We start from the raw sequence: 118796 nt of genomic DNA on the forward strand, positions 1-118796 counted from the left end.
GCAATGGGGCACTGCAGGAAAATAAAAGCCAAAACCACGTAAGGGCTTATTTACGAGCCACGTGGCCACAAACACCTACACAGCTATTTATTTTTTTCCTTCCCCAGCGTAGAAGTAATTGTTAACGTTGCATCATCAAGAAAAAGCATGTGCAACTTTTTTTACATTGAGATGCAACACTGTAAGGGAGTCCCTGCTGAGAAGATCATTTCCCTCTGCCTATGGCCCACGCCTAGTAAGTTAAAAACCAAGATTTGAAGTCCTTTGACAATAACAATCCTATTGTACATTTGAATTACAGCACTGTAGTCAGAAAGAGTGGATGCTGGAGGATCAAACATCCAGGCTTTAAATCCTTCCGATCTTCACTTGTCAGCGCTGCACTGAGGCATGTGATATATGTATCTGAACTGTAAAAAGGTTCTAATATTCTTAATTCTATATAGAATGATAAACACCCAGCTTATTCTGCTGCCAGTCCTGAATGTTCCCCCGTGCTGTATTTATAGCATAGGGAAAACTGTAATCTGAAAATTTCCTGTTTATTCAGTCTGTTCCTAGGCTAAAAATGTCTGGGTTTTTTAAGTCACAAAGATGAAGCCTGCACTATGTGCACTGATTTTGTGAATAACCGTTGAAAACAGCCAGCAGAGAAACTTCAAGAGGGGAAGAAGGAGGAAAATTGAGAAATCTTTTATTATTAGGTGTCTGTTATGGTGCCACCAAGTCCATATCTAAACCACGTCCTTAGGTGCTACATCCATGTTTCTTTTAAACACCTCCAGCGATGGTGACTCCACCACTGCCTGGGGCAGCCTGTTCCAGTGCCTAACAACCCTTTCTGTGGATAAATCTTCCCCAATACCTGTGAAAAATGCATGTATTTTATGATTGGCTTTTTGCAAATATTAAAATGAGTATTATATGTGTTGTGTTAGAAAGTAATGCTGTATTAAGTCTCTTAAGTACTATGTTAAATATAGTTTTAGGTTATAAAAATTGTAAAAATAGAAACGATGCTATGTAGGATACTTTTTAAAAAAAGAAAGGACTCGCAGCGAGATAGCAGCCACAGGACACCTAAATCTTTCAGAGAAAGAGAATTTATTGCTCTCTTATCAGAAGAAACGAACTTCTTCCCGCCTCGAAGGCGCTGTTAGGATTTGGAGGAAGAAGTTGACGATGACCAGACAGAATCCTGTATTTGAATGAAATTTATGCATCATGTATGAAGTGTATGACCATGCAACAGGCTATTGCTTTTAAGGGTTAATCCTCTGTTAACGGGTGTCCTTTTTCGGGCTTGTGCTGCCCAGAAAAAGGTACCCGGACGTCCGTAACTCTTTGTATTTGTCTCATATTGTCCTAATTCAATTTGTCCAAATTATTATTACTCTAATTGTATTACTATTTTTATAACCATTTTATTACTATTAAACTTTTAAAAATTTTAAAAACAAGTGATTGGCGTTTTTAACAATACCCAATCTAAACCTCCCTGGCATAGCCTGATGCTATTTCCCTTTGTCCTATCGATGGTTACCGTGAGAAGCGGCAGACCCGCACTTGGCTGCAGCCTCCCTTCAGGCCCTCCTGCAGCGCCATAAGATTCCCCCGAGCCTCCTTTTCCGCAGCCTGAGCCCTCCCACGCCCCTCAGCCGTGCGAGGGGGTTGTTCTTTTTCAAGAACTGTTGTAAAGCCCGGGCTGTGCCTGGGGCCCTCTCCACGGCGTTCCCGTAACTGCGGTCGCACGCCGCTCCCTTCCCGGGCCGCAGGCCGGGGGCGGTGCGCGATCCGCGCCATGGCGGGCGCTGCGGCCCGGGGCCCGCTGCCGTGCCTGGCGCTGCTGCCGCTGCCCTGCCTGCTGCTCCTGCTGCCGCCGGCCGCCAGCGCCGAGCCCGAGCTGCGCTTCAGGCCGCCGGCCGAGGCCCCCGTGCGGCTCTTCACCGAGCCCGAGCTGGCCAGATACGACGGGCACCAGGTAGGGCCGGGCCGCCGCCCTGCGCCGAGGCCGGGCCGGGCCCGCACAGTCCCGGCGCTGCCGCCTTCCCCGGCGCTCCGAGCGCTGGAGCCGCCGCGGAGCTCGGGTTTCTCGTGCTCTGCTGCCGTGCCGCCCCGCCATCATCCCCGCCCTGTGGTTCTGGGCAGCCCTTGTTTCTCGGGCCGTGGTTTGTGAGAGGTTTCGGCACCCGTGCGCTCCAGCCTGTGCCCCGGTGCCGCTGGCAGCTGCCGAGGCTGATGCTGCGCACACCGTTAGATAATTGGGTGCCTGTGCCATTCTGCTCCCTCCCTGCTTGGCAAGGTGCTCCTGCCAGAGAATTTCAGATTACCACGATTTGGGGCCAAAGTTCATTTTCTCTCAGTAATTCATTAAACCATGTACTTAGATTAAAAAAAAACTAAATCCAAACCCAAAACAACAACAACAACAACAACAAAATCCCACCAAGATTATCAAAACAAGAAGACAGTGTTAGGAGTGTTTAGCTTCCTGTGGTTCAGAGAAGGCTCAGCAGAACTCCAGACTAAAAACGATAAAGTCCTGTATGGATACACATCTGCTTCTCTTTTGAAACACTTGCTGTCTGACCTTCTCAGGGTCTTCTCTAGAAACTTTGAAGAGACTAACCAATGTCTGACTAAAATTACATCTTATGTATAAAACACAAAGCAGAAGCACTGGCTTATTAAGTAAAACAGATCTCAGCAGATCAGATTTACGTGTGTTTATGTATTTATCTTTGTTTCTTAATCAAATAATGCTGTTGGCCACACTGTTTTATTTTGGGCAATATCCCTCTGCATTAGGAATAGAAAAATGCAGTTGACAATCTTCAACTGACTAGTGTGCAGACAAGAGGTGACTTGCAAAAGGGACTTGTCTTCTCTGGTTGTGCTGTTTAGATTAAAAAGATTCTCATTGCTTATGTTTGAACCCTCAAAGAGTATTAGGGGCAGTTTAAAGCACAAGCAAGAGATGTCAAGAGAGGGAACATGCATGGTGGCATAACAAGAACATACAACAAAGAATTTGGGTCCTAAGAGCTTGTGGATTTCACAGCTGAAATGAACTGCTTTTTGCCTGTGCCAAAGTGCTGAGGATGTATTGATGGCTTTCCCTCCAGGAAGGACAGCCCATTTACCTGGCAGTGAAGGGAGTAGTGTTTGATGTCACCTCTGGAAAAGGTTAGTGTGCTTCTCCTCTGCTGTCTACTTTGCTTTCATGTTATTCAGACGTTTAGTTTTAAACATTCCCAGTGTATTGGAAGCCTGCAGTTCAATTGCAACAAAAAGATATACTTTTTCCTCTTCTAAAAAACTTGATTTTCCTCCTTTGACAGCTCCCCTGCTAAGGTTTTGTCTAGAACTTACACTGGCCTGAGATCACAACATGCAGACAGACAAGCCAGCACTGTCCAGGTAGCTTGGGCACTGCTAATAAAAACTGGAAGAACCTCCCAGCTCCCTGAGTCCTTGCCAGATGTGGGGTCAGGCCACATGGAAGCTACAGCATTTTACTGCCCTGGGTACATGAGCTGAGCAGATCAAACCTAGTGTGGATGTACCCACTGTACAATATCAACACTGCTGCAGCTGCATCTTTTCCTTCTGTGCTGGTGCTCACACCCATTGCTGTTTGTGCCCTCCCTGAGAACTGCAAATGTTTTAATTTCAGCTCCTGCTACTTAATCCAGATTTGCAATAAGAAGTTTGAAGGGACCATGAGGGTCTTAGACACTTGCCTTGATGTCATCATAAGTAAACCAATGGCTTGTTACTGTGTTTGTACTAACCTTGTCTGGGCATACACGTTGGCTTGGCTGATCTTCAAATCCTAAATTACACAGAGCTTGCAAATTCTGGGGTCTACAAACATCTCATGAGAATGTAAAGCACAACTCCCTAAATAATAGGCAAATTTTAAGAATGCAGTGTAGGAAGTTCAACAGCTGTATAAGCTCAACAAGTAGGAAATCCAAAGTCAGTTCAGGAAAGAAGAGTCTTAGGCTTGAGTCGTTGCTTTCAATTCACTGACATTCAGTTCACAGTCTGGTGAAGGGTAGAAGCTGAACATAGCCTGTACATTGTCAGATCATCACTGGATTTTATTTTATTTTAATCTGACAGAATTTTATGGAAAAGGAGCCCCATACAATGCTTTGGCTGGAAAAGACTCAACAAGAGGAGTTGCAAAGATGTCTCTGGATCCAGCAGATCTTACACATGACACAGTAAGAAAATGGGCCATCAGTTTAATTCCACTTTGCAAATTTTTATTATTATGCAAGATGATGAATGATGACTTTAAATTGTTTGCATTTCTATAAGTTGACTCACATATTTACAATCAAAATGCATTAGTTCTCTTTAGATACATAAAACATATTTACTGGTCATGAAAGGTGCTAACAGTTTTCAAAAAGAAAGTTTTTCATTTTTGGAATCAATACAACTTCTGTAAGCATATAAAATGGAAATTGCCCGCTGTTTAAAAAGATGCTCACAAAGACAGTAAATCCCTTTCTTTTGGTTTGGTGTATCCTGGCATGGCAGTGAATGCTAGCTCTGGTGGTGGGTTGTTGCTAGTCTGACCTGAATACCTTAAAGTTTTGTCAAGGCTGAATTTGAATGGAAAGAATACAATTACAGGCTGTGCTATCAATTTTATTCATCATGCTCTGCTGTGTAAATCCAAAAGCTGACCCTAAGGTTTACAGTAACCATTAAAAAAAAACCAAAACAACATGTAAATATCTCTATTTTTATTTCTTTGAGACAAGACTTTCATTTCCCTGTTTCCTTTAGACAGGACTCACAGAGGAGGAACTGAAGTCCCTGGATGACATCTTCAATAATGTTTATAAAGCCAAATATCCAATTGTTGGCTATACTTCTCGGCGAATTCTGAATGAGGATGGCAGCCCCAATCTGGACTTTAGACCTGAAGATCAGCCACATTTCAGCATTAAAGATGAGTTTTGAGGAACATTTTGGTGCCTAGAAAATGCCTGGGCAGAGGCACAGCAGAATACTAAATTAATTCCCTGTGTTGTGGAGTTCATTACTGCAATTAGCTACCATGAGTCAGTTCTCTGCTCAGAAAATAAGTGTGTGTGTACACACAGCATAGAGGAAACAAACAGATCTGTACTAGTGTCATACACCTGGGCTGGTTGCTTGGAATTACAGGAATTATTTAACCTGCAAGTTGTTTCTGCCAGGATTTCTCTGTTAAGAAGTGTATAATGTAAAATTTCATTCCTTAGAAGAAAGAAGAAAGCTTTTAATAATTGAAATATGACTGGTCTTTTTGTAAATCCCAAGTTGTTTCCCACTCCTTGGAAAAGTGTAAATTAATTATCTGGACAAGCTAACATCAATTCTCTGTGCTTCATGTGAGTGTAGGTATCACAAGTACAGACAGGTGCAATACATTATATACAGGGTAACATTTTCAAAAGCATTATGGAATTTAATATTTGATGGGTTTGAGAATATTGGATATAAAGCAAATCGGTCTCCTCAAATGCAGTTACTGTGGAGTATTTCTGCAAAGCCTACAGCTGTAAATTGAGAAAAATAAATCTATTTTCCCCCATGAGGACTACTGTGACATTTTAAATAAGACTTATGTTAGGTTTGGTTAAACGACACTTTACTTTTTAAAAAAAATCATCAAAGATGTCATCTATATTAGATTATAATGATTCCCTTCTATCTTTCTCTGACAAAAAGAGGAAATCATAGCCCACTATGCCACATTCTCTTACAGCACAGGTTTATTATAGCAGCTCAGTGTCCTGTGAACATTGTTAGCATTTTTATATTAACAATTTCAGCTCTCATTTTTTATGTCTCTTAGTTTTTCTTTGTTCTTACCCTGGCTTCACCACTGCTGTTTCAATGAAGAGTGCAGTGCCATGTTGCTCTTCCTCTTAACCTGATACAAAACTGCAGATCTTGCAGTGTGAAAGCAAACCCCCCTGATGGCATTTCCCTGGCAGCCTTCCAGCAGCAAGAGCACTGTAAAAGCCTGAGCTGTACAAAGTGCTGCTAACCCCTGACTTTTGCTAACTTAAGTAGAATGTGAATTGTCCCACATGTGGATTTCTCTGTCACTGTCACCATTTTGATTGATATGGGAAAAACTAAGCAGCTGCTCCCCATTCTGTATTAATAATACAGATATTATAAAAATATTATTCTGTATTGTTGTTCTATTTCTTAAGCATTTTGGTAACTTTCTATGAAGGGAAGATTTTATAAGATGATTCTCCACCTTCTAGCTTGCAGGGAACAGCTGCCTGTCAGTTGAATAACTAGAAAAGCTGTTTCTATGTATTTGCCCATTCTTTCACAATCTTACACATTTTATTCTAGATTTGTTTTGTTTCTCACCATTAGACCACTTCATTTGCTGGAGGGACTCCATGGGCCCTCCCACTGTTGGATGGTGCTCTGAGCAGAAAAAATAAATCAGCATCTAAGAAATGACTATTGCTTCAGATAATAATTATTTTGTGTTACTATTTATTATTATTATTATTGTGTGTTACAACAATAAGGCTTTAAGTGCACACATCCTTGACACGTTTTCACTGACTGCTTTTTCAAAATGCATTCAGAGTAGCACAGTATTTCTTTTAGTGTTAATTCAACAACACTACTTTATGTCTAAGGTTGTTTTACTTGCCAATGGCCTGAAATGGATTTTGCTTAAAAGTCAACTGTCAGCTATGGCTGCTTTGTTCAGGCAGCTGCATTTCCCTGACCTCTGTATTATTCCAGTAAAGCAGGTGCCTTCATGATCTATAAATTGCACTCAAAACAAGCAAGCTGTACAAAGCCCTGTTGTAGCCCTCCTACTCCACACCTCCTTTGGAGAGTCTAGAATTTCTTTTCAATTTGCTTGCTGCTTCCAGATAGCATTGCAAATGTCATTATTTTTGCTGTGTGCTTCCAACATCCATCTTGCTAACTTAAGCCTAAGGTTTTATGAATTGCTGCACCAAGAATTGCCTTCCTTTAGTATTTAATAATAGTTTACTCTTCAGAATGTTAAGAATTACCAGATGGGCTCGCTTACCTAGATGATGCATGGTGTTTCCCAGCTGGCACTCTTTTCAATAGTCTCTCACTTTGACCCTAACAGATTTGTGACAGGATAAATTCTATCGTCCCTACTTTAGGGACTTCTCTTATTAACAACTGAAGCATTAGGACTGCAAGAATAAGCATAAAAAACTCAGTAAAGTGTTTATGAAATGCAAATCCAAGTATTCTTCTTATTTTTTTGCAGTTGGAGAGAGTGCAGTGGAGAGAATTCCTCCTAAGAATGTGTTATTAGTTATTGCATCCTAATCTAACCAAGACCACCTTCTGGAATGCAGGGGCTCTGAATCCTGCAGGTTGAGCAGCCAAGATTTTTCCAGCAATTTAGTATAAGACATAAAGTTTTTTCTTTTCTATCCATAATATGTATATGGACACCACTTTTTTGTAGCCTTTTGCCAAAATATGAGTCTTAACTTAAATCAGGTTTTGTATTAGTTTTCCTCTACAGAAAAGGCCTTGTGACCCTTTGAAAACTGCAGCTTAGGCTACTAACTTTATGGTCTGCTGGTACCACTGACTGTGGGTTCATCACAACATCAGTGTAGGAATAAATGTAGGATCACAGTTCAGACTGCACTTGTCAGACCTGCCAGACTTCCATGTTTCAGTAAAAATTAAAAGAGGATGCCTATCTGTTTAAGGATTGGGCTCTGGAATGGAGGAAGCATCAAAACAGTTTGTAAATCACCTCCTTTTACTGTTGCTCTAAAACCACTATGAGGCAATACATTCAACTAATGATAGTTTGGGAAGGTATTAAATTGCTGTCGTTTTCCTTTGTGAGACTCCCAAGAACTTGTAGAACAAGACAAAATGGTTTAGATGACTTTCACATACGTATTCTGTCCCTTATAGATGAATATATTTATCTGAAATGGGCTCAATGTAATTTGCATTTGCTCAAGAGAAAATGGAAGGGATGTGGAAAGATCCCCTTAGGAAGCCTAATGATAATTTTTCAGCTAATCTGGTTGAACCGAAAGGAAAAAAAGTGAAAAACCCATCTGCCTACTACAGTGAGTGATAAAACTGCCATTCAGAAGGATTCAACTGCACATCAGGAAGATGTGCTAAGCAGCTCTGATTAGTATTTGCCTATTTTCAGATGAACACTGGATATCTTGAAATCCCAAAACTGACATAAGTGATGACAATCACACACTTTGTTATCCATCATCCGTTTATTCCTTTGCCTAATGTTTTCCTCTCTATACAGGAAAAAAAAATAAAAACCATGCAATTTATATGATAAATCTGTGCCCCATAAGTAATATTCATAAAAGTACACATGAATCTATAACCTGAGACTATTTACATGGTATATAGAATGGCAGTTTTCAAACAAACTAGTGCTTGTCTGTGAATGCTTTGAAACAAAAAAAAAAAAAAAAACAAACACTAAACTTTTAGATTTGTAGCACTTCACTCAGAGCTCTGTCTGTGAGTGCCAGTTCAGACAATTTAATGTACAGTGTGTCTGTCTGCTTTGGTAGAAAACTCAGTGCTATATCAAGAGGTGATTTTTCCCCCCTCTGTAGTCAGTCAGAGTGTCAAAGACACCTGGGTGTATGATAGGTGGGCATCACTGCTAGAAGTACTCTAATAGGCATGATTTTGACCTTGGCATGTCTAAAATAACCCTAACCCAGAAAACAGAATAAGTGGGAAATGAGAATTTATCTTAGTGTGCTACTGGGACAATTGATACTGGCAAGGTAGATGTGGCAGAACAGGTCTGACAGCAGTGCTTCCAATTTTTGCTTCTGTCAAATATGGCCAATGATAACAATGTAAACCTGCACCTTTATCCATCTGTTGGGCTTTACATAACACCTTTTGGTTTAGCTTTTTTCTTTCTGTTCAGTAGAAAGTGTGAGTCCTGATTTACTTGTTTACAAAACTTACACTTAAATCTTGGCTTGGGTAATCTGTTGATGAGAAATCCAAACTAAGAGAAACAGAGATGAATGTTCTGTGAAAAATAGAGCTTGTGCACCTGGATGAACTGCAGAGCCACAGGAAGTACTCTTGAATAAACAATTTCTTCTATGTTTCCTGTAAGTTATTTGTAGCTCTTGCCATCAGAAAGTTTGTACTGTTGATGAATGTTCAGCTTACCATGTTCTGCAGTACTTCTTGACACGAGTTTTTATCATTCTGACATGAGATATTATCTCCTGAGAAGTGAAAAGTTTAGAAGAAACTGGGTGCAGGCCATCTTGGAGATAAGCCACCCAAGAGAAATCAAAATTTGACCTAATTTTCCCTCTACTTAAAGAAACTTGTCTGAAAAAGGAAAAGAAATCACTGTCCCAGGGTCTATATTTTACCCTCCAGATTTTGCTGAAATATTCCCATACTGTGCAAAGGCAGCAGATAAAGCCTTGAAAAAGACTTGAATCTAAACCCTTGCATTGTGAAAATTTTAATCCACTTCTCCTGGGGCTTTAAAGATTACAACAACTCAGATAGTGGCATACAAAGTGTCAAACACATGAGATGAATCAAGCCAGGCCTAAGCTAGTAGGAATGTCTGAAGGTAGAGCTGAAACTTAGAGCTTTCACCCTTCTTTTGTAGACAACAAAAGCTGTGAATGGAAAAAAAATCCTTAAAGGTAGCACTTGTTTCAGGCAGCTTGGGCAGACAGAATTAGATGGTGACTGAAAACTTCCTCATGCCTTGTTCTGTGCTACTTTGCAGGGATTCTAAAATCATTTGTGTTGGACACACAGAACTAGTTACCAAGCAATTCACTGCCTGGAGGGTAACTTTATAGATTAAACTGATAGCTGGTTCAAAATAGCCATGGCAGATCAAGAGTATCCTAGGAAGGTTATTTGCCTTGTTGGGGGCTCTGGCTCCATAGCCTTTATTTTACACTGCAGATAAAAGTCCAGGTCAACTCAAAATTATTAATTACATTTATCCCTTTATTCATTTCTATGTTTGAGCAAAACTCCTAAAAACTTTACTAACAAGAATAAATATTGTTCCACAAAAAAGCAAAGTGTTCATTCTGAACTGTGCAGCACATCTAAATGTACTTAAAGCAAAAGTGGTAATCAAAGAGATTACATGTTTAACTTGAGATCACATTCCTAGGTAACATGTCTTGCAAGTGTATCAGGCAATTCAAGGATTTTTCTTTATTTATTGTTTCACCATGCTCTGTACTTTAAAATAGATGCAAGACTTTTTAAGAATAGGGCAGTAGGACTTTCAAGTCATTTCTGAAGTATTTCTATGTTACACAAAGTCAAAGGTGCAGGTGCACCTGAGATACACAACAGACAGATCTAGCAATTTAGACAAAGGCAGCAGCAGTCTTGCAGTCTTTTGAAACATGTTGTATTCCATGTATTTCTTAAACTGACCAGGTCACAAATAACACCCTGACACAACAAAAATGATAGGCAGAAATGAGCTTGTAGGGATAGCTGAAAAACTCTCAGTATTAATGTGTGTAAAGACCAACCTATCCATTTTAGTGAACTTGAAAGGATTTTAGGAACATGAGCTCAGCAGGGATGTTTGGTAAGTGCTGAGACTCTGTGATTCTACACATTAAATATTATTATTGTCCCTAAATTCCTTCCCATTCTTCTGAGTGGTCTCCTTTGAGCTTAGCATGTTTTGCAGCTGGAAGGAAACAGGCTGCTGAAAGGTTTGTATGTGAAGCAGCAGCCTTCCAGTGCAATATAATGATGTGAGGCAGAGCAAAGGAAGGGGAGTGAAACTCTACTTACAAGAAGCAGCAGGAGATTATAAATAAATCACAGGAGAGTGCTCTTTCAGAAGAGGTGAAACTTGCTGATGCTCTCAGAGATAAGGTTAAACTTGAGAACAGAAAAGTGTGACATTCTCTTGGATACAGTTCTGGGGAAATCAGCCTGAATTAAACAGCTCATACTGCTGGCTCCTTGCTTGACAACCTCAGTCTCATTTTCCAAAAATATGATGCCTTTGGCTTTGATACCTTGCAGGTGCCTGGATTCATGGAAAATCACACTGCTGCTGTTCAGTCCATAACTTATCAATTTTTCCCATTTTGTCTTTAAATGATGCCCATTGCAGTTTAAGAAAGAAGGCTGGAGTTTAGCCAGTGAAGAGGTGAACTGGGACACAGAAATGAGGGTGCAGCTCTCAGCTTCACTACAGCTTTGCCATCCTTAACGGCTTCCTAGTTGTTAAATAAGCTGCTGTTTTCCTTGAATTCCTTGTGACTTTTATCCCTGCTGTGACTTCCAGCCTCTTGAGGAAGGTAATGTTGGCTGGACATTTGGGCTGCTGGGAACCCAAGATGGCTATAGCATCAAGAATGCTACTTTATGGAACTCTAACTTTACTTTCCTCACTCTAAAGAGGTATCACTTTGTGGTGCTTCATCTTTCAGCTGAAGTGAGTGAGGTTTACCCCATGCTGATCCAAGTAATATGTATTTATGGGAAGCTTTAATACAAAGAAAAATAGTTACAAACCATTCTTTTACAGTACTGCAGCTCATTTTATTGCAAGGCCTGTTGGAGGCAGTGTGTGTAAATTCCTCATGGTACTGTGAAAACACAAATATAAGCTAGTTTAAGTCTTTGAAATGTATCTGGTTTATGTTACCCTTAAAAAAACCTCTCCACTAGGCTGTTTGATTTAAGAACAACAGAAATAAATCAGGGTTTTTCCTGGTATTAGCTGGAAAATCATCTCACTGAATGTGTTTTTTTCACAGCTGGGAATGTGCTGGCCACTTGTATTTTTCATTGTGCAGACTGCTGGTAGTCAAATAATAATCACTGGGATACCTACATTAATTATTTACAAAAATACTTTTAAAAATCTACTTTAAATATATATATATAAAAGAATTCTGTTTTCAATGAAATTGAACTAAAAGTAGACAGCTAGAGCTGAGAGGTCTCCATGAGCTACTGGAAAGCACTTCTTGATTTATAGTCAGAGCTTGGAAAGCCAGATGAATTCTGTAGAATGTTTATATAAAAGCATTACTCTCCATAACTTCCTCTAACTGGACTGTCCTTTCATTTTTATCTTTTTCCATCAACTCATTTAGACTGACTCATTGCACCTAAAAATAGTTTAGATTTACTTTATCTTTTTATACTCAGAATAACACCACAAAATGGATCATGCCAACATGCAGTTATCTGAGGAAACCAACTCTGTTATTTCAGCTCATTCCTTTTGGAGTATGGAAATCACTGAACCACATATTAAGTTGGTATAAATTTAAATAACCATGAAAGTCAAGGGAGGTATGTGCAAGGATCTGATCCCCACTTAAAAATGTAACAAAGATTACTGTCTAGGCCCTGGAGAATGCCTCACCTTTAGACATCCTTTTAGAAACAGCATTACTGCAGTGCTTTTAATGGAATCATCCCAGATCTCAGTTGGTGTTACTTCAAATAAATCCAGGCTTCTTGAATTTTAATTCTTTTGCAATTTTTTTCCATGTAGCAGGAGGTACAGGTAGCTTTACACCACAGGAGCCAAAGGAGGAACTCTCTGAATAGCAAGTTCTTACCCTGTCTGGGACAAATCACAAAACAGAAAGAAACTCAAATGTAGTTCATTATTCTGTGCCCTGCAATGTGGTTTTTTGTTTGTTTGGGGCTTTTGTTTTTTTTAAGAGAAAAAATCCAAACCAAAACAAAAAACCAAATCAACAACAACAAAAAAAAAGAGGCAAAAGTGAGACTGTACTTGCACACCAGAGAGCTGGTATGAACTTGAACAGTAAGGCTGGTACACATTTGTTTACACATTTTCAAACAGCATAAACCCCAAAAAATATTAAAAAGTTCTGAATCCAAGGGAGAACAGCATAGATATAATTTACCTGTTTTTTATCTATCAGAAAACAGATTTTTGCCTCAAGCTGTAAATCATTAAGGTCTCTAACTTTCAACCAGTGCATCACACATTGGCTTTCTGGTTGATAAAAATCATCCTAATATGCCCCAGCACTGTTTTCTTTCAAGAGAGCCTACAGAGAGCCAGCTGTCTGAGCTGCTTGTGTTGCTATGTAAGATTTGTGCACAAGTGTTTCTCTGGGAGTTTTGTTTTGGTTCTGTCATTTAATATTCATGACAATCACCATTAACCTGCCAGCTGAACTGCCTTAGCATCCTGCCTCCAGACAAAGCCAAAAGTTTACTCAGCCCACACAGCTGCTGGCAGCCTCCATTTCCACATTACTGGCTATTTTGGCTTGCATTTCTTATATTTAAACTAACAGGATAAATAAAAAAACAAACCAGAAGAACTACTTAGGGAAAAGATAAAGCAAGAGCATGTTCAGTACTCCTAGTTAGTGATGACATGGTTAAGCAATTATTCTGATTATTCCAGCCAATACACCAAGATTTTGGGAAAGCTGACAATTCAGATGTGTCCATTAATAATAAAATGTGATGGGGTAAAAGGGGAGGGGAGAAATCCTTGCTTTTAAGCAGCATGGAATAAACTGTACCACCTTAAAATTACTCACAGCCCACTGCATATCTGTCAAAACAATATATAAATATTGGGAGTAGTAAATCATTTCAGTGTCACTAAGAAGAAATATATTCATGCTAAAAGCAAATTCTGTAATTATGTTATTATTCTAATGTACATATTTTTGCATCAAGAATGTCAGAATAATCCAATGATGATTAACACTCTAGACAATTCAATTACACAGTTTGGAGAAGTCCAAGGGTTGCTAAGTTTCCCAATCAGGCAGAACAAAATAAACAGTAGGACTCCATCCTGCCAGTGTGGGGCAAACTGAAAAGCTCTTGGAGAATCAAGAAAACAAAAGAGTGAGATGAGGAGGAGGGAGAAATCAGTGATAAAAAGAGAGTAAGAGGAGAGAAGGACCCCACAATCAAAGGAGAGAGAGGTAATGGAAATTTTGATGTTGACAGCCACAGCAGAGTAAGAGAAGTCCAGAGCCAGCCTCACTGTGTGGCTGGTTCCTGCTAGAACCAGCAGGAATTATTTCAGACCAAGTGGGGAAAGAAGAAACACATGCTATAGAGTGAGCTGTTGGGAACGAAGTATTATTTTATATTGTACATAGTGATTAGGAGAAATAGATATTGGATTATATTTCTCCCCTTAAGTTCCTGTGATGTTTTTTGTTCAGCTGCAGTTGGATAGACAGAAGGAGGGAGGGAGACGCTTACTTGCTGCCTGAAGGAGGAAAAATGTTTTTCCTTATTTTACTCTACACCCTGCAAGAGAGAATCAGGGATGGATTTGCTAAAAAACAGCAGTTGAAGGAATTAAAAGTTCACTCTTCAATCAAGAGTACAACATCATCTTTGCTAGGGAAGCATACATTTATTTTCTAGAGGGAGCCAGTCCCCCAGGGGTGCTAACAGCAACAATGTTCTTCCTGAGTTACCTTTCAAAAAGAAAGGTTTCTATAAAAGGTCCTACGTAAAACTTCTGATACCAGACTTCTGAAACTTACCACAACTTTATGAATGTTTCTTCCCCACCAACAAAGAATTTAGGAAACATGAGGAATGTGAAATCCAAATATCTAACATGATGAACAGCTGTCCACACATAAAATGAAATTACCAGAACATGGAACAGTAAAGAAGAATAGAGCAAGGCTCTCTTCATTTGTATCTAATGGGCATCCCAATATGGTGAACTAAATCCCAATTCACCAGCCCTTCCTGGCTGGAACCAGCTCAGCCCTCACAGGGACAGCCCCAGTAGCTGTCACCAGCCTCTTCCCATGCAATAACCAGCACTGCTCAGTCTTGTTTCAGCCTCCTGCCGCCTCTGTAAAACCAGCTCTGCTGCCTTCAGGCTACTTTAAGGCTCAGCCCATCAGGACTCAAAGCCTGAAAAAACAGGAAGAGCCAATTTCTAGCACATCTTGTCATAGTGCACATCCTTTCCCAAGCATGATTCTGTGAGCTGTGTAATGATGATGAGGTTTTCCTGCACCTTTGAGGAGAGGAAAGAGCTCTTATTCCAAGTATAACCATTATGAGGCATATACATATCATCCTGTTCATGCAGAAAATAATGATTTTATATTTTTAGTAAAAGTTATCAATTAAATGTCTTAACATCAGGAGGTGCAAAAGAAAGAAGCATCTTCTACCACATACCAAATAGCAAATCAATACATGAAAAAAAAATATTTCTCAGACTTCTTTCTGGAAGCCACTTTCTCTTCTTCAAACCCAGCCCTAACTATGGCTTTATGACAATGTGGCATAGCTGTTTCATTTCCAAAAAGCCAGTGTGTTCTCATTAGAATGCTTCTGATCTGCCTATGGCCACAAGCTACACTTAACATTGTTTATTTTCTGTAATTTGTGAGATTGTGTTTCACCCTCAAGTACATTTCATATAAGTATTGCTCTACCCACTGCTGATTCAAAACAGCTAAAGGAAGTAGGAACAGGACAGCACAGTAATAGGCAACAGGCCTGGAGAGAAAGTTTAGAGAAGACTGCAGTTCAGAGAGGAGCTGTTTCTGTGTAAGGAGAAATCACCTACAGGCAATTTTCCTTGTTTCTGGGAGCCTATTAACTTTGATATTTATGAAACTCTTAAGCTGCCCCTTTGGAAACAATCATAGCAAATGCTCCTCCAGATGGTTATGAAGCATTTCTTTCTTCTTTAGAAGTAATGAAAAAAAATTAAGAAATGTATTCTTGTAAATATACCATCAAGGCAGCTGAAAGAGCATTGACAGTTTGCTTCACATTTCAGTCCACATTTTTCAGGAACTCCCTACCAGGAAACTTTATTAAATGCAATAGTAAATTTAATTTAGAAAGAGTGCTGTTTTCACTGCATTTTTTCCCCCAAATGTTTTCCTAGATGGATGCTTTCATAGCAGGACTTTTTTGTTTGCTTGCTTTGTTTCTATGCAACTTGAAATCATAAACCAATTTTCAACTAGTGTACATCAACAGAAACACAGAGCTCCAACTGAGCTATGCTGAATTTCACTATTTTGGAATCCAGTTCCCCCTCTTTTTCCCAGACCACAGCAACCTCCTATATATTATCAGCTTTCATGTTTTCTATGCTGCTCAAAAATCTACATATTTCACCTTATTTAAAGCACCAAAGAAGTACCTCTCTGATTATGAACACAAATACACATCCACTTTTCTTCCATAATTCTAGACTTAAATGGACACTTGCTTCTGGTTTAAAAAAAACACTTTGGCACTTCAGAGCTCTGTACTTCACTGTACATCTGTGTACATTATTATCCCTTTCCTTCATTTCTCCTTTTGAAGAATATTAAGACATCCACACTACTGGGAGTTTTGACAAGTATTGCAAGATACAGATGAGATAACTACTTATGAACCTGAAGCAATTGCTAAATCTAGCTAAAAGCTATAGAAATAAGCCATATATTTTGATGGTGCATATTCTTGGTTTTGCAGGGGAAAAAAACCAAACATTCCCCCCCCCCCCCAAATTCAAAGTAAATATAATTTTCTAATTTCATGCTAATTTACATAATTAAATAGCTCTCCAGGGGTTTCACTGCCAGTCTAAGATAACAACCATGCATTTTGGCTCTTGCACAGAATAACTACTTCTGATTATTGTTTTTATGCATAGTCAGGATTAGGCAAACATCTTTCTCAATACAACCCTGGAAAAGCTAAAATCCAGAAGGACTAAGGGCTTTTAAATATTCAGTATACAAAATGCAGATTTGTCTGCCCCAGACTTTAGGAACATGGTAATAAGCACCTCCCCTGTTTAATGCTTAGTTTAGACTGCTAAACAACACTTCTGATATTCCTTAAATTTCACTGTCTGAGATAAGAGAGACCAAAATGTCTTTTCCTGCCTGTTTTCCTGAATGGCCTCAGAGAAATCCAGCAGAAATGGGAGTGGAATGAAACCAGTTTGTAGTCCTAGAGAAGAAAATGTGTTTGAAATATAGCTGAAGATGCAGACAAATAGGTATTTGCCTCCCAAGCACCAACCACAAGACAAACAAATAAAAAAAAACATCTGAGCCATGTGGATGCAAACACAAAAGTGTGTGTATGTAACTTTAGCAAAACTGTGTGGCCCAGTCAGGAATGTTACAAAAGTAGGTAAGAAAATACCCCAAACCAGTGAAACACTTTCTAGAATGATCCTGAATTACCACAAAAAGAGAAATAGAGCAAGGATTTTCTGAGTGCAGCCCCGATTGAAGAGAGAGGCTTGGGCTACTGCCAAAAGAGCTGTTTCCTATTGTCTTTTTTCCTGCTACATTCAGGAAAACAGGACCTCAGCTTAATCCTACTTTGATTACAAAGAATGTACACAAAGATAGATCACTTTGTATAAACATTTCTGACATAAATAAACTAGAGGAGATCAAATATTGGCCGACCACTAAAGTCACAAGTTATGTAACTCCTTTCATATATACTGAGAAAAAATACACAGGGGAAAAAAAATCCATCAAAATCCTGAAATATATCAGACTTTTAGCATTCAGAATTTGTAATCTAAGTTGGTTTTTAACTTAAAGAATTGAACATATAATATGAATATAAGGAAACATACACTTCACAATATACAGGTGAAACTTTCTGAAAATTGTGTGGAGCTTTGAGGAATGCAAAAAATGATCTAGTTATCACATTACCTTGAAACTTTGAGCTCTCTATTACATTCCAGCCTAACCCCAAATTCCCATATTAGCCTTGCTAGATCACTGAAACACAAATTCCCTGCACTCACCTTCATGGTCCTTCTGAAAGCACTGTCTGAGGCACCTCCCTGTGTTCCCATCCCTGAGAGCTCCGTGCTGGGCAGCAGAGCAGAACCCTTTGGTTCTCAGCCTGAGCTTCTCAGCCTCCACAGAGCTTCTCAAGAGTTTTGCTGCATTTGTGTATTTTTGATGCCTCAAACAAACAAGGGCTGATAATTTCCATTGCCTTTCCAACACAGCAGCTGAGCAACACAAAGAGCCTGGTCCTGCACCCTTGACTCACACAGGTAACCAAAATTCCCTCCTAATGCCCACTTTTTCAGAGCAGGATTTCATTGGAAGTTCTGAAGGTATCTCTCAATTGTTTCAGAACAGAGAAAGCAGAGAGTGCAGACTCTTCCAGAAAGGGGAAATCCAGTTCTTGTTTATATATGAAGGTGCTCCCAGCTAAACTGATCTGGGCCAGAACCCCCTGGCATGAAAAAAGAACATTTACCTGGAGAATTTCTTCTATCCAGCCCAACAGAGAACTTGCTTACATATGGTAACTGTTGAGAAAGGCATTATAAATTCTAACTTGTTTTTTCAAATAGTCTTCAGTTATTGGCAGCAGGTTTAGTAGAGTGGCACAGAGCACAGCTGAGAAGAAGGGGGTGGGGAAAAAGTGCTCTTGTAATGGAAGAAAACCGCATTTCTCATCTGTCACTGTTGCTGACACCTCACCATCCCTTGTGCAGGAGAGCTGAGCAAGAGGGACATCCACACTGCCCTGTTTGTCTCTCCCAGCTGCAGGTTCGTCCCTCTGGAAGGCGCTCCTTGGGCAGGAAAGCGGAGCAAGAGGGACATCCAGCGGCTGCTCCATGTGTGCACTTCTGAACAGACCTGGAGACCAACTCCGCCGCCTCCTGAGCCAGTCCGTGACCCTGCGTGCACAAGAAAACATCTGTGAACCAACTACCAGACATACAGAAACAGAGGAAAAAAGTATTCCAGTGGCTGAAGCGCTACTTTAATCTCTGCTGTGCATTTTTCATGCAACCTACAGACTTTCTCACTGTGTTCCCAAAGTCCCATCCCTGGTTCTCCCTTTTTCTTCATTATTTTGTTTCTGAACTCCAGATGTGAATTGGGATAGGTCTATTAACTTCCATGAAGCTACAATGTTCTGTGCCAACCCAGGATCTCATTCCAGTGCTTTGCCCATTCAGACATGTATTTTTTACTCTATTCAAATATTTTCTTTAACCTTAACTCTATTTGTACCACTTATCTTTATCAGCATAGTAAATAGAGCTCCCAGTTAATACTGATAAAAATTCCAGAGAATTGGTTGTAAATCCTAGTATTAAGTGGTTTGATCTTCATGTAAGAGCAAGGAGAAACAAATTATTAACTTTACTAGTAGAAATACAGTATTTGTCATTAAAAATTCCATGTCTTCCCTGCCATATCTAAACTATTTCTTGTCCATAAAAATATATCTTATTTGGAAATCTAAACCACCACAAAAGTGCTTATAAACTCAAAAATCTGAAGACAAGATGAAGAAAAAAAAGGGAAATAGAGTTACATTTTTTTAGTAAATCTTAGCAATATTAATTTAGAAGTAATTTATTTGGAAAAATCAACTTTGTCACTGCTACATGTTAAGTCATTATTTTTTTAAAAAGCTTGACCCTTACAAACTTGAAATATCTATATGAAAAGAGTAGGAAATGGGTTAGGTCTTCCATATTTAGAGAAGAATTAAAGGCAGGCAATTGCTGACTTCATTGACAATAATGTAGGATGTGGAGTTAGGAATACAGTTAAGGGATGTGTTTAAAGAGCTTTTAAAGAGAAAAGTGCATCAGTCAATGGGGTAAAACCAGATAATATGACAGAATGAGCCAAAATTATCAGTATATGCTGCTTATGAAAAAAACTGACATACCTAATAATTATTAGTAATTAATAGCAGAGAAAAGTCAATGCTGAAACCAGGACTGGTGATCTCTTTCTGTCTCCTTTTCTCTCTTTAATTAATCTCTTCCTTCCTGTCTTCCTTTTCACCCCAGCCCTTTATCCCAAACCCACACCATGTGCTTATCCAGTAGGTCAGGGACCAACAGACCAATTTCCCTGCCAAGTCTGCAATTCACTAATAAAGCTTTCTGGTTGTTTGCAGACCCTCTCACTTTTGTCATTCCTTTTGCCCACGAGCATTTATGAATCTTGGTGCTTCCTTACTCTTAAGGGTGGGGCACCACACTTAAGTGTATTGAAGAAGAGTGTATTGAAGTCTGTGGTATATTCAGGGTCCCCTGGATGAAGGGAGGAATGATGAATCTGACTCCATTTTCTTGGAAGGCTAATTTCTTATTTTATGCTACTATATTATATTAAAGAATGCTATACTATGCTATACTAAAGAATAGAGAAAGGTTACAGACAGAAGGGTAAAAGACAGTAAAGAAAAACTCATTACTCTCTCCAGAGCCTTGACACAGCCTGACAGTGATTGGTCATTAAGTAAAAACAATTCACATGTTGGATAAACAATCTCCAACCACATCCCAAAGCAGCAAAACAGAGGAGAAGCAAATGAGATAATATTGTTTTCCTTTTTCTCTGAGGCTTCTCAGCTTCCCAGGAGAGAAATCCTGGGTAAGGGCATTTTTCAGAAAATATGAGGTGACAGAAGTCCAAGCCACTCTTCAGTGGCCCAAACCCTGGATGTCAGGGGCTGTCCCAGGCCAAGCCAGCCAGCCCTGCAGGCAGCAGCTCTGCTGGGGCACAGGCACAGAAGGATGTGCTTTGTCTGGGCAGCCACAGCCATGGCATTCATGCCATTTCCTCCACAGCAAATCCATCATGGATGATTTTATAGCAACACTTTGCAACACACTGAGCTCCAGCCCATTTACATAAATCTGCCACCCCTCCAATCAGCTTTGATGAGTGCTAAATTTGCTGCCCAGTTGTTACACTCAAATGAACCAAAGTTGTCCATCTGCTGAGTCCTGAACTGCCTCTGAAAAGAGAGACAAAGCCAGAGACACCTCATCTGTCTTTACTCATGAAAATCATTAAGTCTTCCCTAATTGCTGTACTCTGGAGATATAAAGTCCCTCAGATTACTGCTCTGTTGCAGAAAAAACTGGCTGGAAACAATACTTATGAACTTCTTTATTTCTATACTTACTCCTTTGGAGGAGTGCAGAAAAAAGCATGTGTATTTTCTTCTATAAGAAGAGTTATTAATTATCAGGAGGGTACTTGAATTTTCATCTGTACATCACTACAGCTGAATGGATACCAGACAGTAATGAAATTATTATTACCTTCTAGTTATTGCAAAAGATTTTTTTTAATTTAAAGGTTAAATCAACAATGGATTAATAATCAATTATTTAATCACTTGGGTCTAAACAAACTGAAAAACATATTCTTATATGCTTAAATGGAAAGTAAATATTTTTCCCTAGTTTTTTTTTTTGCTTTCCAGTAAGAATTTACCGAAAAACTTCAAAATGGTGATCTATATTTGGCATGAGGTCACCCTGATTTTGTACAAGAATTTAAAAAAATACAACTGCTGAGATAGGATTCTCTGAAAGAACTTGGGTCCTATTCTATTGGGAAATGTACTACTGGTTTTTACACCAGATAATCTTTGCACTGAGGACCTTGTTTCAATCAAACACTGTGATAAAGTAGCTGTTATTGTCACTCCATTCTCCATACAGAAAATGGCAGGAAAAAAGCTACATCCAAAGTTTCATCAACACTTTACAGCTGAAACAGAGCAATAACTCAGATCCCTTGACCTAATGTTTTGTACTTTTCCAACAAATTTTCCTCCATTTGACTTCAAGAAACAACAAAATGATTGCTGAGACAGCCAGCTAAACCTGAAATTGAATTATTTTAGCAATATTTTGGTTGAGTCCCATTCATCCTCCTAGGGCTGCTGAGAGGATAGCTTGGATAGTTAGGAGCATAGGGTTTAGTAGTGTCCTAGTACTTGTTTATCACAAATAAACCTGAAACTGAATTATTTTAGCCAAGTCCAAGTTCAAATCAGCTTTGTTACAAACCTCCTCTGTTAAGAACTTATCATAGAATCATAAAATGGTTTGGGATGGGACCTTTGAGATCATCTAATGTCAAATCCCCTGTCCCAGGCAGGGATGCTGCCCTGCTTGCTCGCAGCCCCATCCAACCTGGCCTTGAACACTTCAGGGATGGAGCATCCACAGCTTCTCTGGGCAACCTGTCCCAGTGCCTCACTAAAGAACTCTATCCTAATATCTATTCTAAGTCCCTCCTGTGTCAGTATAAAATTGTTCATCCTTGCCCGAGTAAAAAGTTGCTCTCCCTGTTTTGTACTGGCTCCCTCTAAGCTCCTGAGGGCACAATGAGATTTCCCTGGAGCCTTCCCTTCTCCAGGCTGAACAGCCACGTCTCTCTCAGCACGGGAAAGGTGCTCCAGCCCTCTGAGCATCTTTGCTCTCCTCTAGACTTTCTTCCTAAATGCTTTTATTACTTTCAGCAACAATTCCAGAGAGCAGCACGGCCCTTCAGGGGCGGCATTAAGGCGTGAGCAGCGCTGAGGGCAGGGCTGAGGGCAATGCCTGCCTCGGAGCGAAGGCTGCGAGCACTCGGTGACCGCGAGAAGGCGGCAGAACACAACCCAGCAGGGAAACAAGCACAGCCTCCGGCAGGGAAACACAACCTGCGGCAGGGAAACACAACCTGCGGCAGGGAAACAAGCACAACCTCTGGCAGAACACAACCTGCGGCAGGAAAACACAACCGGCAGAACACAACCTTCCTCAGGGAAACACAACCTGTGGCAGGGAAACACAAGCCGGCAGAACACAACCTTCCTCAGGGAAACGCTGCCTGCCTGCCTGCCGGCCGGCCGGGACACCCTGCGTGCCATCCGGTGTGGAAACCCGGCAAACTCCACGTAAAGGGCTTCCTGAAGGCAAGTGAGGAGCAGAGAACATCGACCTTTCCTGATACAAAATACTAGGCCCAGAAGGATTGCTGGTTTACTGGGACATCCACATAAACACAGCCACCTTGGCTGCGAGGGTGAGGGCCAGGCAGAGCTGGATTTGCTGCTTTGCCAGCCTGGGGCTTACAGAGGAGTCCTGGAGGCTCCTGATGCTGCTGCGTGGCACAGACTCTAAAAACTCCCTCCTGGTCCTCTTCTCAGGCCAAAGCAGATGGGAAAACTGCCTACCTGAGAACTGAATAAAATCTGGAGAAAGGCTTCTGACAATTGACCAGTTAACAGCTCATACTCAGAACTGAAGGCATCGATGAGTTTTTATAATAGAATTACAATAGAAGGGCATAATTACTGTTCTTTATTCTTTAATATCATTAGCTTCTCATTGTGTCACACAGCACAACCCTGATCCCACTTAGATTCTGAATCACGTCACTGAAGATGCAGGTTCCTCTTGATTTCTGGCTCTGAGGCTGTTTCTTGAGATCCCAGGTGAAGGGAGCTTCACACATCCCAGGGGTTGGGCAGGTATCCATCTGCATTGCATAGGGACAGCACTGTGTGCTCCAGCAGCAACAGCACAGGAACAACTTGGGACTGGAAAAACAGAAGTGATATGGGTGAGTGTGGTCTCAGGTATGCAGTGAAAGATGCCTGCAGGTACACAGCAGGACTTGGTTGGATTCACATATCACACGATACACAAAACACAAAAATAAGCAAATCAAGCTGCCAAAAGGAATGGTTAAAATGCAGATTACTTGAGCAGTGGCCTGAAGCCAGGACAGCAATTTAACTATTGCACACCCTGATGGAAAGCAGGCTGTGATTGTATTCCACTGCTACCATCACCTATACCTATTTTTCTGTGTAAGAAATGAGGAGGTGCACACTTCATTGTGAGAACTCTTAGTAGAAAGCATTGGATAAAGAGCAAAATCTTACTGTACTACACCTGGAAAAAGGAAGGTGAGGAACCTCTGCACCAGAGGGAACTAAAGTTCAGGGAAAGTTGTGATTTACCCAGGCAAGGAGTGCACAGGCTGTGCAGTGAAGAACACAGTCCAGGATGGCTGATTTACAGCACAAAAAAAGCAGATTTGAGACCAGTGCCTGGAAGGGACACACATCTGTACAGCACCACAGGCCACTGGCACCGTCTCCTGTAGCAGCAGTGCCCAGGGAACAAGGGAGGAAAGGACATGAGATGACTGCACCAAAGATCAACAGTACCATACAGAAAAATTCAGGTTGGTTAGGGGTTATTTTCTTCTCTACCAGTGAATAAAGTCACATCCATTCCATTCCAGCTCAGCCTGCTCTTCCAGAATTTAGAAGCAAGGTGATTTCTGTTCAGTCTGCTACAGAAAAAAGAGATCTGAATGGGGATCCATAGGCACTCTGAGCTAAGTTTCTGTTCTGAGCAAAATAACCACATGTAACCCAGAAATTCCCAGAAGAGTTGGTTATATCCTCTTTCCTGCTGTTTTGCACAAAAACAAGGTCTATTTTCACAAACTTCTCAGTAACAGTGCTGGCTTTAACAACTTGGTCCCTCTAATTTACTCTCACCTTACATCACAACCTAACCTGTGCCAGCACAGCTGCTGGTACAGGCACACATTGAACAGTATTGAGGAAAATTAACCTCTCCTACCCCTTCTCCTTCCCCCAGAAAAGGTTTTTAGAAAGAATTAATTAGCTTCCCCATCTAACTCACTGTGCAGTCCCACCAGCTGTTACACTGGCACAAGTGAATATGTAGGTGATGGTGGCAGCAGGCAGGAATGAGTGACACGCAGAGGACACTACTGTGAGAAAGAAAGAAGGGCTTGTGAAACCACATTCTCATGGAGGCTGAGCCTGATCATTAATCACTGAGGAAACACATTTGACTTTGGCACCAGTCAAACTACTCAGCTGTGAACATTTTAACCTGAGTGCCTTGCCAAAACTCAGGTGGTTTTTCCAGTTAAAAGATACTGGTACAGAACTGAACTCCAAAATAGTGCTGCTTTAATTAGGTTCACAAATAATAATTAGTTTTAACTGTTAGTTTTAATAGCTGGCATTAATTTTTAATTTCAAAGCATTCCACTTCCACCTTGCTCACTGGGCTTTTCAGCCCATCACTCACAGCACAGCTGCAAAGGTTCCTGGATCAGCCTTTGCCACAGCAGAGGAATGGGAAGGAGTGGGACTCTTCCCACTACTCTTCCAGAGTAGTAGCTCTGCTGCTGAAAGCACAGGGACTTTCCATCCATCCTCCTGACTAATCTCAGGAGGTGTCTGACACTGTTTCCAGGCTGTGCTCCACACCACAGCTTCAGCTGTGCCAGCTCCAGGTACTCAGCCTCCTTGACCACTTGCACTCAAGCTGAAGGGTGAGAAATCTCCCACAGAGAGAAGGCAGAAACAACAACTGACTTTACTCTTTGCTTGGTTGTTTTTTTTTTTCCCCTCCCAATTTATTTATCAGCTCTAGTTTCAAGATGAAACTAACAAGCCTTTTACAGGGTCAGATCTTTCCCAGCTGTGTGAGGATCAAACAAATCAGACAGCTGAATGTGCCCCCAGCGGGTAAAGCAGGATGCTGCTCTGGGAGCTCTTGCTCAGCTTTTCTTTACTCTTACCCAAGATAAGCTTCCTACTCACTCTGTGGTTTTTCTGTTTAAGTTCTCAATCCCAGCTCCTTCTGCATACGTGCTTCCCCAGCAAGATGACTTAATATTGCCCATCAGTACAATTTGTTCAAATATTCAAGTAGCCTCTGCTAATTATTCCCAGAACTGATGACATGCTTAAGTATCTTTTACAACACAGTACCATTTCTTTAACATACAATTACAAGAAATAAAGGGCATCAGTAAAACCTCCTGATTTCAGGAAAGCACTTCACTAGGTGCTAGTTAATGATGGAATATTTAAGCACACACAAACACATCTCTTTAGCCTAGCTGGTTCTTCCCCTTGCATACAGTCACACATGAAACAGCTTAAAATGGTCATAGGAAAGGAGATTTTATACAAATAATTGTAAAAAAAATAAAAGACTTAGGGAGAATCAGCAGTTCTAGTTTTCCCCTTGCACGTTGTACATTTTGATCTCAAAAAGATATAAGCTCCATGTCTATCAAGAGGGCATAAAACATTTATGATCCTATATTGCATAATACCTGTACATTTGAAGGTAAATAGTTACAGATATTTTACAAAGACATTCTCTCTCTTCACCGTTTTGTCAGTTCATATTTCCAATCAGGCTTTAAAGCCTTCATTTAGCTGTAGAAAACGCAGCAGCTGCTAGAATGAAGCAATATTCAATACATGGTTGTAAGGTAATTCCAAAGATGTGCACCGTAAGACTTACAAAATGTTCTCAGTACCACATAAATTAATCCTTTATCACTTGAAAAGACTGAAAAATACATTTATTTAGACTGATTTCTGTTTAAAAAAAAAAAAAAAATCAATCTTCAGGATGGCATTAGACAAGTGAAATTTTACTGAACCCTCATGTACCCCAGTGCTTCTGCTTGCTCTGCTCAGTGTTTATTTTCATTTCTGAGTGCATCAGACTGGCATTCCACTTGTAGGTGTAGTAAGAGAAAACCAAACTCGAAGTGCCTTTGTACAATGTACAACTTGCAAGCCTGGATGCCTACATAAAGCCAACTAAAGGTCAGAGCAGAGGAGCTGTAATTAAAGTTGTCATTTAGAAGAAACTCAGGCCTCACTCCAGAAATGTATCAATGAAATTGCTTAGCTTTCAATTGCTTGAGTCCTGTACAAAAGGTCAGCAGTACTTTCCTAGACAGGATCCTAGATTTGCATTGGGATTCCAAGTAGTTTGCAGCAGATTCGCTTCCATTTCTAGCAGGACTGTTTCTCCCTTTACTTCACTCCTTGCAGCAGTACTCAGCTATGGATGGCTGAGTAATACCCATGCAGCCCCCTGCCCATATCACAGCTGCACCTGCAGCCGTATTAGGCAGTTTTAAAGCTTTGTACTAAATGATTTGTGAGAATTATAGTTGTTGCCTCAATTAAAAGGTAATACCTCCAGCAGATGGGCCTTCATTTCCATCAGTATTGGTAAGATGGATTCTTGTCTGCTCTGGCTCAAATTACAGGGAATTCTCCAGTTTTAAAGTTTTGCCAGTCTTGTCAAGAAGGTGTGGTAACAAAGGCCAGACACCTGAGCTGGCCTGATGTACTTTTTCAGCCCTAAAGGTTGTTTTTCCATGTGGCAGTGAGGCTGTTGTTCCAGGAGGATGAGGGAAGTGTGCAGTGTCGCACACACACGGGATCAGCGCGGTGTGACCACGTGTGCGGTGCCTGCTCGGGGACAGCGTGTCACTTCCCACAACTGCCAGCACAGCACCTTACCACCAGCATGAAATTGTCTCTGCTGGAGGGGGAAAAAGAAAGAAAGAAAGATAAGATACCCTGATTATCATATTGTGTTCCTCATCCTGTCAAGTGACCCACCAGGCTGTGGCAAAGCACGTGAGGCAGCCTCCATCCCACCACGTTATATCATTTGGTGGTAACAGAAGTGGGCATGTTTGCCAAATGACTGAGCAGATGTGGCATTTAAAAATGTGTCAACTTTGCCGCTGGACAATCTTAGAGAAAAAGCAAACAAAACTAACCCAGACTCTTCCATCATCCTGATTGCAATCTTTGGTGATTATTTTTCTCTGAATTTTTGTCTGCAATGTGATTTTTCCCTCTCTGTCCAATCTCAGCTGTGGGAATTTCCCCATCTCCAGTGCCAGTGATGGGAAAGCAAGAGCAAAACTGCTGTTCTGGGTCACATGAGCTGTCACAGAGACCCTGACCCCAAGCCCAACTGGGGTTTTTAGTGTGAATCACTAAAAAGGCAACACATGTTTAAGATACAGCCCTTGCATATGATCCCAAAAGTCTGAAGCGAGCACATTCTCCACCCCATGACCAAAGCACTGGGCATGACTGTGTATCCTACTTCTGCCTAGTAAATACCTGCTCATTTCACTTTTATCTCAAATATTCATGGGAGAAAGCAGCCTAAATTTTCACTGAGTGTGTGATTTAAATGAACTATGCAATTTCCTGTCCAAGTCCATCAAGTTATATTTCAACACCATTTCTGTTTAAGTGATTTGCAGCCCTCTTCATCTCTAGTAATTTAGGTTTCCACAGAACAGATGGCAAACTGATAGAGGAATGCACAGTCACAAATACATGGAGCATTCACTGCCTGTACACAGTGACTCAGTAAATGATTCACCCACTTTCATAAAACAGTTGTGACCTTTCATCTGACTACTTCCTCAAACAAAATACAGAGGAATATTAATAACATATGGAAACCAGAAACCAACAAACTGGGGGAATAATAATAGCTTATCTCATTATTTTTTTGCTATTGAGCTAATCCTTACTCCAGGCTCTGCATTTCTCAAACATTTCTGTCATCTCCTGCTACCCTTTGACTACTTCACCAGATCCACTAAAGCAGAGGTTGCTCTTTGTTATGAAAGAAGTAAAGGCAGAGAATACCTAAAGGCCTCACAAAGGGATAAGTTTTTTGAAAAATACCATAAAAATAAACAATTTCATATAAATAATATACCAATTTGCAGATAATCTTGTTCTATATTTTAACAGTAACAACACATATATGCACACCTTTCCTTTCTGCCCCTTACAGTGTAAAGCTGGTAACAAGCAACCCTGAGCACCAAGATTGAACTTTATCAACAAACACAACTTATACTGAGAATTAGAGAAGGCAAAGTTAATGTGCTACAGTATTGCACCACAGATGTTTTTGCCACCACATATGAAAAATCCCAGGCATAAAATTAAACACAAGCAAAATCCTTCAGGAAGCTACTGGCAATATCTCATTCTATTAGGCATTTTTAAATAATTCATTAATATCAGAGAAAAAGCCCTTATCTGGTCTCTAGAAACACAAGATGATACACACCAAGAGGAAAATGTATTTTAAATGTTATGCAAAGCTTTGGCAAAAAGATTAAAGTGGCACCATTCTCCAAACCCCAAACTGGCAGAGTTGAGAGAGAGGAGAAATATCAGAGCCCTGCTGGATTCTGCCTGGACATCCCACATGTGAAAGAAATATGTGGTAAATCTGAGAAGCAAAGGCTAAATATATTTTCAAGGGACACCATCCTGCAAATATTCTGTAAACAATGGAAAAATTGTGCATTTTTCTCACAGTATGTAAGACTTTGTTACCTGGTGCCTCACTGATTTTTTAATTTTTTTTTTTTTTCTCCTAAATCAGATCAGTTATTTCTTAGTAGCTTCCTCTGGTCAGGGAGCACAGTGTTCTTGGGACCATACAATAGATAGTTCTAGGGACCACATAATTGATGCTCCAAGCTCCAGAAGAGGTGGTTCCTTGCTGGTTGCTGCCAGGTTGTGCTATGAGTTCCTCTCTGGGAGACACAGAGGAGCCCATGGAGTGTTAGGAAACCTGCAGGGAGTGGCAGAAGTGTGGAAAAGGCTGACTACTTATCAGCTGAAGTCACCACAGGATGGTTTGCAGTGGTTAATGATCCAAATTTCCAAGGAAGTAGCTAGAAGCCTGTCTTGCAGGCCTCTGAGGGGTCACTTCAGAGCCACAGTGCAGCATCTCCCTTTTCCCATGGGAATGTGGTGGCAGTTTGCACCACCCAGTGCCACAACACAGTGGATCAAAACAAGTCAGCCAGGGAACCAATAGTGGATATTGGATTTGTATTGAAAAAAGTCTTCTGAACCCCATAAGGGATTTTGTCTCTATATTCTTGGCACTGTACCATAAGTAACAAAGAGCTCCCATCCCAAACAACACACCACATCCACTGCTGACAAGATGCCACAGGAGGATGAAACACAGGAACAAGATGGGCATGGATAAGCACAAAAATAGCTTGAAGAAAAGTAGAAGTGCAGAAGTTCCCCTTTTCCTAACTGTTGATTTATATCTTCTGGCAGTGTGGCACAAATGTTGATGACTGAAAGAGAATGTGCTCACCCTTAATGAGAAATTTGCCTTTGCCTCACTAGGGACTCTGTTTCCCCATTGCTTTATCCACACAAGATTAGCACAGTTCAAGCAGCTCAGATGGTCAAACCCTGATGCAGATTCTGAAAGACCAGGAATGTTTGGCAGTTATTGGAATGCTGCAACCTTTCACCACACTGCATCTTCTAAGGCAGGTAGAAGATGCAATGTGGTGAAATACTCAGGCCTGCAGTGAAGTTTAACCACACTATCAAACACAGCTGTACCAGTCACATGCTGGGGATTTCCCAACTGCAGACTCCCAAACACACGGTTTCAAACAATTAAGTCACTATGTAATCAGCAAGCACGTGACAATTTCATTTTCTCTTTCAAAACATCCAAACAAGTCTGGATTCAGAAAGACTCAGAAAGACTCAGTGGCTCAGCCACTGGGACTCTTAGGACTTTTTCTGCATTTATCATGTCCAACTTAACACTGCTCCTGCAGTAGGACTGTACTGGTTTATCACAGAAACTCCTTCCATGATCTTCATTCAGAAGGAAGTGTCCTTATGTACTGACAGGACCCTAAAGATTCCCTTAGCAACGTGATCTGGACAAATGACATCAAGGTCACAGGCTAAATGTGTGACACTCAGGCATCATTGAGATTTTTGTCTCTATCACTGGAGAACACAAGATTAAGTATGTGTAAGATGATCACTTTAACAGAGTATAAAATAGATAAGAATTAGAAAAATAAAAGCCTGCATTTAAAAGCCCTTGTACATCCTAATTCTGCTTGGTTTTTTTTTCCTCTCCTCTCTGAGTTAGAAACCAGACTGAAAGCCCATGAAAGAATTTTGCCAACTGTCTTTCCCTCTGCTCATTATCTATTATTATTCTGGATAAGAAAACGTACTGAAAGAAGTCATTATTTACTTCTAGTTTCCTCCTAGTCTGTGCTTATTGGCCGGTTTAATCGGGAATATCCCTAAAATAATTATTACTAAAATGATGTTTAAGAGGTTTAATTGCAATGTATGTGCATTAAGGAACAGTTTTTCCTGGGAGTACAGGATACAGGAGAACCTACAGTGATTATTATATTTCAGGAAGGAAAGAGGAAGTCAGAGGGGAGAACTGTGCTAAGGGTCCTGCCCTGGGAAAGCATTTGATTTAAAATACAAAAGTAAGGAGGCATGCCCAAGCCACATTTTTGCTTTATCACCTCTGAACAGCTATTGTTTCAGAATGCTGACTAAATTTGAATTCTCACTGTAAAACATGCAGTGTGCTTTACTCCTGGGAGCAGCCTTTAGCATCACTTACAAACCAGCTGGATGCTATAGCTCCCTCAACACCCTTTATATCATCCTTTTTAATTTACAACATGCTATTCTAAAAAAAGAAAAATATACACTGGTGTGGAACAAAATGCTGACACATCCTCCAGTCATGTGGGACTCTGAACCACAGAGTCAAAATGCACTAAACTAAAATGAGGGTCTGCTGTACAACACTGTTAGGGGAAAAAAAGAATTAGTTTTGCCTTCTGCTGATAGAATCACAGATTATACATTCATGGTATTCTACTGTGGGAGATATGCTGGTGAAAATTTTGCATAGAGAACAATGTTGTGATGAAATGTATCTGAAATCTCACTTTTGCAGCATCACTTCTGGAACAGATGACATTATCCTCAGAGTAAATATGATCATATGGATAACAAACAAGTGCATGACTTGGGAAGACCTCTTAAACAGGGATTTTATGGAAATCCATTCCCTGTGGTAACCTTACCTCTCAGAGAAACTCAGAAAGGGGACAGTGCAAGTGTTTACCTCTGTTGATTGGAGATAAGCTGGAGTAGGCAGGAGGATGTTACAGCAGCAACACCTGAGGAAGCTGGCAAGAAAGCAAACTCAGTATGTGCTCAGTCTCTGACAAACTTGAACTAGCATGGCAGAGGGTTAAAATATGACCTTTTTGGTCCTTTACATACTGAGATTGGAAGAGGTAATGAACCAGAGATCATGAAATTACCACCAATGCAAGAGAATGATGCCATTATTATTAGTGAACACTGCACAATGATGTAAAATGTGATTTAAATGCTAAAATGTGATTTAAGTGCTAAAAACCCCAACAAACCACACTAACAATGTATAATGAGTAGATGAGATGAGGGAGACACTGTTGCATAAAGACATGAGAGTGATATATGTGCTGCAGTTGTCAGTAGCCTGCAAGTTCAGAATCCTATCACAGTAATTAAAATTATGGCTGCAATTGAATTGAAAGTCAGAAGTGAGAAGTTTTTTAAATAAATCTTAGGAAGGTCATGAATTTGTAATTCCACAGTCAAGGGAAGGATAATTTTGCCTAAAAATGCTGTTTTCTTTCACAATTCAAGTGCAAGAAGAAGTTCATAATAATCCCTATGAGTTAGAAGTTACAATGGGAAAAATATCAGTAAGTTAGAAACATCAGCAGAAAGTCCACAGCTGACATCACCAATGTAACATGAAGAATTAAAAACCCCTCAAACTTATCAAGACTACAATACTCTAGCAGCTATAGAAAACCTTTGCCAGATGGAATTGATAAAACTTTTAATAGTGATGCAGAAGGGACAGACATATTTAGAAATATTTTTATTCCATATTTGGACAGCTGTTCTTCTGTCACATGATGAATTTAAACTATTTTCCAGTCCCCTGGTAACCAAGCAGGATGTTATCCAACATGCATTAGAAATCAACATTTTAAAGTCAGCCAATTCATCTACCTCACACCTAAAAACTAAGACAGAGAAGACTTGAGAGCTAATCATGTTTATTTTACTAAATTGAGGCATTCCAGGGAAATCCCATTTGACTGAAAAAGTGCTAATGTTGTGCCAATAACAACAGAGGCCAGCAGGATGACTCAGAGCTAATGGACAGTGAGTCTGACCTTCCTTCCAGGTAATAAAGCTGTTACAAATTTAATGAAGAATGGAAGTGATGGACTATAATTAATATCATCCCAGTGAACCCAGTTTTGTGGCAAACAGATCTTGTAAAACAAGTCATTGCATTGTTTGATGAGACAAGTATTTGGATGATGAAAGTAATTGTATATTTGCAATGTATCTGTGGAGAGCACTTGACTTAATAGTGTATGACATTCTCATTATGACCATTGGCACAACACTATCAGTAAAATGTATTAAATGAACTGAAAACTGAAAGATCTAACAAAGTAATAATGAATGGAGACTTGCAACATAAACTTCAGGGCTTTCATGAGAAGAAAATAAATATATGCATCCATGATAACAAGGTTTGTGAGATCAATAAGACTGTGAGGATGAAAGATGAAGATGTTAATGCAGAATAATTTGAAGCACTTCATAAATAAGCCAGTTCTAATTAAACATGTCTTAATACAGCAAACTGCAAGGGGAATAGAAATAAAAGTTCCACAACTTCCAAGTCTTCTCCCGGGAAAACACATGGTCTGAAAAGTACCAAGAATTACAGGTGACAAACAGCCGACATTGTAGCTAAAAAATCCAAACCAAAAACCAGTCTTAATACATTCCTTGTATGTATAAACAAAAAGCAATACTAGCTTTTTCACTGGTGAAATGTGCTGTGAATCACCACAGCAAGTTGCACAGTTGAGAAAGAATGCTTTCAAAATAGAATTTAAACAGAAAAAAATCAGACAAAATTATTTGAAGATTAAAATCTCTTAACAGTGACATATTTGAAGAAAAGACTCATATGTTAACCTTATTAACTAGCTTGACTTAATAGAACAGAAAATACTGGTTCCCTATGGTTACTTAGTGTAAACACAAAGTTCATGTAGAAACATGGCCTGTTAAACAAGAAGTTATTTATAGCTGAAATTACCATGGGAAATCTCAATGGCCTCTTCAGTTCAAGGCTGGATACGTTTTTGAGTGTTGTAGGTCAGTGTGTATTTGCCTGCTTAGCACCATAGTTGAACATAAAATAATCTTTACAGAGGTAACTGGTAATAATGACCTGTGACACAGAGAGCAAAGTGACCTAATAGTTTTTTCCAGCTTTTTTTTCCCCATGCAGATACTGTAAATATATTTTCCTCTCTTTATCTGAAGAATTGAGCTGACATAAACACACCACTGATTTTGGAATATTCTTTGTAGAGATCTGCCACAATTCACTAAATATTATCAGGTCCTCAGGCTCCTTTCAGAACAGGTATTCCCTGGAAAAGTAAGGGTTTTGTTAAAAGGGTGCAGGTGGAGGGAAGTAGAAATCCTAAGCCTGATCCCATTGACATTAATATGTGATTTGCAATCAATTTGCAGCAGCAAGATCTGGAGCAGAGTGTTCACAACCCTATGAAAATGGTTCTAATTTTGGGATTCTTATTTCCACAGTTTCTTCAGGAGCAACTGCTTGGCTCTGTGCATGGTCTAATAATAACAGTCAGGTCTTCCTCCTTTCCAGAAATAACCATGTCATAGGCTGCTGCTTCCTTCTTTTAGGTATTTACAGATATCATGAAGCCTATATAAAGCCTCTCCATGATTTGTTCATATACAGTAGCCTTCCTTTTGATATATTTTTAGATCAATTGCACTTAAACAACACTTCCTCAACCTACTGAACTTTGCCCTGAGATGATGATCAAGGGAAATGCAAACATTGTGCTGTTTAAAGGATGACAGCCAACATTTTCCACAGCACTCATGTAAAGGGTAGGGTACTATAAAGGATGAAGAGTTTAGCATGACTCCAAATTCATGTTCACAAACTCTGCACCTTTCTTTGAGAAGCCTCCAGAACAAGACAGGTGTGAATTTATCAATGTGCAAGAAGCAGCAGCTTACATGATCTCTCATGTAAGATGTACACATACAAGGCAATGCATGATATTTCAGTTTTCTAATAAACAGTGCCACTTTGAAGAAAACAAAAGCTTCAAGCCTCTTTGCAAATAATGTTATCAAATGGGAGAATTGTAATAAATAAGATGACTCATCAAGGAAAAACTGTGGCTGTGCTCTCCTTTCCTTCTTTGCTATAAGGTTTGATAAAGCTGAAAACACCTGGAGAGGCGATTTTCCTATGCTAGGTTGTTGTGTGCTTTCAAGCATATCACCTTAGAATCTCAGGAATGGCAAAACTACCCTTTTCTGAATTTTCCAATGCAGAGGATATAAACAGACCCATGTTCTGATTGATTACTCCAGTACAGAAACCTCTCTATCAGATTCTGCCATTTCCCCCAGACTAAGAGGTGTGGGTAAGTACAGCCCTACCTGTAAGATTTTTCATGGTTTGTAAAGCTTGACTGCTAAAGCAACAGGCTGGACAAGAGTAAAAGAAAATTGTGCAGATATCAGGACTTTTTTGTTGGTTAAAATACAAACTAAATCAGTCCCAATTACAGTACTGAGCATGCTTGCATGAAGATTTCCCTTCACAAGGTGTAAAGTACACCAAGAAAAGTTCATTGTGGTTTTGAAAAACAATTTTCAGCTCCCTTGTGTGCTGTGAAAACGCTCCTGTTCTGATTCTGTGCTGATCCCATGCAGCCAATGCATGCCTTTTACTGTGCACAGCACTGGCGTAGGGAGAGGACCTGTTGGCATGTCCTAATCAGTAATTCTTTATGAGTAAATATTGTTTTTAAATACAGATTAGTCACACAACAAACAATCAGAATATTGATGAGAAAAGCACTTGGGACAACTGTGGTTTGCAATGATTATACCTGAGATGAGAATCCACTGTGAAATAGAATTTCCACATGCACTTGTTGCTACATATCAGTAAGAAAAAAATGCTACCATTTCATCAGACTCCACTAAATAAAATCTTTACAATGTTGAGAAAACATGACAGTGTTAATTTGTGTGCTTTCTAAGTGGAAATTGTTGAGATATTGCTATGGATTGAGTGAGAGCTTTAGACAATCCCTGCCTTAGGTTCAGATTTTTGGCAGCAGCTTTACAGATCCAGAATGCCCGCGTAGACAACAGAGAAAGCCAAATCCCACACATCAGTACGAGACATAATCAAGTTGTGTCTGTTTGTGGGAACAAGACATCCTTGTAGAACTGATTGTTTTGCAACTCTTGTCCTGCTGGCAGAAGTAGAGATACATGCAGGTGGAACATTCTGCAGCGGGAAGTCCAAAGACACTGTGAATGGAGACAAGACACAAATGGGCTTTGAGACAGTGAGTGGTGCACAATGTGAAATGAGATGGAAAATGATGACCCAGAGACAGCAGCACAGGGACCTAAACAGACCAATGGAAGGCATGGGAGCCTGAAAAGGGTAGAAGCACATCACTACATCATGTGAAACTAAAGTCAGGAAAAGCTGACTCAAACTGGCAAAAAGTGAAAGATATACATAGAGGTAAAGGCACGGTGATGCACAGGTTGCGTGTTGGTGCAGATTTAACAAGAATCTGAAGCTAAGTTGAGGCTCATAGTCTGAATTTGGAAGGTGAAATGCTGGCACAGACAACCTTTTCAGCTGTTAAATCTGTGTTAGGTGAAATTCACTCCCTTACAATTGAAATGAATGCCTACTGTGAATGCCTGATGCCACCACAAATTGTCTTTAAGGATCCTGCAGAGCCCTGTCTTACAAGGGGTCTGGATCTTAAAAGAAATAATTTGAAGAGGGTAATGTCCCATGAAAGTCCAGCAATTAACAGAAGAAAAAAACCCTCTGGGAGTTTCTGCAGGGAAAATGGCCATTTCCCAATTGTTCTCTATTCTGAGTGCCCCTTCAGAACCTTTGCAAATGGATAGGGCAGTTTCCCTAGTTACATCAGCCTGCTGGACACCAGTAACATGCCTAGCATGAGTTAGGATCATGGAATCAAGCCTACACAGACTAGCTAGGCTGTTCCTACCCACAAACCTAAAACCATTTGCTGACCTCCAGACTAGCGTTTTATGTTCTTTCCTGACTCAGGCTACCTTTCAGCCCTGGATCCCACTGAGTCTCAATCCACCCCTCTGTGCTGTGGGTCTCTGTTGAGCCTTCCCTCTCACATCACAGTGCCATGCTTTAAGAAAAATGAAGAATGCATCCTTTGTGGCAGCACTGAGTGAACACCACTTGTAAGGAAAATATCCCAAATCTCATTAAAAAGAGATAAAGCCATCTGGATCCTAAGACAGTCAGTTTGAAAAAAACCCCACAAAACTATTCTGAAAACAATTTACGAAGAGAAAGAGATAGGAAAACAACTTTGCTGCCAACAAATGTTGTAGCCCTTGTCATCTATTACCACATGAACAAAGCACTCAATGACTGCCTCCAGTACCATTGCCAATTATTATGACAACATACACTATAACCATATTATGTTTACAATATAATACATGTGAGTATTCAATAGAGCCTGGCAGCACTTCAGTCACTGCCTCTTTTATGCTTTAAAAATCAATTTTTTAAACTGAGTTTGCTGTATAACATGTTCCCTAATTACACAGTTTACTGTATAGAGAACAAGAAAGGATATTGAAAGTGATTTCAGGCAAACCTCTGAACATTTAGTGAGATAAACCCTTTTTATTCATACACATTGTACCACTAACAGCCAACATAATGCCTTTATTCTATAAACATGCCCCATCTCATTCCCATTGACATCAGAGACAAATTTTCCAAAAGTTTCAGCTTCAATTGAAACTCAAGAAAAAAATATTCAGGGCCTAGTTTTAAAGGGGTTCCTTCTTCACCTTTTATACTACAATTAAGGTAAACAGGATCATTTAAACATCTGCTTCATTTGTGAATGACATCAGAAAAACAGTTTGCCAAATAATTTGATTTATATTTCCCAAATCACGAGCCAAACATAAGCAGGAGGTTGCCTTGGGAAATATGAACTGAAGATGTGCTCAGACTCAAATATCCAGTTACTAAAAGGCCCCACTATCAGTCCACAGCCAATAACTTGGTTAAATTTCTGTGTGGGCTACGTATTTTACATATAAATCAGGACACAAGGGCACAGATACTTAAAATAATAATGTGCATGCTAGCTTAAGTACATCAGGCCCAAGCAACAACACACCAAAACAATTATAATGATTCTCAGGCAAGCCTGAGTTCAGAATGAACATGGTTCACCAGCCAAGCTTTGGAGCAGGCTGTCCAAGGGGGTTGCATATGCTTCACCCTTGGCAGTACTCCAGACCTGACTAGATAAAGCTCAGAGTGCATATGGATGCCATAACCTGAACTTCAGTCACTAACACTGGCTTGTTCAGCTACTGAAAGGTGCTTAAAAACACATGCCAGCCCTGGCAGCTCCAAATCACAGCCCTGGTTACACAGGGGGCAGACTGGAAGTAAGTAACAATTGCAGAGATGCTTTCTTAAATGTGATGCTTGCCTTGGAAATCTTTGTGCTGGCACAGTGGGCTGAGTGGAGCTGTTTTGCAAATACCTGAAGAACATCTAGAACCTCTCAGAAGCTTCTCTGCTTACTGTAAGGCAATCCATTTTTATGCTTCAGTGTGATTTATAACATCTAAGATCCATGCATATAGTTAAGAGGAAAATTTGGAATATATGCACTTACTATTTCTACACTGTGGTTAAAGAGAAAGTCTTTCAAACAATTCCAATACCAGGCTAGAGAGAAACTGTAAGGGTAATTCCTCAAGTAGCTGCCATGAGACATATTTAATATTTTCCCTTGTGATCTTGGCAGAGAAACTAGCTTTGTGATAAGCTCTTAGCACAAAGAAAGACTGTATTCCACACCAAGGGGGAGCAGAGAACTCTGCATTTAACAGAAACAGAAAGAAATGAGATGAAGTGCATGGTCATCCATATAGAGTAAGAATTCCTGTGACAAGCTGGAAATTACAAACAAGGAGAAAGAAGAGGCTGTAATTAGTGCATCAGAGGATGACTGTGAGCAATCACTGTGATGTGACACAAAGAACAGTGGGATATTCTGGGTGAGACGTTGCCAGGAAAGGCAGTGTCAGGATACAAAGTGCTAATCAGAATGAAACAATGCAAGATCTGGCCACTCATATTCAAGAAAAATTAAGTCAAAATAATGCAATTACAGAGAAGTTTGACACAGTAATCAAAATAAGATAAACACTAAGGATGTAGATAAATCAACTCCTATGAAAGAAGTCACTATTAACTATTAAGAAGTCACTATTAACTAACTATTAACAAGCTGAAAAAATTCAATACTTTGAATATTTCTTTTACAATATCCTTTATGTGGAAATGATTACAATTTAAAATGAACAACATTATGTACTGCTTTGTTTCTCTAGAAATCAGTTTTTGCATATTTTTCTTCTGGATATTGTTTTTTTCAATCTTCTATTCCAGAACTATGGATAGCAACAAGTTTGAAATTCATTTCAACACGAATCCTCACAAAGACAGACAAACTACTATTTTTCTCTGAGACTGGTAGGAAATTTTAGAAAAAATACCAGTTACCAAGGAGAAACAGAAATGACAGATTTTTCTTGAAGTATGTGCAACTATGAATTTGTATGGCTGGAGTCAAGAATCCTGTTGTCATTCTACAGGCAAGATCACTCAAAAAACCCCAAATCCAACAATTTCACCCACTAACATCACAGACTTTGTTTTCAAGACTGGCACTAAATGTACACTGATTGTTAAAGTCAGACAATGTTAAGCATTACACAGCATTTTGTCTGCTCAATTAATCCTCACAGCTCTCCTGGCAGGTATTTTAAAGACCTGCCTAAGACCACAAAAGAAAATCGGCTGGGATAAAAACACAGCAATGTCCATCTCAGCTTGTTCACCATTAGACCATGCTTCTCTTGTAAGAAGGGATCCTGGCAAATTCCAGGGTTTATGGGAAAGAGGCTCTATTTAAACATTTAAAACTATGAAGCACTTACTGGAATAGAAAAAAGGAAATGGGAAGAGAAAAGATGAGAAATCCAAGTTAATCCAAGAAACGCAATGGCAATTGATCACAATGCAGTCTGGAAAGAAAATGTACTCAATACAGAGGGGAAGAAATCAAATAAAACAGATACAGCTCCAGTGACTGAGGCACAGATGCTCAGATTGCAGCCAGGGGTGACTAATTTTTGCTCACCCCTGCTGTATGATGAAAACTAGAAAGCTAAACATTAAGAAATGCTATCTAATACCAATATAAATCTTTCTTACAACTGTGTAAGAGTGGCAAAATGCAAGTCTGAAATTGCAATTAGAATTGCTCTTCAGGTCTTAGGAAGTGCCTTACTCACCAAACACTGCTTAGTCATTGCAAGGGAGTGCTTCAGTCCATCTCTGCTCCTGGGAAATGATGTTAGCATGAAAATTCTGTTTACATTTAATGTACTTTCTAGTACTGATATTTTGATGACAAATTGATATTTTTGGTGACAATTTCAATTTGTTCCATCTATTAGGAATGTAACATCGTTAATGATAATAATGCTAACACTTACAAATCTAGAATGAAAATACCACACAGGCAAGTATCCTAAGTACTAAGCAAATACTACTTGCATCTAGGAAATAAATTTTTTTTTTTTATAATATTGTTTTGTACATAAGGAGTAACTGAAGCCAGGTCAGTATGGTTCTGTTCATACCTAAAGGACAGCAATTCTACTTTGCTATGAAAATAAGAATATTTCATATATTTTATTACAAAATTTGAGCTTGAGTTTGGGGTTTTTTGGGGGTTTGGTTTGGCTTTTTTTTTTTTTTAAAGACAGGTAGGGAGTTCCCACTCTGCATTTTGGAAAGCTGAAGTATGATAACCAAGAGCCCAAAAGTCAAGCTCCCTTATTCATATTTTACAGTATCTTACTGCCAGCACTTTCACAGTACTTTATTACTTAGACAAAAGCAAGAATACAAAGTCTCCTTCAAAGGGCTTAGAAAAAGATTCAGAGGTGTTAGAAAGTCTTCCAAGGGCTTAGAAAAAGGTTCAGGAAAAAATCTTGAGAATCTTTTTGAATCTTGAATTCTTGAAAAACTTTTTGAGTTTCCTCATTCTGCCTTCTAATTCTAAGATTGTTCTCTCATAGGAATATCTTTGAGGGAATTACTTGAATACAGATCCTCCTCTGTGTCCTAAACTTGCCTTCTGGAATTCATATAGCTGGTATAATCTTTAAAAAAGTACTCAATACATTACATCTGTATTTATCCAGCCCTGAAGAAGAATGATATTCCAATTTCTTTCCTTTTCTCCTCAGATGGGTCAATGTGACGCAGAGGGGACTTGACCCCCTGCCTTTCACAGGCAAGGGAGTCACTCCAAGGATTAAGAACACACACATAAACGTACATCTGATCTTTAAACACCAAGGTCAAATCAAACTCTCTTCTCTTTCAGATACTATTAACTTTGAGAATATGAGACAATTTTCTTTCCAACTTAAGTTTCATTGAGTTTTAATTCCAATTTATTTTTGATATAAAGGATTCTCTTCTTGAGTTCAATTTTTTAATAAAAGTTTTCTTAACATTTCCCCGAGAATTTAAACTCTCCTTTCTTCCCAAGGTTTAGATGACATTATAAAAGGAATGCTGTTTCTTTAAAGCTGACACAGCAAGAAGGAGCAGGCTGTCTTGGACTGCAGGCCATTTCATTTCTCATAAGCATGCTATCATTAGCTACCTTTAGGAGAATGAACTGTATTGATAGGTTCAAAGCAAACCTGTGACCTGGTGGCAGTATTAGCTGTTTGTTACAGAGCATCATCTCATCATTAATCTTTCATTAGGCAGCAGGATCCGAGAAGCAGCAGCAGTCACACCACGCTTACTCTCTCGAGTGATGCCACCACAGAGCTCTCCCTTATTGGATCACAGCAATTACTGCCCTTACAACAAAGATCCTGAAAGCCTTATCCAATTTCCTCCCAGGGATGGCAAGCTTACAAATAATCATGTGCTGTTTCTTGGGTGAGGACATCACAAAATTACACCAGAATGCAGTAAACCCAAGTCATTTGCAATTAAACATGTGACCCTTGTCTCTGAGATGATACATCTTCATTTACAGCATATGAAGTCTTTTACAGAAATCCCAAATACATCAAATTAAGGTGTCTTAAAATTAAGTTCCAGTCAAAGAATAGGTAGGTAAGTGCCAAATGACATTTCTGCCTGGGAGAAATGAAGCAGAACCACTGGTATCTGGATTGCTGGCATCTCAGTGCTGTGATTTAAAGAGCCAGGAAAGAACTGCAGGCAAGCAGCAGGAGAAAGATGTGTCTGTTCCCAAGGACCTAAGCACTGCTGGAACTGAGCCCAAAAGGGAATATCAGTTCTTATTTTCAGCTCAACAGCACATCGTAACAAGGTTGGGAGAGGCAAAAGTTGGAAATTGTGCACCTCTAACAATACATGCAAATATCAAAAAGATTAACATTTTAGGGCCTCTGAGTGAAGATCCTTTACATACTGCAATTGGCCTATAAATCCATAGATCCTGTACTTCCTCAGGTTTACAACTACAAGGGTTGTGTGTCTAAGCTATTTTCTGCAGCCATATAAAAGCAGCATTAAAATCTGAACACAAGACCCATTAACCTCAGCAACCATTAAAATAAAAAGGCCTAGCAAAGGGCAAAATAACTCCCTATTTGAAGAGAACTTAAAGACCCATAATGCAGTTTAAAAATTATTCTGTCTAAATCACATTGATTTGATCAGGGATAGAGAAAAGCAGCATGCACAGCACATCTGGACATAATGCAACCACCTCACTATTGCCTCAGGAAAGGTGGTGATCCCCTTCTTGTCCCACAGATGTTTCAGCTCCTACAAACACCACCCATGGCCACTCCCCTGGCAAGCCCGAGAACTGTCCATCATCAGTATGGCTGTGAAAGGACTGGCAGCCTACACAGAGTATCAAAATTAAGATTAACATCTTTTCCCACATGAAAAAGACACATCCAAGACAGGCAGATTCAGGTAAAATACACGACAGGTAGGTGTGGCCAATGCTGTAAGTTGTGGGTTCGTCTCATCATGGGCAGTACAAAATGTCAGTGTCTCACTTACTACACAAACTCCAGTGGTTCAGAGTTAGAAATTTGTTCTTGAAAGGTAATTTGAGCTTTAGGAAACTGAAGTGCCTCCTTTTTTATTATGCTGTTGACTTGGGCACTTAGTTTTTACCTCCTCTTGTATTCAACAGGGAACATCTGTCATTGCTCTCTCAAGTCCCTCCAGCCAAGCACACAATTTGCAGAACCAAAATAATACTGCCCTAATTCATATGATATACTCCATAAGATTTTGCATGATAAAAATCAGTCCCTAGTCTTGTACACCTGGGTTGTGATAACAGCAAAAACTGGCAAAGTGAGTTGACACAGATTTTTGTACGAGGCAGATTCATTGTACAAATCTGGACTTGGTATTTATCATCAAAAAATCAGCCTTCACTAACCTCCAAATATTTCATCGTGTTGAGGCTTTCCAGTGAGGAACATGAACCTGGGAAAGATTTGAACTGTAATGGGCTAGTTTAGTTCATGCACTCCTATTCTCAGGAGCTACCAGACAAATTTTGGTAAGATACAAGTACTATGTATAAAAAAAAAAAAAAAAAAAGAAAGAAAGCACTGGTGAAAAACTTCTCAAATGTCTCAAATGTGAACAAGCCATTCCTATGGAAAAATTGAGACTCCTACAAGAGAAGGAAAATACATGAGCACTTCCAAGAGAAAATGAAAAAAGACAAGATATGATTATATATCTTTGGCTGCACATAACACATACTAATTTTTTTAAATACTGAAATGTAGTTTTTTTCTAATAGAAAACTATGCATCTTTTATAGACTTCCTGTGCATTTACACTACAGAATTTAACATTTTAGCAACAACATTTGATTTCAACAAATCTTCCAAATTCTAGCAATACAATTGTCAGGCTAACATGCCTTAGGCAAAACTGCAAGGCAACAGATAAGACTTCCTGGGTGACAGCCCTATGTCTTGACAAAATGCAGTAGTCATAATGTTAATAAGCCTGAAAGCCTAATTAATATTGAAACACGTGAGTATGAAAAATTTTAAGCAGTGCAGCTATCTTAGAAGTTAGCCAGAGGTTACTTCAGCCCTAACTGAAAAGTGAGCAGCATCCATGGGGCAAACGGTAACAGCCGTGTCACACAAGTGTTTTGGTTGGGGAACTGAATATTCCAACTGAAACTGCAGAAATCCTTTAGGCAGCTATGTAAACACAATTCAGGGATACAGAGGTTAACAACCTTGAAAAGGATCTTTGCTCACCACAAATGGCTTCTTTCCAAGACACCTCTGTATCACAGTTTTCCACTGCACCTTCCCCAAATACTGAATTTCTAACACAATTCCTAAAGCACAGACAGGGTCACTGGATGCTTCTAATCCAAGTTTTTATGAATGTTGTTTAGTGAATGTTGATCTTTAAACCCAGAAGCTTCCTGAACAAGGAGGCCTTGAAAATAAAGACATAATAGCTGCACTTTTGTAAATGAAATAACTGCTCTCAGGCTCTTGCTTGTTTGGCTGGAAAACAAAATTGAATGAAGCAGCTCATCTGCTTCACAACAAGATGACAAGAATTCCTTTCATACTAAGAAACATTTTACATTTCAAATATCACGTTTTCTGACATCCAAAAAATCCTACCAGAATCCTCATTTCACCAATCCTAATTTCATCCATTTCTCCAACTGTTACTTCTCTTGTCTTTCATTATTCCTTACCCCCAAATCACAAGTCTGTCTTTCTATTTACGAGGTAGCTTCTAACTTTCTTTGCTTGACCATCCTGAAATGCTCCAAGGAGCTAAACTACATAAAATTAAATGAACTTAACAGAAACTAGATCTGTCATATATAAAGACACTCAGTTGAAAAAATTAAAAATTATACTAGGGATATTCCTTGGAGTTTTGGAATAAACAGTGTGGCTTTATTAAAATATTAAGACACTGCAGTCAGAAATGCTCCTGTCTTGAATGTTAGACCTTACTTTGCTCAGAGAGTATCACTGATATCATTCTGTTGAATTAATAAATGTAGCTGAATACATTTACTGTATTTTGTCAGAAGCCTGGCAGCAAGTTCACTGCAAAAACGAAATCCTTTGGAAAGCCTGTGTAATGATATCCTTCTCAATATATAATCAGGGCAGGAAACAGAAAGTGTGACAAAAACCCACTGGATTTTAGCTCAGAGAAGGACATGATTTATGCTTATATATGGATGAAAGATTATTACATGAAGGAGACTGTAACTTATTTGTCATTTCATAGAGTGAATTTAATCGCATAAAACCTCAAAAAGTAGTCTAATAAAAATTTTGTATTTGATTCTGTTCAGAACTCTTATTTACAGAGTTTGGTCCTGCCTTCTTCATGTTTATCAGAGAACAACCCCTTTCCAATTCTTTTCAGAAAATTCCAAACTCTCAAAGGCTCAAACCAGAAATGAAACAAGGAGGAAAAATTAACTTGTCTGAGAGAACTTCCATTAACTCACAATTCTCATCAGATCAATACAGAAATTGGGTTCCTAGACTTATCCAGCCTGGCCACTGGCTTTTAAAGTCTTATATGGGTGATGCAATACTTAAGTGTTGTAAAGGATTAAATTTTTAAGGACTGACAGAGCAGAGCATTTAAGCAAGTAAGCCTGATGAAGTAAGCAACTAAATATGAGATGTGACTTCCATGAAGAAAGTCACTCTAGGAGAAGTTTAGCAGAGGTTTCTACAGCCTACTTTCAGACATACAGGATTAGAGGAGGAGGAATAACCCAGAGAAGGCAAAAATATATTTAATGTGTTATGCAATTAGGTAAAGCAGGGTATAAAAACCTAAAAACCTATTTAGTGCATTCACCTATGAAAACCTGAAGACAGTCCTGTCAAGACCAGTAGCAACTTTATATGCTATTAACAGAGCAAGGCCTGATTTAAAATTCCCACCTTGCATCTTATAGGGTGAAATACTGTGCTGCAGCCAGAGTAACTGAGGGTAACAGGACCTGATCAATTCATAGACAGAACATTTTTCCACAGGCATACATTACTAAACTGTATGATTGAACAGAGGAAATAATTCACCAGTACTAAAGGATGACAGAGCAAATATTTAGACTTTAGACATCAGCATTCGTTTGGAATCTGGACTGTTTAGTTTAGAACACATGGTATAAGGATGATTGGTAGTGAGAGGAATTACTGTGAACAAGTTTACACATATCTCATTCCAAAAGCAGACTTTCTGCTCTGTGAAACTTCAACTTTAGTGCCAAAACACACCAAAACAATTCACAACCCTCAATCTGAATAATTACATTGATGCTAGTCTTGCTACAAAATCATGCAATTTCATTAACTGTACTATTTCAATGCCAGAAATACATAGTCTCCATGTTTGTATATGTTAGTTAGCACACATTTCCCAGACATCCACATCAGCAATTACAGTGTCATCCTCTTAAAAGATTTGCAAGCATGGAGGAGCACTGCTCACATACAGTGAGCAAATCATACAGATCATGAAAGTAAATGTATTTTGTGGGGGTTTTGGATTTTACCAAGAGCTTCTGGCACAGCATAACTCCATTCCATGCTGTCATTCCAGATCACAGATTTGAGAAAAACAAAACATGCTCTCATTTACATTTCAGTCTGTGGTACACCATACCTGGGATGGAATTTCTCCATAAGCAACATTCAGTCAGTAGAGCGTTATTTACTAATCAAGAGTTTGGGAATGCATTAAGCAATTCCTATACAATCAACAGTGTACTTTCCAAGGACTGTGGAATGTATATTCTTCAGAGATTAAGAATTGCCTACCACAGTGAGTCACACAAAATCCCAATACTTGCTCTCTTTCCAAAAAGCCTTACTAGTACACAAGACCGAAAACTAAATATTTACTGTAAATGGCTGTTGTTTTTGTAACATGCTCTGCCATTCTATAAATCAATCATTTACAAAAATGTTTCATTTGCATGTGACAATATGGGGCAACGCCCACTACAAGGAAATAAATCCATTATCTGTGCCAGGTAGTTTTTAATAACTTCCCTGTATCCTTTTTCTTCATGATAGAACTTTTGATTAGAAAGTCATATAGAAAATATTAAACTGGAAAATATATCTAATTTACAACCAATAGGAAATATCAAACCCATTGGAATAGCAGTAAGTTATAGACAAAAAAGATATTTTTATATGTATTCATATGTGTGCATAAAATAAATTACTTATTACTAAACTCTATGATTGGTACTCATTTAGAGCACCAGCTTGGTGAAGAATGGATATCAATATAGTGGTTTTTAAAAAACCAAATAACTTTTCAAGCAAAATACAGTGATTTTGACATTAGTTTGTGAAAACCTGGCAGAAGAGATAAGTTTTAGATTAGCATAGGCACACAAGGTGCATTACTGGATGGTTACCCTGAGCAGTTCTGTATATATTCTGAGATGTATTTGACTCAGTAGCTATACTTTATAATTATGAATAATATATAACACAGTGTGTTAAGACAAATATTTAAATCCTGAACTTATATCATCAGTGGAACAGAACTGCCTGTTTTCATGTGAAAAATTTAAAAAATGTCAGCTAAAAGAGATGGCCATTTGAACAGTAACTAAAAGGAGAAGTGCGGAACTCTAGAAGAAAGATTTATCTGGGCAGGATTAATATTTGAAGAAAATGTCTGTTCAGCATTCAGAGCAATAAAAGAAGTGGCACTGTACATCCAGCACAGGGAACAAAAAGAATCCATAAATCCTATATTCCCAGGGCATAGTTATACTTATGCCAACAGGACCTCCCAGTGCATGGAGCCAAGAGGTAAAATAAGATTCTTGAGGATGGCCATGGATATAGATACTCAGCAATGAAGGGAAGAGAGAGAACATGGGAAACTCTGCACTCCATTAGCTCCCAGAAGAACATTCACATGAAGCCAAATTGCTGTGTGCATTTGACTTTTTTTGAGACGTTGATTGGTATATTTAGATTAAATGATACTTAGACTAGAAAACTTCAGGTCACTTAGAATTCTAACAAGCCTCTTTTTTCTACTATAAATAGTGATGTTCAAATTCTTACCTGTTGAGAATGAGTGAAGAGTATAACTAAATCCCTTATGAATTTAAGTCAAACACTAAAGATTAATTCAATATGGCCCATTTCTGTTTTACATCCTGTACTGCTTGGTATGTCACTTCCCTACTGAAAAACATCTACAGAACTATCTCTGGTTGATCCACACATGACTAAATCTGGGTATGAGCAAAAAGAATTCTGTAATTAGAATGTCCAGAATTACACAAGATGCATGCATCATAAGGTCCTTCTAAAGTTACTTTACAACCTCTTGTGTACATCATCATTTAGAATTTTAAAAGCATATATTGCAACTGACTTACTTTCTGGTTTCATGCAAGATGTGTTCATACTGGCATACCACTATTTTTTCATACGAAAAAGCTTTTATACTCCTTTAGCCTGAGTGGCTTTTATCCTACACCAACAGAAACAATAAAATCAAAGAGAAACAGAAGTTTCTCCAAGAGCTGTCCTCATAAAGGAAAGAATTATGTTAACTCACAGTAATTATAAATGCAGTCATAACACTGGCTGCAATATAATCTAGACATGCCTGTTCTAGCTTTGGAATAATTTCCTGGGACACTTGCAGAGATCTAGGTGGGGCAGCACAGAGCTCAGAGATGACTGGCAAAATGATCTATTCTGGGCAGTCGGAAGCTCAATGGAATTGAAAGCTTTATAACAACAGTACTTTACAACAAAAATACAATTTGAATCCTTACACAAGATTAACAAATCAAATGTACAACTACACTTCCTCTTAGTCTTCAACATGCTTGGATGATCAGAGCCCTCACTTCCCTAGGTTTTGCCTTTATTAAGGAATTAATACTTTCATTCTTCAAAAGGCCCATACATGGATGAGACTGGAATTTCCAATCAACCATTATTATATGATCCAAGATACACAATCTCCTTCAGGCTCCTTTGAAATTCAGTATTAGATTTGATTTTGTTGTACTCTTAGCTCAAGTTGCAAGTTAAATATTGACATTACTTTAAGCCCTATCTATGCATTAAAAAAAAACCCCAACAGTATTGCTTGATATAGCACTGGAAAATTAAAGGACAGGTAAAGGTCAATTTACTCAACTTGTCAGTTGCTCACACCACAAATTCCTGCTCACAACACTCATATACTATTAGAGTTTCACAGATATTCACCATTCCTAGCACCTCTCCAGAATAAACAATTCTCTACTAATTCTAAGAATCCACTAATAATAACTAAGACAGCAGCAAAATCCACTGTAATAAAAAGAACCAGGAAATGTGCACCCGAGTCCACCCTGCCCCACATAAAATGAGTGGATTTCTTGTACAGACACATTATCTCACCACCACTTTGCATTGTGGTGAATCTTTGGGCCAACAGGAGGACATGAGTTACACTACAGAAAAAAACCCCAGTACCACGCTCTGGAGTCACAGTGGTTTTCCTTACTGTGATTTCTCTCAACACCTACAGACTGCTCACACCAACTCAGATCCGCTGCTCTTCCATGCCAGCAGTAGTAGAACAACGTAAGGGAAGTAGCCTGTGCCTCCCTCAGTGAGGGTCAGGGCCATGTACAACATCAGCACAACTCAGGGCAGCCCTCCAAATTCCCCAGTGTTACTCCTGATGCAGTCCTTATAAATTATTCCAGGAGAGCTGGCCATAAAGCCATTCCAGGCTGTCTGCACATAAAAGCGTTCTGACTGCTCAAATGACCCCTGTGCTCAGGCCATGTACAAGGGCCAGGAATGCAGAGGTGCTGTAGCGGCTATGAAAAAAGGAGGAACAGTGCATAGGGAGGAAGACAAAACCTTTTAGCTCTCTTGCCTCATGTGCAGATATCAGGGGACAGAGAAGACAAAAAACCACTCCTAAATGTAGAATCGGTACAGGATTATGCTTCCATGTTAATAAAACAAACAAAAAACCCAAAACATTTTCCCCTCAATTATGGTTATTAGCTATTTCTTTTTTTCCTCAGGTAGGAAATGAGACTTTAAGCAAGAAAAACACTGATACTTAAGGTAAAAGAAGATGCATCAGAAAATTTTCCTTCTAGAAACTTAATCTGTGAGTAGAGACATCAATACAATATTCTAAGACATGCTTTTTTATCTAATTGCCTCTTATAAAGAATTGAAGTGACATTACTGTGCAGAACAAAAATGCACTCTACAATCTACTTTAATATATTTCTTTTCCTAGGCTTAAAGACAACAGCAACATTCATCAAAGAGATAGTAAGTAATTCTGCTACAGAAAAAGTACTCATCTTCCCTAAGAGATACAATAATTCCTTTTACTGACTTTTATCTGTATACTATTCTGACCTGTTTTCTATTCCATCATGTGGAATTACTGAGGGATGCACATAGTGAAATGTAAGAAAAGGCAGAAGACACCTCACAGAGTGAGAAACTCTAAAAAGGAAAAAAATGGTTTTCTGATCATGTTCATAATTCCTCTTTATATGGCTTTCAAAACATACTTTATCTATCCTGAGAATCACAGGCTATTTAGGAGGTACAAACCTTACCAAACCTGCACCAACCCTCAAAGTGACAGTGCTTTGCAATGATACAAGTGGGTGACCAAGTAATTAGTTTGCAGGACCACAAAAACGGGTGACTTCCCAACTATACTGTGCATATTGTTAATAAATTTTAAGGTAATTTAAGTAATGTATTAGTAAGGTAACCTAAAAACACGTGACAAGCTGACACTTTATCTCCTCAGTAAGACAGTACTGTCCAGCAAATACTTGTTAGACATTTTCAACTTTGTCCAGTGTTCTATGACATTTATATACAAGAAGTGATAGACATTTTGCTCCTAAAATAAGAAGTAATATGTAGCATGGGTACATCCCCCAGATTTCACAGCTAAGAAAGGAACACTACAGGTTACTGCTTTGCTTTGCTACAGTTCACCATTTCCAGTAGGTTTTGAGGGTGTTCTTTGAACAGGCAGTGCTTTCTCACAGCAGTGCTGTAGGGTATTCGTAATAGGCAGGAGGAAGCAGGAGAAGCTAAATGAGTGTTACTTTCTGCAAAAACCGAGTCACAGCTACAAACCTTTACGCAATAAGGGCCCCGCCCTATGTGCCCTCCCGCTCACAGGCTGCAGCAGCCTTCAGCAGGCTGCAAGTCGAAAGTCGGGTTGAGAAACCAAACAATGAAATCAGCAACTTTTGTAACAGGTCACATGAACCTGTGACCATGACTTTGAGAAAGTTCTAAGTTTAGCAAACGTTGCATCTACTATTCTAAAAATGTGACAAGGAGGTCTTGTTTACAGGGTTTATTTATAACACTGTGTAGGATTGGAAGGTTCAGCCTGAAAATAAAAATCAAGTATTACTGGGAACTGACTAACAGTGACAATGGCCACTAATGGTTCTCCATTATTATGTGTGGGCTTATAGTAGGAACAGCAGGGAATTAATCAACACAGGCTTGTTATGTCATACAGTGACCAACTAACCCAAGTCAATGGAGAGATTTGTGCTGCTTTCAATAGCACTTGGATAAAACAAGCCACAGTGCAAAAACAACCCAACCCCAAAACAATTGATATCAAACCCTTGGGTGCGTGCTAAATGAGTATGACTGAAGTTCCCAAACTGACACATCGTCTGTGAACAGCCAGATATCCAGACTTGTGAGCACTCACAAATAGAGTTAATTGCCACTAAATCTGGCAGCTGTTTCAGCTTTATGTAGGTCAGAGTTTATAGAGCCAGGCTTTGCAAACAGTGCTAGAAACTCTTGTCACTGTTAGAGACCTGTTAATGAATCAGCTAACACCTGTGGTCTATTCACCCAACAAACTGACGATGTTTAACACACTCTTGCCTTTCTGCAAAGGGTTAACACCACCAAATAAAGGGAAAAAATGTATGAACAAACCTAAACAAGAAGCAGCCTGAAGCCTTTGCTAAATGAACACACCCTCTGTGCAGCTGAACTGCACTGACAAAGCTATACAAGCACCTTAATGCCAACTGCAGTTTGAACTACTATATCTCTAGTTCAAGCTGTAATTACATTTTTATGGTCAGTTTATATTCTTACCAAATTTAGCTAAATGGAATAGGGTGAGACTATTGTACATGTTTAGAAAATGATGGAGGCAAAGAACCAGCACTCACCAGTTTCAAAAATGTTTACATTTATACGAGGCAACACGAGCTTTTATATTGTCTGTATATTCCAACTGTGCCTCAAAGGCCCAAACCAGACACACTGTCATGACATATGGCTACCATGAACTTACTTCTAACTTTGGGATCTCTCCATGTGCACAATGAGATGGAATAGGCATCCACAGCACACTTCAGAAAAGGACTGATTGGATTTCCAGTGTCAGGTGTAATAAGGGCTCTTCACAGACCACAAAGCTTTTGAGAAAAGCTATCTGAAGATATTCAAAAAGGGTACAGGTGGCTTTCAACATGTTCTCTGTATATTGTTTCATAGAATGCAAACAAAAGGAGACCTGAAGAAGGGGTAGAAAGTATTTCTTCCTCCGTGTGACTTCTCTCCTTTTATTTACTTCAATTCTGAGAGAAATGCTCTTTGATAAATCTAAGTTCAGCAAAACCAGGCAAAGACCACACGAGTCATCTTCCCAATCCTATACACGCCAAAACTCCTGTGACTGAATGATTTAAGAGTTAATGATACAACACATTAAAGGGGCAGTTTACAGGAATGAACTTTCCAAATTGTAGGTTTTACTAAGAATATCATCATAATAAAATATTAGTAACAAAATGCGAGAGAACGCAGAAACTGCCAAGCTCATCCTTGAGAAACATTGACCCCGTGTGTGTATGTGTGTGAAATAAAAAAGTGAAAACAACTGCAAATAACATTCCTTGCTACTGTTGTTAGAAATTATATAAATCTACACTTATGGCATTTAACACATTCCAATACTACTACGTCCCACCTCTGCCCTGGCCTTGTATAGAACATTCACAAGGGGAGAAGAGACTAAAACTGGGAACACAGGTTATCTCCACTTGGAGAGTTTGCAGGAAGAAATTACTGGGACAGTGGAAGTTTTATAACATGAAGGTACTCCTGAATCAATGCAACTAAGTGTGGAACACTTCCACAACACTAATGTGTTTTTCAATTCTAGAATCACTAGGATCCTAGAATCACACATCACCAGCTACTTTCTGACAGCCTCTTGTGTGCTCAAGGAGAATGGATATGGAAATCAAGATTTAACCAAGCCTTCAAAACAATTGCTGAAAATAATTTTAAAAGAGTCCTTATTTGTGTTAAAGATCTAAATCAAACATGATTTATTTTCTTTTATACAGAGGGTCATTCTATTCTGTATCTAGATTTTCATTGCAGCACTTAATTCTGTACAAGATTGCAGATTCTTGTCCACTTAGAAATAGCAAAATAACACATTTCCTCAATGTACAATCAGGAATACTGATTTAAAAATGTGTCACCTCATTTTATGGTTCAAATGTACTATAAAAATGTTCCCAAAAAACATCTGGTTTGTATTCACACCAGTTTGGTTTAAATACATGTGTCAACAGATAATCCTCATATTCCAAATCAAGTGAAAACAGACCTTTTCAACAAATTCAGCCTCACCCAAATCATTCTGAAATAAGTGATAATTTCTACTTTATTTGGTGGAGAAAATCATGCCCCAGTGCTAAAACTCTCAATGAACTTCAAAATCTTACCTTGAATAATCAATTCTTACCTCATCCTGTTATCACTGATCTCAGAGACACAGGAATATATGCTAAGGGATCATTAAGTAAACAAGCCTGTGCCTTTTTAGATTTGTAATTCTATTTTTCAGAGAACTGACAACAAGCATAAAAATTAATCATAATAACCCTTATTACAGATGCACTCTTACTTTCAACAGCTGAAAACTGTTTCTTCTCAGTGCAAAATGACTTAGCATTTAAACACAACAGCAATCATGAAACAACAAAACTCTGCAGCACTTCTCAAGAAGCAAAAGAAAAAAACCTGGCTTTCTTCATCTGCATTTTCAAGCCCTTACAAAGCAGTAAAGACAACATAACTACCCAGGATGTACGAAGAGTACACTGTAACCACAGCAATTAAAAGAAATCTGAATCAGAGAAGTTAAAGCAAAATCAGAGTTAGTTTTAAGTCATCTGTTTAGTGTACTAGAAAAGTTTAAAAAATCAGTTTTTTTCCAGATTACAAAGGGCCTTTAAGACATAAGCTACCATGACAAGTTATTTTAATTAATCTTTCTAAAATAGGCATATAGATTATATGAAAATTAAATCAAAGCATGATTTTGTAGAGTTTTGAGTAACATTCAAGCAGTATGCAACTCAATCCTTAAAAATAATTTCATTTTTGTAAGACAAATCAAATTTAAAAGCCTAAAAAAATCAACTTATAATTAGGCATGTGGCAGCATCGAAATGCTTTTTCAAAAGTAATTTAGTGATGTTTCTGGGATGGGGGAGGAACCAAGCTTTTGCAGGAAATCTCTCAGTTCCAGAAAGTATGCCAAATTAGACAGAAGCTAATTAGAAAGCCTTAGAACACCCTGTTTTTACAACAACTCAGACAAAACAATCAATCTGTGTGAAGAAAGGAAACCAAGAAGGAGCAAACTGTGCCATCCAAAAACCTCCACACCCAGTCGTGCATCATTTCAGTTAGCAAGAAATGTCACTGAGCTCCACAGGGACAGGGTCATGCCCCACTTGCAAAACAACTTTACCTTACCTTCATTGCTTCTAAATGTAGGGCAGAAAGAAGATACCATCTCAGAACTATTCAATCAAAAAATATTTTAAGATCTAAACATGTAGAAAAGTCAACAAAATTAAATTCTCATAGAGCAACTTCTGATAACATTTAAATTTATTGCCATGACACATGTTCATGCATTGGTTTTGCCTCTGCTGTGCTTTCAACTGAATGAGCAACAGATTTAGGATTTCTGCTAAGCACTGTGTTCACTAGAGAAATGTTCCACAGTGCACAGTGCCCCATTGTTTATTGAAGTTTCAAAATGGTAGTCATGATCTACTGAGTTCATTTTCAACATCTCACATTTGACTAGGCATTCCAAGGCAAAAGACAAATTCCCAAGAATTTACTAACCTAAACAGTTACAAAAATAGGAGCCTTTGGGGAAAACAATGAGGTTTTTGCTTGTTTTAAACTTCTTTACACAACTGTGCCTGCTTGCAAAATGTATTTCTCATTGTGATTTACCGTATACCACAGATGTTTCTTTGTGAACTTAATAAAGTTATCCACGTTTTTTAAATAACAGTTGAACACCAGAGTTCCAGTCCACTGACAGTCCTAGATAAAGGCAAGTAAGACTCCAGAGCAAAGGGAAAAAAAAAAAAAGACCCAGTGGATACAGAGGAAGCAACAAGACGTTTTGGAAGAAACAAACAGAAGAGAACAAAAGTTTCAAAGAGCCTGAGCTGCATCAAGGAGATTTACGTGAAACATTTTGACTTTACCCTCTTGGAAGCTTTGATCTAAGGGTGGAGAGTGAGGTGGGTGAGGACAGGAAGAATTAGAAGGGAGAACAGAGGGCTTAATCTATTTCTGAATTTTGAAAGTCATATTTAATGTCAGTTTTCAAGTTGCACTGTTGGTATGCAGCAGTGACAATAACAAAAAGTTCATAAATTCTCATGACAAACATTACCAGGTAACAATCCTGCACTGACCTTGAACACTGGCTAGGTCAAGTGACAAAATGTCAATTAGAAATTAACAGACTTTTGAAATAGTTTCATATTACATAAAAAACTATGATGGCCTTATTATATGAATTAAACTGATTAATTCACAGTAAACCATCAGAAAAATCTTTAGAGTTCAATGCTTTAAACTCTTACCAAGATTTAAGAGAGAAATAAAAAGGCACCTCTTTTGCTAAGATATCCAAATTTTCCATCATGTAACAAATGCCACAAACAGAATAAACACATTTGTGACACTATTAGACCACAGTAGAATCCATGAAAGCTACCTTGTTTCAGTTCATTATGATGCTGCAGTGGCTGTTCTGCAGAAAGCAGTCAATGGTCAAAAGAAACAGGTGACACCTTTAATGTACAATTTCTAATTCTCTCAGGTACTTACATGATTAACAGCCTTAACATTATGCTCACCACGTTGCCCTGGTGGGCATGATACACCTCCTTGTCTTTGTCAGAAAGCACTGAACAACTTACCCGAAACAGCCCGTGGCAGACTGCACATATCCTAAATTTCTTGCTCACATCTTTACTCTTCTTTTCTACCTGAAAAGAGGAGTCATCATCATCACTGACAGTTCTGCTTTCCTCAGAGAAAGGAAGTTATCATCCAAGGAATTACATAAAATAATTCCTTTATTTCTCAAAAAGCCATGAATTCTTTACTTTGGGGCTGCTAGAAACACGGGAGACTCCCATGAACAAAATGACAGGATACTGACTTAGTGCCTATGCCTGATCAAGGGCTGCTTATAAGTAACAGAAGAACTGCACACACTTTTAAAAATCTGTTTTTAAACATGAATGTTCTCATATACCTTCACCATCCAGATTATCTCTGCTTCTACAAAAACTTCTACAAATCTTCTACAAAAACCTCTGTCATGTCCCTTCTTGACTCCCATTTCCCTCATTAGCTCCAGAGCAGAGTGTAATAAATAGCTCTAAGGGTAACTGCCATTCCCCACCTTGCATAACGTAAGCACCTAATGAGAAAATGGGATCTCAAATACATTTCAAATGCATCACGTTTTCTCCAGAATGAAAAAGCCAGACTGCAAGAACTGACTTGACATTCAGCCCTGGATCATACCACAAGGAAATCCTTGGGATTGTGAAGGAGAGTAGCATGTTCAAGTCACAGAAGAAACTCCCAAATAATTTTTTTGAGAACTCCCACAAACCAGGAGTGCAACACTGCCAAATCTCCTCTACAGCCACAGGGAAGGTACAATTATCATTCAGCAACAAAACAGCAACTCCTCCAGGCAGAGGTAAATCACAAACATCATACTGAGAAACAGAAATCACTCCTCCTTTCCCTCTGCCCTCAGGCTTATAATTAAAGGAAACTCAAGAGAGATCCTCTTTATTTTTATTCCTTGAAAACAAAGAGCCCTGTTGAGTCAGGGAATCCAGCTTCCACCAGAAACAACTTCTAGTCTGCCCTGAAAAATGGTTTCCAGACATAGAAGGCAACAGAAAAATATGGTGCCTTTTTAAAAATAACATCAATAGATCTGTTAAATGCATGTGGGCCTTCATAAGCCTCTTAAGAATTCAGCCCTGATTATGCTGAAAAGCTAGATGTTTTCAGATAAAAGGGAGACTGACACTTAGAAGTGAAGAGGGGCCATCATGGAACTTGAACAGTTGTTAATTATTACCTGTAAGAAAGCAAAGGGCTGACAGGAAGACAAAATTAGGTGCCAAATTAATGTTTCTGCTGAAACCACAGTTTTTAAGCGTCCACCTGGGTTAAAAAAGTTAAGCTCTGAGCTTATGTTTTGGAGGTGCTCTATTAGTCCACTTGGACTGCTTTGTGAAAACATTCTGCAGCTGCTAAGAAGCCATTTCTGTCCTTCAGCCTGTGGGAGCCATCCCATGCCTGGTAGGTGCTTGGGTTCATCCCAATAACTTCCATCAGGACACTCAGTACAGAGAGCAAACACCTCCCATTCTGGGATGAGAATGAGCAGAATCCACAGCTCTGCAGTCGAGGGCATTTATTATGCAAGCCTCACTCACAGACTGATACTGCCCAGACTTCCTGGAAGGTTGTTTCTGATAGGAGGCACCATCTCAAAGCCATGAAGGGCACATGGAAAATTCCAGGAAAGCTTCACTTCAAAGCACAGGACTTTCTTTTTCCTAGGTTAAGAAGATTAATTAAACATTTTGCAGGGAGGTTCTAGCATAGGCTAGTACTCTACTGCAGAGATGTACACTCAGTACAGGTTTTCTCTGCAGGTTACAGTAAGCTTTGAAATTTTATTCTGGTGGCTCATTCAGAAGCCTGTTTTATTGTCAGCATACAGTCATCCAGGTGACTAAACAGTGAAGTAAGCATTGCAAATTCCCTCCTCAGAGGAGATGCAGTGTAATCTCCAGACAGCACATCCAGGGCTGCTCTGCTGCACTTCAAGCAATTATCTGTGCAACTACACATTTATGGGTACACAGTTCTGTTTGACAGGTGTGTCCCTAGCAGCATGTAACCAGGAACACCTCAGTGGAAAACTAGGAGCTATTACATTTCTAGAAGCTAATGAGTAATCCAGGTTTTTGAAGGAGAACATTGTTTTAAGAACAGCACAAATTTACTGATATGGTTTTCCAGAATTTCTTTTTTAAGGCAGCTGAAGGAGAAAGGTGTGTGTTCCTGAAAGCTTGTCCACTTCTCTCTTCCTCTGTATGACTCAATCTAATAAAAGACACAGCCACTCTCTAATAACCACACCATCCTCCCTTGGAATGCTCTGGGACAGCACAATTCTGCTCAGGTTTGCACTGCACCAGACATCCCTACTCTGCACAACAAAGCCCTCAAATGCCACATTCAGCCTTCACAGACAGATGCCACAGTATCACAGAGAAAGGCTGAAAAAGAAGGACTGCTAACTTTGAACAGTGCACTGGCACACAAAAAGGGCTGAAACTCCAATTCCTTCAATTTTCCAGTCAAGACTTTGGCTAAGCCTACTCAAAACCATGTAGGAATAATCCCAAATTAACTATTTGGTTAAACTCTGGAATGAAAATATCCCTGGTTTAAATTTAGTTTAGATTAGTTTAGTCTATATTTAGTTCAACACTTATCTTTAAAATTTAAAAAAAAAACCCCAAACTTAAGGGTGAGAGCACACTGATGCAGACACATCTGCCCTATGGGGACAGAAATTGGCACACTCAGTTCTGCCTTCTGGAAATTTCAATCAACTTTACAGCTCCTCTACAAGGACCTTTATTCAGTGCTTTATTTGGTGCTTATTGTGCAACTCTCAGTGAACTTTTTCTAGATCTTTCACTTGCTCACAGTGACTAGTGTACCAGAAGTTACTTGTTGATGATATAGTTCCTTGTTTCACATGGTCCATCACATTTTCTTTGAACATGAATAGTCTGGGAAGACGCCATCTCAAATTAGAGACTTATTTGCTGTCTGGTCTGTCTAGAGAAAGCAACAGCTTTGGGAGACAGACAGACAGTCAGTCACTGACTTTTACGAACAATTTCACAAAAAAACCCCAACCAAACCAACCAACCACAAACCATGATGCCCCCTCACCCCCATTCAGAAGGGATCAAAGAGGACTCAGCAGCTTTTTAATATCCAGTAGTGAAATACAAAGAGTTACAATAAAGGGTATGTAAGCCTTGCCTACCAAGTACTACTATTAAAAGCTTACACATGTGGCCCAGTTCCCTTTCACATTATCTGATTTTTAGAAAACAGACGAGGCCAGCTCCAGCAGGGGACTGTAAACAATGCCAGGCTTCAGCCTTTCACAGAGCCCATGACCACAAAGGATGTCAACCTCCTCAGGCTGCTCTTGAGAGGCCGACTTGGCCAGTGGCACAGAAATGAGCCAGCATCCTTTTAACATTCTAGAGAGAAGCTGCTGCTGTCATTGCCGTAGTTGAGAGAGCCACCGTAATATCAATGGCATCCTTGACACGGCACTTATGTAATAATTAATTGTGGGGAATGTCGCGTTCCAGCGGGCGCAGGAACCATCCCCCGGGGGAAGGCATTGCTTTTGTGTACAGGGAGAGCCGGGCAGGGACAGGAGCAGCCGGCGGTGCTGTCCGCCCTCGCACGGAGCTATCCTTTCACCGAGCACCCCGCGAGGGTGAGCCAGCGAGGGGGCAGCCAGCGGCCCCCTCACTCGTGCCGAATCCCCGGCACGAATCAAAGAACGCCCTCGCTGTTTCAAGGGCCATCGGTCGCGGGGCGCTGCCGGCGGCCATGCCCCGAGGCCGGCGCACCCCGAGGCCGGGCTGGGTCTCCCGCCCTCAGTGCCGCCATCCTGAGGCGACCGCCGAGCCCCACACGTGACGTGACATGACGTCGCACGCCCGGCTTCCCACCGGCGGCGCCTATAAATAGCCGCGCAGGCGCGCGCCCGCGCCGTGACGTCACGGCGGACGCGGCCCCGCCCCGGCCGGCGGGCACGGCGCTGCCCGCGCTCGCTCACCTTCTATTTATGTCGCGCCTTTGTTCCCGGGCCCGCCCCGCCGCCCGGCACAGAGCGCGGCACCGAGCGAGCGAGGGAGGGATGGCGCGGTGACGTCACCGCTTCCCGGAACGGTGACGCGGCCTCTGGAATGCGCGCGGGGCTGCGCTGCCTTAAAGGGGCAGCGCTGGGCGGCTCCGCCCGGGGGGCGGCGCTGACGGACGGGCGCAGCTGCGGTGCCGGGGGGGGCCCGCACGCCCCGCACCACCCGCGCTGTCCCGCACCAGGGAAAGGCACCAGCCGTGCCCAGCGCCCCGGGGTGTGCCCGGCCGCGTGATGCTCCCGCGGGTGCTCCGCAGCCGTTCCCTCCATCACCGCTCCCGCCGCTGCGCTTCCCCCGGAGCGCGGGATCGTGGCGGGCACGGGGAGAGGGGAAACGCCGGGTCCTGCCCCGGGACAGCGGCAGCAGCGGCGCACGGACAGCGTCTGGCCGCCTCTGTGGGGCAAACCGCAAACACACATCGCTAATAAAGCGATGCTGGTTTACAGAGAAAGAACGCCTTGGTGTATTTCCTGTACGTTCCCACGCGAAACGCGAGAGAACCTAATAATACCAAGTGAGGGCTTTCTGGTGATGTGTTGGCATCAACTTTTTTACATAATAAAACACAATTTTATTATTATCCTCCTCAGCCAGGAGCCGAGGGCTTCAAACTACAGGTGCTGTCCATAATAGGTTTTCTCTGGGTCAGGGATGTTCTCTGAAATAAAGCCCCTCACTCATTATAAGGTCGAGATGATGCTGTACCATCATATTTAGATCATGGCTCGTAGGGAAATCTGGGGGGTACTTAGTCACCTATGGCATGACCTTATATTCCCACTCAATTTAGTAACAACAGTTGGTTTCTTTTAGGACATGTGAGATTTAATTTATTAACAGTTTCTAGGATAAGTGGAGGGAACTCAGAAAAGGCATGAGATGAGAAGTCAGCAGATGAAGGGGAAGTGCTCAGAGGGATGGAGCTCCCAGAGAAATGTAAGTCTTGTCTCCCTCTCAAATAGAACATTAATGGAAATGCAGTCGCTTATCAATAAGGGGTTTTTATTCCGTTGCCCTAGATGATTTATTTTTTCCTGACTAAAATTATATGGTTATGATTTTCAATTCAGCTGTTGGCTTTTGCTTACTTTTTATTGTATAGCGCAGTGGAATCTGTCAGAATGCTTAAACTCTTGTGTTCTGACAATGATGTTTCAGCCATCTGGGGAAAAAAAAGTTTCCCTTTGCATTCAGATGGTATGTCCTATTCATCAGGTTGGCACGTGTGAATATTGATATATGTTTGAGCATGTAAAATCCTGGTAGGCAAATACCAGAGTGTTGTAGTGGAACTTGCATGTTCCAGAAAGAAAGAAGTGCTGCAGCTTAGCCCTGAGACTGCCAGTGTGTCACAGATCTTTGTCCCCTTGTCTTTAAACTCTGGAACAAATTCTGCTCTCGTTGGCCATTTGTCTGCTTTAAGCTGGGACAAGATACATTACAAGAACTTTTAGCTTGTTGGAGGACTTCTGGCTTTTTGCATTATGATCCAAACGTGAGCTGAAACTGTGGGGTTTTTTCGGTTGCTTTTTTTTCCTAGCTGATCATTAGCATTAACTAAACCAAGAAAGAGGTAAAAATAATAAAATATCAGAGGAGGTTGGCTCTGAAATGCAATCTAATTAAGATGTCAATTTAAATAAATCACTTACTGCCATTGAAACTAAATAATGAATGTGAAAAGCTGTTTATGTGTGAAAGAGATCTGTAGTTTTCTTGAAAAAGTAATTGTTTAAAAATTCAGTATTTTTCATTCTTGCTCTTATAAATAATCAGGCAGGCTATTCTCTTACCAATTTTATGTTTCAGCGAATCTAAGTTTGATTGTCACTTAAGCTTCCTTTTGAGTAATTATTATCACAGTTTCATGTCACTCATTAAATGAAAGTTGTTTTTTCCCCTAAATCCCCTAACCTACTTCTGTCATGCCAACAGGAGCATTCAGAAACTGGCACTGAGGTGCAGCTCTGATAAAAGTTTTCTGTTTCCCTGTGACTCATTTGACATTAACATAATTATGCTACAGGAGTCAAAGTGATTTTCCAACTATGAGTAATGCACAGCACCAGACCGAATGTTTACAGGACACCAAGGCATATCAGCCAGCTGAAGTAACCAGCTGCTGATAACAGCTGAAGTAAGTTGTGGAATTAAAAAGCCTTATAGCACAATTACCCTCCTTTGGCACTCGGTGTCCTGCAGGCTGGGAGGTGTCTGTGCCCCGCGGGGAAGGATCCAGAAGCGGGGCTGTACTGAGGAGAGGAGCGAGCCCGTGGGCAGCTCACACAACAAGTTCTTCATAGTTTTCTTCCCACTTGCATATTTATGGCAGAGTCGTGCTCAAAGGGGAGCAGTGATCTTTTCAAGAAGCGGCTGTATTTACCAGAGTTCATTTCAAAACACAAGTGACACACATCCTCTCAGCCAGGAAAACAAGATCAAAATGAAACAACAACAACCAAAAAATGAGATCATCTCACAAGTGCTTTGAACCATGTGTATGGGAATAGCAGAAAAGAAGAAAACCAATAAGGATAAGGCAAAATTGAGTGCTGTTGCTACAATGAGGTATCTTTTCTCTGTAATTAAAGTATCTGTGCAGGTTAATGATAAAAAGTACAGAGAATAATTACAATGAATATGTTCTGGATCAATAGCAGAAACAGTAACTACAGAATTTATGTTAGCTATATGAAATGTTAGCTATATGAAAAAACCCTAAAAATAAACCAAAATCTTAGGGGCCAAGACATGCTTCAAGTGTTTCCTGAAATTTTTAGGAATTACTGACTTCTCAGGATTTTTAAAAGTAATTTGAGAAATAGGTTAATTTTTTTTGACTTGGTTTGTTTGTTTACGCACAAGTAGATTCTTGATTGAAACTGGGTCACTTTGTATTTATAAGTTTGTCAACTTTGCTGCATATCCTTCTGATGAGGCCTAATTCAGAATGTGCTGAGCACCCAGGGCATCACTGGTTCAGTCTGTCCCACAAGGATTAGCTGTGAAGGTGGAAAGCTAATTTTGAAATACCAACTCAAACCCACTACAGTTTGCTAGAGTACTAGAGTGGAAAATAACCTGTTAACAACTTCCTTATAAAATACCACAGCAATACAAGCAGGGGAGATGCAGAAAACAGTGCTGATAGCAGAACTGTTAGCAGAAAGAATGTATTCCAGGAGACATATCTGAAGAATTCAGAAGAAAATTGCACGTCACACTGCATTCTTTATTTCACAAGAAAATCTGCTGAGGTCAGATGCTTGGCATGCTCTGATTATCGTCACTGACTCTCAGAGCTGGATGAGGACCAGAAATGGGGAAAAAAATTTTTCATGGCTGAGGAAAGCTGGAGGAGGAAAGGTTTGCCACAGTACCTTGTACTTACAACATTCCCCATTTGCCAGGAGAGTCAGGACTTGGAGGTTTTCTGTTTTCTCTGCTATGGTTTTCATACTGTGTGACAATGGGCAAACTCTAAATCTGTTTCCTTCAGTTTGACCACCTCTTACTTACTGAGGGATGGCTTGGTGGAGATGGCTTGGCATTCCAGCTGCCACTACAATGACCAGCATGAAAGTATTTAACAGTGTTGATAAAATCAGGCAGCAGAACCCAAACAAAACATAAACAGACCAATCCATGCCATATCAACAGAAATAAATTCTCACAGCAAAATTTAGCAGTCTTAAATTTAATCTGATTTGCTACAAGCTCACCCAGGACTGCAGTTTTATAACTACAAACATCCATCTCCATAGCATGCAGTGCCACTGGATTTACATCTGGTTTTTAATTACCAATATTCCTAGCTACCAAAGTTCAGCCCTCAGCTCAGGTGGCTAAAATGTACTCCAGTATTACCAGAGCAGGTTCCTGTACTTCAGGTGTTATTCTTTAGAGTAAGAGAACAGGAGATGTTTGTAACACAGTTCTGCTCAGCTCCATACCTACCTGGAGTCTCCTAATAAAGCAGCCTTGAAAGCTACACCTCTGCAACACTCTGCATTTCTGCCTCTTCCTTTCCCACTTGGCTCCAGAAGAATTGTCTTCTTTTAATGATGTTCAGAGCAGCTGTACCCATGCCCCACATTTTTTCTTCTTGGGGGAACTACCATGTATTTGTAACATTTATTTCACATTCTGCATTGAACATACAACCTGTGCAAATTCCAAGTATTTAACCTTTGTTCCTTGTCAAAGCTTTGCAAATTAACTTAAAATAGCAGAGTGAAATAGGCACCAAGGGGCATTTTCTGGAAGTAACTGATAACATCTTGCAAGTACTGCTTGCCCTTACTGGTTGGTAAAATCTTTTGTTGTTAGCTTGTTGTTCAAGCTGAGCTCCCAAAATAAAACTTTCACAGACAATTATTCAGTACTGAAAGTTGTTATGGTTGTAGAGAGCATGTAAAAGTAAACAGGTCTATCAAGACCTGGCTTATTTTCTAAAATATAGGAAAATTAGCTGATAGTAATTTTTTGTGAGTTTTCAGGGTATATATTGTAACAAGGCCTAATGTTTCTGTAATGAGAATAACTATTTGGGTGATAACTGGTAATATGTTACTCTGAAGCAGCAGCAGAAAACAGTTGGAAGTACATACCCATGCCAACAGCAGTCAAAATAATTTCATCCCATTCTTACCTCAGTAACCCTCTCCCCAAGGGTTTATTCTATCATGTCATGTGTCAGGTCCCTTGTGTGACTCAGTATTTTCAGAAATATTATCTATTGTAATAGTTATACTTAGAAATGTTAAATATATTAATATATGTCTCTGTTAAAATGTATGTTATATACAGATTTATTTTTATAATTTGTTTCACAGAACAGCTTCTCTTGGAAAAATGAATTTATTGAGGCATAAATTTTAACACTGAAAAACCAGACCTTAGATTTTGTGCTGTAATAAAGCCCCGTCCTGCTGACACCCATGCACACGCTTAAATTTAAGCTTATGAGTGGTACCGAACTCACTGTGATTGCATGCACAATTAAAATTAAACATGTGTGAAACCCTTTCAGGTCAGGATTTCCAATTCTTTCACTTGTTTAGAGTAAAGAAAAAACACAAACCAGTAACCACTTGTTCACGTAATAAAATTGCAGTGGTATTTATGTCAAGGGACTTACTGTCATTTGATAGGAAAAGTAGCTTTTAAAACAAGTTTTTACTCAACAAAATTAAACTCTCCAACACTGTGATTACCTGCCTGAGTGGCTGTCTTTTCTAGTGGGAAAGAGAAATTGATTATTTAACACTTTGAGTATCAGCTGAGATTAATATGATTATTTTAGAATAAGGTGGCATGTTTCTAAGAAGAGATTAATTTTTTTTAATGTGTACATTTCATTCTTCTGTCAACATTAGTTGAATGTTTTCAGAAAAACTGAACAGCATTTTATTTTGGTATGGAAATATGCATTTTGTTTACAAGTGGTACTGAGCTTTGCTAAATCACTCATTACAATGTTCACACGGTAGCTCTGTCACATTACAACTTCAAAATAGATGCTTGTGAAAGTATTGAGACTTTCTGCTCTCTGAACATTTCCCCACCTCTTTATAAAAGAGAATTGTCCATGATCATGGTGTACTTGGATCATCACAGTAGAAAACAAATTGGTTTCTCACACCTTGTTAATAATTGCTGTTCTTAACTGTATGGTGGAAACTAACTGGAGAGGCTCAGGGGCCAAGAGAGTTCCCATAAAACCTCAGCCACCCAAAATCCAGTCACAGCAATACCTGATTCTACATCCCCTATCTACATGACTTGATTCTCAGCTGGAAGACTTCAGCCCCTCCAAGTGGCTCCCAAATCAGCCAGCAAGGTGTGCAGGGAGCAGCTCAGCCTCCCCAGCAGGAGGTGGGGAACCACTTTTCCCTCCTGTTGTAGGGAGGCATCTCTGTCCTCTCGAGAGACACAAACCTGAGATCTCTGCTTGTGCCTTGGCCACTTCTTTTCAGTTTAGCAAGGCATCACTCCTCTCTTGTAAGTGCTTGCAAGAAGGAAGGTTTGAGGTGGTGCTGCTTCCTTTAAGCATCCAGTAGGGATATGTAAAAGCCAGGTACAATTCCAATAGCTGCCTGACAAGGTTTAATCTCTTACTTCCATTGATCTAGGAGGTTACCTGAGCTATCAGGCTCAAAATGGGGACAGGAACACACTGTATGTTCCTTGCTGAGGCCATACAGAAAATAGAGAGAGGGCTGTTGGTTCAGGAGGAGACTCTTCTCGCTCCCAGGGCTGCACCAAGATTTTACACAAGCATTTTTTAGGAGCAGAAACATAGCCCTGTTCTCAATCCTTTAAAGCAAGTGTCTGAAAAGGCACCTGGTCTTTGAAAGGCATGAGTACACCATGCACTTGCTCGCTCCCCGTGCATAGGATAGGCACCACCAGGAAACACACACTTTGGAGGATGTAGGGAAAGATAGAATATCAGGAACACTTGATTTAATATCAAGTGGACATGGTCCTGAGGAAGGCTCCTAACTGGGTAGCAGATGTATTTGAGCATCCATGCAGAAATGGTGTGGCTATGTTCTTCACTCGGGGTTCACTAAATGTGGTGGTGTTCACAGGGGTCCCAGGAAAAGGGAAGAGATGAGAATCTTGACTCCATGTTTCAGAAGGCTGATTTATTATTTTATTATATATATCATATTAAAAGAAAATGATATATTAAAACTTACTGAAAGAATAGAAGAAAGGATTTCATCAGAAGGCTTGAAAGGAATAGAAAGGAATGAATAATAAAATCTTGTGACTGAGCAGAGAGTCTGAGACAGCTGGGCTGTGATTGTCCATTAATTAAAAACAACCACATGAGACCAATCAAAGATCCACCTGTTGCATTCCACAGCAGCAGATAACTATTGTTTTTCTTTTCCTCTGAGACTTCTCAGCTTCTCAGGAGAAAAATCATGGCAAAGGGATTTTTTAGAAAATATCATGGTGACAACAAAATGGAACTTTAAGTGCATAGGAACATGAAGGCTGCTCATTGTAGCACATTTGGGGTCTAGGTGCCAGGGTGTTTAATAGCTCTGGAAAGGGTTTTGTGTAATGGACCTTGGATTTGCTTGGGACCTTGGGTTACTACATTTAGTCCATTCTGAAGCTGCCATTCTAATCCATCACAGGAGAGTTTGAAAAGGAGGAGGAGTCGTCTCTTAGGAGGAGCTCACAGAAGGAATATTTCCAGTGTAAAACAAACTATAAATATTCCAGTATAAGGAAATGATGTATACTGGGTGAACTTTGAGATGTGCTCCAAAAATATGCTGCTGACCTCCCACTTGACATGATCTGTTTCCCTATTAAACTGTAATATAATTAGGGCTTGCTCTAACCCTGCCACTGAGTTCATGCTTACATCGATGGAAATGTGGCCTCACAGATCATAAAGAGAAGAAGGTACACATGTAAAATCTAAAATAGTCCAGGCCATGGTAGAAGGAAAAACAGCCTCCAGAAAATGCTTATCTCTCCTGCCTTGCAGGATATTTAGATGCCTTACCACATCATGTATATGGATGTCAGGCCAAAGGTCTTTGAGAACTTGGACTCAAAGCTCAGGTCTTCATGGCTGCAGGTGAACTGCAACTGAGCTGTAGTCCAGGAATTCACATAAGAAGTGAAAAGGAAACTGGGGACAAAATGAATTGGAACTGGGAGTTGAGGCCAAAGACTCTAATACTGACCAAAGAGGGGATTTGAAAAATAGGTGGTGACTCTGCTGATAGGCAATCACGGTGCTAACAGTCACCATGATGATAAAAGTTGTTGATGATTATCTCATTTCATCTCATCTTCTGTGTCTGCTGAATTTCACCCACCAAGCCCCAGTGGAGCTCTGGGAGGTGTGCAGCACACACTGGGAGAGACACAGATGGCTCTTGGCTGGGGTAGATCCTAGGAGAAGGGTGGTCAGAACCCCCTGGGTTTGCTGAGAGTCCCTCTAGGGCAGGCACATACACAGCTAAGACTCAAGGAATGGATTTTGCCAGGAAAGCAAAGGATGCTGAAGTCCCTCTGTTACACAGGAATGAGTTTAGAGAGAAGATCCCTTAGAGCTCTGTCCTACCCTGTGGAAGGAACCCATGAAGGGGGAGAAGTTGCATCTGTGTTCTGGGACAGGACTGTGGCCAGGAATGATGCTTTTACAGCACTTGGTTTATTTGTAAAAATATGCACAACAGGCATTTTAGAACAAGAAAAGGGCTGCTGTTTGAACATATATTCAAGTTGGTGATGAAATCTACAAATCCTACAAATGCTTAGGCATCTGCGTGATTATTTTAAGTATACGGAACATTTATGGAAAAATGAATTTATATATTGCATTATATATTATATTATATATTATATTATATTATATTATATTATATTATACTATATTATATTATATTATACTATATTATATTATATTATATTATATTATATTATATTATATTAGTGATCTTTAATAATTGTAAACCAACCCCCAGCAACTTGAGTCCACGTTTAATGCTCCTGCCCTGCAAAGAAAGCAGTGTGCACCTCACACTTGCAGTGAGAGCTCTTTTTTCCTGCAAGCACTCGCTGCATAAAACGTGGCTGATTTACAGCCTGAGTTCAAGAGATTGCACAGACCTCTAAGGAAAATTTGGAGAAGATTTTGGAGCCTAAACATCCACTTTTGCACAAAGCACAAGTCACCTGTAAAAAAAGACCTGGTGAACTGAAGTGTTGCCTGCTAGATTACATGTTCTCTTCACGTCATACAGATTCTTTAATGACAAAACAAATCATCAACAAAAAATATCAAGCTAGACCATCCCAAGTCAAATCTTTGGGTGATGAAATTAAATTAGTTATGACATTTCATATCTGCAGAGAATTTGTGGCTTGTTTTGGGTACTCTGTCATATCTGTACTTTCTGTTCCAGCCACGATGCTGATGATTTATCTGATATTTTTTCTGATACAATGTAGAACATCTTGGCTTATGCAAGGGCAAGAAATATTTCTTTGCTTACAAGGAAACCACCTTCCCCTTCAGAACATCTCTTCAAAATGGGATGGTAGAGCATGTTTTCCTTTGATCAGCTTTGAATTTATGAGGGGAAAAAAACCCAATAAATTTAAATAGTATTGAACTACACTTTCCCTTGTGGGGAAAAAAATCAGGATCTACCAAAATTGTAAACATTTGGATTTTTTAGAAAAATAATAGTAATTATTCTTCTTCAAAGATCTGCAATTAATTAATTAATTAATTAGCCCATACATTTAAGAAAATGTCCCTCTAACAAGAGACCACAATATTAGACCTTGCCAGGTGATCTCATCCCAAATGTGTTAGAATAAATATAATTCCACAGAAATAAGAAATAATATTTATATGAGATCTTTGTTAATAGCAAGTCCTAAGTTAGGCAAGGCTTTTGGACAGAGAATATTTAGCCATGTATTTAATTGCTGTGCTGAATCTGGGCTTCTGTTTGGCAGTTGAAATATTGTCATCATTTTTAGAGCTCAGTATAAAACTCTTGTATATATAATAAAACTCTTGTATATATAATAAAAACACACTAAGAATCTTTACTGGGGCTGCTAAATGCTACTGCCATGCACACATTCAGTAGTAAGAATACATAATAATGCATCAAGAAAGAAAAAAAAAAGGCCTATAAGAGTGCTAATTAAAATTAGAAATTAAAATAAAATACAGCAGCCTTATCCATTATATCCATTTGGGAATCTCAGCTACTTTACCCTAAAGCATAAAACATTATCCATTTCAGCAAACTGGGAGACAGAACAAAAGGAAGATCATCAGGTTATTTCACAAAGATGGTGAATAAGGAGCCCTCTCATTTCCCAGCTATCCTGATGTTATTTCCAGTGCAGGACTAAAGCCCAGCTCCACAGGAGGAGGCTGTGCATGGTGAAAATAAATTCCCATTTCTTCCCCACTGGGGAATAACTGGGGAATAACTATCAGGACATTCATGGCCCCAAACTTTCCTTCTAAACTTGGGCTTGGCTTTTAAAAAAATAAAAAAAAACCCATCAGCAAGAACACTGGATCTGGAGAGACAGACCTGAGTTAGGTTCTCACATCTGGCTGTGTGGGGTGAAACTTGTGCCTCCTCTTTCTGAGGAGAAGTGATCTCAGCGCACTCTGATCACCTGTGCTGCCTGGGGACTCTCACTCTGCATGTCTCCCACTCAAGCTCTCCTGTCCTGGGGTTTCGAGCCGATTAGACAGGGAACCAGATGGTGCCTGACTTTTCAGCCCTGTGCTGAGGACATGCCCTGCACCAGGGGCATCCTGCAGTCTGCTTTTCTCTCTCTGCAACTATTCTGCTTCTAACCTGGACCAGGGGCATCCTGCAGTCTGCTTTTCTCTCTCTGCAACTATTCTGCTTCTGAGAGTCACTGCAGAGAAGGTGGACCCTACCCCACCACGGGTAGCATTCCCCACTGGACTGGCATCTCTTGGGAAGCCCAGGTGGGTGTAGGGGCACCCCACATCTTCCCCTGTTGCTGGGGCTGCCTCAGCAGCAGCCTCACATGCCCACAGAGCCACCAGGGTTTGGGTTCAGGGGTTGCTTTTGTGACTGCAGTCAGGGCAGTCTCATTTAAAGCTGCATGCAGCTCTATTGGTTTAATTTTATTTACACTTTGTTCTCATTATCTGGGCAAGTTACTGTACAGTCAAAGCCAAAAAAGCAAAGCAAGGAAGATAAGAGGCTGAATGAACGTTATGATCATTCATGTGCTCCTTTCATGGCAAGGCACATGTGAAGTAGGTGAGAGGACAAATGATAAGCACAGTGAAAGCTGCAGTGGCAGCCTTGTTTCTGTCTTCTGTAGGTTGCAATCTGTGCCATACAGTGCTTTTATTTGAAATGGTATTTGTGTAGGAATCAGTGTTTAATAATTAAAAATGTTCATGTGTAATTATTATGACAAATTGTAATTTACATATTTACCAGACAGATGAGAAGAGCTGTTTAAAGTGTTATAAATGATATTAAATTCCAGAGTATTCTTTACATATGTACACAGTTCCAGGGACAATCAATAGGAAGAGCTGGATTTTATAGGGGGTATATGTGTGTGTGTGTGTTTGTGTTTGTGTGCATCAGCATGATTAATTCCATAATGTGTCAAAAATGCTTGTAACTTAGCACAGTAAAAATAGATATATTCTCTCTCTTACTTCCTCTCATCCTTGGTGTTCACCTGGAAGACAACAAGGACACAAACCATAATTACATCAGTCCACCCAAGGGAAGCATACACCTTCAGGAAATAATTCCTACACTTTCTTCCAGGTTACTTCAGGAGGGGAGTTTTGTATGCTGAGAACCAGTGTGACTAAATGCTGATTTTTCATAGTCCCCGGGCGCTAAATTTATCTCTCACTGAAGTCAATGGGAATCTTTCCATTGACGTAATTAACAGTTGGATCAGGTCTTAATACTTTCATTAGTGATCATTTCTTTACGTGTGAAGACATTGATGAAGTTTAGAATGAGCCTGTAACTGATCTCAAATGAAATCTGGGAAGCTTTGTCAAGGTGGAGAGGGAGAGGAAGGGCAGGATCTGTGGACAAGCAGTTTTCTTGCCATGGAATGGAAGGGACTATAAAGGCACTTTAGGAGACACAATTTGCACTTGCTTGAGGGCAGTTAATATACCTGACCTGTCCTTCTGCTTGTTCAGTGAAGCCAAGGAGTTTGCTATGTTCAGTCTGGTTTAAGATGTGTTTCTTCCATTTGTGGGACCTATATTTCTTGTTGTTTATTGCCTGGAAGTATCCAAAGAGAACAAATTGTAATTGCAGGTTATTGTGCTTGGCCAGCTTGTCAGCTGGTGCACAAAGTCCATCTAATAAAAAAAAGCCTTGAAAACTTTCAGCAAAGGGAACTAAAGATATACTTGGCTGGGCCAGTGTCAGAGCTGTGTCTCACTTAGAGAGAATGGATGTTTGTAGAACTTGCACCTCCATCCCACACTTCTGAAACCCTGCCTATAACAATGACTGACAACCTTCTGGAACTTTAATTTAGTAAAGTTTCACTAAAATTCGTGGTAATGTTGTGCCCCAGAATCTGGTCCTGAAATGTACATGTTGCACCCAATGGTAATTTTGTTGTCAGTGCCTTCATCTCATTAAGGGAGAAGCAAAAATGAAAATGACAGAAAGCAAAAGAGAAATTAAAAATTACTCATTTAAATTTAGGAAGCTTCCAGGCAGAACCAGAAGGATCAATGGGAAAAAAAATTCTAGGAAAAAAGGAACAGAAAAAAGGGGAATGATGAAATCCAGGGATACAGGGAGGGAAAAGAGAGAAGTGAGAAGAGTGGAAACAAGGAAGTGGCAAAATAAAAGGAGAAGCTGCTGTTTTAAAGAAATGGGAAATGTAACTTATGGAAACAAAGCAAAAGAGACCAGGGAATGGGATTTTAAAAGGAGAGAATAAATGAAGAGTAAATGGATTTAGAGGGATTGTGATGGAGAAGGCAGTAAGGAAAGAAAGGTAAGCTGTGGAGAGAAAAACAAAGAGCAAAATGATTTTATCTTCTGTGTTAAAGAATAAAAGCTGTTAAAACAGAGCACCTATTTCCCTCCACAAAACATATATTCAAAAACATTCATCTGCTCATCTGCTTGAGAGGTATTAAATGTAAGAGAGTGGCAGGGTTTGCCATACATTCTCAGTGAGATTCAGTTCTCTAACCCTATGACTTTTAACTCCCATTTTTGGACCTTTTAGGTCCATAGAGATCCAACCCTTGCAGAGTGAATTTTGTCCCTGCCACTGTAGGCTTGGAGGTTTTTCATTCACTTTTTGGAGAAAGCCTTGGAAGCAGCCCACAGATGCTCAAAGAGTCCCCAGGCAGCTGCTGAAAAACTCTGGGCTGGGTGGGAGTGGCTGCTGCTCCTTCTGCTGCTGACTGCTCCCATGGTTCCAGCTGTACCAACCCACATGCTGGAAAAACTAGTCCCAGGTTTCACTCCTGGTGTTAGTCCAGTCAGATGGGAAAATCATCTCAAAATTAGTGCATGTTTTGGTGAACAGGGGAGTCCTGCCACATAGATTCAGACCTGAATGTACCACATAGCAAAAACTATGATGAAGGTTAGTTCCCATCACAGAAGCAGAGAGGAATATTTCAGGCAGAGTCAGAAAACCTAATTCTGTCCAGATTTTACCACATGATAACTCTGAATTATGGAAACCTATTTCTCTTATATGTGCTGTGCAGGGAAAGATTTGTCTTGTCAGGGTTACAGTAATTTCAAAACTTTACACAATTCAAGCCACAAAACACACAGAGAGGCAGGTTTTACTCATGTTATCACTACACATTTGATTTATTTACATCTCATTATATTTTCATCAGACTGAACAGGTTTAATGGAACTGTGTGACCAGAAACCAACAGAGGATCTGGATGGGACATGGAGATTTTATTTGTGTTGCTCTGACTGATGTCCTGCAGTAGCATAAATGTTAGGACAGGAGAAAGTTTCTGCTGTGGGACTGGGGGTCTATTCCTCTGTCTGATGGTGTCTGTAGCTCTTTTTAGTAATAAGACATATTTTCATTTTAACCAAATATCCACAGTGTGTGAAGTAGTGTCAAGGGATGTGGAGGCAGGACTTGGTCAAGAAAGAGGTGTAGGAAAGAATTCTTTTCTCCTCACTGGAGACTGCAGGAGGGCTGCAAGGACCACACCATGGGGTGGTATTCAGGCTGATTTCTCTGCAGAGGGAAAAGAACCCAGTACCCATCAGTCTGAGTGATGGGCTGTGTACCTGGCTTAAGGGAAACAGAAGTTTAGAACATGGATGTTACTTCTGTCCAAAAAACGCTGTTGCAGGGGATCTGTCCCCTGCAGTTTGTGAGGAAAGAGAGATATGGATTGGAAAAGGACTGGTAAATGTTCAGGGGGAGGCAAATGAAAGATCTTTTATGAGATAGAAAATTAAACTGGCAAGAACATCAGAGCATCTGGTGGCTGTACTGGGTGTTACTTTAACTTCCTTCTTAATTTTTAATTTAATTTTTTTAAACTGGGATGTGATCCAACTGAGATTAACTAAACTTTGGTTTCAAAAGGGATTTGGATAAAACCTATATGACACAGTGGAGCTGGGTTTATTTTTCACTGTGGTTTCATTTTCTTTTTTCACTGAAGAGTTTCAAGCCAGGACATGTTTCAGTGGCCTAATCTCAAACGCGCACAGGAACAGTTTCTCTGTTTGCTTTGCAGGGAGGAGCTGCCTCACTTCAGGAGAAGTGCAAGAATGAACACAACTGCTTTGCTGTCAGATTTCAGTGCTGGCTGCAGCTCATGGGCAGTAATGGGACCAGCACTGTGTAGCAAGCAAGCAGATGTCAGTGACCATCCACAACTGGATAACAACACTTGGATTTCCAAGGTATTTCTACCCACATGGAAGGAGAGAGCTGTTTTTTTCCCCATTATTCTGCAACACTGCTCTGTTTAGCTGAAAATACTCTAAACACATTCCCACTTCTGATACAGCTACCTAAATAAATAAGGACAGACAGTTGCTAAATTTCTGTCATAATTGCAGCAGGCACCTGTTCTTGGCCACTAAAACCGAGGTAGCTAACACATTTCCACAGTGCTTAAAATTTTCCAACCAACAATCTTTTGGGAAGAAATTTTCCACATTTGGCTTCTGCTTGAGAGCATTTTTTTTTTTCTTCTGTGCTTGAGAAAAACGGTGCCAGCTGTCCTTGAGCACAGCATGAATTATAAAATTGTGCCTCTGAAGTAAAAAAGACTTATTAGGGTGTACCAAGGTGAAATAAAAAGCTTGCTCTAGACCCTTCAAGAGCAAAGTTTTTGCCTGGCATTACACTTGACATTGATTTATCTAGATTACTAAAAATGCAGCAATAACTTTGTTTTGATAGAGCTAAGAATGATTTATCTATAGGTGTGTGAAAAACAAAAAAAGCTTGCAGTTCACAGGAGCTGTAAGTGGAGAGCTGCCAGGTAGGTCAGAGGAGTTCTCTGCTGCCCTCACAAAATGCACTTCTTTGTTTGCAGAGAACAGGGTGCGACTGCACCTTCCACGGGAGGGAAACCCACGTCACTGCTCCAGGCTCCTTCCTTTCCCACCACATCAGTACTTTGCTTTGGGGAGCAGGCAACTAAATGGGAAATTTTGCAAAGTTACTGGCACTTGGACGTTAAAAAAAAATTAAGTTTACTACTCCAGACTGTGTGGCCAATATTATATCTATATCTATATCTATATCTATATCTATCTATCTATCTATCTATCTATATATATACACACATATACATCCATACAACCATATGCACACAGAAGGGAGATACAGAGGGACTTTCAAATTACTATTCTCTAGTCAACTAATTCTGTAAACTACTATTCTACTACTAATCTGTATTCTTGACAAAACGCTCATAGTAACTAAAATATCCCAGAATGTACCACTCAAGACTTATTGCCTATTATCAAAACTGGCATATTGAACATTATAAAATTAATCAACCATTTGGAGCACTTGATTGGGATATACATTTTGTATAGGAAGGTATACATTTGATGTTGGTTTAGTTACAATATACTCAAGCATGAAATGTCCTGGTCTTTCCAAGTCAAGTACAGACACTTGAAGACTGGCTTAATAGCAAGTTTGCATGTATTATATATGAATTATTATTTCACTGGATAATCCCATCCATCTGTCCTTATAAGCTTTATGTGTCTCCCCCATCTAAATGGTTTTTTTGGGTGTTTTGTTTTTGGCTTTGGGTTTTTTTAACACCATATTTTCTAGCATTTTGAAGGCTGTTAGAAGGTAATTTCTATCTGTTAACAAACCAGAGGGGGAAAAAAGAACTAAACAAAAACCCCTTTACCACAGCCACAACCATATTTCCCTCTCTGCTGTAGGAATCCCCTGTTTTTTTCATGAGATCATAAGGAAATCGCATGCTGCTGTGTTTTAAGAAAAGTTTTTTAAAATACCCTAACAAAACAAACAAAAACCCCAAACAGTACTATTTTTAGCTTTCTATAATTTAATTAAACGGGTCTTTCCTCCTCAGAGGAAAAAACCGAAGCTTTCTCTTTTATGTGAAATTAGCTTTTAGCTGTCATCTAAAGTAGCAGGGAGAGGAGGAGGGAGAATGGTAGAAACGGGGGAGGCGAGGGGGGCATGAACAATTTTTTTTCCTCTAGAGAAAGATCGCACTTTTCAGTCCTTTCGAAAAATACACAATTGCCACTTTTTTCCCTTCTTTTTTTCTTTTTTTCTTTTTTTTTTTTTTTTTTTTTTGGGTTTGGTTTTTGTTTTTTTGTCGCTAGAGGGACTTTGATTTATTGTCAGAAGCAAAATGGCCCGGAGAAAGAAACTCTCGGAGTCTTAACAAAAATAAATAAATAAATAAAGGGGAGAGTGGTGAAGAGGGAAGGGAAGGGGTCTGTCGGGGTGCCGAGGGATGCTGCTCGGCCCGGCCCGGCTCGGCGCGGTGGTGTCGTGCCGTGCGGTTCCGTGCCGTGCCGAGCCGTGCCGTGCCGGCGGGGAAGCCTTGCATCACCGCCCCGGCCCGCTTCCCTCCTCCCTCTCTTTCGGAGAGGCTATTAATAGCATGACATCAGCCAGGGACTCGCCGCCAGAGTAAATACCAGCGCTGCCCGCTCGGCTATAAAAGGGGGGTGATGCAACCCGGGCGAGCGGCAGAGGAGCGGGGAGCCGAGGGAGCCGCTCTCCCGCGGGAGGCGGCGGAGCAGCGCGGACCGCAGCGCGCCGGGGCTGCCGAGCCCCTTCCCTCCTGCCGGGACAGCGGCGGCGGCGGCAGGAAGGTAGGTGGGAGCGGGACAGGGGCGGCCGGGACTGCCCGAGCCGGCGGGACGAGGGGCTGAGCTCGGGGAGGCTGTCCCGCCGCGGAGGGATGGATGGAGGGATAGATGGAGGGATGGACGGATGCATGGATGCCCGCGGGGGACCCGCGCCGCGCCGCCGCCAAAAGTTTCGCCGCCCCGGGCGAAGTCTGGCGCGGCGGTGCCGCCGCCTGCCGTGAGCTCCGGGAGAGCCCCCGGCCCCGCCGAGCTCCGCCGGAGCCTCCCGGCCGCCCGGCCCCGTGCCGGCGCTCACATCTGGGGGAACCCCCTGCCCGGGCTGCCGCCAGATGTGAGCGCCGGGGGAGCCCGCCCGGCCCCGGCTGTCCCCGGCCGGCAGCGCCGCTCGGCACCGCGCGGTGGCGGCCGCGGCGGGGACACGGCAGCCCCGGGAGCCGCGGGATGCCCGAGCGGAGCGGCCGCGGCGGGGACACGGCAGCCCGGGAGCCCCGGGATGCCCGAGCGGAGCGGCCGCGGCGGGGACACGGCAGCCCGGGAGCCGCGGGATGCCCGAGCGGAGCGGCCGCGGCGGGGACACGGCAGCCCCGGAGCCCCGGGATGCCCGAGCGGAGCGGCCGCGCCCGGCGCTGGGGGCAGCCGGCGGCGGCACGGCGGGGACAGGCGCGGGGGAGCCGCGGCGGGACAGCCCGGGCCATGACACACCCGCACTGCCGCGAGCAGAGTTATCTCTGATATTCCCGTAAACCGACCGGGAACTTCTCGTGACAGCCGAGGATATCCGCTCTCCTTTCGGTCCCGGTGTCCCCTCCTTGGCGTGAGGTGGATCAGTTGCTGAACTGTTGCCTAAGCAAATCAGGTGTGACACAACGGACAACTTCTTTCAGAGAACGGGTTTCCTGTTGGAAATCGATTTTCCTCCTAGTAACAGCGTTTGAGAAACTGAAAGGCAGCAGAGAAAATGCTTCGGGAGCGATGTGGGATGTCAGAAAGCTTAAGGTCAACTAGCGTGCACAGAGGTTGTGAACTGTAATTGCTCTTAATGCTGTTTAAGATTAACCTCAGTGGTTATCAAGGTTTATTGCATCAGCAGCAGAGGAAAAGGAATTCGTATGAAGAAATAAAACCAAGAAGCACAGTCAGCCATCTGCTGTTAAGCAAGAAAAAAACTGAAAGTAGTCACTTTCAATATTAAAATTAAACAAGCATATCCTTAAATAATGGAAGAGCACAGCTAGGAAGCCTGTTCAGATTTTAAAATCTTGGCAGAGGAGGTGTAAAAGCTCATTGTAGATGAAAAGAATCATCTTCAAAACAACAAACAAAAAGCAGGGGGAGAACGAATGAATAGAGTTGTTTGAACCTACCTGAATAGGGAGGGTAAAACTGTTGAGAATTCCAGAAGTAAGGCTAAAGCAATGAAGCATTAACTGAGCCCGGGAACAAGCTGTGCCGGGAGCAGGGCAGGGCTGAGAAGTGTTCGGCACCTCCAGTGGCAGCAACTGCAGGACATGTGCGTGGTCTAACGCAGTAAACAGAGATTGTATCAGAGAGGCCACGGTGGAATCACGCTCTAAGGCTTGATACTCTTATTCCTACTGCTTCCCAAACCCAGAGGAAGTGAGATAGTGTTCTGTGTGGCTTTTGGACAGAGGGACAATTTGTACAAAAATTGGGACAAGGAAGGGCAACTTGTTGCATTTTTTTTTTTTAATAGTAAAGTCTAATTTTCCTATTTGTAAAACATTTCTGAAAGCAGATTTGTTCCTCAGAAACTGCCAAACATCTATCTACCTTGTTGGAGCAATTAGAGTTGCATTTCAGGATGATTGGGAGGGCAGTGAGCTGTCTGGGCAGGAGAGCAGCCAGCTCCTACGGTCAAGGACACTTTCTCCGGCTCTGGGCACCTGACCACTCCTCTTTTACACACTAGTGACAGGGGGGTGAGAGCACCTGAAGCCATTTCAGTAGGGTTTTGGTGGTGTTTGTGGTACACTTAGCACTACCTACTAGAAATCCACAATTAACACAATTTCTCAGGCACATTCTTGGTTTCCTCTGGTGCTGCTGCTGCTGACCTTAATTAAAAGTTCACCTAAACTGAAAAATAATTGAATAAACCAGCAGAGCTTGAAAATTATTAGCCCAACTAATTATCTTGGAGGCTGGAAAAACAGTTTTATTGTTACTTTAAGAATCCTGGTTGGATTGAATTATACAGAATTAACTTTGTTGAACGAAGCCATCATCAGCATTCAAGGACACTGAGTCAGTGAAAATAACTGAAATTTCTGCTGGCAGTGAGGGGGTCTGTGTCATCTGGAATTAGCCTGTTTAAATAAGTTGAATGGTTAAATGCTGGTAAATGGTAAATAATACTGGGAGGACTTCAGCTGGAAATTAATAGGGCCATTTCTGACTTGCTGGAAAAGAGTAACTGCTAGCTTTCTGAGATTATAGGATTAAACTGTATCAGTACTTTGAATGTGACTCATGAGCAGGGGCTTTCTGAAGAGAATTACATAAATTTCCCAAGGTCTTTCTGAATAACAGATTGTTCCAAATAATTTCCCCATCTTGAATAACTACAGGTGAAATCCTGGCCTCATTGAGGTCAACAGAAAAAGTCCTTTTGATTTCACTGGGGTCAGGATTTCACCCTGAGACTCTGGGAAATGTTCAGCTCTTCTGTGGTCCCTGGGTGAAGAAGAAGTGAGGAAGACTGCAGTTGGACCTGATATTTTCCAACAACAGGCAATTCACACTCCGCTGATTTTTGTGTTTGCCTCACAGCGGTGAACCAGGTTCTATTCTCATTTGCACCAGTGTGGATTTACAGAGTATTTTTAGATATCTCTGAGCAAATTCTATCTTCTTCTCAAGGCACATGACCCCAAACATTTCTTGCTGCGTTCCAGAAGTAACGTACAGGGAACCGTGCAGTTCTGGGTTGACCATGTGGAAATTTAGCTTCCCCACACTGCTACCCTGAGGCAGCTGTTTGCTTACCTGCACCGAGTTAATTACAATTGACTTTCCTGTAATTATTGTGTTCTAATCCAGAGTAGATAATTACATACTGTAGTTATCCATACCGCTTTAAAAAAAGCCCAAAACAACAACAACAAAACCAAAAATCTTTGCAACAAAGATAGCTAGAAAACCAACATAGTAAAATCCAATTTAACACAAGTCACTTTGTGAACCAGGGAAATATTACAATCTGTTTTCCTGTCGATTTGCACCTTTTGTCCCTTGGACCATACACAAAAGGTGCTCAGTTTTCTTCCAGACCTCTTATCTCACCTCTGCTGGGTGAGAGATGGGCTGTGACTTGCAGGGATGTGTGCATCAGCAAACCCACTGTGTTTGGATGACCGACTGCTGAGTTTTGCCTCTTTCTCCCTCAGTGGGGCCACCAGTTTTCACAGAGCACATGGGGCCTCTCCCCCTTCAAAACTGGCTAAAAATAAATAACAAGAATGACTAAAAAGAGAAAAGTAGAGAGCACTGTTGGATAAGTTTGTTTTCTTCAGAAATCTATTAGAAATGAGGTTTCTCCACGGTTTACATTTGCATAATTCCCCTAAAGACTCTTCAATCACACTGTTTTATGTCAGCAGAAGATCCAGCCATAAATATTTAAGAATTTCAAGCCTCTCATAGAGGGCACATAAGGACAGTTTCGAATTTTACAAGAGCAAAGGAATGAAAAAACGGCTTCACATTTTTCATGAGTCAATTCCTCCAACTCAGCCTGTGCTGTGGAGCCACAGAGCATGTAGAGATTTTTGCCTTTGTGTCAGCTCTTATTGTTAACTATTTTCAGGGGTTTATAGCCAAATTTACAACTGTGTGTAAAATTGAGTTTGATAACTTTGTGACAGATCCTGTTGTGGTTAGCAAGCTTCAGCTTCTAGTAGAACTCATTGAGCTAAGTGTAGCTGAGAACAAGGTTTGCTCTGTCCATTTGAAGCTGGAATTTGTGGTGGTATAGCTCTGAAGATGAAGATACTCTTACTCTCCTTCTGTGCTTTAAATAATAATACTACTTACTTGCTTTCTGATTTTTGTTCTTATTTTCTTACTCTTCCTATTCACTCGATTCTCATTTGCCACACACTACCAGTTTAAAACTTAACAGTAGACATAGTAGCACACAATTTTTTAAATATTAAGTTTTTTCAGAAAGACCTAGAAATTGTGTCATGTGCTGATACTATTCTTACTTTTAAATACTAACTTTGACTTAACATAAAGTTGAAGGTTTTTTGAGTTCCAAATTCTTAACTTCTTGTCTCTTTTGAGAGATTGGGGTAGACTAGGAATGGGGACTGAAGCAATGTAACTACAGAATTATTCACAGTATGAAATATATCTCTAAGAGATATTGTTTGCCTTTCTAAAGTTGTTGAAAGACTATCAATATTATCTCTTTTTCTCTTTCAGCAAAATGATGGTCCAACACTCAGGCCAGGTATCTGCATTAGAAGTCAGCGCCTCCGCAATTGTTCCCACTTTGTCCCCTGCAGGGTCACTGGGGTTTGATGATTTCACAAATTTAACCCCCTTGGTGAAGGAGGAACTGAGGTTTGCCATTCAGAACAAGCGTCAGTTCCACAGGATGTCTTCCACTTTGGACACAGTGACTGTTTCTGAAAGGCCAGTTGAAACATCAATGCTGAAAACAGAGGTAAGGCTCTTTAAACAGAGTTTTGGTGTGAATGATTAATTCTCTAACAAAGTTTTGCCACAAGACCACTAACTGTATTAACTACAGACAACCCTCTGTACCATACTTGTTTCCTCTTAAGCCAGCTGCTTGGCTTTCTGTTGAGTGCTTCAGGCAAACCCTCTGGTATTTCTCATAATTGGATATTTGATTTTAAATATGGACTACAGACAATGTTTTACAGTGCTTAGAGCAAGTGCTAATCTGGTTTCCCTGCCCAGTGGTGGCTGAACTTGGAATAAGTCACTGCTGAAGTTCTGTTTTCCTGAGGACAGTCCAGCAGAACCCGTGGGGGTTAAGGCATGGACCTGCTATGTCCATACTATGTTTTTGCTTAAAGATGACACTATCCATGAAAAACATTGCTCTTTGAAAGTGGAGAAATAGCTTTGGTTAAGGAAAGAGTTACACCTTGGTCTGAGCTTCCTCAGGAAACAGAAGGAAGTGTGACAGTATGCCCTTTTTGGTGCTGCCTTTAATTCACTCACTTCTGGCTGCCTCACTCATGACACATCCTCCATTCTGCTCCCTGTGCCCCTCCTCCTTTTCCTCCCTGGGAAATGGAGGAGACACAGAGGTGTGGGAGCCCAGGGAGACATTCAGTGAGTTTTTTGAGTACCACTGATTTTAAATGAGCCATCATATAGATTACATACAACCCTGCTCCAGTCAGGTTTTTATTGACAATTGTAATGAAGTTCCTGCCCTTTTACAAGGTCAGAATCACATTTTTGTGTAACTCATGGTGTGAGCACGGACAGCGCTCTCTATGTTGATTTTAAAAATGTGGAAGTTATCAAAATACAGTTCTCCTGTTTACAGCATCTTATGGATTGTGTGTATCTGTTTTTGTGGGACAGTTTTCTCCTGAAGAGGATGAAAGAAAAAAGAGAAGAAGGGAAAGGAATAAAATTGCTGCAGCAAAGTGCCGAAACAAAAAGAAGGAAAAAACAGAATGTTTGCAAAAAGTAAGTGACTGGCTAGAATTGTTCTTAATCTGTCATCCTGCCAGGATCCAAACAGATAGCATAGGGTACTGTCATAGTAGGAAGTCAGAAAGATGTCCTCCAAAATGGAAAATAAACTTGGCATATATTAAATCCAAACCTGATTGAAACTGGCATAAAGTGAAAGCATGGTAGGAGTGAAAAGAGATTGCTGTTTCAGTGACCAATCTTGTCTATGGGGATAATGTTAAACTTGAATTCTCTGTCCTAGGAGCCCAGTCATATCTTCCCCTCCTGTGCTGTGATATAAAACTGTATTTCAGTAGCACCAGGCCTGTATCTAGGTATACAGGCCTGTATATTCCTATATTTAGGGGCAGGGAAAAAAAACTGTGTTTGTACTTTGCTAGCTTAACGTGGCTTTATAGATGAGCTAATGTTCCAGGGAGTTAAGAAGCAGCGTAGATAATTTTTGGTCAATTTTTGACCCAAAAAGCTCAGAATAATTTTGCAGAAGATAACAATAATGCTTTGGGTATCTGTCACTGTAAGTGAATACAAGTTGGAATTTTGCTTTTCAACTTCCATTATGTTCTCTAGAGGCCAAATGAGGAAACTCTCAATCTGGTTTTCAGGCCATTACTGACTGGGGAATGTACAGTTTCATCGTTACAGCACACTAAGTACATGTGATTCCTTTCTCTGCCAGCCATACGCTTTCCCACCCATAAAAGACAACTATAAGAAAAAAACCAGTGACTTATTGTTTGAACTTCTCGGTGTAAAATTGTGTGTGTGCTTTGTGCTAGGAATCAGAGAAGCTGGAGACGATCAATGCAGAGCTGAAAGCCCAGATTGAGGAGCTGAAGAACGAGAAGCAGCATTTGATATACATGCTCAACCTGCACAGGCCCACCTGCATAGTCCGTGCACAGAACGGGAGGACACCTGAAGATGAAAGAAATCTTTTTATTCAACAGATCAAAGAGGGCACATTGCAAGGTTAAGTGATACGGCAAACGTGGAAATATTTAAAATGTTTTTAACAGCTACCAGAATCCGTGGGGGAGTCTGACATAATGTGTAGGATTCTATTAGTCAAGAGCCTTTAGGAAGGGCAGATTGCTTTCATGAGTGGAAAGAATCATTTTGGCTTGACAGCGATCCTTGCCCTTGGAAGATCTGGTCTCAATCAAACTGAAGAGCCTTCTGCCTCCAATGTAGGGTTTGCACCTGTCATACTTGCTGTTCCTAGGAGCTACAGACAACAGCTTCTGAAGTTTTAGCTCTGCTAGCATACAGTATCTGCACTCACAGGTTTGTGCTAGAACACTATGACTTCCAGCCATGCACGGGGTACAGACAGCACTGCTGGATGGACACTGCTCTTCCTTGTTGCTGGTAGGGAAAGAAGACTGACTATTTTTGAATTTCCAGGAGGATGATTTCTGGCAGAATGTACTGATGTGTAATGTTGCATTCTAACTTAACACACACACACACACACACACAAAAAACCCCCCCTGTAGTTCCAACCAAGCTTTGTCATTTTTTTCACAACGCTCATGTGGGTTTTTTCTGTGACTCATCTCAGTGACTGAATTTGAAGGGTCTAGTACGTGTGACAAAGAAAAGTTCCTTGCAGAACATCTAGGTAGCCTAGCTTGTATTTTATGAGCTATCACCCCAGATACTACCCCTTGGGGACAATTCAATTTTTCCTTGAATTGCTGAAGAGCAGCTTGTACCATCACTTACAGACTTGGTGAATTGAGCCCGCTGAATTGGAAAGAAGGAACTAACTGTGCATGGGGTATTGATAGAGGTTTTGGTCAAGTAAAGAACTGCAGGAGTGAATCCCAGACTCCTGAACCTTGAAAAAAAGAATTTTATTTAATTCATCTAGGATCTAATCCTACAAGCCTTAATTCATGCTATTACCCCTCAGTCACAGAAGAGGTTGCATGGATGTCAGTGGGTCTGCTCATGCAGATAGCTCTTACAGGCATAAGAGCTTGGCAAAGATTTTTCCATCCTGGTCAGGATTACTTCCTTTTGCCAGGTGACTCAGAGGGAAAAATTATGATTGTAGCTACTTTTGTTTTACATTTGAGTGGCAACTACAGTCGATCAAAAGTGTTACTTAGAATCTAAAGGAGGCAAGAGTTTTGATGTGGTGAATAATTGTTTAATTTTTTATTAACTACTAACCTTGGATGTTTTTGAACTGGTAGAAGAGCTGCTGGACAAAACAGTTGGAGCTATGAGTGTTGAAATTCTGATGTTTCTGTGAAATTCTCAGATTGTTTATTTCTATAAAATATACCCTTACAATTTTTTTTGTAAAAGAAAGTATTATCCTTATTTATCACTAATATCATAATGAGTAGAGCTAATAAATACTGCGAGCAAGATAAAACTGAAAACACAAGTGTTGGGCTGTCTTTTTACTTTTATCTCTTGGTGTTTAATATTATATATTCCTAAACTTCACCAGTTGTACTTGAGACACCACTATCCTTCATCTTTTTTGAAGACGAGGCACTGAGTGTCCTGAATGATTGGGTGCAGATAATGTACCTTCCAAGATTCTGTACCTCCATCTGTGGTGTCTGACTGTTCAATGTCACAATTTAAACAAAGCAAAGTACAAGTGGAGCTTACAGTGCATAATATTTTACACCAGTTCTGCGGTGTTGAAATTGTGTGTTTGTTCTAAAGGCTAAACTTGAAGATACCTCAGCCATGAGCTTCTTACCCTGCAAGTCTCGCATGAGTCCATCACACATTGTACCTGGTCCTCATATGATTGTTATATTCTGCAACAGAACTACTTAGTACCATTGCCTAAGATCTGGATATATTGTAATGTCCTATATCACGTGTTAAGGGTATGTGCTTCATGTATCTGAAAAGTGAATGTATTACAAAGATGACATTCTAGGTCCAATTTTGTCTTAAGAATCCATGATCTTTCTGTATATTGGAAGGAGGTTCTATTGACTTCAGTGAGAGTTTTTCCATGTCCTGTGAGCAGAGTATCGAGCCTCTGTGGCAACTTCTCTGGTTTAAAGGGCAAGTTCTACATGTAATTGGGCCAACTATTTACCAGACAACAGATCTACATGGAGTGTGTACAATAAACTTGTCAAACAATGTTCATTATTTGACTTCTGTAATGGGGAAATACAAAGCCAAGGCATCGCCCCGGTATCGTACACTTTGGCTTTGCTTTTTGCCTCTCAAATACCAGCAGACAGGGCTGTTTGTCTCATGATTGGTTATAAAGTGTTACCACAGAGACTGTAATGCCAGAATTCATGTGTCTCCCTTAGGGAATTTGTATGGTTGCTTTAACCATATCACCGGTGACGCAGGCGTCATGCTTTTGTTGCTTGATCTTATTTACTCGGCATGCCAAATGTTAATATGGTACCACTGCTATTGTCAGAAGAGAATCTATTTTTATTTCTTTACATGTGCAGTCATAGCTGCTCTGTATTCCTTCTGTATGTGTGTGTGTGTGCGTGCTCCTGCACGCTGCTCTGGAAATGATGGTACTCAGGGTCACTTGACTGTGCCCAGGAAAAGAGTGTTTAAACAGCTACACAGTATGTTGCATGAGTTTTCTCAAAGTATACTTTATTCAGGAGAACCCTTAAAATGCATTAAAAAGCAGTTTGTTTTCTATTCTTAAGTTTGTTTTGATACTTTAATAAAAAAGAATTAATATATATTTATTCACGTGTCATTTAATTCATTCTATGTGTCAAGGTCCAAGAGCAACTTCATTCTCTTGAAACAGCACTGAGATATTAAAAAGCAAACATTCTTTACAGGTTTGCAACAATGAGCATCTTGGTACTGTTCACTGCTTGTCAAGGTGTAAACAAAATTTTGTTGTTGCAAGGTTGATTGTGAATTCAAGGCATCTTATTCGTGGCCTAGAGCTTAGATTAAAGGACTGGAAAATAGAACTCCTAAACCTTTCCTATCCTTGCAACCAACCACCTGATAGTTATTTCAACTTTCTGGTTCCCTAATGAGTTTAATGCTTTTGCCACTCTGAAGCTTTAGTATTTCTAGATTGCTTTCTACAAGTACATGGAAGACACTAAGGAAGTCTGGCATGATTAGGGCTTTGGTTTTTTCTCTGTCTCTGTGTATTGGTGTGTCTAGGGAGAAACATGAACAAAATGTTCCCTCCTGCTTTTCCAAAACTCAGTATCTACACACCCAGACAGAAGTCCCTGTGTTTTGACAGCCGGTGATGTGGACACAAACTTTTGGCTTCAATCCATTGCAAGCAGTCATAACTTGTAACACAGAGGCCAGATAGAAGGCCAGGAGCTCCAGGGATCAGGAAATCCATTGCTTTATTGCAAAATCCAGTTAAAAATATCATCTGGAAGGAAGATCTAGGCTACTCTGAGCTTGGCAATGTTGAATGTTTACTTTCTTTATTGGTCCATCCATTTACAGTTGTGCAGTCCCCATAAGTGTATTCAGCCTTTCATGCATTCTCCTATAGCTGCTATCAAATTCTGCTTTTGAATACCCAGTTCAACACTAAATTGGCTAACTTAAAAATCATCTGCCTGGCCTGGTTTAGAGAACCTTACCAACAAAATTAGGGCTATGATTTCCTGAAATGGTATTTTGTATTTTTTTTTTAATGGTATGAGTTGAAAGCATGAAACCACCATTGGTCTCTGACATATTCCTAATAGCATAGTTGGTTTTCCTTGAGCAATTATATGCCACACCTTCTCCTCAGCATTTAGCATTGTTCTAGATGCTAAATCTCTCTCTCCAGGCCCATATAGACCTCAAAACATGCTGGGCTTCACACTATGACAAGGAGCATCTTCTGTTTCTTTTCTAGCTCTTTCCCTGATATAAATGAATAAATAGCAATATTAATAAGGTAGGTAGAGACAATGACTTATACAAGGCTGGAAATGTTTAATGAAACTGAATGGCAACAAATTGAAATTTACAATTACTTTTCTATCTGGGTCCATTAGAATTTGAAGTTATTGATTAAAGGGATAGATTTGCTAAAGAATCTGGATGATTTAAGAGTAATGAAAAGCATACAACTGTTTGTCACTAACGAAAGAGTTTTGAAAATAAAATGTATTTCATCTTAGGAAATGCTCAAATCCAGGGTGATGACTGTACCTCACATCCATTTTCCTTGGTGGTTTTGGTTTCCCTGCCTCCTCACCTGCAGCACAGTTCTTGTCTGGGTGCAAGCCTCACTCGCACTGCCCATTGCCAGGTTTCCGTGTTTGCCCAGTGCCCCCAGCTGGAGACCTTGAGAATCATCCCGGGATTAAATGCGCAATGATATTAATTAACATAATTACTTTCTAACGGTCTTCATTAGATTGTAATTACACCAATAGAATATTTTCATTTCTATAATAGATGCCATTCCTTTTTAAGTGTAGTTAAGATAATGAGCGACAATAATTTTTAAGAATCCTGTTGTTTAAAATTCATTTCCTTAATGGACACTCTGAGTCAGAACTGCTGACTCTAGGGATAAAAATAGTTATTTGCTAATTTTCAGTGCTGTTAGATCTTCAAAGCCATCACAATTAAAAAGAGAATACACTGGAATCTATTCTTATATATAGCATCAGTTCTGGCTGCAAATATTTACTATTGCTGACAGTGATCCATTAACAAAAAAAACCCCAACCTAATGATTTTCAGACCCCAATGTAAGTGTGCTAGAGCTGACACTCAGAAAAAATCATTAGATCTATGAAATGAATAAAGAGAAAATGGAAACAAACCGAGAGAGTTCAAGCTGGAATACTTCTCCTCCTCTGAGAATTTAGCATCTTTATATTTGTAGACTCCACCAAAATAATTGGTGCACACCATGCCCGCTGGGTGGGAATGCCCAGGCAGCAAAGAGCAGTGAGGAATAGCAATATTTTATATCAGCTAGCTCAGAGCTGGGCACACCCAGTGATGACAGCAGGAATCCCAGCCCAGGCTGGTGGGTGCCAGCCCTGGATGGGCTCTCTGGGGGTTGGCTCAGCCGGAGCCAGCTGGGCTCTGGTGCTGCTGCCCAGGTTAGCACAGCACGTAGCTCCTGCATTCCTGCTGGGCAGCCCCCCCAGCTCCCTCCCAGGGCCCACCCAGCCCAGCTCTCTCCCTACAGCCCTGATCAAAAGCAGCTGTCCAAGGAAGAATAGGAGCAGGGTGAGCATGCTTCCCCTGGGTGCTTTCCCACACCAACTATTTTCAGCTGGTGAGTCACACAAGCTTTCCATGAATTCCTTAGGTAGTACCCTTCCACAGATCTTCCTGTCAAATGTTTTGACCAGATTCTCATCCACAGTACCAGCATCTGCAGCAACTTCTGGCAGCAAGTTCCATAGGGCTATCACCACTTAGAAGAAGAAAACTTCTTGTTTGACCCTGTTCCCAGTAACTCTGCTTGTCCTAGCCTAAGCAGTCTTTTTTCTTCTTCTTCTTCTTCTTCTTCTTCTTTTTTTTTTTTTTTTTTTGGCAGCCATTTTACATCCTTGATTATTCCTCTTACCCAGTTTTTTCTAGGAAAACTGTGGCTTTTCCTAAGACAAAGGAAACCCTTTCCCTAACCTTTTCCTCACCCTTTAACATAAAAGAACTGTAACTACATGAAGTATTCAAGTTGTGGTCAAGCCATGGATTGATACAGAAGGATCTTGATGTTCACTGTCCCTTTCCTAAGAACTCCAGAAAATAGGTTTGCAGTTTTGATGACTGCCCAGCATCAATCCCACACAATTCAACAATCTGTCATAATTCCAAGATCTCCTTCCTGAGCAGCAATGATAAACTCGAGCCCAACTCTTCATATATGATGCTAGGACTGATTTTTCCCATATACACTACCTCATGTGTACTTACATTGAATTTTATCAGCTGAATTTTGTCTATCTATTTTAATTGCCAAAATATAAATATAAAGTCTTCCTTCCAGTCTTCTGAAACTGCCTTTCTCCTGTCTGTCCTGAGTGAAGCTGCACCATCATCAGCCTTCTTGCTACTACTTTATTCACACTCCTACCAGACCATTCATCAAAGTGTTGAGCTCTGCAGGTCCCTGTAAGGTTTCCTGTGGAACATCACTGGATGAGCTGTCCCTCATGGGAGAGTTCATAGCTTAGTTTTACTCCCTTTTCTCCCTTTTAATCACATATATGCATTTTCTCTACTCATACCTATTCAGTTTCTTGAAATAATTATTTGTTGAGTGAATTTACTGAACCCTCTTTAGAGGTGTCATAAAATGCATCTACTGAATATCCCTGATCCACATATCTGCTGATCCAAGAACTCCAGATGAGCCTGAATTAAATGTTATAAAATCCATTCTGACTCTCTTCAAGTATTTCTTTAGGTACCTACTAATTGATAGTTCCTTTAACTTAATTCCCATTAACTTGCATGTTCAGATTACAGGTGTGTAGTTCCTTGGATTCTCCTGGGACCTTTCATAAAGTTTGGTGGCATATTTGCCACACTCCAGTCCTCAGGCACCAACAAAGATTAGGCCAGAGTGATACTGAGACTGCTATGCATTATTTTTAGTATTTCAGCAATTCTCTTTTTCCATTTTGTTTAAGCCTTTTACTGAAAACATACTTGGTTAGTGCTGATTCTTCTCAAAAACTCAACCTATAGTCACTTCAGTGTCAGACCCTCTGCTTGTGTTCTTCACTTTGTTCCTGTCCAGGAGAGGGTTCTGGCTGGGGAATTATCTCTATTTCTTCAGCTTCTCAGCCCTCTGAGTGTTTGCTCCCTTTGTACCCTGATCATCAGCTCTCACTAGATTGTCTAACAGGTTAATTATCACTAGTACATCTGAAGGGTGATTCAGTGTTCTTTTCAGTTCCTTTAGCTGCTCTATTTCCCCAGGTTCTCTCTGACAGGCTTCTGACCTAAGTGCCATCTCCTGAATGTCCCCTGCAATGGCGTCTTTGTCATCCTCAATGACATTTGGAACTTTTAGAGTCTGTCAGCTATTTCAAGATTTTCTTTGGCATTAAAGAGTCATTACACATCTAATTATCAGATTTTAATTCCTGCCATGCTGTGTGACTTAAATACACAAACTACCCAATGCCTCAATTCCTCCATCTGAAAGACAAGGAAAATAACCAATACCATTCTTTCTACCCTTTCTTCATCCCAAGGAAAATAAAATCCCTTACTTTTGAAAGCTGGGTCTTTTGAGCAAGCCTTATGAAGATTCACAAATTGTGTTAAGTCACTAGAAAGCTCCTGAACAGAAGAGTTAATTTTATTGCCATGTGGTTATCACTTACAGCCAAGTGAAACCATCCCAAACGCCAGTAAATAATTAACCAGAACATTAATGGTACTCCTCTCAACCTCTTGAAAACTCACAGTGTTTAAGGGTCTTTTTGGTTGGGGTGTGTGTGTGTGTGTGTGTTTGTTTGTTTGTTTGTTTTCTTTTATTATTCTTTTTTGTTCACTTGTCTGTTTGAGTTTGGCAATTTGGGTGGGGAGTTTTTTGTTGTTAATGTGTTTTACACTTTCTATCTTTACCAGCAATATCAACACCCCAAGTGTAAACAATCTGTGAATCAAATGTGCATTGAAAGATAAAAGAATCCTCTGTATAATACAAATAGAACATCAGTTACCCAGGTTACAGAACAGTTACAGGCTATTTTGTAACCTAAGTGGAAAATGCACATTCGGCCAATTTTCCTGCCTCCAAAGGATTTATTTTACACACAGAATTGCCCACATGTATAACTGAAAGAGTTCAGTCAGAGTTCTCCTGGCCACACAGAAGACACTTTTCTTAGAGGGAAGAGCACGTGTGCCTTGGATGCTGCTATCCAAACCACTACCACAGTCCAAACTCTCCATCCATTGACAATTGCTTGTTTGAGAGGTGAGATGAGAACAGGAATTATCTGGGAACAAGTAAATGTACAATAATCTCTCTGCTGAATGAAGTGCTGCTACCTTTTTTTGGCTAAAACCAGGGATCCTTTCTCACCTGCCTTGGAGAAGCACAGCCCTCTGATTCTGGCATGGTGAGAACTTCCCCTCTTATTTTAGTCTACTACAACCATGGAAAGTGGATCACACAGGGTTTGTAACCCCCACATTTGCTGCTAACCCCCATGGGTTTGTCACACATTCTCCATGCCCCACATCTGATGGTGTGACATCCTCGTTCCTCATGACTGTAGAAAAAGACTAGGAGAAATTATTTGTGTGTACTAATTTCAGAAACCAATAGAAAAGAAAATAAATTTAGTGTATTAGACTGTTTACATTTCATGTTCAGAATCAAAGGTTCTGCTTTGTTTGTTTGTGCATAGGTGTGTGTCAGATGTATTTGTTTGAATGTCTGAGCTTGGCCACACCACCTGTAGCAGTAAAACTATCTATGGACAGATGAAAAGGTGGTTAGAGAAACCAGTTATCTGTTCTAATTCTGAAGGGTTTACCAAAACTGGGTTCAAAAAAAGAAATCCTTAAAATTAGTAACAAAAAGAAGGAGATTTTATTTTAAAAAATTTACCCATCTTTCAAGTAATACCATGCTTCTCTGCATCTAGCAGAAAGCACCAAGAAGCCCTCTGTTTAGCTGTTGTTACTTTGACCTGAGTTTCTTCACAGCATTTTTCCCCTCCTGCCCTCTTGCACTGGCACTTCCTGTCTTTCTAGGAGTCGATACTCAAATGAGCAGAATGTTACAAAACTGGTTTACAGCACACAGCAAAGTATTTCCCTTAAAGAGAAGGGAAACTCTTCTACAGGAAGCTAAAGCAGATATAAAATTGCAAAAACACTTATTCAAAAGGAGGAAATGCTACCAAAACCTGGTCACACAAACCTAGTACAATGTCCATGGAGAGCAATAAGTGCACCAGAGAAGAAGGACACAGAACACAGATGGAGGACTATTTTCTATCTCTTCCCAAAAATATAGTGCCATCCTTTGAAGACATTTAGAGATTGGTGGCTTTTTTCCAGGTATTTTAAGATGCATTTCATTGTTTCATTATCCAAATTGCTTGCACAGTCCCCCAGCAGCATTCACAATTGTTGTTTGACAATTTCCTAAAGCACAGGAAAGGTCATTCTGGACACTACTCGCTCAGAAACAGCAATGCAAATATAGGAAATGGATTCCTTCTGAAAGCCAATCTGCCACAAGCGAAAGCAGAGAAAAATTTTAAAATTAAATTCTTTCACAACTGACCCCTTCACTCTAAATATTCACAGACACTGAGCACACTGTAGGATCCTATTCTCTTTGCCAGGCCTCCAGTTCTGCTGCTCACAGACATTTAATCAGTGCTGTAGCTGCTGAGAGGCTATCCAGTTATGTCTGGCATTCCAGACTGCTCCTTAAGTAGTAAAGCATTAATGTACTACTCCTGTGCACGCAAATGAAAAGGATATGAATGCAGGGGCTGGACAAGACATCCTGCCAAAAAAAAACCTGCCAGAGCTGATAAAGAACCTTGAGTTTTAAAGAGAGATTTCAACACCCAGAGCCCCCTGATTAGCACGTGCCATCCACATAATCAGGGTGGAAAAACCATTGGAGTGGGAATTTTTTAAGCAAGCCCTCAAAATAAACACACAGCTCCCGTGGCACAGCTCCATGCCCCTCCCAGGAAGTGTTCATGGCCAGGCTGGCCGAGTCCTTCAGCAGCCTGCTCCAGTGGGAGGCATCCCTGTCCATGGCAGGGGGACTGGAACTAGGTGCTCTCAAATGTCCCTTCCAATCCAAACCATTCCATGGCTTCATGAAATGTGTGTGTGGTCAAAATAAAAGCCAAGTTAGATCCTGATGGTCAGACAGGCAGGCAGATTCCCACTCAGAGCACATTCCTAGAGCCACGAGTGCGTGCAACCACACAGAGTGAAAATGCAAGTGATGAATCCTGCTGTTTGTGCATGGGCAGAAACAGAACAGAAATTTGGGGTTAGGGAGCAGGGAGTTGGAATTATGGCTTAAATCTTTTTGGGGATTTAAGTTCCACTAAGGCACTTTAGTGCTCAGACTAACATTCAAGCACTAAAGTGTATTTCTAAGTATGGATAAGCATATGCATTAGTAAGGGAACAGAAGTTAATGCCCAGTTTCCTTTAAAATGAATTCTGTGTAAAACACTTGGTTAATGTTTTTACATCACCCTAGTAACATGATCAACATTACCATAGAAGCAGCTTATATGGAAACACAGATCACGCTAACCTCATGAAAAGGTAATTCTACTTTCATGACTCATGGCCATAAATCCACACTTGTGGAGTGAAATGGACAGACACCAACCATCCTGAGCTCCCAATGATGTCAGGTTAGCTGGCTATTCAGTATATGTAAATTTGGAAAAAAAAAAGCAAAACTAAAACAAACGCACAGTACATGTCATACTGAAATTTATAACCCTCTGAAGTTCAGCCTGTTCTGAGCAATTAACACAAAATTACTGCCAGAGCTGTGATATATTAGAATAAATAACTCTTTAAAGAGATACAGATGTTAAATGTGTATGTGCTTTGGAGAGTCATGTTAAACATTTAAAAATAACCTCAGTGATTATTGGTGTGTTTAGATTTTATAAGATCTAGGGCTGGCAGAGGTCTCTGTGGTTCTTGTTCCCTACCACACCACATGTGTGATCTGGATTAAATTTCAGAGGGAGGTCTCTTTTTGTCCCTTCCAGACTTCTACTTAGTAGGAGTGCAGTGAGCTAAATTCAGAAGCAGGGTAGGAATATGCATCTCCAAAAACTGCATGGGTCACATTTAGCAGTGACTAAATAGTGGTACAAACTATAATGCTGGTGTCCAAGAAACGTAAATCATCAACTTCAGGGGTCATTCTTCAGAGTAGGTAAGATGAGAATCAACCTAAGACAACAAACTCTTCACAGATAGGTGCTGAGCAGAGTTACCTGAACAAATTTAACACCTACAGGCTTATAAAATTAATACATTAATATCTGCCTGATGACAAAGAGCAATGATATCCATGGCAATAGCAACTTCAATAGCAAACGTTGTGACACCAGACTGGAAGTTTTTCCTTTCAAACTCTCTGCTATATATTTATATACATCTACCCTCCTCAGCAGGTAAACTACAGTTTGAAGATGAACAAAATTCTGTTTCATTGCAACAATGCCACAAAAACTGTTATGGCAGAGAAAGATGAAGGCCAAGAGGAAAATAAAACATTTATTTTGCATTCTGTCTTTTTGGATAAGCAGAACTTGGAAATATTACAGTAAAGGGTAAAAGAAATTAGGAAACTACAGTTTTCCCTCTCTGGCTGTTTTTCAGCCCTAGCATTATGGTGGCCTACTCTCCTACTCTGGGCCCCTACCTCCCTACTCAAAACACAAACTACTCACACATCTGTCAAGCAATTCTCTTTCCTGCAGCTCCCAAGACTCCCAGCTCAGCCTAGTGTGTAACCAGCTCCTTCAAACTCAGTCACATTTCCCAGTGGTGCTGCCCTGAGCACGTGCTCCACAGGTTCTGCAGGAAGGCTGAGTTCAGGGTTACCAGCAATTATTTCAAAAGCACCTAATGTCCACCTAATGTCACCATCCATGTGGTGATATGGATAACTAACAGAAGAGTTTAAGATTTAACTGTTCTCCCCAAATATACAGGTCATCTTCCTCACTTCTTCCTCTTAAGCATCTCCAGTACACTTGTTTGCATGCTTGCTGAGGGCTGAATTAGCTGCAGTTATTGCATTTTGTCACATGTTCCTCGTTTAGAAATAATTTAAACACAATGAGAAACTTACACCATGACATAAGTCATTGTTAAACTCATCTCAGTCTTCATTGTACTAAACACTACTTAGAAACCACACATAAATTTGTTGCTTTCTTATGCCACCAAGCAGCAGACAAAGTAATGGGCCATTCTTTGAAGTGCTAAAATCCAATCTAGAAAAAAACAGACATGGTACAAAGAGTTGCTTCAATTCCCAATTTATGAGTGAGGACCAATGAGTTCAATCACAAGGTAGTTTTCCCATTTTAAATAGACAGGAAGCTCAGCACATGAAGCTTCTTGGGAGATGTGTAGTACTCCACACATTCTCATTTAGTAGAACATTTCATAACTAAGAGTGAAAACTGTTTTGTTTTTAAATAGGAAAAAAAAGGACTCGTTAAAAAAACAGTAATTAGCAAAAGAGTCTGTTTCAAACTTCTGGCACTAAAAACCTATTGCTATTGTTTTCCAATACCAGTTTTAGTTTTTAGTAAAGTCTAAGTGCCACATAACTGTTCCCACTGGACATGGGTGAGCAAACCCCTGTAATGCAAGGCTTCACCAGGAGCAAGCAGCCCATTGAGCTTGAGCTCACCTTCTTTTCCTTGGAAAAGACAGAAGGCTTCCTACTACCTCATCTTTCAACAACCTGTTAAGAGAGAAACCAAAGCAAAGTTATGCTCTTCAGCCTTTCAAAAAAAAAAATTCTTATTAATCTGGGCTTTAATTGGAGCATCTGTGGTTTTGTTCATGCCCAAGAAGATGATGTCATTTTCTCTCTGGTATGTATCTGAACCTTTCTCTTGACTGTAAGTTTTTAGATGGTTACACACAGCTAGAGAGCTCATATCATAAATTTTGATCAGTAAGCAGTTCATGGAATCAAAGAATGATTTGGATTGGAAGAGACCCTAAAGATTATGTAGTTCCAACCCCTGTGCCCTGGGCAGGGGCACTTGAGGCACACGAGACCAGGCTGAGAGCCCCAGTCAGCCTGGCCTTGAACACTTCCAGGGATGGAAGTGAGCAACCTGTTCCAGCACCTCATCACCCTCACAGTAAAGAATTTCTTCCTAATAACTGATCTGATGCCATCTTCTTTCATGGAATCATGGAATCATCAAGGTTGGAAGAGACCTTCCAGATCACCCAGTCCGCCCAGCAGCACCACTGAAACCACTAAACCACATCAGCCAGCGCCAGATCCAGACACCTCATGAACACCTCCATGGATGGTGACTCTACCACCTCCCTGGACAACATATTCCAATGCCTGACCACCCTAACAGTGAAGTTTTTTTCCTAATATTTACACGGAATATCCCTGGTTTTAAGTTTAGGGCCATTGCCTCTTGTTCTCTCAGTGCAGGTGCAGCAGAAGACACCAACCCCCACCTCACTGCACCCTGCTTTATTGAACGGGGTACTCAGGTTAAAGCCATTGCTGCTTGTCCCATCACTACCTGCTCCAGCACAACATCCCTCTCCAGCTGTCTTGTAGTCCCCTTTAGGTACTGGAATACCAGTAGAGAGCCAGAGCCTTCTCTTCTCCAGGCTGAGCAGCCCCAGCCCTCTCAGCCTGTCTGCATAGCAGAGGATCCCAGGCTTGTCAGGCACCATTTGCCCCTAGTGAAGCCATGCTGGCTGTTGCAAATCACCTTATTTTCCATGTGATTTAGCACAGCTTCCAGGAGGATCTGCTCCATGATTTTGTCAGGCACAGAGGTCAGGCAGACTGGCCTGTAGCTCCCTGGATCTTCCCTTTCTTAAATTTGGGTTATGTTTCCCCTTTTCCAGCCAGACTGCCATGATTCCTCAAGTGTGATGGATAGTGCTTAACCACTTCCTTCAGGATGCAGATGCATCTCATCAGCTCCCTTGGACTTGTGCACCATCAGGTTTCTTAGATGGTCTTGAACCAGAACTTCTCCTAGAGCAGGAAGTTCCTCATTGTCCCAGTCCCTGAAAATCTGGATTTGTTTTCCATAAAAAGCTCAGAAGTGGACATTTCTTCATAAAGAGATGCAAGAGGATTTTCTTTGATTCTACCATTGTGAATTTCCATTTACCTAATACAGCAAAACAGAGAACGTTATTTTACCAGAATAAAAAACAAGACAAATGATGGCAAACATCCCCTGGAGAGAAATGCCAGAAATACTTATTAGATTGAAAGATTCAAGAAACTGAAGTTTGGCTCTGGGGTTTATATCCTACAATCCTGAGCTGGTAAGGATGGGAAATTGTGCCAAAAAGCTGTGAGACTATTTAAGGCAGAGGAAAATATATTCATCTGTTTTTTAAATAGGAACAGACATTAACAGTAACATAATCTACAGACAGAAATAAAAGAGAAAATATTGAAAGAGAAAAATTATTTCAGGCCCCCCCTCAGAAATTACCATTCCCAGAAAGATGATTCTGAGACACTTCCCTAAAATACCCTCACTTCTGATAAATCATGGATCAGAATATGCAGTCTGTGGAAGAAGACAGTTTCTTGCATCTCCTTTGACATTTTTAAGGAAAACAGTCACCATCCACAGGAATGAAGATAGGGAAAGGAAGTATTAGGGACTGTGGACAATTAGCAGGACAGAACATAATGTGGAATCACTTTTCATAGGCAACATGAGGGATGAAGGTTTTTGCTCCTAGTGAGTTTTCATAAATCACACTGATGCCTGATTTCAAGAGATACAACAAGAGGCAAAATTCAGTTCTTGCAATCTAGCCTTCCACTGATCCTCTAACAGGTGGCTTGGTTCTTGTGCATCATTTGGTCACCCAAACCCAGAAATACCTAGTTCGTACAGAGACTTTTTAACTCACATGTGTGCATAGCACTTCCACTGCTTCAACACAAGCTGGGAGCATGCAATGAGCAGCACAACACTGAGTCACAGAGCTGTGGGCTGCTCCATTTCTAGTAAGGATCGTGAGAAATAAGATAGAACCCAAACATAGGGTTTCTGTCACAGTCTCCTTCTATGAAATGTGGCATTTCCAGCTTGTGTTTCTCAATCAAACCATTGGCAGATCAGCTTGTGTGAACAGCTCAAGGACGGTAACCAGATACTCGCTGCTTGCATAGTGGGCAGCACCAAGGAGAAGTGAAACAAGCTTTCAAGTGCACTTTACTCACTGCAGCCCCATTCCTTCTCCCCCACTGACTAAAGATAGGACAGCACATTAACACTTAATATCCAAGTGTAAGTAGCCTTTCCGTTTCCCCTCCCTTCCTCCAAGCAAGCACGATTCTTTGAAACGCTGAAGTGTTCTGCTTCTCAGATGAACTCAGCACTGTGTCAGCGAATGACAAGTACAAGTGCTGGCGCCAAAAAGATGCAATTATTATGCATGGCTTGTGCAGGACCTTTACATATTTCTGGCACTAAAATATAAGTCTGTTTTGCGTCATCTGGATGTGATTCGAGTGTTTTAGTTAATTTGAAACAGCATTGCATGCAGTACGCTGTGAGGAGTTTCACTCTTTAATGGTAAGCCAACATTAAGCAGATACTCAGTCTACCCACACCAAGGCTGCTGGAATTTCTATTGGAATGAGGATTATTCTCTTGTAACAGTGCTGGTTTTGGCTGCTTGCAGCAGGCTGGGCAGAATCATCAGAAGCAGATCATTAAAGCTCAACACATTCCCAAAAGTCAGACTGAATTGGCTGGGCTGGAAGGCGGTTTATACATTTTCTATTTTTATCCAATAATAAAAACTTGGTTACTTTGGCCCAAATCCCACAGCAGGTTTTCTTACAGCAGCTCAGGGATGTGCCAGCCTCCCTCATTGGCAGGGACACCCTGTGCCCCTAAGTTGAGATGGGCCAGGGGTTGGCCCAATCTTTCCCTCTCTTTGATTCTACCATTGTGGAGTGGTAGAAGAGGAAGAGGCATTTGGATCATATAATCATGGAGTGGCTTGGTCTGGAGGGGACCTTAAAGATCATCTAGTTCCAGTATGGAACAGGGACCTTCCACTAGACCAGGTTGCCCCATCCAACCTGGCCTTGAACACTTCCAGAGATGGGGCATCCACAGCTTCCTGGGCAACCTGTGCCAGTGCCTCACTACCCTCACAGCAGAGAGCTTCATCCTAATATCTAATCTAAATCTACTTTCTTTTTGTTTGAAGCCATTCCCCCTTGTTTTAGTTTGAATCCATTCCCCTTTATCAGGATAAAGTGCACTTAAAGAGTATGCATGCTCTTTTTATCACTTAAAGTGCACTGCATGCTGTTGTAAAGAGTCCCTTTCCATGGTTCTTGTAGTTTCCCTTCAGGTACCAGAAAGCTGAATTAGGTTACGCCGAAGCCGTTTGTTTTTCCAGGCTGAACAATCCCAATTCTCTCAGCCTTTCCTCCCAAGAGAGATGCTCCATCCCTCTAATCCACTTGGTGGCCTCCTCTGGACTCGCTCCAGCAGGTCCGTGTCCCGTCCGCGCTGGGCACGGCGGAGCCGGGTGCAGCACTGCAGGAGGGGTCCGGGCGGACAGACCGAGGGACAGGACGCCTTCCCTCCCCGCTGCCCTCACTGCCTTGGATGCAGCCGGGATCGGGGCCGAGCTCTTCACCGCGGCCCCGAAATTCCCTTTGTGCACCCAAAGCCTTTCGCTTTCTGCTGCCGCGGGGCCGGGAGCGCCACCGCCAGGGGACACTGCGGGCACGGCTTGTGGACAGTGCGGGCACGGCTTGGGGACACCGAGGGCACGGCTTGGGGACAGTGCGGGCACGGCTTGGGGACAGTGAGGGCACGGTTTGGGGACAGTGCGGGCACGGCTTGGGGACACCGCGGGCACGGCTTGGAGACACTGCGGGCACGGCTTGGGGACAGTGCGGGCACGGCTTGGGGACGCTGCGGGCACGGCTTGGGGACACTGCGGGCACGGCTTGGGAACACCGCGGGCACGGCTTGGGGACAGTGCGGGCACGGCTTGGGGACAGTGCGGGCACGGCTTGGGAACACCGCGGACACGGTTTGGGGACAGTGCGGGCACGGCCACCGCGGCGGACCACGGGCCCCGGGCCGGCCCCGCACAGCCCCGGACCCAGGAAGGGGAAGGGGCTGCGGCCCCTCCATGAGCCCGAGGGCAGAGCGAGCAAGGACGCGCTGCTGTCGCCTCCTGCCCCGGGCCAGCACAGCCCGGTCACCCCCTGTGCCTGCCGGGGGCTCCGGGCCGGGGTCCCGAGGCTGCTGCGCTGCTGGTGCCCGGGAACAGCCGCGGGAGCCGGGCGGGACACACGGACACGGGCTGATGGTGCTGAGCTGACGGTGCCCGGGAACAGCCGCGGGAGCCGTGCGGGACACACGGACACGGGCTGCAGCTCCCAGGCAGGGACTTCCAGGCATGTCAAACGTGCGCCGCGCTTTGGCACACACGGGGACTTCCCCTCGTCTCAGCGAGCCCGGATCCAGTAAATGAAAATTCTGAGCCTGCTAGTTATTTGGATGGAGAGTCCCTGAGGGCAATTTATAGTCTGTATACTTGTGACTAACGATCACTGGGTCGCTGGGATTTTCTGAAGGCTTTCAGGTGTTGCCCGGCAAGCTGCCCTAACGAGAGTGGGACGTGAAGGTGACAGCGGTGACAGCCAGAAAAACCTCTGTGTCCATGGAGCCTATTCCACTGCATGGGCGAGATCCCAGAACAGCTCGTGAGATATTGAGCATCTCCAATGACAGCTGCACAGCCAGCGCTGTGGGCACACACTGAACAAAGCTGGGGGCCAGAATTACAGAATAATTGCTGACCCTGAGGCAACACCCTTAATGTGTGTCCTCAGAGCACACACAGAAGCACCAGCTCAGATCCCCCAAGTGGGATGGCCATCAGAGGGAACACCCCCTCTAACAGCAGGAGGATTCCTACACATCCATCTTGCCAAAGCCACAAAACTGAAAACACTGCACAGCCACGCAGTTTGCACTCCAGCAATGCTCCAATGTAGCCTTGAATAAGAAAAAACCTTTATTATTAGCTCTGCTGCTCAGCAAGGCTAACTATCCCATCCTGTCAATTCATCTGCATTGCTTCCCACCCAGAGGTTTTTAACTTACTGCACCCTGCATTGTGCCACACACACTTGAGCTTGGGTGTACAGGTGCACTCAGAGAGCAAGCATGCACAGTGATTCTCTAAGCAACTCAAGGGAGAGTGTGTGTAACAAATCACACCATCCCTTGGTAGTGGCTTTAATACAAAGATTGGGACGCAGCTCAAGGAATAGTTTGATCATTACTAAACAATAATCTGGTCAGCTGATTCTGCTATAGAACTGGAAAATTCTGGCAAGAAGGGAACAACAAACATCTCCAAGGTCATCTTGACAGGAGTGGCCTCCCTCAACTTAAGCTACATTGTCTTTGAAATTATGACCAAAGGAATATGTATCTGCTTTTTAAAAGCAAGCATTAAACTCACTAACACAATGGTTAAATAGAAAAACATTACCCCAAATAATTCTCTCTCATTTGGAAGCAGAATGTGCTTCATATCAAGAGCAATTTCTCTTTTTAACAGCTTTATCTTAATGCCTTTAGTATTTTACTCATACAGCTACTTGTACAATATCTGTAGCAAACATTTCATTCACTGCTTTTCAGTCAATGCTTGGAGTTCCCTGAGAGACACATCAATCCTGGGCTGCACTGATCACACCTAGTCAGCAAGAATAACACTCAGGGGCAAAAGCACTATCCCCCAAGGCAGCAGACTTGGTGTAAACTCTGGAAGGATTCCCTAGGCACTGCTTTCCATGTGATTGTTGCAGTCCCTTACACAGTATTAGAGAGGGCAAGTCCTAAAGGAATTTATACTAGACAAATGGTTTTATTTTGTGCATGGATATCCCTGAAAAAAATCAGAGAGAACTGACATATGGGATATGTAGGGGAAAGTACACATGATTCTGTAAAAGCACTTAGTATTCTGAGTGCCTTTTTGGGGAGCTAAACGTCACCTGAGAAAATTGTTAATGTTTTGCAGCTCCCAAGGGAATAGTGTGGAACATATTCCTGCATGACACAGACTCATGTCTCACCTGGAAGCCCTGACTCATTGCTTGGGTACACTGTTCTGTACATCAGATGCAGTGTAAGACATGGTTTTTCCACTATGCATTATGCAACTTCTTCTGTAATAAAAACTGCATGAGGAAACTACAAGAAGCTCTCAGTTCCAAATGAGCTTATTCCATTTTATTGGTGCTGGCAAACCTTTCTGCAGAGTGGCATATGGATGGGCTGCCTATCCTGCCCAACTCATGGGATTCAAATGCAGTGTGCCTGTTGTGATCACACTACTGCAAAGGCTGCTTTAGGGTTTTGAAATGCCATGAACAATTTTCAAGGGCAATCTCTGAGTATTGCAATTGCACTGCCATAGCAAGTATTAATATAGACATGAAAAGGGTTTATCACTTAATGTCTTCTCTTGAAGGCACAAATTTCTTTGAAAATAAAGCTGTGTCTGACATCCAAAGCTTCACAACATACCCAAGAAGACACGATCATAAAAAATATTTCCGTATAAGAAATAAAGAAGTTGTCATTCTAGCCACAGGAAAACTTCCAAATCTCCACCTTGCTTATTCCCAAAGGAAAGTGGAGAAGGAAAGGAATTTTTACAGGTTATTACATTTGAATTTAAAAAGCTCCAGAGGAGCACAGACCATGAAGAACATAGCTCTGAGTAACCAGCTGGTTCAGCCTGGAGGAGACTGAGGGGAGAGCTCATTGTGGTCTTCAACATCCTCCTGAGGGGAAGTGGAGGGACAGGCATCAATCTCTTCATTCTCTTGACCAGTGACAGGACTCAAGAAAACTTGTTTAGGTTGGGAGGTTTAGGCTGGGTATCAGGACAAATCTCTTCACCCAGAAGGTGGCTGGGCACTGGAACAGCTCCCCAGGAAACTGATCACAGCAGCAAGCCTGACAGAGCTCAAGAAACCTTTGGACAATGCTCTCAGGCACACGGTGTCACTCTTGGGGTGTCCTGTGCAGGGCCAGGGCTTGGACTGGATGATCCTGGTGGGTCCCTTCCAGCTCAGGGTATTCAGTGCTCTGTGTCAAAGTGGGCAGGTCAGGAGATCAGTGACAGCACCCAGGAGTTCAGCTATTACTGAAGCATGTTAACAAGGCAGCTGAGATATTTATGCAGCTATCAAATGACAGATGATCTGTCCAGTTAATGTGTACAAATGGTGGATGCCAAATGAGGGTGAAGGGGTTCATAACACAATGTGTTCAGTAGCAAGCACGACCTCCTAATTCAAGGCATTCCCCAGCCTTTACTTCTGTCTCTCTGCCACAGCCATCTCCCCTTTTTCAGCTGTGCCATGTCTGTTGTTTGCCAAGTCATTCCAAACAGAATCAGGCAACTGTTGCTCAAAAGAGGCTCTTTTTTCACAGAAGATTTCTTTTCAGCCATCTACGGTTCAATGACCAAGTTTATTACACAGCCTATAAAGATTGTGCTGCCAACAGAGGCAGAGCAGCAATATGGGAGAAGGGTGGGAGAGAGAGGTTAAAACCTGCTTTAGCTGGTGTTGCCACCTGGAAAATTGCATGTGCACCTACTCTCTCGTGCAAAGGATTGAAATTCTAGGCTAGGTAGTTTTCAGAGACAAAGTTCATTTTTTCCTCTGGATGGCTGAAGTCTCTTCCCTTTCCCTTTCTCTCTCCCCACTCTGAGTAGGAGCAGAGCATCTTGGTTGAAACCCTGGCAGAAAGGCATTCCCTGATGGCAAATACCACTGAGCTGGGAGATGGAGAAGAGCAGGTTTCACCCTGGCGTTTCTCACAAGATTAAAACCAAAACTTCTCACTCTTTGACTGCAGCAGCAATAAACCACAAGTAAGCACACTGTGGTATGCTTACCTTAAAGCCTCAGTGGCCTTTCAAGGGAACCAAGACATTTGAGTGAGAACTGAAGTGGGTTAGGCAGAGGTTTGTCCCTTTCTGTCAGTTCTGGTAATCAATGGGCAGAGGAGCAGGGTGATATCCATGCAGTCAAAACTGTGGCTGCTGCATTTACCAGAAGCTATTTCTCAGTGCTCTTACTCAGCTGGAATGTACCCACATGAACACCCCTACTGAAATCAGTTTGTAAACTAGCTGTCATCCACATCCATTTTAAAACTCCTTTGTACTGCCAAGATGGCATAAAGGTGGGGTATAGGGGAAAAAAAGCAGGAGTGATGTTTCATTTTATTAGTTAAGTTGGTAGGACCAGGGTTTTGAGAACAGCAAGGCAAATCATTCAAGCACTTAACAGCATACACAGCTGTTTGCAATTTCCCCCAAGATTTGAGAAAATCTAGACTAAAATGTGCAGCTTCACAGCCTGAATATGGATCTGTGCATGCATCTCTTTTGCCCTCACTGGGAGTATCAGCACACAATTAAATTAAAATATTTAAATTTGCTAACTGCAGTGCTGTAACAGTAATGCAAATCTTTTTTTTGCAAACGAAGAAAGTCCACTTTCATGCCAAATATACATTAATTAAACTTGCCTCATACAATTCTCTGAGTGGACTGAAGGTTGAAAAGAAGTTTGCTCCATGAAACTCCAGAGAATAACGCCAGAGAACTAACCCTGGGTTGCTAATTGAATGACATCAGAAAGCAGCCATCAGCCCTGTTCTGCCAATTTCATAGACGCTGGGGAGCTTTGTCAAGAGTTGCATTAAATGATCTGTCATCAACTGAATATTAATCTCTCAGTATTTTATTACTCAGACCTAAACAGGGCCTTCTGGAGGGCATGAATTATTGGCAGTGGGAGGCAGTAATTACAAAGTGAGGTATAGTGTAGAAAATATGACGAGCGAGTTTAAATGGTGTCTGGGGGCCGTTTAATATTGTGCTGGCAAACATTGCATGCCATAAAATCATTTGAGAGAGAAGAGATATAATGCAGGAAATCCAGCCTCTAAACAACAAAAAGGAACCCCAAAGCAGAAAATTACTTTTTTTTGTTTCTCACATTGAGGCATAACCTGCCAGGCTCCGCTGCTATAACAGAGCAGTAGGTTCTGACAATACCTTATGGAGGTGCCGAGTTTCTTGAACATGCTGCAGGACTGGACACATTTTTTAACACGTGGTAATTTCTATAAATGAGATGCCATATTCCATGGCCTGCCTTTTGGGTGCCATGTGGCTGATGAGAGTCTTGCTGAACCCAAGGAAAAGGATCCAAGTAAAAGCAGAGGTAATTTGAGGAAATTTACACTATTTGTATAAGTAGTGTAAATTTCCTCAAAATTTACATGATATCTATCTATCTATCTATCTATCTATCTATCTATCTATCTTTACACTATATAAATACACTAAATATAGATGTGATTCTGTTGTAGCTAAGAAAACATTTCAGTACAGAGAAAACAAAATCCCAGTGAATTATCACAGTTGAAATATCACAACCTGAGCCAAACATGGACATGCACTATGTATTCTTAAGGGATGGTAAGGAAAAAAAAAATCAAAGCACACCCATACAGGGGATCAGCTGTCACAGGCAGGGCATGTGGCTGATAAAAAGATAAGAGGCTTTGGAAAGCATCACTGAATTATTAGGGAGCCTCAGTCCATCAAACACAGAACCAACCTGTCCAGGTTACATGATACAGCTTGATGTTCCCACAACCATCATTATTGCATGAGAAAGCATGAGTAAAAGCAGAGGAGTTTTGTTCAGGTGTATCAGGGCATGGAAAAACCAGGAAAGTACTGGAGCATTTCCCTGAATTGCTACTCAGTGCAACAAACCCCCCGCCTTGAAGAACTTGTATTACTAGGCAAAATGGGCAGATGGTGCTGGGAAGAGATATATCTAACCTGATAAATGACAAACAGAAATGTACCTTGCAAAGCACAGTGGACCTAAATGAAGAACATTTGTTTATTAAACAGGAGTTGAAGATGCATAGCATAAAAGAAAAGAAAAGTCAGTATTGTTAGGAAAATTGGAATGCTCCTGTGCACAAAAAGTAAAGACTCTGCATATCAACTTGGGATAGACTTTTGCTTTCTTACTCACTACTATTTTTAATTCACATTCAGTAACTGAATTGCTGCTCTTGAAATGTTACTGTTACATATAAAACACTAATTCAGTATAAAACAAGCAGCAGATGTGCAATGAGATTTTTATTAAGAAATATTGCTTATTAATAATTAACAAATACTAATTTGTTAATGCAACAGTTTAATATCCTTGTGTTACCATTTGTGATAATATATACCTCAAATTTTTGAGAGCAAACCAGGAAAGTGACAGCTAAGAGTCTCTGCATATGCATCTGATATCAGATATTGAGATAAAAGTGAAATTGAAAACAGATCATCTGGTTTTTCTTTTGAATGCATACACCCGGTACTTAAAAAGTAAAATAATTTAATTTTCCTGAACATTATAAAATGTATAACTTGGTATCAAAGTAATTGTCTACAAATGTATGTTGTTCTGTGAATTTGCAGTTGGAGGCGTAGAGAAGAAAACCCCAAACAAATAATGATGGAAAACCAATTAGTGGAAACTGTGAGAATTGTTTTTCACGTGAATTAAATGGAATATATGGAGCTTTGCAAAATATCAATCAAAATTATATTAAAAGCTGATAATCTACAGTGAAAATATTTTGATTACACAATCTTTTAACAAGATGGTAAAAATACAGGTGTGTTGGGATGTGAGTGCCATTCAGCATTTCTCATAAAAAGCCTGACTGGTTATGTAACTTCATTTTACAGCCCTCAATCACCCATATCCCCATTTATGCTCCTCTGCTTGAACTGTGTCCACAGGAAGATCCTGTTCTTGCTGCAAGCTGCTCTGCGTGGGCTGACTTTAGCGGCTTTGATCTGAAACTCCAGACGGAAGAAGGGTGGAAGTACCAGCAGGACAAAGGTTCACACACAGGAAGGCTCCCTCGACAATTTATTCACCTGGAAAACAGGACAATACCTAAGTTGTGGTCAGCAATTTCCTCACCTGTATGATTCAAAAGACTCTTTCAAATTTGATTGCTCTTGGCTATTAATCAGGTCCTTTAACAGAGCTGATGAATCAGCTACCCCTAGAGAGGGATGAGCAAGGGTGCTTAACCTCTCAGAGCACTGACAGAATAGGTCCTGGGTCCATACTGGAACTTAGCAAACAAATGGGATGACCAGAATTTACAAGGGAAATTTCTGGCTTATGTACTATTGTCATTTACTGTAAGAAATGAAAGAAAAAAAAAATTCATCTCTAGAGATTATTTACCTTGCACCCAATAGTGCACTTGGAAATTACTGTACCCTAAAACAGCTCTGATAAGCAAAGATGAAACTCAACTAGCTAAAAGGGAACTAAAAGAGCTCTTGCTTAGTATCAAATCCTGTTTTAAAACTTTCTGCTCTTAAAGACATCCTGTTTATATATTTAATCAATGAACTGGATGTAGGACAAACAAAAATGGCCTGCAATCTTCTGTGAAATGCATATTTACAGAGATGGGGTAACTCAGTTTTTAAAGTAAACAGCTAAACAGCTTGGGAAATTCCCCAAATTCCTGGTAGATTTTGTTTCTGTTCTCTGTGAACAGTGTTCTATTTTTTTTTTTTTTCTGGGAACATATCATGGTTCAATGGTAGGCATTTAGAAAACTCCCCTTTTTTCTGCTCTTTCCTTACATGGATCTAATCAAAGAATTCAATTTGGTAAGAACTCTTCCTCTGACAAAACCTTACATCTGACCTCCTGTGAAAATGAGTTTCTGGATAAAGAACTCTTAGGGGATTGCTTTGTTTGTTTTAAGATGTGTTTTCTTTTAAAGTTCAATTGCAAGCCTTCTCCAAAGAGAATAAGGACATGGGGAAAGAGGAAATGTTTTGGATTGGCAGCGTACTCAATTCATCCCACATGAAATACATGACCTTCATCCCAAAACTAAACGGGCTGCACACACACATGCCAACCCACAAAATTGCTCATGTGCATCATCTCTGCTGGAGGACTTTCTGATGTCTTTCTTCTGACAGGTAGAAACTTCTTCACATATATATCTCAAAAACAAGAACAGGTTGTACCTATTTATTCTTCTGCTAACACTACTACTTCTCTATGACAGCCCTTACACGATCTTTACTCTGATGTTATTACATAGACAATGACCCCACCACTTTTCAGACTTTGTCTCTGAAAAAAAAAAAGATTCCTTATTCCCCTAACCCTCCCAGTAGCCTTTCTGTGTACCTGTACTAGTTTTGGTTGACCTTTCTTTATCATGGTTGAGCAGAAATGTATGCAGTATTTCAGATGAGGTCTTGCCAGGCTCTCACATAATTACATTGATGTTTCTCTCTTTAAGAACACAGATACACAAATAAAGAAATAGCCCCATCACTGTGCATCTGAGTGCCTGTTTTTCCTTCTTTTTGCTCCACTGCATTGCTGCCTCAGCATCAGTTGCTAATGTGCTTTTGCTGTTCCTTCTGTTGGCATTTCCAATCAGGAGTCCTCACCTTGTGACAGAAATTCTTGTGAATTGTTCTTCAAGTGTGTGACTACACTTGGCATTGTGGCAGGGTGCTAGATAATCTCATCCAGGTTCCCTTGTCCCCAGGAGGCTGGAGCAATGATCTTTCAGGGTTCCTTCCAACATGGGCTGTCCCATGATTCTATGAATAATGGCATTTCTATTCCCTTCTGCAAGGTCATGCAGTCTCTTAAGCAGGATATTTCAGTTTTCTTCTGTAGTAATGGTCCCTTTGTACCCAGAGTCTTTACCAAAGATACTAAACAAGAGAGGTCTGTGATCAGTCCTTGAGAACCTCCACTTATAAACAATTTCTTAGCCTAATAGCTCGCATTTCAAAAATAACTTTTGCCATTTTCCTTCAGCTAATTCTACTTTTTCAATAGCTAGTCCTATTTTTCAATTCTTGCACAACTCCTCCAGCTGAAGCAATTGCATCTTATATGGCATTGCATCAAATATTGAAGCAGTGTCTTGTTGCTTATTCCTTATTGTCAATTATTTACCTGAGACAGATAATAAATTAGTACTCTCAAGATTCAGTTTATAATGGGAAGACAAATTTTAATAATCTGCTTATCCCAAGAGAGACTACTTACAACCCTTGCTTAGAATGTCAAGAGCTCTGATATTTGAATAATTTAGAATAATGAAAACATGACAATAAGCTCATTATGAGACAGTTAAAGTCACCTGACTGGAGATGGACCCACCCTGTGTTCCAGGGGAATGGTCTGGGCAGGCTCCATTGGACTGCAGCCAGATGGGTGTAGCAAGCTGCCTGTAGAACTTTATAAAGACATACAATAAAAGCTCTCCTACTGCAAATTTAAAGCAAACACACGTTTTACAGATGTCATTTTCTCTGTGGCTCCATGAAGGAGCTGCTTCAGCATGAGATAAGCTGAGACACTGGAGCATGGTAGCCACTCAGCACTGACTCCACGAATCAATGGTTTTATTCTACACCAAGACCTTTGTGGTTAAGTTTTTCCACTTGTAAAGAGAATAGTAATGATTCCTTTACAGCAGACCAAACTCATAATTAGCAGGAAACAAGTTATTTGCAAAAGCTATGCCAGCTATTTTCACAATACATTTGATGTCATGATTTCAAAATTCTGCAGTGAGAAAAGATTCCTACTCTACCATTACAGTTTTTTTCCATAGGAGCTATGTAGGAAAAAAATACCTGAAAGAATGCCAGAAATGGAGCATGTAATCCCAGGGATGATTGTTACTACAGTTTCTTTATTAAGAAGTACCCACTTCCAGTGAGCCTGTAGCTATTCTTGAGTTAAATATTACCCAAGTGAGTAAGCAAAGGACTGCATGTCCTCTGAGATAGCTGTAGGACCATTTCTACTTCCAATGAAATTGAGGTAAATCCCACATTTCTGCAAAGAATGAATCCAAATTCTTTCACTCCCTTTTGGATGTGTGCCCATACCACATGCTCTATGTACATGTAAGATGTTTCTCCAATGACCACTTGACAGTAACCCAGGGTTTACAAACAGAAAATTCCTCCCCTCCTATAAAGAGAATAACATTTAGTCTTTGTGACAGAAGATAAACCCCCCACTTCTCCTGCTAATCAGACATGCTTCCTTCCTGTAACAGGAATTATAACACTGCACTGATGGGAAGAAGAGAAAAGGGATTTTTTTTTTAATGGTTGTTTTATCTATCACTTTCACTGAGACAGAAATTCAAGACTGATTCACAGATGGAAACCCCAAATGCCATGCAGCAAAGCATTCATCTATGGACAGGAAACAGCATGGGTTTGATAGGCTACAGTAAAGGTTATGCCACCTTCAAGTACTTTTTAAAAGACTGCACTGACACCTTCCTTAATACTTGAGTGACAAAACAAGGCACACATCAGAGCCTTTAACCACATACAGGGTACATAAGTGAAGTGCAATTTCTATATGGCCCTAAGATTAGCCTCGATCCTCTAAAACTGATTCCATTAAGGCATGTTTCACCAAGCTATGTAGAAACAGAAGGATACAGGAAGAAGAAGAAAAAAAAAAGTGGCATTTGAAATAATGAGACTACAAAGGCTAGTGAAAGTACCAAATGCAGATGAGATCAGGAGGCATTGCAGAAGGAGCACTAAATTACAGTAACTGCTACCAGGGCAAAGAACACAAAGTCTGTAGAACTGGCTGGTTTAATTTTTATTTTTTTTTAAGATGTACTTTCAGTGAGACTGGATAAGTACATGAAGGCACTTATAAATGTTCACAGGCATGAATGTAAAATACCAGTGGGAAGGAGCAAGACTTTCTAATAAGCTCTCTTGAGGTATAACAATTGATCTCTGTTACATGAACAGTAATGGGAAGCTTGACTTAGCCTTTCTGTTGATTTTTTTTAGCTTTGGAGGCTAAAATTCACTTTTTAAAACATAATCATTTTCAATCTGACCCAACTAAACCCAAAAGAAAATAATAGATAAATAGCTGAATTGGATCCAGTCTGTTCCTAAAAGAAATACTTTTGTCTGTAAGTTTGCAGTAAGCACTTTGCTCCTTCATTAGACTCATAGAAAATGCAAAAAAAAAAGAAATCCACACTGAATCTAGACAAACTGTAACCTTCACTGTGAACCTAAGAGGCAAAATCCAGCTTTGTTAACAATCCTCATATACATGACACATCCACAAATAAGACTGCAGCTCACAGTGCACCTCACATGAACCATGATCTGAATATAGAAAAGATCTTCCCTATTCACCTGCATCTGAAAATCATGTGGATGTGATACAGACCACATTTTTGTGGGGAACAAGTCAAACCAACTGGAAGCTTTTTGAAGCTACAGTACATCAAGTGGGACTTTAGCCATATATAGATGTGAAACCTTTTTTTTTCATGGGGTAACACTGCTGCAAAAGGAGAGGTTTGGATCCGAAAAAGAATTTTTCTGTTGCTTCCTTAACAAATGGGCTTTTTCCTTTCTGTTCTCCTTTCTGGTTCCCTATTCATGTAAAAATTATCCCAGGCTCCAGAACACGCTTTCTGTTTTGAAGGTTCCTGTAAATCAATATCTTTATGAACAGCTTGTGCAAAAAGTATAATCTGTATGTGTAGGGACACAGAAGCCTGTGCTTTACCAGCTCATGGTCTTTGTCATCTCATGATTCAGCTATCACATTAATTCTATTAATATATCAGAATGTTGGACTTAAGTGGCTTGGGATACTAATTTTGCTCACTTCTTTTACTTGAGGCTCCCAGCTGCCTTTGAACATAAGTCACACAACATACTGATTGGTGAAGTGCCTTAGTGCCTCTATCAAATAGAAGAGTGATGCAAAAGGCCCTTTGGAAATATTCCTTGGAGAAAAAGTGATGCAAGAGATGGAGGAAGAAGCAACCCATGCCCTACTGTTACTAATGAACATGATGCACAGGAAGAGCTGGAGCTGTACCCTGAGCTTGTGGGAAAGAAGTGGGGACAGTGAGGGCTCCCACAGGGCTCCCAGCCCTTCCAAGGAACAGCAATATATTCTTGGACTTAGACTGTTGTCTTCATCACACAACATTGCTGGGAATTCTGCTGTCTTCCCCTGTACACTCTGCATAGAGATGATACAATTAATAAAGCAATGAACTCCAGTGCAGACACCATGGATTAAAACTTTAACTGCAGAACAAGAACAGTGCTTACTGATGGGGAGTCTACCACAAAACTTGGATATGACACCAAGTGATAAGCTGGAATCAGTTTCTAGGCAGATGTTTAGAAGAAGACGTGTAAGGAGGAGGATTTCACACAGGGAACTAGATTTCTACTTCTAGAAGAGAGCATCTGTGGAACAAAAGTCTTCAGAAGGATTCTGCTGGGATGGACTGTCTTGGACTAGTTGATCTTTCCTCCCATTTCTGAGAGCCACAGGGCTCCATATGCGAGACCAGGTTTATAGAGTCCTGACCTCAAATAGATACTTTCCAGTCAGCTGCACACACCTAGTTAAGAGATATGAAACACTCCCTCTCTCCCTTCATCCTAAATTGTGACACATTTTGCCAGAGTGAATGTTGTTCATTTCCATCATGCTGCTCCTTCTCCATTACACCTCTACTCTGCCCAAATTACACAGTGGCATCCAGTGCCTGAGGGAATGTGGGTGTGTGGATGAATATTCATAGGATAGCTTCCATTCTTAAGGGTGACACACAGAACAGTTTCAAGGACATTTCCCAAAATGTGAATCTTGAACTCTACTGAGACTTTTGTTTTCCTATGGAGGGACTGCAGCAAATTCTCTCTGTGGCATGACTCAGTTCTTATGGGACCATAAGGAACTCTGAAGAGAGCATTTAGGCTGCAGATGCAAATTCTGGAAATTGTCTTGGGAACAACCTAACCCATAATTTAAAGAAGCCAACAGCTCATCTGGAGTTTCTAGCCTAAGACAATGGTAAAAGAGGGCCCTTTAGAAGGCAGAGTTGACTACATGGTTTCCCAAATTCTGTCTTGGCAGTGATCAGCAATGCACCATTCTACTAAAGAAACTTAAAAAAAAAAAAAGTTTAAAAAAAATTAAAATCCAGACATTTCACGTAATATTCTGCTGATAAATACTGTGATCCTGGTGAGGGGAGAAATTAATCCCATGAGTTTAACTGAAAAAAATTCAAAATGCTGAAGTGAGAGAGTTGGCAATAGGGAGGAGATTTTTATTATCCAAAGGTGCTCTTTGACTGCGAAATACTGTGAGAAAAAGACCCTTTTCTGGTTCCCAAGCTACAGCATCCACATTTCAAGAGGCTGATACTATTAGGAATCTTCAGAGAAAGTAAACACATTTTTCTGTGCATTTCTCAATAACATTGCAATCGTACTTCCTTTTTGTAACTAAAAAGAAAACAATGTTTTTCTTTCAAGCAATTATCAAACACCTTCAGTGTGGACATAGAACAAAATGCTTAGCAAAACTCAATCCACAGACAAAATCTTCCAGAGGCAATAAGCAAGATGAAGAAAGGAAGAAGATACTTGTTCATTTCCAATGGGTGCATTAAAAGAGTAAATTTTAAAATTTGCTTTTTAAAACAATGTTTAAAACCATCAAACTCTGTTTGCTTTCCTTCCATACAGAGCAGACAATCAGAAACTGACCAAGCCATATTTTAGGATATAAAACACTCCAAGGACTAATGCCAGCAGGGCTGATGATTTGGAATATTAAAGACTAAGAAAACTCTTTTGTTACACACACTTCAAAAGAGGAACCAATGAAGAGGCAATAAGTAAATAACAGAACAACTAACAGGAAGATTAGCATTAGACTTTGGCATTGACCAGCAAATGAAAAGCAGAGATGCTATAAAGACATCGATTATTGAAGAAAGTGGAGAACATTATAGAGATGAGACATCACTTTTATTAACCAAACCTGTTTAGAGAGATAAAACCCAGCAGCCAGATCATGACAGGCATGGGTGACAAGTGACAAGGGGTTACTGGCAGTGGATGTGTGGGAGGAAGGCATCCCAGGCTGAGGTTGGTACCTTTCCCTGTCTACACTCCATCGCTCCATAGTGAGCTGCACAGCACTTTGATATTTCCAAAGGCAAAACCATGGCTTGAAGAGTCTACCAAGTTAGAAGCTGCTGTTCAAATTGTCTTTTTTTCCATACTGGTGTTTTGCTGAGATTCAGAAGACTGTAACATTTCATTGTGGAGTAGAGCTGTGTGGTCGAGTCCAGCCCTCTTCAATGGGAGAACTGCACACTAGGCAGTTCTTGAAACCTCTTGTTAATGGCACTTTCACAAATCACATTGAGAGGTGATTGAGGAGAGCACTCATCTTGGTAGGCAGCTGGCAAGTGCATCAGGCCTTGGTATGGTCACAAAGTTCATGGTGCAGTGCAATAGTGGACAGATCTTTTCATGATCCTTCAACACTTCACTCAAGTGTTTCATTTCATCTGTTAGCTTTCCGATTTCTCTTTTCAGGGAGGTATTTTCTTGCTCAAGAGACTCATATTCCTGGAAGGAGGGGAAAGAAAAAAACCAACAACTTACAGTCAAAACATTCCTTTCAGTGCTTCCACCTTGAGTACATTCACATAACAGTAGAAAAACAGTGCGGTTTCTTACTACAACTTACAAAGTGCTAAGAGGAAAGACAGACCCAGCCTGGGTGCTGGAACAGGGCAAGTGCTTTACAACCTGTGCCCTGACCACACTGGGATTCCTTTCACCTGCCCTCAGAGACCAGGAGGTGCCACTTGCCCTCAGAGTCCCCCAGGAGCCCAGGGCTGCAGGCATGGATGGCTGTGTTCCCTGGAGGCCTCTTCCACCCCGGGCTGCCTCTGATGGGAAGGGCCAAAATGGACTCTGCACGGTGAGATCAGAGAAAATGAAAGCACTGACTGCCAAGAGGTGCTGGGAAAACCCGGTGCCTGGCACTGCTGGTGAGAGAAGGGCAGCCCCTGCCCCAGGGCAGTGCAGGGAAAAGCCATTTATCCAGGCTAGCACAGCATGTCCAGTGCTCTCCTCCAGGCCTGCCAGAGCTTGTAGCCACCTTCTGAGAAGCCCAAGAACTCAGGAGGAGGGAAACATCATGCCAGCTTGAGGCCAGACTTATTCTGTCACCAGAAGGCCAGACCACTGCCTTTGGTTATCCCTGACCTGGCTGCTTTTGAGCTAAGGCTTCTCTGGCAATAAATAAGCTGCTGTTAACTGCAGAGGAATTTTGAGTTGCTCTGCAGCATCCATGTGATGGATGCAAGACTCCTGTGTCACAGTTTTTGATAACTGTGTGTCTCAAGCGTCCCTGCTTCTAAGCCTTCCCATCCCAAAGAGCAGAGAGCTGGAGGTTCAGAGGCAGCCCACTGAAAACCTGCAGATGGATGTCTTGCTGCTAGCCCAAGGCTCAACATCCACCCACTCAATCTCACCTCCCTGGGAAAGCTTCAGAGCAAACTTCAAAGCCTACACGTGCCTGAAAAGGCAGCAGGGAGAGGCTCTCGTGCAATGTTGTTCTGGGCAGCCTGGCACTGCCTCTGCTCCCCTTTGCTGCAGAACTTTGGGCTCCTGGCCCTCCCTCACACCCCTGAGCCACCTCTCACAGAGTGAAACAGGCACAGTCCTCCTAACACAGCACTGGAGCCAAACTCCAGCCAAGTTGTCTGACCCCCACTGTCATTCTGCTCATCTCTTGTTGCCCCAAACCCCATGGTCCTGGGTTTTGGAATAAATGTTTCTGTCCCATTTCTCAGTCTCATTTTCAGGGGTGAAACTGTCACGTTGTTCTTGCTAAGAATGAATGTCTATTCAACCAGATCTTCCTACAGCTGGCAAAACCTGTGTGCCTCAAAATGAAGATTCCCAGAACGAGGAAGATCCTCAAGTTCAGGAGGAACATCAGAGAGTCTGCAGGATGGCACAGGGCCCAAAAATGATTCCACAAAAGCCAGGGCTTACCCCTTTTCAGAACTACCCTGCACCTGGCTTTCTCAGGCGCTGACTCAGAGGAGATCTGGGAAAAACCAAGCCCAAAACTCCCCACACTGTCCCTCTTAGTCTCTGCTAACTGCTGGCAAATCCTTCCACAGTGAGAAAGAAAAAAGCCCGTGATGAACCTTCAGAGCTGAGCAACTGACTCAGCCACAGTGGCAGCATGCTGCAAAACTGACACTTGCCCCAAAAGTTGACTCCTGGCTACAAGAGCACTGTGATGTGAGAGAAAAGGGATCCCTGTCCTCCAGTATTTGCACTGGGACACAAGAAAAGCACAGCAGATTGTGATGATATTAAGAGATTCTGGAAGAATCAATTACTTTTATTTCATCTGTTTGAGCACCCACTGTTACTTTTCAAAGCATACAAGTGTAACAGCCAGCTAAGCCGAGCTCTCACACTTGCAGGTTGCCAAGCTCCTTAGAAGCCTTTTCAACTGGGCATGTCTAGGAACCCTGTTGATGACACCACAGTTCTAGAACTGATTTAAGCCAGCATTGCCACTGCATGGTCCTCTCCTCTTCCATCACCTTCTACCTTGTAAGACAGCAAGAATTCATCCACCGTCGCAGCAAACATGACAAGCTTAACACTATTACAGAAGAAAATGGTTCTGGTTTAGCCCAAAGGAGCCCTGTGATCCCATTCTTTGGGGGTAACAGGAAGAGCAAAAGAGGGAGGATGAGGCAAGGGCCTGGACCATGTCTCTCTCTTCCTAGCAGTGTCACTCAAGGCAGAGCTGCACTGTCCAAGAGCAGCATCAGTGTCTGGAATTCCCAACCAGGCATCCCACAGCACGCCTTCTGTGCCTCACACCCACAGCTCTCTGAGCAGGATTATGTGAAAACAGGCCCATGCCTGCTTAAGAATTCCAGTTTATTGTAAAGTCCCGTGCTTGGTACCCAAGCCATGCCTGCAAAGCACTAAGTACCCATTCACCTCGTGAAGTTTATCTGCTTTCTGCGTTTGCTTCTTCCGGCTCCTCTGCGCAGCAACTCGATTCTTTTCTCGTCTCCTTACTTTTCTGTCATCTTCTTCACGACTCTGGAAGACATCAGCCAGAAACACTTTGCTAGTTTGCAAGGTGCACACAGAAGATGCTTGAAGTCGGGTGTGTAACTTTCTGAGAACGAACACTTCCAACTTTACAGTGCTGATCCTCGGTCTCCCAGAGACCGCATGGTCCATGCAAACAGCAGCGCATCCCTCGGCGCCGAAGCGGAGGGGTGGAAGCCGGCAGGCTGCCCGGGGGATACCGCAGGGGCATTGCTACTGCTGGGGGGAGCTGGGGCACGACAGGCTGCCGGGGGATGCCGCAGAGCCCCGCGGGCAGGGGCATTGCTACTGCTGGGGGAGCTGGGGCACGGCAGGCTGCCGGGGGATGCCGCAGAGCCCCGCGGGCAGGGGCATTGCTACTGCTGGGGGGAGCTGGGGCACGGCAGGCTGCCGGGGGATGCCGCAGCGCCCCGCGGGCAGGGGCATTGCTACTGCTGGGGGGAGCTGTGTACCCGAGCGGGGACCGGCGCTCCCGCTCTGCCGGCGGGCAGCACTTTACACCTGCCTCGCTCCAGCGCGGCCGACGGGCGGAGGTGCGAGCAGCGGGGAGGAAAGCGCTGCTCCCTTCCCGGTTGCCCGCGGCTGGGCAAAAGCCGCTGCCCGGCCGTGCCCCGGCGCTTTCCGCGCACCGCCCGCGCTCCCACCGGGAAGAGGCGGCCGCCTCCCGGGAAAAGAAGGGCCGATGCTCAGGGGCAGGGGGTACCCCCGCCGCGGCGCTGCCCGGCGTGACTCAGCCCCATGTGCCCGCCCGTAGCGCCCACGGCCGCCCGGTGCCTACCTGCTGGCCGCCCTCGGCCGCCGCGCCCCGGGACAGCGCGCTGGCCGCCGCCGGCGGGAGGGCGCAGGACATCCCGGCGCCGCCGAGCCGCCCGCAGGGCTCCCCCGGCCCGCGGGGGGTGCGACTGCCGGGAGCGGAGGGAAGGGAGCACAAGGGCAGGAGGGGCGGGCCGGGGCAGGGGACGCGCCGCCCCGGGCCGGGGGTGCCGCCGCCAGGTGCCGGGGCGGCCCGGGGCGGAGCCGCCGCCCACATGGC

At 41.2% G+C, this 118796-nt stretch overlaps 3 protein-coding genes and 1 long non-coding RNA gene across 6 annotated transcripts in view; 2 read left to right on the forward strand and 2 right to left on the reverse strand.

Moving 5' to 3' along the window:
* Positions 1–1664: 1664 nt before the first annotated feature.
* NENF (neudesin neurotrophic factor) lies at positions 1665–6495 on the forward strand. The gene is made up of 4 exons (XM_054629539.2): positions 1665–1981; positions 3126–3186; positions 4129–4232; positions 4807–6495. The coding sequence occupies exons 1-4, from the start codon at positions 1802–1804 to the stop codon at positions 4981–4983; spliced, it is 522 nt and encodes a 173-aa protein (XP_054485514.2). The 5' UTR covers positions 1665–1801; the 3' UTR covers positions 4984–6495.
* LOC143693610 (uncharacterized) lies at positions 5819–60565 on the reverse strand. 3 transcript variants are annotated; one of them, XR_013181492.1, is made up of 5 exons: positions 60230–60565; positions 56229–56297; positions 23186–23430; positions 18328–18754; positions 5819–12661 (listed from the first exon to the last, which is right to left on the reverse strand). It is a non-coding gene; the product is annotated as an uncharacterized LOC143693610 (long non-coding RNA). The 3 variants fall into 3 exon arrangements; XR_013181491.1 differs by having other exon boundaries at positions 17861–18754; XR_013181493.1 differs by lacking the exon at positions 23186–23430 and having other exon boundaries at positions 17861–18754.
* A 16343-nt stretch (positions 60566–76908) lies between these two features.
* On the forward strand, positions 76909–86607 carry ATF3 (activating transcription factor 3). The gene is made up of 4 exons (XM_054630356.2): positions 76909–77200; positions 81644–81887; positions 82787–82894; positions 83683–86607. Exons 2-4 carry the CDS (start codon positions 81648–81650, stop codon positions 83878–83880), a joined length of 546 nt encoding a protein of 181 aa, XP_054486331.1. The 5' UTR covers positions 76909–77200; positions 81644–81647; the 3' UTR covers positions 83881–86607.
* Positions 86608–110858: 24251 nt separating this feature from the next.
* The window catches only part of BATF3 (basic leucine zipper ATF-like transcription factor 3), an 8374-nt gene continuing 436 nt past the window's right edge, over positions 110859–118796 (reverse strand). Inside the window, 2 exon segments of the mRNA XM_054630357.2 lie at positions 110859–115231; positions 117647–117751. Of these exon segments, the coding sequence (XP_054486332.2) occupies positions 115046–115231; positions 117647–117751 (291 nt within the window). The 3' untranslated portion in view covers positions 110859–115045.

This window comes from Agelaius phoeniceus, chromosome 3, assembly GCF_051311805.1.
Source record: "Agelaius phoeniceus isolate bAgePho1 chromosome 3, bAgePho1.hap1, whole genome shotgun sequence".
Lineage (NCBI taxonomy): Eukaryota > Metazoa > Chordata > Aves > Passeriformes > Icteridae > Agelaius > Agelaius phoeniceus.

Excerpts from the sequence above, each read along its gene's own strand:
- NENF (XM_054629539.2), top strand. The coding sequence starts at position 1,802 with ATGGCGGGCGCTGCGGCCCGGGGCCCGCTGCCGTGCCTGGCGCTGCTG. Across the intron at positions 3,187-4,128 it reads TGATGTCACCTCTGGAAAAG|AATTTTATGGAAAAGGAGCC; the intron begins GTTAGTGTGCTT and ends TTAATCTGACAG. Across the intron at positions 4,233-4,806 it reads CAGATCTTACACATGACACA|ACAGGACTCACAGAGGAGGA; the intron begins GTAAGAAAATGG and ends TGTTTCCTTTAG.
- ATF3 (XM_054630356.2), top strand. The coding sequence starts at position 81,648 with ATGATGGTCCAACACTCAGGCCAGGTATCTGCATTAGAAGTCAGCGCC. Across the intron at positions 81,888-82,786 it reads CATCAATGCTGAAAACAGAG|TTTTCTCCTGAAGAGGATGA; the intron begins GTAAGGCTCTTT and ends TTTGTGGGACAG. Across the intron at positions 82,895-83,682 it reads AAACAGAATGTTTGCAAAAA|GAATCAGAGAAGCTGGAGAC; the intron begins GTAAGTGACTGG and ends GCTTTGTGCTAG.